Source organism: Sarcophilus harrisii, chromosome 3 (assembly GCF_902635505.1).
Source record: "Sarcophilus harrisii chromosome 3, mSarHar1.11, whole genome shotgun sequence".
Classification (NCBI taxonomy): Eukaryota; Metazoa; Chordata; class Mammalia; order Dasyuromorphia; family Dasyuridae; genus Sarcophilus; species Sarcophilus harrisii.
Window position 1 is genome coordinate 408,198,550 of NC_045428.1, and position 144,179 is coordinate 408,342,728.

At 32.8% G+C, this 144,179-nt stretch overlaps 1 protein-coding gene across 1 annotated transcript; it reads left to right on the forward strand.

Annotated features, from left to right (window-relative positions):
* The first annotated feature begins 3,949 nt into the window (after positions 1-3,949).
* On the forward strand, positions 3,950-103,967 carry TTC21B (tetratricopeptide repeat domain 21B). Its single transcript, XM_012544768.1, has 29 exons — positions 3,950-4,083; positions 12,533-12,662; positions 12,761-12,871; positions 16,031-16,197; positions 17,738-17,860; positions 19,965-20,122; positions 20,433-20,517; positions 25,440-25,538; positions 26,577-26,769; positions 32,488-32,585; positions 32,889-33,089; positions 33,891-34,020; positions 35,516-35,673; positions 40,613-40,834; positions 43,936-44,174; positions 54,924-54,996; positions 58,872-58,982; positions 60,837-60,975; positions 62,503-62,609; positions 66,258-66,446; positions 67,519-67,629; positions 72,949-73,030; positions 83,612-83,762; positions 83,994-84,155; positions 86,586-86,781; positions 97,639-97,863; positions 99,404-99,524; positions 101,682-101,749; positions 103,427-103,967. The coding sequence occupies exons 1-29, from the start codon at positions 4,063-4,065 to the stop codon at positions 103,502-103,504; spliced, it is 3,948 nt and encodes a 1,315-aa protein (XP_012400222.1). The 5' UTR covers positions 3,950-4,062; the 3' UTR covers positions 103,505-103,967.
* The last annotated feature ends 40,212 nt before the right edge of the window (positions 103,968-144,179 follow it).

Sequence of the window (144,179 nt, forward strand, 5' to 3'; positions counted from 1 at the left end):
ACGCTTCTTTTAGGTTTTCCTAGGTTTCTTTGAAATCATCTCTTTCATTATTTCTTAAGGCACAGTATTCCATTACATTTGTGCATTATTCCCCATTTGATGAAGTGATTCTTTGCCACCACAATAAGAGCCTCTTTAAATAGTTTTGTACATATGGGCCTTTCCCTTCTTTTATTAATTTCTTCAGAGAATAGACCAGTGACTGTATAATAGGGCAAAAAATAATCACAATTTATTACTTTGAAGGCTCTGTAATAAATTGCTTTTCATAATGGCTGGACCAATTCAGAATTCCACTAACAGTGGGTAATGAATTTGTTTAATCACAACTCCCTCTAACACTGTTCAATTTTCATTTCTGTCAATTTTACTAATCCAATGAGTATTCTTCATTTTTCAAAGTATAAATTCCTACAAGAGATAGAAAGGATAGAAGTATTACCCCATGGCAGAAATTTTTATGACACTGAGTAGTTCACTACTATCCTCTCTATTCCTCACAATCATTTCCTCCCATTTTCCATGGAATCTCTTCTCTGGGTCCATGTCCTTGTACCACCTGGATGACAGTTGCCCTTAGTAGTTCTGATTTTTCTTCTGAGGAAGGTTGCTACCAACTGAAGTATACAACTCTCCAAAGATAGTGTTCTCCCTGAGCATAAAATCTCAACAAATTATACCCACTGACAGTCTCTATGGACTGTTACAGATTAGTTGTCTTCTCTCAATGGGAATATTCTTCAGTTTCACCACTGAATTGAGATTTTCCCCCTTTTCAGATCTTCAAATACTTGAAGGTTAAACATCTCCATTTTCTTAAACCAATTCTCCTATAGCATTATCTTTAGTATAGACCATTACTCAAGCCTCTCCCCAAAGATATCTACAGCACAGAAAAACCCAAACACAGATCCATAAGGGAAGTCACCTGAATAACCAGACTTCTCAGAACTATATTGCTCGAACCAGGAGATCATTATATACCTCAACAATGATACTCTATAAGGATGTATTCTGATGGAAGCGGATTTCTTCAACAAAGAGAAGATCTAACTCAGTTTCAATTGATCAAGGATGGACAGAAGCAGCTACACCCAAAGAAAGAACCCTAGGAAATGAATGTATACTGCTTGCATTTTTGTTCTTCTTCCCGGGTTATTTATACCTTCTAAATCCTATTCTCCCTGAGCAACAAGAGAACCGTTGGGTTCTGCACACATATATTGTATCCAAGATTTACTGTAACCTATTTAACATGTACAGGACTGCTTGCCATCTGGAGGAGGGGGTGAAGGGTGGGAGGGGAAAAATCGGAACAGAAGTGAGTGCAAGGGATAATGTTGTAAAAAAAATTGCCCTGGCATGGGTTCTGTCAATAAAAAGTTATTTAAAAAATAATTAAAAAAAAAAGAAAAGAAAGAACTATATTGCTCTTCTACAAGAAGGTCTCATCTCTCTCTCTCTTTTTCTCGCTCCTAATACAGTTAGATCTGTATCATAAAAGCCAGTTCATAAACCTCCAGGAAGCTTGACTACCCTTCTTCAATTGACTGGCTTTTAAAGGGAAGAGAGAATTTTATCTTTGTCAAAGTTTTTGGTGCTTTTGATGTTTTTCTATTTCACAATTCAATTGCCTTGTCTTCCTGATTATTTGAATACAAAGAAAGAACTGAGGGCATCCTGACTCGACTTTTAAAAAAATCATTTAATCTTGCTTTTTCAAAATATCAGAATCTTTTTCTAATTTATTCTCCACAAACAATGCCAATCCCTGAAAATTGAGCATAGATGAAGTACAAAAATATACAAAAAAAAAAAAAAAAAAAAAAAAAAACCTGAGAAAAAATTACAGTCTTGGGAAACCTCAGTCAAGGATTTAACCTGGGAGGGAAGAAAGCCTATATTTCTAAAAATTTTTCAGTATAAAAATAAAGCACAGAAAGAGATAGGAGCATCATGGATAGGAAGCTGGTCTTTGAGTCATTAAGACCTTCAAATTTCACCTCTCACACTTTCAGGCTGAATTAACTAACTACTTCACTTCTGTGTCTCCAGGCAACTTTCTAAGAATGCAGAACAGTTGCAGAGCTGCATGAATAAAGGACAGTTCCTTTATGTGTAGTTTCCTCGCCATAAATTCTCTATGCCAATTATTACCAATGAAGAAAAGAGAAAAATAAGTGAAACACTTTAATAGATACAATAAGTGAAAAGGGAATAATTTCTTCATATAAGAAGTTCAGAATCACTAATATATTAATGGCATTTCCATTAAAAGAAGAAAGGTAGATGTGTTAGGAATAAAGGCAGAGGAGTCTTCAACAGCTTCCTATGGTACAGAAAGTCTTACTGCCTACAGAATGTTGTTGTTCAGTTTTATCTAACTCTTCATGATCCCATTTGGGATTTTCTTGGTGTGTGGAAAGGTGAAGAACTTAACACATTAAGCACATATTGATCAGAGACTGTTAACTAAAGTAGATCAGGCCTATAGGCCCCAGTCACGTGATTTTAGATGAGACCTGGATTGCATTCCATTGTCCAAAGAAGGAATTAAGTGGACGAAGCTGTATATCACCCTTTTCACTGCATTCCACTGACCAAATAGGGAGAAAAAGGTTTATGTAACCAATCACAACCTATAGAGGGTGGGATTTTGGGGGGGTTCTTTGTCTGAAATGTATAAAAGTTGTAAGCATCTTCAAGTGAATGACTCTCCTCCTGTGGGTATCCTTGCTGTCCTTTCGGGCCCACAGGCCAGGATGGTCCGCTTCTCGAGATTCTAATAAATTCTTTTGGAATGACTCCTGAGTAGTCAGTTTGGGTAGGTGCAATTGCCCCAAACATTGGCAAAGACACTGAAGTGGTTTGTCATTTCCTTCTCCAGTTCATTTTACAGATGAGGAAACTGAGAACAGTTAGTTAAGTGACTTGACCAAGGATACATAGCTAGGGTCTGAGGCCAGATTTGAATTTAAGAAAACTGTCTTTCTGATTCCAGGCCTGACACTATTGATTGTACAACCTAGCTGCTCCACCTGTAGAGAGAGCTCAACTATTTCCCACTTGTTAAATCTGAGGGAGCCAATCCACTCCATTTAGTGACTACCCCAGCTAGTTATGAAGTAGTACTTGGCGTTAGAGATGAACAAAGTATTACTTCTTAACTTACATCATATATGGCTACAATTTGCTCCCACAGTAAGCTAAAGGAGTGAGAAAAATGAATGAAGATAAGTCATATTTCCTCTCTTCATTCTTCTCAGTTTAATGTTAGGATCAAAGGATATAATATGTCAAAGTCTTTTGAAAACCTTGACTTGTATATATAAATGTTGGTTGTTTTTTCAGTTCAATTCAATAAAACATTTAAGAGCCTAATATGTGCCAGGGATTGTGCTAAGCACTGAGGATACAATAAGAAGCAAAGGACAATTCTCACCCTCAAAGTAGCTCACAATCTAACGGGGAAGGCAACATGCAAATATCCACAAGGTAAATTATACCCAGAAAAAAAAGGAAATGAGAGGAAAAGCACTGGAATTAAGAGTTTTTAGGAAATTTTTCTTGCTATTTTTTTTTTTAATCATCATTATCATTACTATTCTTCAGGAGTTCTTAACGAACACCCCTTCCTTATTCCCAGCCCAGTCTTTTTCACTAATCTCCTTTGGGCCAGCTCCTAACCCAATTTAAATCCCTTCCATCTTCCGTCAGAGCTGGCGGGACCTCCCCTTTGGATTGATAGCCAATGGGTGGGGCTGGGGCTCTGGAGGCGTGGCCTATCTGTGGGCAGAGCATTCTCGCCTCGAGCCCCGCCCTTAGCCTCTTTTCCACGCCCCCTCCAACCTCTCCGCTCGCGTCCTGTCTCCGGAGGGAGGGCGAGGCTGCCGAGGCTCCTCCCCTGCCTCCACCCTCAGTCCGGGTGGAGCGCGCGCGTTGCTGCAGTCTGAGGCGGGAGAAGAGGGAGCTGGTGGGAGGAGCTTGGGCCGGCGCGGTGGGCGGGTCTTCGGCCTGGTCTCCTGCGGGCAGTCGCCCGTTTCCTCCGTTGTCTGGCGAACCATGGACGTTCAGGCTCTGAAGGTGAGCGAGAGATGCTGGCCAGCTGGCAGCGGGCGCAGGGGGCCAGGCAGAGGTCGGGGTCAGGGGTTCCGGGAGGGGGATGGTTCGGAGCCGCGGACGCCGCTTGATTTGAAGCGTGGTGCTGGTGGGCCCTTGAGGACCCTGCGGCTCCCCTCTCCACGGGATGGGTCGCGGCTGTAACGTCTCCACGGTCCCGTGCTTGTAAATGGGGTCACTGTCACCGAGTACTGTACCTGGCGCCATCTTTTGACCCCGAGGCCGCGGGATACCTTGGTCTCTTAAAGTGAATTGATTGACTTCAATTCATTCAAAGCGCCTGCTGTATAGATCCGTGGCATTGTGCTGCGCGCTGGGTATACCAAGAGAGGCAAAACACTTCCCTGCCCTCGAATTGCCTGTTGTTTTGTGGCAGAACCTGAAACCGCGGGTTCAAGTGCTGTCTCTGATCCTAAGTGCTCTCGGGAGGATGCCCTGGGACTGTGGATGGAGAGATGCGAGAGTCTGGAAGGGCTGAGGGCCGAGTTCAAATTCGACCTCGGGCGCTTACTAGTTTGTGACCCTGTGACTATACGCATCGTCCCACGGGAATATAAGCATATTAGCTTCCCCTATTTACTCATCTGGGAAATGAGGATAATACTAAGACTTCACTAGGTTGTGGTGAGGATCAAAGGTGAGATAATTTTTGTTTAAGTGCTTGGCAAACTTTGAAGCGCTAGCTGTTCTCCTCAACAATCAAGGAAGGAGCTTCCACACTTCCGCCCCGGGATAAAGTCATGGGGTCCTGGCCAGCCTTTGGCTCTTAACCCTAAAAACGATTTTATGCGCTGGCCATGGGAGGCTGGAAATGATAACAGAATGGATGTTCCTTTAACATATGTAGATCACTCCCACTCTCTGTTTAATTGGAGAAAGAAACTAATTCTTCTAATATAAAAATGTGTTTGAGAAGGAAGGGAGATGGAATTAATTCTGAGGCTGTGCTTGAATACAGAAGAGGCTGATTTATTGAACTCTTTCTCTGCCACATCTGCCATTTTCTTCCCTCGTTTTAGGACTGCATAGTTTTTTCCTTTAAGGTAAACTTAAAAAAAAAAAAAAAAAAAAAAGAGGGACATTAGAAGGAGATTGAGTTTTAGGAATCTTACTTTGGAAATAGGTATAAAATAAAATGAGATGAGGCTTGTTTGGCAGCTGGAAAAATCAAACAATATAGATATAATCTAAGGATTGCGACTGGTTTTGTTTATTCCCACAAGGTTGGAGGTAGCAGGAATGAGAATAATGAAGTGAAAAATAAAATGCTTTGATAAGTTCTTTATATGCAGATCTAGTCACATTATTCCTTTGCTCAAAAACTTCCTGTGGTTCCATATCACCTACCAAGTAAAGTTCAAGTTCTTCTGCCTGGCATTCAGGATCCCCTTTATAACCCTATGCCACCATACTTTTTCAGTCTTTCAACTTATTATTCCTCTCTCCCTGTATTCTAAATTCTAGCTATGTTGGATATCTCTATGCCTTTATGTGTTGTGTATTCTTAAACCTCTGCTTCTCCCGAGGTTCTTTCCTGGGCTTCCAACACTAATCTCACACACTTTCTGTCAACTTCCCTTAACTTAACAAAGTGATTTACTTTGTTATCCTAATACACAATATTATCTGATATCTGGTTGTTTTGTAATACCATCACTAAACAGTAAACTAATTTAGTGGATTATAAAATTCTGGAGGAGAGAATAGTGTTCCTGAGAGCCTAGCTCAAGATCTATACGAGGTGCCTAATAAATGTTTCTTGTAGTTAATTTAGATAATTTCATCTGTGCTTTAAATTCATTAGTATAGTTATTATTTAGCCTTTTATCAAGAAGTGAATATTCTCAAGTACCCTAATATCTTTTATCTTTGTGGATATTCCTTCCAGTGATGCAGATCACAACTCCTTCATGCAGTTCTATCATGTATCCTTATAGGTTTAACACATACTGAAGCACTTTCTTAATTTCCCTTGCCATAGAGGGGATAATCATTGAACCACAATGATTATCTAACAGGGTTGTTTTGGGTTTTTTTCCTCCCTTCCCTTTATCTAGCCTATCTTCTTTTTTGATCAGATATTTTTTTGATGGTATCATTTGTCCTGAATTTTATTCATAATTCATTACTGTAATGTTACATTCTCACAGCTACCTTGTGCTTCTCCATTGCCCACAGTGATTCTCAATTTTAATTATTCCAAGACTGTAGTGTTCCATGTTTTAGTCATATATTGACATTGGTAAAGTATATATAGTAAAAAACATAGGCCTTTATCTCATAGAAAAGTTTGAAATGATTAAAAGAACAGTACAGTTTTCCAAAGGCAACTGAGTCCATTTTCTTTCTCCTGTTTATACCAGACTTAAGCCTTTTGCTATGCTTGTCCAAAGTACAGATATATTTAAAGATATGTTCTTTAGATTATCTTCTAATTTCATTGTTTATCCACTTAGTTTTTCCTGTGCAAATGATTAGATGGAACTTTTTTTGAGTGATTTTTAGCCTTATCTAAGTTGCTTCTCAGTATTATGAGACTTGATGCAACTTGTGCAGTATTATTCACAAATTGTATCGTATGTGTGACCTCATTATTTTGAATTTTATGTTGGATTTCCTGACAGTGGTAATGACGGTGGTCATGAAAATTTTTGTTAAGTATTCTTCCCTCTGACATTTTGACATTGATAAACATAGGATAATTGGACAAAATCTTTGTTGTTCTGTCTTTCAGTGAATTTGTATTATTTGGATATGTAGCTAGGAGGTATCTTGTTAATAGAGAACCTCTTAGGTGGCATTTACTCTATAAATCCATTGCTTTTTTATCATAGTCAACAGATAATAAAATGAAATCTTATATCCTCTCCATTTTTTAGTCAGTTATATAACATTAAAGATGTATTGTTTTGGAAAATCACTGCCTAAAACATGATTACAATCAACTTCATTTAAGAATGCCCTTGATGCATATGTAGATGATCTCATTAAAATGTGTATGTATTAAAGGTATAAAAATGCGTATGCAATATATATATAATATATTTAGCATGTCCACATATATGGGGGATAGTAGTTGTTCATTTCCTTTTGGTCACTGTTTTTGGAAATTAAAAAGATAAATCAAAAAACAATTTTTTCCAAGCCTTTGATATCTTCTTTAAGATAACTTTAAAATTTTTTTTGAGTATTGACATCTTCTGTATCTTATCTTACATCATCATGATTACCCTAAGTATTTTCTTCTTTTTCCCCACCCAAAGACCCATCTCATCATCATCATCATCATCGTCATCGTCGTTGTTGTTCATTTTAGTGACTCTTTGTGACCCCATTTGAGGTTTTTCTTGGCAAAAATTAAGTGATTTGACATTTCTTTCCCAAGCTCATTGATCCAACTGATAGGTTGATTTCTTTTTCAATTTTTGAGGATAATTTCTGAAGTATAGATACTAACTGTTCCTCAAAGATTTAATAGAATTCTCCTTCTAAACAGGTATTGTTCATTCCATTGTGTTAATTTAATCATCTTGTTTTGTCGGATCGTTTTTTATCCATTCACTTTTAAATTTATAATTAGGTTTATATTTTTTCCACCTAATATTGCTTATTTTTGTTTTTTTCCTGAGTTATGAGTTTTTCATCTTTCTACATTAAACAGTATTATGTTCCTTCAGTTACTTTGCCTTCATCATTTTTAAGGTGTCCTTATCCCCATGGTTCTCTTTCCCTCACTCTTGACCTCCTCTTATTTCTTACCCCTTTTCTCTTTGGGGTTTTGTTTATTAATTTATTTTTCTCCATTGCTTTTATCTGATTATATAGTTCTCTACCACTATCACAACCACCACCCTTTCCTCTCTTAATCAAGTAGATTTACCTTTTTCCTTCTCTTCATCTAGTCCTGTTTATTAGATTTTTCTATTTCATTTTTGTGACCCTTTTCAAAAGAGATTTCTTTGACACTCTTTTATTATTATTTGTCCTCTCTTTCTACTCTAAACTCCTGTTCTCTGAGTCACAAGCCCTATAATTATCTAGTCTCTCATTTCCCAAATTTTCCAAGGTATCCATTCTGAGCTCTCTCCTATAGGTGATGTCTCGCAATACCTTTTAGGACCTGATGTATGTATAGTTACTGTTTTCCATTTTCCAAGATATCTATTCTAATCCCTCTTCAATAGAGGATTTCTGACAAAACTTGTAGTACTTGCTGTATGTTTTCTTCTTTTCCATTGTACCTCACTTCCAGAAGAATACCAGTCAAGAGAGGTCATTGACTCTTGGTAGGGCCCTTTCCCCTACCAAATCCTTTATTATACAGCCCATCACTAATCTATATCTTCATCTTGTTACTTTTTCTCCTCAATTGCCTTAAAATCTCTTCCCTTTGTTAATGCTGTCCAATTCCCCCAAAGACCAGTTGCCCCAAGAAGTTCCAAGTCCCACACTCCTGATTAAGAAGAGTAGACTTTTTAAGCTCTAAGATCCCCCAGAGTATACCCAGAACAAGATCCCAATTTCCCTTCAAAGACCATCTCTCAAAGACACTAATGAGAGGCTCATTAGTGGAGCCTCTTCTAATCACCAAAGTAAGGCCTCCATTCTTTCCACGGTTTCATCTCTTTCTCCTTCTCCTTATCTACTGCCCTGTAGTGTTTTTTTTTTTCTTTCCTGAAACCACAAACACCTATCTTTTCTTTCCTTTATTTTCTTACTATTAGGAGATACCATGTTTTCCAGAAAGGTCTGGTAGCTGTGCTCTGGAGCTTGGCATTACAATAATCCTTTGCTTTCTTTCTCTGGATGAATACTGCTGCAGCTAAATCAAAAAATCGACTCAAACAAGCTTCAGTTGATCCCTGAACTACAAGCACTTACAGAAATCACATTTATGTGACGAAGCCTTACTATGAATAGATCATTTGTTAACAGGCAAACTTGCCCCTTTGTTGCTGTTACACTTCACTGCTGAGGTTATGCTTAATCCTTTGTCTAATTACAACTATATGTATCAAGGCTTAGTGTCTCCCCAGTTTTAGAGGAGTCTCTTGCACATATATCTAGTTTCCCTTCTCCAGTAAAACAAAGAAGGCTTTTTGGCCTATAACCTCTGAGTTCTTTGGTATTTTCTGAGTTAACTTGATACATAACATCTAGGATTCTTTGGTATTTTATTTTTCAGAATTAACTGTTGGTGCATGACTTCTGTGGTTCTTTGGTTCTTTGTTTTCAAAGGACCCTTAATTTGACTCCAGTGAATTATAAATTCCTCTCTATCTCCCTGCTACTTTTACCTCACATGTTGTAATGTAGTCTCTCTCACACACACACACACAACTTGTTCATCTATGGCAAGTAGACAAGATGTCACCAGATTCTATTCATAATGTTTCATATTTGCATCTTCATTGTTATAACCACCAGACTTCTACCCTCACTCCTTACTCCTTGCTTACATTTAGAAAAGAAGGTTTTTCATTTCTCCTGCATTTGGGGATATTTGGAGTATTCAAGAGGCAAATAATCTCTTCAGTTGTGATTTTCTTTCCAAAAATTAAATGTCATTTTAATATTGAACATCTGCTTTGTTTCATGTAGGGTTAGGCTTAGATTTGTAGAGTAGGTCACTCTTGGCTACATTTTGAGCTCCATAGTTTTTTTTATTCTTGTGTTTTCTTATGAGAACAGAATACTTCAGTTGGAGTGAACCCCAGCAACATCTCTATTTGTAGTTCACAGCAGAAGAAAAACAAGTTTTTTTCTGCCTACCTGGACAGATGGGGGGCTTGAGTTGTAGTAAACAGGACATGATTAACCATGCACCCAGCTAGAAAGAGCTTGATTCCTAGTAAACAGAATGCCAGGAAGCTAGGATTCTGCTACAAGTCTCTACTCCTTCCTTTTCTCAAAATTTGACTAGTGGTTAAGAAGTAAATATCTCCCTTGAGAGGCTCTAACCAATAAGTAAAAAAGTATACATCTCTTCTTCCTTCTTTCCCCTGAGCCTACTTTTTCTCTATAAAATACCCATCCTGAAGTACCCCCTTAGACCCACTATTCCCCTGATACTGTGTGGTCCTATCCTGCTTTATATGACAATAAAGCCATTTTTCTAAAGAAATTTTTTCTTCTTTTCGTCTTTTGAGATACCAATCCAGTTTCCTTATAATTCTTACATATTGAATCTGCTCTCACATCATTCTGTGTTAATCAAATATTTTTTTCCTTTGTATTTGAATGTTTTTCTCCTAATCTCTTGCAGAACTTGTTTCTGAATCCTATTGTTAAATTCAATCACTACATGTCTTAAAGTTTGCAGTTTTGGAATTTTTTTCTGGAATGATTTGTGAATTATTTTGCTTTGTATAGTGCTTTTTTTGGCCAGAAGTTTTGCATATTTTTTGTTATTTCTTGCATTAAGGTTTTCTTTTCTTTTGTCTTCTTGTGTTCCTCTGGGAGACCTTAATCCCTAAATTGTATTTACACATCCTGTCTTCGAAATCAGTATGTTTTGCTTGCATAGTAAGCATATTTTAAAAATGTAATTGTTTTGGTTACTTTTCTTCTAGATTGCCCTGCACGACTATACATTTGCATCTCTAATCTGTTCCCCTCTCTTTTGTTTCTTTGGTGAAATTTGTCGTCACAGGTTCCGGTTTTTCTGTTCTGCCCATTATTTTTTGCAGTTTAACGCATAGGTTCTGTTCTGATAATTCTCATTTTTTTTTTTGAATGACTCAGAAACAGAATATTATAGTTCCACAGGGTCCTGTGTCGTAAGATGTTGGATTATTTTCCTTTATTTTGCAGTATTCATATTTGCCCAGCCTTGTTTACTAGATCTGAAGATCATTTTCCCTCTTATTGTTAATGTTTTCCATATTGATTTATCTTCTTACATTCTAGTACTTTTGAATTTTATTTTCCTGAGACCTTTCATAATCTCAATCTTTTTTAGTACCTATTATGCCTCTTTTTTAACTACATCTAGGATTCTTCATCAGAACTACCACCCTTCTGTTTAAAGCACAAGGGTGGTAATTCCTATGTATATATTCTAGTCAAAATCTGGAATATTATATTTAACAAAAGAGTCTGCATTTTAGAAAGAATATTAACAACTTCTAAGAAGATCAAAAGGGAACTTGAGTCATACAAGGCTCAACTAAAGAACAAAGAGTTGCCATAGGGAAGAAGAATTGTATTTGGTCTGTTTGACCACAGGAACCAGAACTAAGTATAATATGTAGCTTGCATTAGAAATTCCTAATAATCATAACTGTCCCAAAGTAAAATAGGCTGCCTGTGGGGGTGATAAGTTTCTCTTCACACAAGATTTTCAAATAGAGATTATATAATACCTTGCCTATGATTTTTGGTCTAATGTGAGTTGTAATAGATGACTTATGAGGGCTCTTCCGACACTGACATTCTGTGATTATATTTCTTTATGAAATTGCTAAGACAGAAAGGAGAAAAGGTCTAGATTACTTTGTCCATTGTGAAAATTGAGTTGTGAATAGAAGAATAGAAAGCCAAGAAGAATAGAAAAGATGGGAAAGTTTTGAAAGACTTGCTACAACATTGAGTCAAAATCACTTCAATACTGATCTTCCAAACCTAGTGAGCTATTATACTGTGTCACAAAAAAATCTGAGATTGTTTAGCGCAAAGTAATACATCATGCTACCCAACATCTTCCTAGCATGATAGCTGAGTTTTCCATTATCTTCCATAGTAGCCAACTTCCAAACTCATCTATTCTTTTTTCTGCATTGCATTTTGACCCAAAAATGGGATAGGTAGTAATGAAAGTGGAGATGTGGGTTAGACCAAAATAGCCAATGATGAGGGAAGGGGTGACTTTGATCTTGAACATGTAATTCATTGGAAAGACAATAGGATTTTCAGTTAAGGAAACTGAGATTACACTTTGGTGTTCCTGTTTAAGGAAACTGAGAGTACACTTTAGTGTTCCTGTTGGCAGTAAGAGTTCTCCTGTGGACCCATTTCCTTAGCTCTCAAATGAAGAGTTTCAACTAGATGATCTCATCTCTTTCAAACAGACCTACAATTTTTAATTAAGTGTATCTTTCCTTTTGATTTCCTTCCCTTGACAAATCAGCATACTTAACCATGGCTCTTCTTGGGGAAAAATATTTCTGGCTATTTGGTCATTCATTTGGATCATAGATTGAGCTGGAATGGATCTTTGAGTTCATCTAGTTCAATTCTCTCTTCTGAAAGATGAAGAAGTTGAAGTACAATAAGGTTAGCTAATTTGTTCAAAATCACTCATGTAAGTGGCAGTGTCGAGATTCAAATTTAGAGCCTATCAATCCAAATTCAGTGCTCTTTTCCCTAAATGCTATATAATGTCTTTTTCTTTGTTAAATTTGTTTTCTTTCAGACTTTGATTGACTATTATTGTCAAGAGAGATTTTTTCATCATGTAGTAATTGCTGCAAGTGAAGGGATTAAGAAGTATGCTGGTGACCCAATTTTTAGGTTTTACCATGCATATGGCTCATTAATGGAAGGTATGTACTGTTTTGATAAATGTCTTCCTTATGCTTGAAATCATTGTTGTTAGGTTAATACAAGCTTTGACTATATCTTAATCTTATTTGGCTTTTAGGTAAAAACCAAGACGCTGTTCGAGAATTAGAAGCCATTAAAAACAAACAAGATGTATCCCTTTGCTCCTTAATTGCATTGATTTATGCTCATAAAAAGAGTTCTAATCCAGGTAGAGTATATAATCAACATTATATTTGTCACAGTGTACTGACTTTAGCCTATTCCATTTACATTGAGCTTTCTCTGACTCTTATGGTATTTTTAATTGTGATGACTGTGTTAGTACCCTGGATACCTTAGAATCAGCTGGAGTCAAGATAAACAAAAGTCTTTAGTCTTTATTCTTGGTCTTTAGACGCAGGATTGAACAAGATGGAAGCAGAATCTCTGAGAACCGCCTTCTCCCTCGTCTACTGCCCAAGAGTGACCCTGGCTACTCTTACTCCACCCCCTAGTCCCTCCTACAATCCTCTGTATACTCCAATCATTGAGCCAGCACAGGATAGTGGGAAGGACCATTTTCTAAGCATATACCCATAGAGTATTGTCCATTCAGTAGTTAGCTTCAAGTGCTCGGCAGTCCTGACCTCAGTGCTTCAACTCAATAGTTTCAACCCTCCTCATTTAGTCTCAATCATCATGATCTCATTGATTTGGGATTTCCCCTCTTTTTACTTTCTTGTCATTCTTGTTATATGTTACAGCTGGCTTCCATCACTATTTGTGTAATATTCAATTTTTCAGAGGCAATGATATTCCAAGTTTCACTCTTATAACACAACAGTAAAATCTTTGTGTTGAAAAGCCGGGCTTTTGCTTATGGGAAAGTTTTGGGTTTGTAAAATTTCCCAAATGCAATCCAGTTTTTTCTCCTCATTTCCAAATCTGGGTCTAGTTTATATTCCATTGTACTGCCTATTCCAGAATTTACATGTTGTTTGAAAAGTCTTATGGGGTGTTCATTCAGATATATTCTCCACAGTGACTCTTCCAAGCCTTTTTATCCATCCCTAAGTCTCATATCTCTCATTCCCGTTGCTCCTTCAAAAGAGAACCTTGCCTCATATTTTACACACACACAAAAAAAGACCATTTTTCTCTTCTTCCCTTTTATCACTCAGGTTTCTTTGGTAATTTTATTTTTTTTCACCCATTTCACAGGATAAAGTATGACCTTATTCCTTACCAAGACTAACTCCACAATTTGTTCACATGATCCCATTCCATCCTGTTTCCTCCAATATATTGCCCCCTTTTTAACCCTATTCTCTCACTTATTTTCCATCTTGTTTCTCCTGGCTCATTCCCAACTTCCTGCAAACATGCCTATTTCTTCCCTATCCTAAAAATTTTCCCACTTGATTCTTTTATCCCTGCTAACTATCATCCTATTTCTCTTCTACCTTTGGTAGTTCAGCTCCTTGAAAAGGACCAGAATAGGTACCTCTACTTTTTTTCTTTTCTCACTCTTTTTAATCCGTATAATCTGATTTTGACATTACAATTCCATTGAAATTGCTGTCTTCAAAGTTACTAATTAACTCTTAATTCCCAAATCCAATAACCTTTTCTCAATCCTTATACTCTCTTTGACCTCTCTGTAGCCTTTAATTTTATTGATCACTCTTCCTTGATGCCTTTTTTTTCTAGGTTCTCAGGACACCACCCTCTCCTACTTATCTGGCCATTCTTCTGTCTCTTTTGCTGGATTGTCCTCCAAAATCACACACCTTAATGATAAGTTTCTGTCCTGGGTCTTCTTCTCATTTCCCTCTTCACTACTTCCCTAGGTGATTTCATCAGTTGTCATGGATATAATTACTGTCTTTATGCTGATGATTCTCAAATCTGTCTTTCCTGCCCCAGGCTCTCTGTTGCCCTTGCATCTTTAACTTCCTTTCAGATATCTTAAACCGAATGTCTAATAGATATCTTCAACTCATGTGCAAAACAAAACTCATTTCTTTCCCCTATGATTTTGTTTCCTCATCATTCTAGTTATCCTAGAACACAAGTTTATTAATTTTTTCCATAATTACATAATATTAGGATTGGAGGAGAACACAGAGGCTATCTAATCCAACCTGTCTGGGAAAAAAAAAAAAAAAAAAAAAAACTCTTCCCAAGCATATATCCAAATGGATATCTGTCCTCTGGTTAAAGATTTCCATTATGGTCTTCAACAAATTAGGTAGACCCCTTGTGAAGAATTTATGTGAAAAATTTATGTGAAAATACAAAAATTGCACATGTTGAAAAGGCATAGTTGTGTTATTATTTACATTGTTTCAGTGGGTAAACTGGTATATTTAATGACAAAGTCACTTAAATATCAAAGTATGAATTATAAATGAAAAAAAATTCTTCAAAATGTGTCTTTTAGACTTTTGACATAAACTAGTTTTAGAATCTCCAGCTCAGATTTTATATTTGTTTATATCATTAATCTTCTGCTAATGGTAATAACTCATATAATATGAATTTATGTATATTTATATATGTGTATTTACATACACACACACACCCATACAAACAGAAATCTACCAAAGAATTATTTCCCATGTTGCCTCAGAGTGTGGAAATCCTAGTTTCTTAAAGATTTTGCTAGTACATTATAAATTCTAGCTAATAGGTCCCACCATGCAGGAAAAGTATTTAACTAAATTCAGTTCAACCCAGCCTAGGCTTGTCTTAAGTTTCATGTCTAGCATCCAAAGAACAAATCTCAGTGAACAATTATTTAGCTACGGCAACTCTCAGAGATCTATTGCTAAACCAAGGGAGAAAACCCTGAGTATTGTTCATGGTAGTATCTGCACTGATAAAAATCACAAGTCTTCATATTAAAATTTACAATTTAAAATTTGCTTTCCTTACAAAAAGACCTTAGTTCAAATTAGTATCCTCATTTTTGTAGATTAAGGAAACTAAAGTTTGGAAAGCTATACCAATCATTTGGTTTACACTTTATAACTAGGCCTTCTCTACTGTTCTTTCCATTTCCCTGTCTGCTCCAGATTTGCATAGATAAGAACAGTATCTAAATCTCTGCATTTCTTTTCAAAGATTAAAGATTCCTCAGTCCTGTGGATAAAAGACTGATTGTAACTGCTATAAACTGCAAGAACAGTGAATCTGGAACTGCCCTATACTATTTGTAAAGCTAATTAAATATGTCATATATCCTGTCTATATGGGAAAGTAGATATCCATATCCAGTAATCACGGTTCCAGATTTAAATATTTATTGATGTAGTTCAGAAAACTTTAAACCCTAAATTTAGAAGAATTGATTTTCATTTTAGGGTTCTTTTTTCCCCTCTTCCAGATCAAGAAGCTATCCTGGAACTGGATGCTAACATGAAAGAACATCGTAAAACAGCTGGATCAAAGGCTCTCTACTATGCAGGATTATTTTTGTGGCATATTGGTCGTCATGATAAAGCTCGGGAATATATTGACAGAATGATCAAAATTTCTAATGGTAGTAAAGAGGTAGTTGGTTTTCTTAATTGTCACTGCAAGAACAAAAGATCTTCATCCCATGATTACAACTGCTACATTTTTAAATATGGTCTTTTTTTTTTTAGATCTATATTTATTAATGCCTTCTGTTTTATGTCTATAAAGAACAATGTTTTAACTCATTTTTTTATATTCAAATGATGTAAAAATTGATTTTCATTTTGTGTTACTTAATGGAAAATTTGTAAAATTTAATATTTCATTAAGTGAAAAGTATGATCTGATCTAGTCTAACTATCTATGTTTTCATGGAAAACAAACTAGTAGTTAAATAGAAAGTTTACAATAGAAATAGAAAGTTTTTTATTTTAAGAATTGGCCTGATATTTAATTGGAAAGGCTAATTGCGTAACTCCAAATTGACAATCTAAATATTTTAATAGAGTTCTTAGCCTCTTTCTAATTTTTGTTTATATTTAATTCTGTGGTCAGGTTAATATTTTGTTAAGAAAAATGTTAAGAATAGAGACAAGTTAAATTTTATTTCTTGAATTTCTAGATTTGTAGCTTGAAAATTGTAAGGAGCTTTAAAAGTCATTTAGTACCACTCCTTTATTTTATAGATGAGAAAACTTAGGTTAATCATTTCTTCCACCAAAGTCCCACTCTGCTACCTCAATAGGGCATCAGAGTGACTTGTAGGCTATGATACCCAAATGCGCGCACTGACAGTTCTCATCTAAATGTAAAGACTTATTGTGTGGCTGCATTGACAAGTCCATTTACAACTATGTCTGTTTCCTGTGGATCAGTCTACCTAAATTCATAAAAGGCTCATTTCAATGTTAGATGCAGAATGATACATCATTCAGCCCTAGTACCTCCTGAAAGCTATGTACTAAATTACAGAAGGCATCAGTGGAAAGAGAATGAGAGTGTATGTGTGTGTATATTTGTATTCCCTCTGTTTTCATTTTTTTTAGAATAAATGATTCACATCAACTGTTTAATTATCAGCTAACATTTAACTTTATATTATACATGAATGATCATATCAGTAATATCAGTTAATGTAATGCTTCATTCTTTCTCACCTCATTTATCTTTTTATTTTAATCCTTGGCAGTTTGGCTACTTATTCAAGTCAAAATTATCTTTACCTAAAATGCATGTCACTGATCTACTTTTCCTTGTCTGTTTAGGTAGTCAAACATTTTTTCTTTTTTTACATGTTGTAGAAAAGTAGACAAATGCTGAAATTATAATGGTAAATCACCAAATCAGTATAAACACAGCAATGAATCAATTTTAACAGTAATGCAATATTTTTAAAGTTTCTTAATGCCAGGTACAGTAAACTGGTATTTGTTGGATCCCACAGTAATCTATGGTTTCTTTGATTCATATCTGGCAAGTTTTCAAACTCTAATTCTATGGCATGAAAAAATATTTTTATGAGTTTGTTGAAGGACCTTTTTTCTGTATCATGATTTCCAAAAGATTTCCTTTTTATCAAAATATCTATTAATTTCAAAAAAAGAGAAATCTGACTATATAATTCCTTTTACAGGGACTGGTTTTGAGGGCATGGCTTGATATAACTAATGGAAAAGAAGCTTATGCTAAAAAAGCACTGAGAAACTTTGAGGAAGGCATACAAGATGGAAATGACATTTTTGCTATGCTGGGTAAGGTGAGTTCATAAAAATTGAGTTAAGTACATGTAGCTTTTATACCTTAGTTTTGAATGTATTTGGTTCATCATGGTCAACAAGCATTTAGTAAGTACCTACAATATGCCACCTACTATGTCAACTGCTGAGATACTTATATATACATTTGGATTTATACTTAACACTTGCTTCTACAAAATTATGGCATTAGATAATACAGGGCTTAAAAGGCTAGTTAATTCCAAAGGAACAGCTCTTTTGTATTTGCTTAACTGTTTACAGTGGGTCCTCTAGTAGAATATAAACTTTTTGAGAACAAGACAGGTTTTAATCTTTTTTGTTTGTTTTTTGTTTTTATGTCTTCAGAGCTTTGTATAGTGCCTTTTAACAAAGAAGTTTATTTAAATGTGTGTTACAAAATTATCAGTGTTATATAATAGGGTTTGCTTAAATTTTTGTCAATGTTAGTATTGCAATGCAATGTTCATTCAAGTAATGTTATGTAACATATGCCTGAAAATAAAAATCCAGGTATTTCTGTGTATATACGCTTTAATGTATATGTGGTACAATATAAAGGGGATGCTCTTGTGTGTGTGTCTTATGTGTATGCTAGTAATGAAAACTTAACTGAGAATTTTAATAATTCATTTGGGCCCAATTAACACAATCTTTTGGGGTTAATGCAAATTCCTCTACATAGATTCACTCAAGACAATAGGAGGCATTAATTCCAGACTAAAATTCAATTGATAATCCAGGGTTGATGTTTGATAATACATGAGCATCAGTAGGATATGGGGGCAAGGGAATTGAGAGTAAAAGACAGAGTTGAGAAAGGAAAGAGGAAATTGTTTCTATAATATCCAGGGCACTATGTTAAGCTCTGGAAATGAAGAAAAAAATAATAATTCCAGCTTTCTGGGAGTTTACAGTCTTCTTGGGAGATATGTATACAGACAAACAGATAAAATAATTTTAGGAGGAAGAAAGTATTAACAATTAAAGGAATGTCAATCAAAGTTTGCTAGAAAGTGACACTTAAGTTGAGCCTCAAAAAAAACTTGACTGGTGAATACAAAAGTATATTTCAGATTTAAGGATCAAGGTTTTAAACTGCCATAATTGTGTAAAATCAGATTTCATTGATAGCTAGTAGACTAGGTTTATTTGTTTTGGGTTTTTTTTCCATGAAATATAGATTGTGGGAATAGAAATAATAAGTGGAAATGTAAGTGTGAACTAGATTATAGGGAGAGATTTTAAGTGCCAGGCCAAGGAGTTCACATTTAAACTCAAAGGCAATAGGAAGATTTTTGAGAAGCAGAGTGACTTAGCCCTGTGCTTTAGGAATATTAATCTGATAACTGAGAAGGAAGAGAGATTAAAATTAGGGATACTAAATAGGTAATACATACCTGAACTATAGTAATGGCCTTCTAAATTGAGAGAAAAAGAATACATTTGTAAAGATAGAATCAATAAGACTTGAAAACTCATTAGATGTGTCAGAGTGAATTCTCCAGGTTAAAAATGCATTTTTCTGTGTCCTAAGTAGAAATAGGGAATTTTGGAGTAGAAGAAGGAATGTTTTTTAAGAGGGAAGATACAAAGTTCTCTTTTGTTCATGTTGAGTTTGAAATGGTGATAGAGAGATTTAATGAGTAATTGTCAATGTGGTACAGATTCAGGAGAGAGATTAGTGAAGTTTGCATAGATTTCCTGATCATCAGTTGCAGAGACAATAATTGAATCCCTAAAAGCTACTGAGCTTACCAAATGGACATCAGTCATTTGTATTTAAAAGTTTTCATTACGTATTTTAGATTTATATTATTTTGCTTTTAAAATTCATGTCACATTTTTCTCCTATAGAAGATAAAAAAATCTATCAAAATTATAATTTATGTACTGATCTCCCAAACTTTTTTAGTTCTAGAAAAGGTGCTTAGAATACATTTTAATTTGCTTTTTGTTTTTATTTTCCTTCTGCAGTAACATTTTGAAAACTCTGTAGTTTCAAGCAAATTCATTAAATAAAATATTTAATTTTTCTAAATTAGCATAATTTTAACTCTTCATTAGAGATAACTAATTTTTTACAATCTTTTTTTCTTCCATTAGGCCCATTACCTTGAAATACGCCAGAATTACTCAGGAGCTCTGGAAACTATAAACCAGATAACATTAAACTTGCCCAGCTTTCTTCCTGCTTTTGTAAAGAAAATGAAGTTGCAATTAGCCTTGCAAGATTGGGATCAGACTGTTGAGACAGCACAAAGGTTAAGTAAAGATAGAATCTTAAATATCATCTTTGATTTTGTTTACCTATAGAGGAATGAGGAAAAATATCTATATGCATGCTTTATTTTCCATGTCTTTGAAACAAAATAACAGCAGCCTCTTGATACTTTTCTCCTAACACTAGTAAATTAACTTCATTTGCGAGTTATATTCTCTCTATTTGGGAAGTCGTATTACCAATTTAAAAATTATGGATTTGGGTCAATATAACCAAAGACCCATATAATCATGCCCTAAGTAAAGGGAAAGCACATTTATTTTAATAACGATTGGAATATTTTCCTACAGGATAATTCAGCAAGATAACCAAAATGTGGAATCCCTGAGAATGCTAGCCCTTTATCATTTATGTAGGGAGGGAAATATACAAGAGGTAAGTGTCTTAAAGTACTTAATATTCCTAGTTAGCAAATGATTAAATAGTGATGCCTTTCATTGTAATCCATGTATTTTAAACTTATGGACTAAATGATTTTGAATAGCCTCCTAATCGGTTTCCTTCTAATTTCTTTCCTTTCTAATTTATATATTCCATGCAACTGCCAAATTAATATTAAGACAAATCTATCAGTGATGAAATCTAATTAGATGCTACATCATTGTCATGATCATCATCATTAATACCAATATCATCCAGCTTAATCTCAGATGTTTCATCCAATAGAAGACATGAAATATTTATTATCAAAAAGACGAAAACACTGGCCAACTTCTTCAAATATAGGATAGTTATTTATATACTCCATACAAACTCTTCACATATCATTAGCATAATCTATAAACAACTACCATAAAACAATATATTGGCTAAGTAACAAAATTAATTTACCAAAAAGTTCTAGTGGTAAAAATTGTTACATATTACTTATTGTTATCATTATTATTGTTGTTATTGCAAAAGTAGCCCCAGAATAATAGATAACATTTATAATTCCTTCATTGATTATTTTTAAATGCTGTGACATTTATATTGCTGTTGTTGATTATTGTAAAATTATTGACTTGTTTTTTCAGTCATGGTTTATTTGTATAAAAATAGATCTGTTTAGTGAAAATGAAAGTTTGTGATATTCACTTGGAAAACTATTCTCTCTTTAAGAATCAGTACAATAATGTCAAGAATAATTTCTAGGAAATGTGCGATTTTTCAAGGAGACAATTTAAGCCCATTATGGTTCTATTTAGCTTTAAATTCATTATCACTTTTCCTAAATAAAATTAATTAGGTCTCTCCAAAGTACAGAAGTTGAACCAAAGCAAATTATTGAATTGTAATAAAAATATCTATATGAATGATATCAAACTATATAGCTCACACTAAAATATTTTAAACATCTCTTTTTATCTCATAGAATCTTTCTCTAATGATATAAAAATATTTGGATTCACTGGGATAAAATCTCAATGTACATGAATAACTAATAGAGATTGAAAATTTTTTGCTTAAATCTAAAATTTATATTAAATCATTAGGTAAAGGTGACATCTACAAAAATATCAAAGAGAAGCCTATGGCTAAAGAAAAGAAAAGAAAAGAAACTAGCTTACTGATACTCTGAAATCTAATCTGAAAGAAAGTCATTTAAAACAATAGTTCCATAATAAAATGGAACTTAATGTACACTTTTTAACTTTTAAATGAACTATGCCAAGTTAACAAAAATCTTTATCACATAAACTAAATATAACTATAGAAAGGCAGTTATAGAAAGATAAACATTTCTTTACCAAAAAGGAGAAAGCAGACTAATTGAACACATTACTAGCCTGGGATGATAACAGGGGATACATTATTGGATTTGTCGAATGTAACATAGTTTCCTTCCGAATGAAGGCTATGAAACGGCTAAAATCCAATAGTGATCTCAAAAGGCCCTCCACAGATAAAATGCACATGAACCCCACTCATAATGTATTGACAAACATCAAATGAAAGATACAGTTATTCAGATTTTATATATTGCTGTGTTTTTTCCTTTAATCATTTTTCAACATTTAAACAAGGTTTTCTCTTTCCATAACTTCCCTCTCTGAACTGGAAAAAAATCTCCATATTGGTCATGTCTAAAAGTGTATGTCTGATTCTGCATGTTTAGTCTGACTATCACCTTTCTGTCACAGTATCCATAGCCTGCTTTATCTTTGATTCTATGGAATCATGGTTGATCCTAAATAGCATTGATCAGGTTGCTTTAGTCTTTCAAAATTATTCATTTTTACAATGTTACTATAATAGTATAAATTGTTTTCATGGTTTGTTCATTTTTCTATCTGTTTATACAAATTTTCCCAGGGTTTTTTTTTTTTTTTTTTTGAGACTATATCTTTATATTCATAATTTATCCAACTATTCCCCAAGTGCCCAAAAGGCAGCACCTTAGTTTCCAACTCTTTATCACTATGAAAATAATAACTATAAACATTTTTACACATTTGTAATAGGTAATAATAAGTAAAATGTATATAGTTCTTGCTGTGTGCTAGGCACTGTAGTAAACACTTTCCAGTTATCTCATTTATTCCTTATAACAATTCTAGGAAATAGCTGCTAATATTCTAATTTTATAGATGAGAAAAGTGATGCAAACAGATAGTAAGTGATTTCCTCAGGGTCACAGAGCTAGTAAGTCTCAGAAACCAGATAGCACACCAGCCACTAAACCTCTCTAGGTACATTTAAGATCTTTTCTTCTTTTTTAATATGTTTTCAGTATAAGCTTAGTACAAAAAAATTTATAGTTTAGCAGCTTTATAGTTGTAGTTCTAAATTACTTTCCTGAATTGTTGAACCAATTCACGGCTTTATCAGCAATAATTATTGTGCATATTTTCTCATAGCCACTCCAGCAGTTGTCATTTTCCTTTTTCATCTACTTTGCAATTCTGATAAATATGAGGTATAATTTCAGGGTTGCTTTAATTTAATTTCTTTTAATTATTGGTGATTTTTAAAATTATTGTATGCTAGAGATAGCTTGGACTTCCCTTCATAACTCCCTTTTCATATTCTTAAGATTATCATTTGAGGAATGGCTCTTATTCTTATAAATCTGAATAAACTCCTTATATATTGGAAAAGAGATCTTTATCAGAGAAACTTGTTGCAGATATTTTTCTTAGTTAACTTTTTCTCTTCCAATTTTATTTAGGTTTGTTTTGTTAAAAGTTTGAATTTTGTATAATCAATATTTTCTATTTTATCTTATGTGATAATGCTCTCGCTTTCATTTTGTCTTTACATTGGATTTATTTGTGCAAAATCTTTTAAAATTGTGTGTAATCAGAATTGTCCATTTTGTCTTCTATTATTCTTGCCATCATTTGTTTAATCATGATCTCTTACACTAAATACAAATATAAAATATGACCTTTCATTATCTACATCATATCCATTTATAGCTCATTTTGGTATATGGTGTGAGGTCTACACTTAATTTCTGCTAGATTATTGTCCAGTTTTCCTGGAAAATTATTTATCAAAAATTTAATCCTTTCCCCAGAAGCTGTGATCTTTGGATTTTTCCAAACACTAGGCTAATAGGTTCATTTGCTTCCGTAAGCTGTGAAGTTAATCTGTTGTACTCATCAACCCCTATATTTTTTAACCAATACCAAAATATTGTGTTGATCACTGCTTTGTTACTAGTTTGACTGCCTGATATCTCAGCCTCTCTTTTTTAAAAATTATTTTCCTTGATAGCCTTGACCTTTTCTTCTTCCAGATGAATTTTGTTATTGTTTTTTTCTAGTTCTATAAAGTAATCATTAGGTAATTTGATTATTGTGACACTAAATATTTAAATTACTTTAGATAATGTCATTTTTGTTATGTTAACTTGGATTATCTGTGGACAATTAATATTCCACCTTTTTCTGTCAACAGTAGTTTGTAGTTGTATTTATGAAAAATTTTAAAATAGCAATATAAGACTAGGTCATTGCCACCATAAATTATAGAAGAATCAGTGCATTTAATTAAAAAGCTTCAATTTAAATAATTTTTAAAAGGCTTTTCTTTTAAATTTTTTATCAAAACAATCTATAAACTTAAGTACTTATAGATATTTTATGAACTAATCTTAGATTAGGCAAGGAAATAGAAAATGTATCATATCACTCCAAGTTTTTAAAAACTTGTCACCTGCCAAATTTCTGGTAAAATATGACCTAGTGGCTAGAATTACATGCCAAAATATCTCTGTTTTTTTATATAATGACAAAAAAAAAGCCTATTTTTTGTCAAATAATGAATTCTTATCCCAAAAGTTGGGCTCTTTGGGTTTGTCAAACACTAGATTGCTATAGTTATTGTCTATTTTACCTATTCCACTGATCAACTAATCTATTTCTTAGCCAATACCAAATGGTTTTGGTTTTGCTGCTTTATAATATAGTTTTAGATCAGGTACAGGTAGGCCAACTTCATTTGATTTTTTTTTTCATTAAATCCCTTGAGATTCTCAACCTTTTGTTCTTCCATATGAATTTTGTTGTTATTTTTTCTAGATCATTAAAATAGTTTCTTGGGAGTCTGATTGGTATAGCACTAAATAAATAAATTAGTTTAGGGAGTATTGTCATCTTTATTACATTCGCTCAGCCTATCCAAGAGTACTTAATATTTTTCCAGTTATTTAAATCTGACAAAAAAAGCCTGTTTTAAGGAAATATCTTCAAAATATTCTGGAGAGCTCAATCAAAAAGTCTTGTAGAACCAGACTGTTTTCACAAATTAAACCATTGTCCACAATTGCCTGGACCTTTCATCAATCCATAAAAACTTAAGAACAATAGATTTAATAAGCGTTAGAATATTAATGTTTTAATCTCCATATGAAATGAAAAGAAATGCTTTATGTTTTAGAGCTCAAAAAGAGACCAAAATCATGGAGGAAACAATATGATAGGCCTGTTATCTTTGTCCTCTCTCCTAGTAAGGGTGCTTTAAGGGAGCTTATAGAAGATGAACTTAGATCCTAAAACTTGTGTTCAACTACAAAAACTAGTTGTTTTGTTCACTTGTACAAAAATCTAAAAATATTGAATATAAAAGAATGAAACCAGGATAACAATTTGTCTCTATTCTGTTTCTTTTTAAACCTCATCAAAAAAGGTGAAAATGACAATCTCTTATATTTAAGAGACATTGATAATATGATTTTAAATGTACCTAATGTACATATAATACATCAAACTATAATGTGGCAATAATTGTATATTTCCTAAATATGTGTAGACTTATAACTTCTTTTTGGTATATATTTTACAATTTTACTATTTACATTTTTTTTCTAGGCTGCCAACAAGCTGGGAGATTTAATTAGAGCATTAGATATAATGGAACCACATAACGCTCAACTTTTTTACAATATGGCATTAACTTTCTGCAGAACTGTAAGAATTTAGATTTCCTTATTTTCTAAATCAAGATACATATATTTTTCTTTTTCTCTAAGATTTAAAAATAGGATGGCAATTACTACATAGCAGTAATTTAACACTTTTAACTTGTAAGAACAACATTATTGACATTTTTTTCCTCTTAAAGATGTCCTTTTTATTCAATTAAAAATATGTATTAAATGCCTACTGTATTCTAGCATTGTGCTGGGAGAAGCTGTGAGGCAAGAAGGAAGAATAAAAGATGAATGAAACATTGTCTTTGCTCTCAAAGAGTTCCACTACAAGGAAGAATGATATTTAAATAAATACCTGAATGCAAAAATGTATGAGTGATTTAAAAGTTTTATGAAAATTCCAGCAGGAAACATTTAAATTTGGTTGGCTAACTCACAAAAGTTTTTATGAAAGAGACAGCATGTGTACTGAACCTCAAAGGACAATTATAATTTAAATTTAAAAAATTTACAGGAGAAAATGATTTTTAAATATCATCATTGAAGTTTTCATGTCTTTACTATAAATTTCATGTTTGGAAGAGTTTGTGTAGCCTAATGAGTAAATCTGTATGCAAAAACTTATTCAGTTTTCCAAAATTTTCTTTTTGCTTAGCAAATTGGGGCATACTCAGTTAATTCAAGTTTAAAATTTTTCTTTATTAATTATAACCTAATTTATTTTTTAAAATGTTGGTAATTTTAAATGATTTTTTAAATATTTGTATAGTTTTAGAAGTATTACTTTACAGTAATATTTAGTGACCTTGGAAGGTGGTACATTTAATCTAACTATATTACCATTGTAAATAATATTGTCTAACTTGATTATGAAGATGGTGTAATAAATTTGAGGCAGTCTCCTTGGAATAAATATTACTTTGAAGGATAGTTCTCAAATAAATTTATAACCTCTAGGATGATCATTAAAAATCTAGTCAAATTACTTCATTGGAACATGTATATTAAGAGAATTTTCCACATGAGTAATTATAGTTAATTTTCCTCACAATATTACTGTTTTATTTTGTTTTAGTGTGGAAGGAATCAATTTATCCTTCAGAAAACTCAAGTACTAGTTGAGAGAGCATTTGGTTTAACTCCTCACGATGCAGAATTTGCTACGGAACTTGGATATCAAATGATATTACAAGGAAAAGTTAAAGAAGCACTTAAATGGTATAAAACTGCAATGACACTTGATGAGACCAGTGTGTCTGCACTAATTGGTATGATAGCACACCTTTCAACTTTTTCTTAATATCAACTCAAAGAATTATGGTCTGCTTAATATTCCATTTAAAATGCTTTAAAAAGAGTAAATGTAATACTTATTATTCATAATATGTAATACATTTATTCATAATTTTAAAAGACTTTAAGTGCCCCCACAGAGTTCTACTTTAATATTTTATTTAGCATAATAGAGGTAAACTAAATTCTCAAAGGCTGTGCTAGTGATAAGGTCTAGATTTAGGGAACCGAAATGAGATTAGAGTTTCTGGTGGTCAGGGAGTTAAATGGTAAAGTCTAGTGGCAGGTTCAAGGTTCAGGAAACCAGATGGAGAGGTTTGGTTCCCCTGCACCCCCTTGGGATTCAGTGCAAGGGTAGGGAGTTTTTGGGGAACTCCCTTCTGGCAGCACAGAGATTCTCTGTAAAAGAATTTATAGACCCAAAAACCTAGATTGATAAAAGAGGTTTATTATAGGAATTTGGAAGTAGGGTTAGAAATCCTGACAGAGAGGCGTGAAGTCTGGTTAGGGAAATAAGTGAGGGTAAAGAGAGGGTGACACTGGAAAAGGAATATTCCAGTGGACAGAGGTTCCTTGGCATAGCAAGCATGGCATAGCTGGCATGTTTGGAGCCTCTGTAAAGAGAAGATTTTAGATTGGCTCTTTTTATAATAGGAGCTTTAGCTACAAGCTGAAAAGGAACTCATGGGTGGAGTTCTACAATCTGGGATTCAGCTTGAGCTGAATTTGAATAGAATTCAATGAGTTTCTTCAATTCTATAGGATTGGAATTCCTTTTATAGCTAACATGGCAGGGTCTCTCACTGAGGCAGATTTGAAGGAGATTTTCTCCTTTAAATATTTTTAGAGTTTCAGGGTCCCTTCTTCACTAGCAAAGTATAAATCCTTGGAAGGTACATCATGCAGAAAATAATTCAGGTATACTTTTAGCAATATACTGTGTTTGTTTTTAGAGGATCGTTGCTAGTAGACTGTCCATTTGATGATGAATCCTTTGGCCATGACAACTTGTGAAAAAAAGAAAAATGTAAAATAGACCTTAGTCTTGTGCCACCTATATTTTGTAGTGATGACAGCCATGTAATGAAAATGAAGACAGAAGATGCTAAAAGATCATAAAATTTTTAATATTCTAAAATAATAATTTATACTATTGGTACTAAAAAATTAAGATCCTTTCCCAATAAACAATGAGTTCATGTATTCTTACAGAAATTAATCATATGAATCGTGGCATTATCACTATAAATGAAACCAGAAGATAGGAGAATGCCATAGTTAAATGGAAGCATGGCTCAGTTTCTTTGAAGAAGCAGAGAAGAAAAAATTGGCAGAATTGGTTTCATTAGGCAATAAGAAGCAGTAAGAAACATTTAATTGGATATTGTTTAGTTTCTTACTGTAGTTCAAAATTTGCCAAAAGATCAACATGAAAATAATTTAACCTTATGGATCGATATATCTTATTTTGGAGAAAGAGATGGAAAAATTAAATGGAAAACCTAATAAGTAAAATTCAGTAAATCACTGTTGATTTTATACCAAAGTGGGAATAGTTAGAAAAGTGAAAAATATATTGGAAAACTTGAGGGCATAAAGGAATAAAAAACACCAAGATCTTTTTTTGTAGACTACAGAAGCTTCACAGCTGTGCATCATGGACTTACTCTTAGAGAATCTCTCAAATCTCTCAAAAAAGTACTTGAGAATTTTCTCAATCTGAATAAATGGAACAGAGCAAGCATCAACTAACATCATTTGAAAGTCATTGGCATTGATTATATCTTTTCAGGGAAGAAATGACTTATTTTGGATGTGGGTGTCATTCATTCACCAATAATTTAAGTGATACAATGTATAAGACATGCTAAGCATTGGGAATGCAACCACAAAACAGTCTTTTCTTTTGTTCTCAAGGAGTTTATCACAGGGAAGTAGTGTGTACACAGATAATGAGATACACAATAGAGGATTATTCCTTAATCATCTGTCTGTTATAGTCAGACTTGTTTGAGCAAATATAAAAATCATTACAAAAACTTGAAGAATAAAAGTGAGAAAAAAAGATGTGTAATTAAAACAATTCCTATTTGATCTATTTAAACAAATTATTGGTACTGGAAAGTGAAAAATAGATGGAAGATTTATTGACAACAATTAGAGTAGTTTCATAGTTATTTAACTGTTATTGCTTCAATAAGCATTTATTAAGTTTCTGTTGTGTACTTGTGCTTGGCACTGTGGATAAAAGGGAATAAAACCATGAAGCCATTTCTGCTCATGGTGAGTTTACATTCCATTGGGAATAAAGCCATGTACACAGAAAATTAAATGTAAAATTTATGCAAAGTAATTGTTGGAGGAATGGTATTAGAAGTTGGGGGAGAAAGGTTTCACCTTTTTACAGGGAGTCTGTCTTGAAGCCAGAGATTCCTTAAGACAGAGGTGAGGAAAACATACATTCTGAACATTGTGAATGAGCTGTTCAGGGGCACCAAGATGAGAAGTGGAATGTCCTCAATAGCAAGTAAGTTAGTCTGACTTGGAATATTGAGTGAAGGAAGGAGAATACAGGAGTTAAGCATAGAAAAGTAGGCTGGAGTAAGATTGTGAAGGGCTTTCAAATCTAAGCATAACTTTATCCTAAAGACAAAAAGAGCTTCTTATTCTTCTTGAGAAGGAGTTTTGTGATTAAATTTATGATTTAGAAATATCACTTTTGCCCACTTGTAGAAGATGAATTGGAAAGGGAATTGGATACTGAGAAACTAATCAGAAGGCTATTTCAATAAAGGACCAAAGAGAAAGAGTGCTGGACTTGAATGTGATTAACCTAAGATCATATCCCATCTCTGCTGTTAATGAATGACTTGTAAAACACTGGTTTGTTCAAACCATTTTTCCCCACCTTTATTTCCCCATCTGCACAAGGGTATTTAAAATAGATTATTGGCAAAATCCCTTCTATCTCTAACATACTATAACAATTTACTTAGTCTTGGTCTCCAGTTTTCATACCTGTAAAATAGAAATATGAGCTATTAAGCTTTCTTTTCTATTCAAGTGACTGGACACAAAAAAGAACCCAAAATATATCTTAGTGAAGATATAACATATTTATAGCAAGGAGATTTAAACTATACTCATTTCTAAAATCTCAGATTTATTTATTCTAAATTTCTCTGTATGGAAAATCTAGAGGTACAGAAATCCATCATGCCTTTGCAAATCTCTTACTCAAAGCCATTTTTCTCACATAACTTATAGTATTTTCCCCCAAAAGACAGAATTCCACCATAGTAAGAAAGTTCAGATAACCACTCAATTGATTAAATAATAATAATCACTTAATTTTTGGTGGACCCTGAGAATTACTTTCCTAAAACCATCAAATTCCTCTTTAGTTACTCTGTTTAAGTTTTCTCTTCTCCCATCTGTTAAAAATTAGATGACCTCTGGAGATATTTCTTTTAACAAATGGATCAGAAAGTTGATAGCATTGTTTTCTAGAAATATTTTTGACATATAAAGATTGACACCATTAAAATGAGTTGTTAAAATGAATCATATCTCAAATGAATTCAGAAAAGCAAATCTGATAGTCATCTTAAGAGATAGGGATAGGCATTAAATCTATGATTTCTTTTTTTTTTTTTTAATAACTTTTTATTGACAGAACCCATGCCAGGATAATTTTTTACATTATCCCTTACACTCACTTCTGTTCCGATTTTTCCCCTCTCACCCTTCACTCCCTCCCTCAGATGGCAAGCAGTCCTATACATGTTAAATAGGTTACAGTAGATCTTGGTTACAATATATGTGTGTAGAACCGAACAGTTCTCTTGTTGCTCAGGGAGAATTGGATTTAGAAGGTATAAATAACCCGGGAAGAAGAACAAAAATGCAAGCAGTTTACATTCATTTCCTAGTGTTCTTTCTTTGGGTGTAGCTGCTTCTGTCCATCCTTGATCAATTGAAACTGAGTTAGATCTTCTCTTTGTCGAAGAAATCCACTTCCATCGGAATACATCCTCATACAGTATTGTTGTTGAGGTATATAATGATCTCCTGTAAACCTATGATTTCATTAGTATGGGGAATTGACAGATGCAACTTATTTTCATATTCTTAAATTAGATTTAAAAGACTTTATGTTTGGAGAAAATAATATTTTGTTGTGTGCTGAATATAGGATGCAGTGAATGTATAAATAAATATATTTAAAGATAGTGTGGATATTTTCCTCCAAGTATATGGAAATTTACTAATACATATAAAGTCTTTACAATAAGTCGAGGCAATTCATTCACTACTATCAAGATAAGTAGAGAACATATTTCAGTCACAAATTTGGTTAAAGATGGAACTGCTTTTGCTTTTACCAATACTCCATAAGGTTCTCTAAATATTTATGAATAATGTGTAGAAACAGAACTGCATACTTTTTTCTCTGAGTATTTCTAATTAGGTTACTTTTTAAGAGAGAAAAAAATGACCTTAGAATCTGGAAGATTTGTATTCAAGTGCTGATTCTAATATGATAGCTCTGTGACTGTCAGTAAATAATATACCCTCTTAATGTCTCAGGCAGAACTCTTAAGACTAGACAGTGATATGCTCATAAATGTGCAACAACCAGCTGTGAGTAATAGGGTAGGAGTGGGGAGAGAGAGGAATGTACCATAATACACTTTTAAATTTAATCTACATTTTTAATGGGTTTTCCCAATACTTTAAAATCTAGACAATCAACAAAATAATAAATCAAGCCCCGATTTATAGCATTTGATGATTTCTGAAGTATAAATACATTGAAAATTTAAAAAGCTAGAGCCCATAAAAGCATTTACTATATACCCTTAATTATAGATCAGCTGCTAATCTGTATTGATAAAGTTTTCCTCATCAGAAGTTCATCTGCACTGATGAAATCACAAGTCCAGACCAAAGTAGCAGTATTGAGCTAATAGAAAAATGTAATAATTTTGAATAGCTTTCTGTTTTAATTTCTTTAAATGTTTTCCCCCTCTTTTTTCTCTGCTCTGCTTAAGCAACAGAAGAGGATAATTCTGAGAGGCCATTATGTGCAGTAAAAATCATGTAGGGGCATGCTTATGCAAGTTCTCTTACATATACTCTACTCTATCCAAGTCATTTTGGCTGAAAGAAACTTTTATATAACAGTTGATGGGAAAATAGAATTACTGGCATGTATAGCATCTGGCTATGGTCCCTATTTTATCAATTCTTTAAGTTCTAAATTCTGTTCTGTAAAATTTGAATTGTTTATACATTGTGGTGGGGGGGGGAAGTTGGGGATGATGCTTATTTTACTTATTTTTTGCTATTTTACTATTTTTCATCTAATTCTCTAATTCCTTATATTCAAATAGCAAAGAACATTTCAAAATCATGTTTGGAGAAAATAATATTTTATTGTATACAACAAAATATTATTTTCTCCAATTATAAAGTCTTTTTAATCTAATTTATAATTAAATATCTCAAGGTAGATACCATTTTCTTTTGTGTAAGCTACTAAATAATAAGAAACTGACCACACCATTCTCTCTTTTTGGCAAAAGATGACAAAATAGTATTTTTCTTCAGTCTGAAGTCCCTTGAGTTAATTTTGATTTGGAGCTATTACAAAGATGATACTAAGTTTGAATAGTTTTCCTCTTTTATAGGAATTATTCGATGTCAGCTAATAGAAGGGCAAATACAGGATGCAGGTCATCAACTTGAATTCCTTAATGAAATTCAGCAGTCCATTGGGAAAACTGCGGTAAGATTTTATTTCAGCTAGACTTATAGTTAATAATGCAAGGCAAATGCTAATTTGAAAAAATGAGACTTAAAAATCAAGCTTTCTATCTAGTAAAGACAGTATTTTATCAATGCATAATAGTTTTTTTTTTTTAACATCAAGCAAGTTCTTTGTTTATTAGCTATGTGCAAAATTATATATGACTGAAAGGTTTTTAACTTCAAATATGGAAGCTAATGATTATATTAGAGCATAAAAATTACTCATTAATAGCATTTTATATGTCTATTCCAAATCTCAATCAACTACTTATTCTTTTAGGAATTGACCTTTTTGCATGCAGTACTAGCCATGAAGGAACATAAACCACAAGAAGAGGTCATTAATTTGTTAAATGATGTCCTGGATACACATTTCTCTAACTTGCAAGCCTTACCATTTGGTATACAGTACTTTGAAAAGTTAAATCCTGACTTTTTATTAGAAATTGTTACAGAGTATCTGAATTTCTGTCCAACTCAGGTAAGTAATATTGGTTCCTTTTATTTTAGTGATTGATTTAGCTGAAACTCACAAAAAGTATCTAGCCTCCCTGTTAGTTCATAATAAAACTGAGCCCATGTATCTGATTTTCTGTATCAAGAGTATTGTTGCCAGTATTTCTTGAAATAATTCTAGAAATTTATTAGCAAGAAGGCCAGAAAAAGAACTGAGTAAATAAGCATAGAGAAGAAAAAAGTGCTCACTTTTTGAGATTGTTATTTTACTAATAAACCATCTAAATATTCAACTAAAATTAATTGAAAAAATAAGTACTATAATTTATGACAAAACTACCTAAATTAATTTACATATCCATTGTCCTGCTAATCATACTACCATAGGATTATTTTAGATGACTAAACAAAGCACTAACAACATGAAAGTGAAAAAACAAAAGGTATCTCAAAGGAAATCATGAGGAGGGATAAAATAGGAAGGAAGGGATCTAGCAGTACTGTATCATATGAGGCTACACAACAGTGATGATTTTTTTTAATGGATATATATTTTAAAAAACAGAAGTTGATCAGTGAAACAGAAACATAAGATACAATATCATAATTCAAATCAACCCCCAAACACCAATTATTGGGGAAAACACTGCACTATTTATCAAAAACTTCTGGGAAAATGGTACTTAAATATATTAACCAATATATTTCAGAGGTAAGACTTAAACCAAAGTCTTCTTGCAGAGAATAAGAATTTGTACATTCGGTTGGAGAAAAGCATTATAAACTTATGGTAAGAGTTAATCATCTAATTTGTTTTTATTGTTAGCCTGCAAGTCCTGGGCAACCACCTTCTCTGCTTCTCAGACACTGTACCTCAGTCTTAGAGACTATTGTAAGAACTGTACCAGGTCTTCTGCAAGCTGTTTTCCTAATTGCAAAAGTGAAATATTTATCAGGTAGCTGTGTGTATGTGTGAATGTGTATGTGTGTGTGTGTATTTTTTAAAATTAAATTTCCTTAAGTAACATTTTTGCCCATTATATTGACAAAGTGAATTTTCAATGGAGTTAAATAAATTATATGGTTGTCCTTCATGTATATATATTTGATTAAAATTAAAATAAAGTATATAATCATATCTTTAGATTTGATTAACTAGTATTAAACATTGACCATAAAATAGACTCTGGAAAAAACACAATTAAATCAGGCTAGAGACTGTATGAGAACATCAAGTCTAGATTGGTACTTTCAGATGCAGGCAGTTGTGACTACAAGTATTGTTTTGTAGATAATTGGAATACATTAAGTAGTTGCCTTCTTTGACCAACTTTTTTTAACTTCTAAAAATAGCAGAGTTATCACAGAAGCTATGTAGGTATAAATATAAGCACAGGTAGCATTTAATACTTCCTTTTTTAGCCTCAAACAAGTTTGTATGCTAAATAAAATAGTCCTGAAGAGCTTTTAGGGAAGAAATTAGTTTTAAGGAGCTAGCCATCTAATCCAGTAATTTTTATTATGTGGAATAGGAAAAACACACTGGACTGTGAATCAGGAAACTTGATTTCAAAGCCTAGCTCTACCACTAGTAAGTAGCTCTGTGGTATACTGGGAGTCACATAACTTCTTTGGGTATTCATTTTCTCTTCTATATAAGCAAGAGTGCAATGCAAATGGAAAATCTCTGTCTTCACAATAATTATTAATTAAAGGATATACTCATATGACCAGACTTAGAAAAATTCATTTTGAAATCCCTAGACTAGATACTAAGATCCATCCCTCAGGATTCACTCTCTAATTTCTTATTCATCAATTGCAGTCATTGATGTTATTTTCATTGAGCTACTTTTGTATGATAAAACTGAGGACTCCTTTATTGTGGTTAATGCATTCAGTATTTTTTCTTTATCTTAAAAATTAATATATATTTACCACAATCTAGTGATATCTCAGTTAATGAATTTTGTAGGAATCAAGCTCATTTAATTAAAGATTCCCTGGTACCCTATCTTCCCTCCAGAAAACAAAAACCTTAACATGTGTTCCAGCTAAAGGAACATTGAATACAACTGTGCAGAGCAAAAATATTTTCATAAGCTATTATCATTTGTGAATTTTACTAAGTCAATGGTAGATAAAAGTCTTCAATATCCCTTGACTCCTAGAATTATCACCAACCTGTTACCTTTTGGCCAAGCTCTAACCTTATCAGAACTGAAAAGAGCTCATGATAGTTATTTATACTTATCTTTTGACCAACATGAATTAAAGATATAGTTTTATAGTTTAGAACAAATCTGACCAACCTGTAGCTTTGTCTTTGTGATAAAAGAACCAATCATTCAGAGATATGTTTTGAATTAACAGTTGTCTCCTATAGAAATATCCCTAAATTCTTAAATGTTTCAATTATAGTTTTTTGTAATGTTTTGTTTGCATTATTAGGTGATATTGAAGCATCCTATAGTAACCTACAGCACTGCCTAGAGCACAATCCTTCCTATGCAGATGCTCATCTTCTTATGGCTCAAGTTTATTTATCTCAAGATAATTTTAAATTGTGCTCCCAATCTCTTGAACTTTGTCTGAGTTATAATTTTGAGGTGAGTTCTCCAGACTTAAATGGGTTAAGATTATTACACTCCATGGAACTTAAAGTAAATTTTAAGAATTATTTAATTTTAAAGCAATTTTTTCACTTATAATTTAAATTTACCTTATACATTATATTTTAGAGTGAAATAATTTTTAAATTAATTAAACCATTAAAAAAAATGTTGGTAAATCCTGTCACTGATTTTGTATAATGACTGAGAAATTTTGAACTGTGGTATAATGTGTTTTGTAGAATGATGTCATAATTAAGTTCTATCTTGTCATTTTGAGTTTTTTGTTTATTTTTTTGTTTTGAAACTATTTATTTTTAACACATTTTCTTGTCATCATTTCATGGCATAAGTAAACATGTAGATATATGGAGCTCATATATAGATATATATTTTGTTATATAGATATATAATAAAGATACATATTATATATCTATATATAGAGATATATATTTTGTCCTACTTATTTATATATAATTATCCTCTAGCATTGTGTCCCCTGGCATTGAAGAGTGAGTTCAGTCTTAAACTTATTTCAAAGGAAAAGGCTAGTCATCATGTAACAATGTAGGGAATTACACAATCTTCTTGTAATAATCATTTATAGAATTTTATAGATTCTTATAGAACTTAATCATCAGCCATTTTGGTAAAACAAAGTTACAAAGAGGGAGTGCAACATATGCTGTTTTATAGAAATAACGAAAAGGTCTCATATCCTTCCTCTTCTAAACAGTGAACCTTATTTTTCATTATTTTGTGTCTTCTTTACTAGCCTTATGTCACAGTATTGCCCAAGTTACTACTCTATATGCTTACTTTCTTAGGAGTCTTTGCAGTCTCCAGTGTAGAAGCCAGTCTCTTGTAACTTTATACATAGGGGTAGTATTAAAAGGTTCATTTGAATAAAGTATGCTGTAAATTTTTGGAAAGAAAAAAGGACATAATTTTACATTACATTCCTAAACTCTGCCCCCTCCTCAAAAAAAAAAAAAAAGTCAGTGTCCAGAAACTCAAATAATATTTGATTGCTGTGAATGTTCTGTAATTTTATTCATGTGGATTTTCCACAAATGATAATACTTTTTATCCTGTTCTACATTTGTTATACAATAAATCTTTCATAGAGAATTTCCATCAACACAATTTCCTAGAACCCTCTTTTTAAAAAAAATAAGGTTTATAAGTCAAATATGCCATTGAAATTATTCATTTCTTTGTTTTCTCTTTTACTCTGATTCACCCAACACTGCCTTTTCTGACTATACATATCCTTGATATCTTTTTTATTTATTTATTTATTTAAGATAATTGGGGTTAAAGTTACATGCCCAGAGTCACACAGCTAGGAAGTGTTAAGTGTTAAGTGTCTGAGGCAAGTCCTCCTGACTTCAGGGCTGGCGCTCTATTGACAGTGCCACCTAAGTGCCCCATATCTTTGATATCTTTTGCTCTAATTCTAAAAATGTCATCACCTTTCACATGTTCCACTCTTGATTGCCATGAATATTTCTGTTGCCCTTTGAGTTTTTAATAATTTTATTCTTCTAAGACTATCTTTTCAAGATTCTTACTAAAACAAAATAGGTCTTTGAAAATGGGTATGTTGGTAAATTTGAAAGGCCTGCACATTTTCCAAAATACAATGCATTTCTTTTTTTTTTTTTTAATAACTTTTTAATTGACAGAACTTATACCTGGGTAATTTTTTACATTATCCCTTGCATTCACTACTGTTCCGATTTTTCCTCTCCCTCCCTCCACCCCCTCCCCTAGATGGCAAGCAGTCTTATACATGTTAAATATGGCACAGTATATACTAGATGCAATATATGTGTGCAGAACTGAACAGTTCTCTTGTAATGCATCCTGATTTCAATTTTAGATCCCTCTCATTCTCTCTCTGAAGCATTATTCAAGATATGTATGTTAGGGCAAATTCACTGAGCTGCTACATTTCTGGTAATGTGCATCTTTAATTCTTTTTTTTTTTTTTTTTTTTTTTTTTTTTTGTGTGTGTGTGTGTGTGTGTGTGAATGACTAGATCAGTTGCCTTTAAATTACAGTGTAATTAACTGAGGAGACTTCATAGTGTTTCAAGTTTTGACACTAGATTACTCCTTTGTCTCCCATTTGGAGAACTTTACTGTTGATGGGAAGTACTTCTATTCAGATCTTACACTGGACATTTTCCATGATATTGGTGAACATTTGGCTTGAGTACACCACTCTATTTCTATATTTATTAGCTACCATTGAACAAAGTTATTTCTGTAGTCATGTCCATAATGGAATTTTGTGTAATTTTGAAAAGATAAAGTATGCTTATCTTAGAAGAGCTTTTAAAACTACATTTTACTCTTCTGAGCCAAATAATTTTTTCCCTTGTATAATAGATACTTTTCTTTAAAAAAAAAAATTATGTTTATTGATGCCTTTTTTCTTTAAGTCACTTTTCTACTTTCCTTCGAAACGAACCTTCTTTTGTTTATTATGTACCATGTACCAGACTCTGTGATAAAGAGTAGAAATACAAAGAGAGACAAATCTTTCCTTCTAGGAGCTCACAAGCTAGTGGAAAGGGGGAAGGAAGGTAAAACAACAATATAAAAAAACAACTCTATAAAATATGAGTGTATATGCAGGATAAATTAGAATCAGGAAAGATTTCCTGTAGGCACATTAGAAGGCAGAAATGAGGAGAGAACATTCCAGACATGAAGTCTTGTCAGTGAAAATACATGAATGATATGGTGCAGGAATACCAAGGAAGACAGTGTCACTAATCAAAAAGTAAACTATAAGAAGATTAGAAAGATAGGCTAGAGCCAGGTTATTGAGGGTCAAGCAAAAAAGCATTTTCATTGATCTTGGAGTTAATAGGGAGTCACTAGAGTATATTAAATAAAAAGATAACGTGATCATACCAATGCTTTAGTAGATCTCTTTGATGACTTATTGGAAGATGGATTGAAGTAGGGAGAGACTTGAGACAGTGAAACCAACCAGAAAGCTATTGCATTATTTCAGGTATGACGTGATTTGAGGGTATCACCAGCATCAGAGATTGAGGAATGTACCACAGATATTACAAAAGTAGAACTCTCAGGCCTTAACAGTATTTTGGATATATTTGGTGAAAAGTGAAGAATAGAAAATAGCACCAGTATTGTGAACGTGGATGACTGGATGATGGTGCCCTAACAATTATAGGGAAATTAAGAATAAGGTAGGATTTGGAGGGGAAAGATACTGAATTCATTTTTTTTTAACACATTAGATTTAAGAACTCTATGGGACATCAAGTTCAAGATGTCTCATATATAATTGCCTATATGAAATCAAAATTCAGAAGAGGTTAGGGCTGGATCGATATTGAGATAATAATTAAAACCATGTGAGCTGGTGAGATTATCAAATGAAATAGTATGAAGTGAGAAGAGAAGGTCTAGGATAGCACCTTCTAGGACATCTGTGTTTATAGGAACAGCATGAATGAAGGAGTGGTTGGGGAGGAGGAAAACTTGGAGAGAGCATTGTGAAAATTAAAAGAATAGAGTATCAGGGAGAAAGGACTGATTGATGGTCTTAAAGTTTCAGAGAAGTCAAGAAGGATGAGAATTGAGAAAAAGCCATTAAATTTAGCAGGTAAGAGATGATTGGTAACTTTGGAGACTTGTTTCAGTTTTTGTTGAATGATGAAGTCAAAAGGCAGTCTGCAGACAGTTAAAAAGAAAAGAAAGGAAGTTGAGATATCAATTGTGCTTCTCCAGGAATTTAACCAGAAAAGGAAGGAGATGTATACAGGGTGAAAGCTAATGGAGATGGATGGATCATGAGTGAAAGTTTTCAAGAATGGGTGAGTTGTGGGCAAAAAACAACATCAGATAAAAACATACAATACAGTAACTGTGTTTGACGGTATATAGGATATTCTGTGCTAATGGAGCAAATCTGTCTACTGTGAAATTAAGAGGTGTGTTTCATTATCTCTTCTCTAAGTACCTACATTGATGTTTCCATTATTCAAGCTTCGTCTTCCTTTTAAGTGATTTTATTTTTTTACTTACTTTGTTGTAATCATTTCACGTTTCATTTTTCATCATTTCACATAAATTTGTCATTTCACACCACAAAATAATATTGTTACTTTCTTATATCAGTGGGTAAACAATTTATGTGCTAATGTGCTAAGTACTTTGCTGCTGAAAAGAGCTGTTCCAAATGCTTTCTCAAAATCTATTTCTGTAATTCTCAGTCATCTTTATGATTATAAAAATACACTTGGCTTTAGTAAACTTCCTATGAAAGCTTGTCTTATATTCCCTTATGATTTCATTTGGAATGTCTTCAATGTGTGCATAAACAGTTTTTATAAAGGTTTTATATAAAGAGATGAGAAAGCAGACATATGGGTCAATAATTGTTAATGTCTTCTTAAGTGAAAATGTTGTACATGAGCTTTTTTCTATTTTTTAAATTTTCTTCTCTTCAAGATATCTTGAGATTTTATCTTTAAGTACTTTATCACCTCCAGCACAAACTTCTTTGTATACTTAGCTTCTTTACCATGAGAACCCATAAAACTCAACAGCAATTTATGAATGATAGTTCTATTAAAGGTTGTTGGGGCTTATGTTTTCAGTCTTTCTGAAAATGAAAGTAAACAATTTTATTGCTCTGTAGGGGAATTTGGACATTTGGAGATCTTCAGTAGTGATAATTTCCTTATATTTGTCTTCCCTAAGTGAATAGCATATAAAAGTGAAAAAGAGGAAGGAAATCAAATCTCATTACCAAAAAAAAAAAAAAAAAAAAAAAGTAAACTTTATTTTTTCCTAAATAATTTCATTCATCTTAAATGTGGAATGTGTATTGTTATTTTAACATTTTTAAATTATCTCCAAATAATTAAAGCATATCAAAATATTTTCAGATAAGAGAATATCCTTTATATCATTTAATAAAAGCCCAGACACAGAAGAAAATGGGACAAATAGCAGAAGCTGTTAAAACTTTGCATATGGCAATGAGTTTACCCGGGATGAGAAGAATTGGAGCTTCAAAATTTAAATCCCAAAAGTATGAGGTTGATGCAAGTCATCGTTTGTCAGTCTTTCTTGAGTTGGTAGATGCCCATCGCTTAAATGGAGAACAGGTAGGTAGAGATATAATTCAGAGAAACTGGACAATAGTGTTATTGGTCAATCTTATTTAACAAAAAGCACAAAAGAAGAATCATTCCTTTCTACCAACAGATCCAAGAATTTTTTTATTACCTTGAATTAGAGCCACTTGCATTTTATTTTAGGAGAAACTTACTAAGTATTCTGAATAATTTAGTAGATTTAAAATTGGAAGGAGTCTCAAATGCCATGTAGTCCATCCTTTTATTTTATAGTTGAGGAAACTGAGCTCTAGGAAAGTTAAAAAATTTGTCCAAGTCAGTGTCAGATAGAATTTTAATCCAAGCCCTCTTACTCTAGAACTGATACTCTTGTCACTTTTATCATATTGTATCTTATCTAAAGCTCACTACTTTTAAGTAATGTGAGGACAAATAGGGTCTCTATACCATCTTGGCTATTATTGATTAAACAAATTAATATTATAATGTTTCTATGATATTCAATTCAACAAATGCTTACTTCTCTGTTTATTTTGAGTTCACTACCATCCTTTGATCTCCCTGATTTTCATCCTTAAGTCCTTATACTTCTTCTCCCAATATATTTAATCATTTGCCAAATCCTAGCTTTCTCTTCTCCTCAACTCTTGCCTTCATATTAGGTAACTTGAACATATAATATTGATACTTCTTCAAACCTTTATCTCCTCCTTCCTCAACTTGATTGTTTCCCATGACCATTCTACCACATCTTAGCTACATGTATCTTGCCTTCATCCAGAAATGCTTCACTTCCAGGTTTATGAATTTTGATATTCTTATTTGATCACAATATGTTGTCATTCCCTCTGCCTTGCAATTCCAAGTCCTGTTCTTCATCCTCACTATTCTTTCCCAAGTCATCATCCCTACACTGGCTTTATTTTCCTTCCTTTCCTATTTTGATCCTGTGGTAAACCAGTTCGCTTCTACATTGTCCTTTTCTCTTTAAATCCCTTTCTTCCTTATGCTACCACCAGTGTGCTCTACTAAGCTTCAGCCCTGGATTATTCCCATCCAATGCCTTTGCTTCTATTCTGTTACTGCCAAATGAAGTTTGAGAAAGTCACAAAACCATCCTTACTGAATCCATTTCAAATTTATATTATATGTAAACTCAACTGGACCTTCATTACAGCAAGGCAATCTTTTTTTTTCTGTCTGATTGACTTACTATTCTACTCACCACAACAGCCCATTGCTCCTTGTCTACTTCATCTAAGAATATTGCCTCATATTTTAAATTGAGACTTCATCAATGTGTTCGTCTTTTCCCTCCTCTTCAACTCACATCTCCCAGAAGTTACTATCTCCCCCTTCATTCCTCATTCCATAATGAGATGGCTCTTCTTGACAAGGCAAACTCCTGGACATGAGCAAGTAATCCCATTCCATCCTCTCTTCTCCAGCAGATTATCTTCTCTGTCATCTTTACTCTTTCACTTCAATCTCTTTCTGACTATCACCTGCTTCTCTACTGCCTACAAATATACCCATGTTTCTTTAATCCTCAAAAAATACTGACTTGATCTATTCGATCTATTGTGCCATTTCTTTCCTCCCTTTTGTGGTTAAATTCCTTGCAAAGGCTGTCTACATTAAGTGCTTTTACTTCCTCCCCTCTTAGATTCTTTTAAGTCTATACTATGGCTTCTGACCACATTATTTAACTAAACTTAGTCCTTCCAAATTGACAAATGATCTTTTTATTTCCAAATTCTTTTCTTAATTCTCTTTCTTCTTGACCTTTCTACAGCCTTTGACACAATCAATAACCCTCTTATTTTTCTTGATACTCTATTTTCTATAAATTTTCATATTACTACTACTCTTCTTCTATTTCTCCCCCTACCTATCTAACCACTTCTTCTCAGGCTTTATTGCATCTTTTTCCAGATCACATCCACTAAATATGAGTAGTCTACAGAATTCTGTTCAGCTCTTATCACTCTATACTATTTTATTTGATGAACTCTTTAGCTCCCATGAATTCAATTATCAAGTGAAATAGCATAAAGGAAGAAGAAAAGGTCTGCTAATGATTCTTAAATTCACCATCTACCACTGTAAACTCTCTGCTGATCTACATTCCCACATTTCTACATGGCTATTGTATATTTTGAACTAGATGTCTTACATCTTAAAATTAACTTGCCAAAAATTAATAAAAACTCTTTTCCCAAATTCTCTCTTTTTAACTTTCCCATTATTAATAAAAGTACCACTATCCTACCAGTCACTCACACCTACAATTTAGGTATCATACTTGACTCACTCTTTCTCAACCCCCATAGCCAATGTGTTTCTGAGAACTGTTTTTGCTTTTGTAATATCTCTAGCATACTCCACACTTTCTGTCCTCTGACACTGCTACCATTCTGGTTCAGACCTGCATAATATCATGCCTAGAATATTATCATAACCTGCTGTTTGGTCTCTTTACCTCCAGACTCTTTCCACTGTAGTCCATCTTTCACTTCTATGCCAAACTTATCTTCTTAAAGTGTGTCTATGTATGTTATGCCTCTAATGAATAAACTCAGTTGACTCTCTATGACTTGTAGGTTCAAATAAGAAATTCTATTTGGCTTTCAAAGTCCTTCATGACCTACTACACCCCTTCCTTAAACCCTACATTATGCCTTACTATTTCACTGGAAAATACTGCTTAGAAATACCCTTCCATACTTATTAATTCTCTATATCTTTTTCTTATAAAGAGATTGTAGACATAGTCATCTTCTCAGATTCCCAATATCATCTTCATCTGCCTGTCACAGATTACCTACTTTTATACCATTTCACTAGAAATGCATGAGAATTAAACTCTCATGCTTCTTCCCAGTATTATCACTATCTTCGTTTCAGAGGAAGAAATTATTTTATGTCAGTTTTTCTGGGGGTTTTTTTGGTAGGGTATGAACAACTTAATTTCTTTTTATCCTCTTATTCTGACATCTTAAATCATTCTTGTCCATGCCTTATTTATCTAGTTTAGTTTATATAATTTAGTCATAATTGAAAATTTATCCCTTCTGATGTACATTTATTTTTATACATCTTGAGATAATGTTTTCATTTCATCTGAATAGCATGAAGCAGCAAAAATTTTGCAAGATGCCATCAATGAATTTTCTGGAACACCTGAAGAATTGCGTGTTACTATTGCTAATGCAGACCTAGCTCTTGCTCAAGGAGAAGTTGAACGAGCCTTAAGCATGCTCCGAAATGTCACACCAGAGCAGCCTTATTTTATTCAAACCAAAGAAAAAATGGCAGACATTTATCTAAAACATAGAAAAGAGAAAAAATTATATGCCAGCTGTTACAGGTAAAATTATTACAATCTCTTTTAAATTATCAAGTTGTCCCTAGAAACTGGTTTCTCAAGTGTTTCTCCTTAAGGCAAAATCTTCTCTGGTTATCTTTCCCCATTTTCCCTTACTCATGGTTATATTTTTTCCCCAATCCCCAATTTCCCTTTATGACAACATTTGTTTATAACATCTTCCTACTACTAATGCTACATTCCAAAATCTCCTTCTAGACCCTCCTTACAAACCATCATTGACTGGAACTTTTCTAACATAGAACTTTTTTTTAACAAAGATTATAATTCTGTTGCCTTCGCAATTCAAAATAGTATAATAATGCCTCAGTTCTCTTAGATGTCAGATTCCAGCACCTAAATAGCCATGAATCTGTAAGAAGGCAAAACAGTTTCTGGGTACAGCCAACAGTAATAGCCAAAAGGAGATAAAAGAGCAAGAGACAGGAGAAGGCTAAAGTGGCAACCATCATTACATGTAGTAGTAGATATAGACAAAAGACTGACATAGAAAACAGTTCACCTTCAAGAAAAGGGAACTAGCATTTCATCCTAGAAATACATAATCATTTAGAGGAACTCAGGGAAAGATCATTGTAAAGCCCAGGTGTCCCCAGTAGCTTTTTAAACATACTGTTCAAACACATTTTCAGTAATTTTTTATAATGAGAGTACTGAGTCATCGATACATATTTAATGTATTTTGTTCACTGAAGAAGATAAGTAGGGAATCAGTTTTGAAAAAAAAATTCAAGTCATATAACATTTTTGAAACATCACTCCAAAAGTTTAGTTACCTAGAAAATTCTAGAAAAATGTAACATTTTGCTTTGCAAAATAATATAACAATATACTATCACATATATTATATTATCTCATATATTTGGAAGAGGGATTTTATGGTCAAGGAATCTTTTAGCATAGATACTTTCTCCAAATAATGTTTTTAAGTTCATAAAATATGTAAGATTACAAAGGAAATTATCAAAATATTTTTTAAAACAAGTTCATAAACTCCACATTAAGAATGCTTGTATAGATTATAAGACTTCTAAGTGCTACTATTTTTGAATAATATTAACCTATTGAATGAAACTCTAAAACATGGCAGGGGGATCCATGTTTACTCATAAGATCTAGTTGCCAATCTATTTGGAAAAAATGAAGTGAATGAAAACTTCCTGTTTTTCAGTTTTATATCTAGCTAGATACGGGAATATATCTGTACATAGGTTTGAGACAGCCATTGCACGTGTACAGTGAGCTGGACCCAAAGTTTTGAGTTGAATTAAAGGAATAGAAAAATTAAGTTGCATTTTAAGAAAATGCATAAAATGTTTTCAATCATTCAAAGATTTACCCTAACACAATGACCCATTTTTAAAAGCGAAATGTTCTCCTGGCCACAATCATATGATTTCAACTTTCATAACACCATATTCTACAAATCATCAACAATTCAGGTTGTTACTGCACATTACCAAAGAATAATAGGAACATGAATAGTAGTCACAAATTGGCTGTAGTTTATTCCTGGTCATAGTCCATTCTTAACCAGTGATGACTGTTGGAAAGAAAAACAACAAACTTGTGAAATCATGGAGGGGTAACAGATTGACAGCCAATGTATTCCACTTATATTTAAGAAATGTAAAAAAGTCATAGTTTTTCAGTGTATTGGGTGGATCTTCTATGGAAGACTTATTGAAAAACAAGGACAAGAATCCATGAATAAGTTGCAATATCCACTGATGAAGGGGGTACCCACATCAGTGAAATCATGGATCCACTGGATTACTGTAATAACACTGTAATAGAAGATTATCAGTTAACTGGATCCAGCTAGTTGGAATCCTTAAGTAGAATTGCTTTGGTTATGCCTTTTGAGGAGAAAAAAAGCAAGTGATAGCAAAATGCTTGAATATAAGGAATATAGTTCTCAAAAAGCAATATTGAGAGGCTATTATTATAACAATACAGATTCAGATTCATTTCAGCTATACTCAGCTTTGCTTTGGAGGCCAACCATCTGGAATTGTCACAGAAGCTAGAAGTCGGTTAGAAGATTTGAAAAAAAAAAAAAAAAAAAAAAAAACCTTTTGGTGATGAAATAGGATTCCTAAAGCACTAGGAAACAATGAAAACTACAAAATAATGTTGAAGAGTCTAAGATTATAACCACAACACTCAAAAACAATCCATTAACCAAAGAGAAAGAAACATGCAGATTGGCTTGTATTGTCTGTAACAAACAAAGCTTTCTCAAATGAAAACTGAGAAGCCTGTAAAAACACCATGGGACCCAAGAGATAAGAAAAGGGAATAGATTGTAAGAGATTGGAACCATAGAAAGTTATGGGGTCGGTGAACACCAGACACTATTGATATCAGAGAAGAAAAGAGCTTGCCACAAAAATAGAGTAGTATTTTCATGGGAAAAGCAGTATTCTGTTTCTCATCTGACTTCTCTATCCTTTATGGAACAGGAAGGGCATAAAAAAAAAAATTCATTTGCATCTTAATGTTGATTAGCTTGATTGTATCAATTAATCAAGCATTTTTTAAGTGCCTACTATTTGCCACAGTTAGATAAAGGCCTGAACTTGAAGTTCTTTTTCTGACAAATAATGGATAAATATGTGACACTGGTGAAGTCAATTAATAGTCTCCCAGTATTCTAGACTCTCAAACTAGGAATTGCAGAGATGTTAACCTATATTAATAGAGGGAGTTTCCTCACCTAAGATTTACCTATAAGTCCCTGAAATCATAAATCCGATCTATCCCTATCCTTGCATGCTAAATGCTGCACTAGATGCTGAGGACTAAATGCACAGATGAAGAATGAAACAGCCTCTTTTCTCAGGGATTAACATTCTGTTAAATGAGACATCTATGTAAGTATCTATAGTATAACTGTAGAGGAAGAACACGGGAAGATTTAATAAAGCCTTCATATAAAATACAGAATTTTAACTGCATCTTGAAGGAAAAGAGGATTTCTTTGGGGCAAAGATGAAGGAGGACTGCATTTCAGGCCTGTGAGATTAACTTTACAAAACCAGAGAGATGGGAGATGGCATGCTACATGGGAAGAATAAAGAGTATGCCAATTTGGCCAGGCCATGCATTGTGGAATAGGGATTAATATATAATGAAAATAAAAGAGAAAGGTTGGGGCAAAATAGCAAATACTTTAAAATATAAATAGAGTAATTAGTAATAATAGCCAACATTTATTTAGTGCTTTATAAGTTTATAAACTGCTCAACATTTATTATCTCATTTGTTCTGCACAAAAGCCCTGTGGAATGGACACTACAGGGAGTATCCAAGGAAGAGATGAGGGATTGAGACTCAGAAAGGTTGTGACTTTTTCATGGTAACATTCCTAGTAAACATCAGAGTCATGGTTCACACTCACTTCTGCATGCCATGCAATGTATAGTTTAGCTCTATAGAGGATGCATTCACTGTACTATGTAAAGAAAATTATTACCTTGCAGTCCACATAAATGTTTATAGATCAACATACTATTGAATTAAGGTAGCTATTGAAATTCTTTGAAGATTCTGACTTGACTAATGCCATTGAATAGTTTTGCAACTTGCACCCAGATAAATAAAAGCACCCAGATAAATTTTTTGTATGAATGGTTCTCACTAAAGGTTATAAAGTGTCCCTTCACTCATTATTAATTAAAAAGGTTAAAAAAATATCATAAGCAAGTTGCAAGTTCAGGTGAATTAGCTTTGTATATTTATAGGTTAGAAGCTATTTGGGGAGTATTGTGGGGATGAGAGCTATCTTTAAATAGTTGAAGAGCTATCATGTGGAAGCAAAGTTATGCTTTGGAAAAATCATAGGATTTAGAGTTGAAGAACACAGTCTGAATCAAAAAGTACTTGATCTTCTTGTCAGCCAAAGAGAAATGGCAGCTGTGGACAATGCCAAGTTAGACTATAAATAAATTTACAAATTCCTGTAGAAGAGGATAGATGAAGATTGAGTGATACTGCTTTTCAAAACAGTAGAAGAAATGGAGAAGAAAACAAGTTTGCAGAAACATTGACAGTCTGCTGACTTAAGTCATATTGTGCAAAGATAAATCAGTTGACAACCATTAAGTGATAACTAGGTAAAGTCATATTGTCCAAAGATAAATCAGTTGATAAGCATTAAGTGATTACTAAGTATTATACACTATGTGCTAAACATAAAAGATATACAAATAAAAATAATTAAGACAATAGTTATTTCCAAGGAACTCATGTTGTACCAGGGGAAGTGGAAGGAAGATGACAAACAAGGAAATATAAGATTTTTAAATTTTTTAACCTTAAATTAAATTAAATTTATTAATTAAATTAAACTTAAAGATTAAATTTATTCATTCAGCAAGCAGTTGTTCGATTTCTATAATATATTGAACGTTTAAGATATAAAGACAAAAGATGTAAAAAGAAAGAATTTTTCATACAAAGGTGAAGTGACTCCAATAGGTTTTGTTTTTGTTTTTGTTTTTGTTTTTAATAGTCTTTTATTTACAGGTTATATGTATGGGTAACTTTACAGTATTGACAATTGTCAAACCTCTTGTTCCAATTTTTCCCCTCCTTCTCCTCACCCCTCCCCCAGATGGCAGGATGACCAGTAGATGTTAAATATATTAAAATATAAATTAGATACACAATAAGTATACAAGACCAAAGCGTTATTTTGCTGTACAGAAAGAATCGGACTCTGAAATATTGTACAATTAGCCTGTGAAGGAAATCAAAAATGCAGGTGGGCAAAAATATAGGGATTGGGAATTCAATGTAATGGTTTTTAGTCATCTCCCAGAGTTCTTTCACTGGGTATAGCTAGTTCAGTTCATTACTGCTCCATTAGAAATGATTTGGTTGATCTCGTTGCTGAGGATGGCCAGGTCCATCAGAACTGGTCATCATATAGTATTGTTGTTGAAGTATATAATGATCTCCTGGTCCTGCTCATTTCACTCAGCATCAGTTCGTGTAAGTCTCTCCAGGCCTTTCTGAAATCACCCTGTTGGTCATTTCTTACAGAACAGTAATATTCCATAATATTCATATACCACAATTTATTCAGCCATTCTCCAACTGATGGACATCCATTCAGTTTCCAGTTTTTAGCCACTACAAAAAGGGCTGCAACAAACATTCATGCACATACAGGTCCCTTTCCCTTCTTTATGATCTCTTTGGGATATAATCCCAGTAGTAGCACTGCTGGATCAAAGGGTATGCACAGTTTGATAACTTTTTGAGCATAGTTCCAAATTGCTCTCCAGAATGGTTGGATGTATTCTCAGTTCCACCAACAATGTATTAGTGTCCCTGTTTTCCAACATCCCTTCCAACATTCCACATTATCTTTCCCTGTCATTCTAGCCAGTCTGACAGGTGTGTAGTGGTATCTCAGAATTGTCTTAATTTGCATTTCTCTGATTAATAATGACTTGAGCATCTTTTCATATGGCTAGAAATAGTTTCAATTTCTTCATCTGAGAATTGTCTGTTCATATCCTTTGACCATTTATCAATTGGAGAATGGTTTGATTTCTTATAAATTAGATGACTCCCATAGTTTAAAAAAAATAGTAAGCGTCAAATCTCAGGCCCTTCTTTTTATTCTAGCACAGGAGAGCTTTTAAAACAACATTTTACTTTACCAAATCTAACACTTTTTGATAGTAAAAACAAATGGGAAAATAGTATCTTGTATTCTTAATACCTTTTTCTTTTATTTCTCATTTTGTTTCCAAGCAACTTTTGATAAGAGATTCATTTGTTTTGGTGTTAAAAAAAATTGATAATATTTGTTTATGGTTGGTTAGTGCTTTAATAACAATAAAACAACATCCAATGTCTTAATTTTCAAAAAATGGGAAATCTGATTAGTATCATTAACTGTTAGCTAATCATGCCTACATGCATGCAAAAACCTATTTATAAATCAATTATCTACTGGTCAAGAGGAGAATATGATATTATTGCAGGGAATACAGTATATAGTATTTTTCATAGGTTAAATACAAAAACAAACCTGTAAAATCACATTTTCAGTAGTAAAATACAAAATCTAGAAATTGCCAGTCAATGTTAACAGATTCTTAACTTTTAAGAATATTAAACTTGTTAAATCTTGAGATTCTTTTAATGCATGTACCATTCTAGGATTCCCATAATAAATACCACTTAACATTTACACCATAGAATCTGGCTCCTGTGTAGTACAGCTTACTAGTGACCATCTTCATTGGAAAGTGCTATTTGCATTATTCTGTAAACATCTCAATTTAGTTCTTAAATTAATTGGCTCTTTTTTGCTTTATGCTCTCAGTTTTGTCATCTGTAAAGAGACGATACCTATTATGTTTACTTCACAAGGTTTTTTATGAGGCTCAATTTGTAAAAGTTGTGAAGAAAGACCTTCATAGACCTTTAAATTCTATTTAATTTGAATGTTTTTAATGTCATCCTTGTAATATCGTAATTTTATTAGCTATCCTTATGGAAAAAGGCTTTTTTCAGAATATTTATTACTGTTAGATAAATTTCCTTTTAAAAAATGAATCTATATTAATGCTATGGAAGGCTTCCCAAAAATTTTTGTCTAGTTTTAAACTTTAATAGTTTAAACTATTGAAATACCCCTTACTTGATTTTAATTCCTGCTAAACCGTTAAAGATGCCATTTTTACTGTTTCTTGTATATGAATTGTCCTTCAATGTTAAATTTTACTAAGAAAATTATGACTTAATATCATGTCTCCAGAGTGTCCATATCATCACAAATCTAGAGCTAGAAGAAACATCAGAGGCCATTTAATCCAGTTTAGTCATTTTGCTGATGAAAAAACTAAGGCCTAAGGATGTTTTTACCTGTCATACTGTTGTGTCATAGTTCCCTTTTATTGTCCTGCCTCAGTTTCCCTGGTTGCAACTCCCCTTTTCTACTCATTAAAACTGAGATAATTAGGGCTGTGGAGATCTGACATTCCAGAAGATAAGACTCCAGATGTCCTATCTCAGATACCTAATTGGCATTATCTGTATCCTCTAAGTCCAGACTTCCTGGCTCTAGTTAGACATCTCCTTAACTCCCAATTTGTTAGAATTTATGGTCCAACCCATAACCTGTCGGAACCGAATTGATGGTCCCTGCCTGGAGATTCCCACTATCATTGAGAACTCACATTCGCTGCTATATATTTTGGACATCAGCTCTGGGGGCAGTATTCCCCCAGTACAATCTCCCCCTCAGAAATCCAAATGGAATATTAAAACCTCTCTAATCTCTGTCTTGCCTCAGTTTCTCGGGCGTTACAAAACCTAGTAAGTCAAACCTTTGAGACCCATGTGCTAAGAAAAATATAACATGCCATTTCTGGGACTTATAATCTAGTATATATAAATCATGTATGATCCTGGGTAAAAACAAGATATAGATGAAGTGGATAATTATTTCTGAAAGAATGAATACAAAAGTAACTTCTTCCTTTAAACTATAAGTTTCTCAAAAGTCAAAAATTCTTTCGTTTTACATTTTTTGTCTTTATATCCTCAGTGCTCAACACTTGCTTGCTGTATGAATAAATTTAATCTCGTTATCTAAATTTAAATAATGAAACTGACACCCAGAAAATGGAAGTAACTTGGTCAAGGATAAAAGTTGGTGAACCAGACTTTAAACCATGATTTAGAGTCTGACTCCAAATCCAAAGTTCTTTCTATTGTGCTTAGTCTTAAGAAAATTTCTCAAAGAAAATCTGACTTTTATTGTGTGGGAGATGTGACTCAGTGTAAAGCAGATCAGTATGAGGAGAAAACTCAGGAAAAAAATCAGAGAAAACTAAATGCATTAAATATTTATCTCCCTGCCATAGGCATATTACAATGAAGATGAAGAATATGGAAATGCTTCTGATAGTCTTCTCTGGAAAATCTCAGAATGACTAAGGCCTAAAACCTAAACCACTTAGGCTGTCACTTCCTATTTCTTCTTATTCACCAGCAAATATGGAATTATTATGCCCAATATTTACCTCTTCAAGAGCTCTGCCCTGATACTTCACTTAATTGGGTTGGAGCTAAACTCTTTTTTGTGGAATTTAGACATAAAAGGAAAGATATGAATCATTGTTAACAGGAATGGATGTACCATTTTTGTTGATGGGAGAGATATGGGGAATATGCAAAGGGAAGCAGCCAGTAGTTGGGGAAAGATTGAAGGTAAGTGAATGAAGATGATAAAGGAAGCAATGGACAAGAGGAGATCACTTGTACATATAGAGGGTTTGGGGTTGGCAAGGAAGCCTGCTTCTTCATGTCAGACAGGCGGAGATAATGGCAAAAGGCCTCTGGAATATGTGAGATAAGAAGCAAAAGAAAAGTGGGATCATGGCAAATGGCCCCATTTTTTTGCAGTGAAATATTAGGCAAGATTCTCAATTGAAAGAGATGGGAGTTTTCAGAAGGGGTAAAAAGATTTGGAATAGCCATTGTGGTGAGTGGGTTAGTAAATTAATGAGAGAGTTTGGAAACAATTGACTTACTACAGTGAGAGAATAGCTGAGGATATAGAACATAAATATGTATTAAATTCACTCAGGGATGGTTGTGTAATTTTCTGCCTTTATTTAGCATTTGAGTGTGGGCAATGGATAATGGGAATAACCTAGGACAGAGACCTACTAGTGTGTAACTGGTAATAACATAAGGAGCAAGAGACTCAGGAGAAGAGGTCATTGTGTAGAGATAAACTGGTTCATCGAGGATTCAGAAGGGAAAAGGGAGAGTGTTGCTTGTGTAAACATTATGGCCTGAGAGAAAACTGAAGAGTTGAGGGATTAGAAGTCCAAGGTAAACAAAGGGCAGGGTTTGGTATTAGAAGTCAGAGGGAGTGGTGGAAAGTGATTATTAAAATAAAGTACTTTCAGAGTTCATGTGCAGGTAGGTAGGTGGTGCATTTATGGGCAATGACTAGATGAGAGGCATAACAGTAACAATGATAGTAATAAAACTATCATTTATATAATACCTAGTATCTGTCAGGACTTTTTAGCAATTTACAAATCTTGTCTCATTTGATTCTCACAACTCTATGAAGTAGATATTATCCCTATTTTACAGTTGAAGAAACTGAGGCAAACATGACAAAGCAACTTGTTCCTGGGAATACAACTCATAAGTGTCTGAGGCTAGACTGGTAGCTGTTGCCAGGGCTTTGGTTGGTTGATAGATATGAACTGCATGAATCTCAAAGAAGACATATTTGGAAGAGAACTAGAAAATGGTAGTGGGAAATAAACAATTTCCCACTTTGACAAGTATATTGGAAGGAAGGAATGGAAGTGCAGCTATTGCTGGAAAGGGTAATCAAGGAGCCTGTTATCATCAAGAAGAAGGAAGAAATGAGAGGAAAGGATTTAAGATGAAAGCAAGTTTTTTTGCCTTGTGAAGCAGGAATTTCAAGCAGCAGAGAGTAATAGCTTTTGGTTGGAGTAGAAGGGAGTTGAGGGAAATGGGAATAAGGAATTGGCAGGGATGAGTAGTGGAATTTTGTTGTTGATCTAAAGAGGTTCAGAATCACTGAAATGGGGAGAGTCTGACTGGGTAGGGGGAGGGAAAGGGGAAGCTTCCTAATCATTAAGTGAAAAATTTAGAGATTTTAGAAGACAACAGTATTTTAACCTAAGGGTGAAATTCTTTCAAAGTCTTGGGCAGTTGGGGCAAGTTCATGCTAAGGAGCAAAAATGCTAAGCAAGGTTAGATAACTTGCACATAACTTATTTATACATAGCTGTTTACATGCAGTTTCCCTTATTATTCTCTGAGCACCTCGAAAGCAAAGATTTTCTTTTGCCTTTCTTTGCATGCTTAGCACCTGGTACTTAGTAGGTACTTAATAAATGTTTTTTTTGGCTGGCAATCAACTGGCAAACTAAGCACCAGAATTTGTAAGCTTTATCATCTACTACTGTCTCCAAAACATCATAGTTTAAATTCTTAACATAGAATAATACTTTATACCTATGAATAAGTTGTAAATGTGCAACAAGATTGGATGTTAGTGTTAATTTGCAGTCCTTTCTCTTAGCAGTGCAGAAATAACATTTTGAATACTCTTGACCCATCAAAAGACATCAAGAATAGGGAAGAAAAAAAATTTGAGTGAGAGAAAATCACTGGGAAAGCTACTTTCATTCTTAATTCACTAATTAATTAATTATGCACAAGAGTAGTCATGCTATATATAGCATTGAGGAAGTCAGATTCTTTGGATATCTATGAAAGATGAATAACCAAACATAAAAAGATAATCATGATTTTTTCCTCCAAGAAAACAAGTTCTAAGGTCTTTACATTTATATATTGCTTTTTGCTGTCTGCATGTCTTGGACATGAATATATTCAATAAAACAAAATTAATTCATTTTAACAGAAGTTGCCCAATTTCCTGTTTGAATAAATATTTTATTATTATACTTTTATTATTTAAGAAGAGACATTAGATGTTATATTTATGATAAATTTTGACCATGATCTTTGTAATTTTTATACTATAAATATAGTTCAATGTAAAGCATATAGTAAGTACAATTAATAATAGTTTATGTAAATCATATACCTAAAAAGATTTGGAAAACAAGTAGATTTTAGATTTAGAGGGATATTTGTACATACATATTAAAAATAATTGAATTAGTAAAATTTTTCTTCCAGAGACCTTGTAGAAAAACTGCCCAGTCCTCATACTTTTCTTCTACTTGGTGATGCATATATGAACATACAAGAGGTAAGAACTTGCAGTACTTCTGACTCTAATTGAATATTCTTAAGAATTAACACAAGATAGTTAAGATAAAGTAGAATTATTAGACAATTAACAATTAACAAATTAAGTTTTAAGATGATAAGTATTAGGATGACATACCATAAAAATGAAATTGTGACTTGTAGGGAAGTCATCATTGAATCAGATACCTGTGTAAAGTAACCTCCCCTTGTTAGAGCACAGATTAAAACTAGTACAAAGGTAGAAGGAAGAATAAAAATAAGAAAAAGATGTCATAATATTTTAAAATTTATATTTTTCTATTTTAAACTATAAACCAGTTTAGATAAAGCTCAGTAAGAGGTCCAATAAGTTAAGCAAGTGCTGTTTTTAAGGATGAAAATAGAAGACAAAGTTAAGCAATTTTGCAGTCATTTTTGTAACAAACTTTTTAAGTAGTCAACAGTATAGCCCCCACACTTGTATACTAATGAATAGTTCCAAATGTGATTTCTGGGGATATAGAAATGGCACTAAAGAGAATAGATTGGAAAAACACTTACATTAGAACAAGTATCTATAGAGGGTATTGAAAGAAGAATTCACAAGGTATATTAAAAGAATATACCAAAGGAGCCAAGATAATATAATAAAAATGACAATTCTGCCTAAGTTGGTCTACTTGTTCAGTGCCACATCAAACTACCAAAAAATTATTTTATAGAACTAGAAGAAATAATAACAACATTCATCTGGAAGAAAAAAGGTCAAGAATATCAAGGGAATTAATGAAAAAATAAAAAGGATGGTGGCTTAGCAGGCCAAACTTAAAACTATATTATAAAGCAGCTGTCATAAAAACATTTGGTACTGGCTAAGAAATAAGAGTGGTGGATCAATGAAAAAGATTAGATACATACTACACAATAATTAAGGTGTATAATAATTTAATATTTGATAAACCCCCAAACTCTAGCTTTGGAAATAAGAACTTAATATTTAACAAAAATTGCTGGGAAAATTGAAAAATAATGTCAGAAACTCAGCATAGACCTACATCTCCCACCCCATATCAAAATAAGGTCAAAATGGGTACATCATTTGGGCATAAAGAATGATACCATAAACAAATTAGGAGAAAAAGGGACAATTTACCTATCAGATCTTTGGAGAAGGGAAGAATTTATTACCAAAGAAGAACTAGAGATTATGAAAGACAAAATGGACAAGTTTGATTACATTAAACTACAAAGTTTTTGCATAAACAAAACCAACAGAAATAAGATAAAAAGGGAAGTACAAAACTGGGGGAAAATCTTTAACAGCCTATGTTTCTCATTTCTGAAATATATAAAGAACTCTGTCAAATTTGTAAGAATACAAGTTATCCCTGAGTTGATAAATGGTCAAAAGGATATGAACAGACAATTTTCAGATGGCGAAATTAAAGTCATCTATAGTTATATTAAAAAATGCTCTAAATCACTATTGATTATAGAAATGCAAATTAAAACAACTCTTGAGGTACCACCTCACACCTCTCAGATGGGCTAAAATGACAAGAAAAGATAACTATAAATGTTGCAGGGGAAGTGGGAAAATTGGAACACAGAGGCACTATTGGTAGAGATGTTAAATGATCCAACTATTCTGGAAAGCTATCTGGAACTGTGCCCAAAGGGCTATCAAACCATGCATATCCTTTCACCCATCAGTGCCACTACTTGGTCTGTATCCCAAGAAAATTATAAAGGAGAAAAAAGGACCCACATGTGCAAAAATGTTCGTAGCAATTCTTTTTGTGGTAACAAAGAATTGGAAAATGAGTAGATGCCCATCAATTGGGGAATGGCTGATTAAGTTGTGGTGTTTGAAGATAATAGAATATTATTGTTCTATTAAAAAATGATGAACAAGCTGATTATAGAAAGACCTGGAAAGATTTACATGACCTGGTGTCAAGTGACACGAGCAGAACCAGAAATACATTGTAGACAATAATGACAAGAATGTTGGATAATCAACTATGAAATGGTTCTGCTCACTGTTTCATTGATCCAAAGAAATCCCAATAGACTTTGGACAGAAAATGCTATCTGTATCCAGAAAAAGAACTATGGAGATTGAATGTAAATCAACACATGCTATGTTCTTCTTTGTCTTTTTTTTTTTTTTTTTTTTGTCCTACATAATTTTTCCTTTTTGCTCTGATCTTTCTCTCCCAAAATGATTCATTAAGCAATGTGTATTGAAAATAAATAATTTTTTAAAAATATATACCAAAGGAGTAAGGGAAAAAAAAACCTTTATTCTTTGTTCACTTCATTCCATTTATTCAACAATCATTTATTTAGTGCCTATCATGTGCCAAGTATAAGGGATAAAAAGACAAAAATGAAACAGTCTCTGTCCTTAAGAAGCTTAAGGGTTTTTATTGAGATCATATGCATATATTTACAAAATATAAATAAAATAAGTATAAGGTAGTTTGGGGACCTAAGGCACTAGCAGGTATGTAGAGAATCTGGAAAGGTTTCATGTTTAAAAAAAACAAAACAAAACAAAAAAACAACTGGAGCCAATATTCAGCATGACTTCCTCCCACTCAAAACAAAAGAACTTATCAACTAACAGTCTACTGTCTATAGAAAATATTTATTGAAATCTTCTGCACATGAGACTGAGGACCTCCTTAATGAAACTTTCATAATCAATAATCAGAATCTTTTTGGGGAAACTGAACCCTTTATATATGTTATCTCATTTGATCTTTACAACAACCCCATAATATAGGTGCTTTCATCATTCCTAATATATAGATGATGAAACTGAGGCTAAAAGATAACAAGCAGCTTGCCCAGGTTACATACCCAGGCAGTATATGAGGTAAGAATTTGAAGGTCTTGAATTTAAACCCAGCACTGTCTGCTGTGTCATCTAACTGCATAATTCTAGCATTATTATATGTCTACAGGTCATGGAACACTACAATCTTCAAAAAGTAAAAATACATATCACTAGTAGAGATGAATGAGCAGGCTGAAACATATTAGCAAAAAAATTATGATAAATTTTTATCTGAATAAACTGGAGTAAAATATCATAGGTGATAGATAATTGAAAAAGATGAATATTCACATGTCATGTGACTGGAGCAAGTAATAACTAGTAAATTGCTGGTATGTTTAGTCAGTATCCTCATCCTATGAAGAAAAAACAGGGAATAAGGCCTCTGACAGTTGTAGAGTGAGCTCAGTCATGAATTTATCTGAGAGAATCAATATGAATTGTATCTAGGATCATGGGTAATTGTATCTAGGATCATGGGTAATTATGCTCAGCATCATTCAAGGAGCAGTTCCACATTAATGATAAAATTTTGATATTGTTACAAATGTCAGATAATTACAAAAGGAAAATTGTAGTATAAGAAATAGATGACTAGCACTTATTTGAGAGCCCAGGTGTACAAATTTTATTTTTTATTGAATATGGAAAAGACCACCAAAAGCACAATAAACAGCCCTTTTGATTAGGCATAGTAATAGGGCAGTCAGCTGCCATGGGTGGTAAAGTACCCTTCATTATTGAGTTCCAGGCTTTGTTGTGATCTAATTGATAAGGAAAAGTGCAACTTGTCAATTGTGACCCATTTCAATGAGTTGGGTTTTTATTAATGAGTCACATGCAGATAGCCCTGATAATGGTGACTGATTCCTTTTAACTCTTGAAAGTTGGCCTGTCAGACAACTATAGCTTCTTGATATTGCTACACATATAATTAGCTCTACAAAGTAATCCAAATTAATAAGCTAATGAGGGAAACGTGAGACTTATTTTAATTTGCCTGACCTAGTTAATTACTCTTTATCTCTTCTTATTTCTAACAACTCTAGCCTGAAGAAGCCATAGAAGCATATGAGCAAGCTCTCAAGCAGAACCCAAAAGATGGTATTCTAGCAAGTAAGATTGGGAAAGCCCTGGTTAAGACACATAACTATTCCAAGGTACTTACATATTATGTAGTGGGTTATAAACCCACAGGACCCGATTTTCCAAGCCATGTATCATAGAGTAGCCCTTCAAAAAATTGCATACACACACCTGATATGTAAAAAATTGAATTGGCATTCACAAACTGGAATTTTTCTTTGATAGCAAATTGTAATCATGTCACTTCTTGCTGAAAAATCTTATGTGGCTCTCTACTGCTTCTTGAACTGTGAGGTGCAACTCCACAAGAATGTGGGAATCATAAAATTATAATTTATTAACAGTAAATGTTTGATTTGTATGCCTGTTTTATGTGCCCATATACTTGGAGTTTCTGGGTCAAAAAGAAGTTGAAAGGGGAAAAATTTTAAGAATATCTACTCTAAATAATGGTTAGACAGCTTTACCTTTCATTGAAATATCTCCATCCTTATCTTTTCTTGCTATTTCATATTTCTTGTACTATATGCCAGCTGTACTATGCTATGTCACCTACCTCCATTTGTGTCCTGTGTCTTCTCACCTTTGTCATTTTCTTCCATATACCTGAAGTATCTTTTCTCATATTTTTCACCTGCAAAATTGCTCACCATCCTCCAATGTTGAGCTTCATAAGAACAGGAACGATCTTTTGTTTCTCTTTGAATCCCCAAAGCTTAACACATAGTAAGCACTTAAATACTAACTGATTAAAGTTTAAGTCAGATGCCACTTTCTCTGGGAAGTCTGACAAGACTTGCTTGCTTTTGGTAAAAAAAAAATTTTCCCTTTAAAAGAATTTTATAATACATTTACTATTCTACAATGGCCTATGTAACTTATTTCATGCTTAGATGGTAAGATCCTTAGGGTCAGGAGCATATCTTAATTAAACTGTGTTTTCCACAGTGTTTAGGAAGGTGTTCTGTGTACACAGTACAGACTAGCTGATTGATCTTAAATGCTCTGTCATTATATTCAGAATTTTTTGAATACATAGAAATTTTTCTGTTTTCCGAAATAGATTTTTGTCCCTAAGTACTAAATAAACTAAGACCTAGATCATAATTTTTAAAGTTACATTACAGTTGCTACTCATATATGATAAATATGAATGTTCTTTATCCTCCTGCTTTCTTTTGATTCATTGGAAATAAATATTTTGACTTGTTTTCCGTTATAAATTTACAGTCTATAATCTTGGAAAATTTCTTCAGGACTCATGAGATGATTAGGCTTTTGTAATTTTATTCTGCATCTAGTGTTGTAGCACAATGGGATTAACTGGTATATGAAGTTGTACCCATAACTTTCATTTGAATTTTGTCTTAAGTAAATGAAATGTGTTCACACAAAGGATTTTAGGACTGATAAGATAGTCTGTAATTCCTGCTATTCAAAGAGATGAAGGCAAGTATATCTCTTGAGTTCAGGATTTCTGAGCTGTAGTTGGTGTCTAGATTGAGTCTGGCATAAATGTGGTAAACTCTAGTGACAGTAGGCAGCATGCTGCCTAGGGAAGGACAAACTGTTCTAGGTTGGAAAAATGGAGCAAATTAAAACTTCCATCCTGAACAGTATTGGAATGGGCTCATGAGTAGTTGCTGTACCTATAGATAGGGTAATAGATCTAGTCTCAATAGAAAAAAAAAGTAAAATGTCAGCTTGATATCATGATTATATTTGAAATTTTAAACCCTTTTTCCATAATATATAATTCACAAGATTTAAGCTATTTCAGGACATGTGTCTATGAATAAGATTATCCTCTTGTTAGTTATGCCTGTTTGTTATTTTAAATGTATTTATTGTTTGGGGTACATGGAAAGTAACTATTGTTGAATGCTTTTTAAATTGCCTTCCCCCCTTAAAAAGAGTTTTTTGTTTAGGCAATAACTTATTATGAAGCTGCATTGAAAAGTGGTCAACAGAATTTTCTTTGCTGTGATCTGGCTGAGCTTTTACTGAAACTGAAACATTATGAAAAAGCAGAGAAAGTTCTTCAACATGCTTTAGCCCATGAACCTGGTATGAATGACTTATTAATTTAAAATAACATACACCATAGTTGTTTAATTTAGTTTTTTTATATTTTTACTTTAACATAAATCCTACTACTCTCAGTGTATACTATTAGTTCTTTAATTAATATTTAAGTGTATAACTTTGTACTAAAACATCATATTTGAAAAATCCAAAACAAATTCATGAGAAGATAATTATTTATATGATAGAATGATTTATTCTTCTCTAGAAGGCTTCTCTCTCAGAAATGGCTAGCACCTTGAGTGCATTTAAAATAAAATTCAATTTATATTAATATTTAAATTTATATTAATTTAAATTTATATTTTTAAAAAACATACCTGATGCCTACAGTACAATTTTATATAAAATGTATCATAATTTTGAAGTGATGCTGAAGGTATGAAATGTTAAATTAATTTTCACTCAAATGTTTTTCCCTTTATTTGTTTTTAAGCATTTTAATGTTAAATACTGGAAATATTTTTGAATTGGATAATAGTGAGAAGCAATGTTTGGCTGCAATAATATAGATAGCTTTTCTTCACATAATATTCAAGCCATAGCCTTTTTTCCCCACTTTCAATCATAACAGTAGTTATGGAAATTATAAATTAGACTGTTATACTTTATATAAAGTATATCTTTTACTTCTTTTCTTATGGGTAATATTTGGACATTTTATTGCTTTTTGTTTAAACAATAGTCAAATCTCTTACAAATATTGAAAAATAATTTATTAAAACATTTACAATATGCTAAGCATTGGGAATACAAACAGGAAAGTGAAACTGCCCCAGACCTTAAGGAACTCAACACTCTAACTGAAGAGATAACACATAAAAGAGTTGATGGAAATAGTTGATGGAAAAGCCAGTAATCCTTAAGGTACATCAGTAGGATAAGTCCTGGAAGGAAGCTATGACAGGATATGACAGGATAGTTGATAAAAACTAGAAGTTTTCCATCTTATCAATAGAATTATAGTGATTCTTTGTTCATCCAAAAGGTGTGAGTAGTTATTGGAGACTGCTAAGTTGCTTGGAGATCTGCCCAATACAGACTTTGGGGCCTGAGGGTATGAACAGAATGAAATTCTGATTTGTTTTTTCTGCTGTGGTAGGGATGGGAGGAGGGAGGCAAAGGTATGAATAGAATCTAGCCAAGAGGACTGATGGGCAGGAATATATTGGCAAGAAAGATAAGGATTGTTCTGATAGAAGCAAGGGAAAGGGTTGAAAAAGGGAGAAAGATGAAAAAAGATCAAGTGTAAATTAAAGTTTTTCAATTATATTTAAAGAATTTTTGTTCTTAATGTAGCAGTTGCATTTAGTTGTCATCTAAAGTTTGTCCCCTTGATTCTAAGCAGTCTTTTATCTACACGATGGTTGGGCATTTTGTAATTGTCATTCCATACTTTGAGAATTAATCATTCCTCAAAAAAGAAATTGAAAATTTTAAAAATACTTTTTATTTTTATTTAGCTAAAATAATTTTTTTCTTTTTTTTCAACATTTAATTTTTTGATAGTAAATGAACTTTCTACTCTAATAGAAGATGGACGTTATCAAGTCCTCCTAGCAAAAGTTTACAGCAAAATGGAAAAGCCTGCTGAAGCAATCATTGCATTGCAACAGGTAATGATGAAGGAAATATATACATGTATAAATGCGGGGAAACAATGTGGTCATTCCCTGTACCACCTCCAACAATTGATGGGCCTGAGTGTAGTAGTTACTACATATGATAAACTTTTAGAGAAAAAAGATATGATTAAATGACATGACAAATGTTAGCTAATTATAATAAGTTATAGTTCTATGCATAAATAATTACTAATCAGGCAATGCTTTGCTCATACAAAATGAGAATGTATACTGTTTTGTTTTTGTCACCTAAAAAGTCAATTTTCTTTTTGCCACTTTACCATTTATAGGAAATATGAATGATCTTTTTGTGTGTATTGTAATATGTTTCAGTATAGCCAGATATCAAAATATTTTATTCGTAGCTTAGTTGAAAGGATAATAGTCTGATTTTTCTTCTTGGATAAAATTGAATTTTCTAAAGAAAAAAACAGGAGGTGTTAGAATATTATAGAAATTGTTTAAACAGTCACAAAACAGTTAAATAAATGGGTTGAACTTTCTATTTCAAAACTTTGGTTTTGAAATAGTGTGCACTACAATTCAACAACTATGTATTGAATTTGTGCTAAAAATTCCTAGATACCATGCTTAATAATTGAGAATGAAGAAATGATCTCAATAACTCCAAGGAGCTTACAGCTCAGCAAGGAGAAAAAAGACTACATATACAAAAAAATATAATACAAAATTGATTTTAGAATTGCACCAAGTAGAAGATGCTTCAAGAATTCAAAATAATACAATCCCAGAGAAGCAAGAAAGCAACTAATTGTAAAAATAACTTCAATAAAATCATAGTATATTAAAAAATCAGCAACATTTCTATATGTAAATGACAAAAAACCAGAAATATGGAATAGAAAAAGAATCCTGTTCAAAAATAATAGCAAAATCCATTAAATATTTGAGTTATTTTACCAAAACATATATATAAATACAGTTATGAAATAGTCTTTAAAGAAATGAAGTAAAAAAAAAAAAAAAGAAATGAAGAATGATTTCCACAATTGGAGGGATATTCATCTCTCATTTTTGGGCGGTATCAATTTTCAATTTTAATTTTAAAAATGACTATTCCACCTAACCTAATTTACAGATTTATTACTATAACAATCAAACTGCCAAGGGAAGAATTTGTTGAACTAGACAAAAATGATAAAAAAGATTAATTTGTTCAAACTACAATCTCAAGGAAATAATTTTTAAAGTAGGAATTAAAGGGGATTAATACTTACAGAATCAACATCTCATTATTATGAAACAATGTTAATCATCAAAATTTTTTGCTATTGATTAAAAATAGAACAACTGTAACAACAAAATAGAATACTTGATCAGTAAAACATTAAAGTAAGAATTGAGTAAAATTGAACTCAATAACTTAGAGTTGTATAAACTTGAAAACATAAATTACTTGTAAAAAAAACTCTGACAAGAACTGCTGGGAAGACTGCAAAGCACTGTAGTAGAAATTAACGTTTAGACTGACATTTCATACCATATGCTACAATAAACTGAAAATGGATATGTGACTTGAATAATGTATTAAAAGTCACACTATTAAAAATAAAATAGATGTGAATCAAAACAAAATGGAAGGGTAGATATTTTTTCTGTTCCCTCAGCCTCTCAAAACAGAAATTTGCACCAAAGATAAAGAAGGTTCAGTTGTCTTCATTATTTAGAATTTAGAATTATTGGAACCCAAAGGAAGGTTTAAGAAATGAACTGATTTCTACATTTTGTTCACTCGTCACACACTGAACTCCATCTGCCCTGAGCCTGCCCTAGCCCAACATCCTGGTCTCTTTCTTTCCAGTGCCATGGAGATCTTAGCTCAAGGCTGTGGAAAAGTGGTTTGGCCATGACAAATAACCAACATGCCTCTGTCACATTCCAAACTGAGGAAAGTCACTGGGACCATATAGTAGGCACTGTGACAGGCAGTATTGTGTGCTGCAAAATTGTCTGTAGGAGAGCCAGAAACCAAGTGAAAAGGGAAAACTTATGTCTGGGCTTAAAATAGAACTAACTGCCACATCCCATCATCCCTTCCTTCCAGAGTCTCAGAGACCCATACAGAACCAGCATGGCAGCTCTCTGAATTGTTAGTGGCTGACTAGAATACTAAAGAATGGAAGGAATAGGGCAGGATATGTGGTCTATATAACATTCCACTAAGACTGAGAAAAAGTACTTAGCACCTATAACAACTACTTGTATCCATATAAAAGATACCTGGGGCACAGACCAAGGCTGATATCCTGAGAATTATTTAGCAAAAAGAATTGCTTAGCAAAAAAGGAAGCTGAAACACATTGAAATTCAGAAAAAGAGAGAGAGAGAGAGATTCAAAAAGTGTATTGGGGGGAGGGGAGAAAAACAACTTTGAAAGTACTAAAGATCTCAGAAAGAGAAAAACTTGACCTTGAACATAAACAGATAAATCACCAGGAAAATCATAGCAGAAAGAAATATAACCTTCAGTTCTAGCAAATTAGTTCAGTCATCTATGAATTAATGCTTCAAAATAAAAGAAAATGATCCAACAGCAACCCAACAACAAGGGACCCTATGGAATGTAACAAAAACATGCTGTTTCTGAGTGGTTAAAAATGAAGTGAGAATTAAAGGACAGAATTTATGCCCTGCATAACAAAAAAGTAATGGAATAGGAATTCTAGATAGGGAATATGGACTAGAAAAACTGGAAACTAGTGGCAAATCTTAAAGAAACAAAATAAAAGAAACATCAGTAGACTAGAAATGCAAATATGCAGAAATTAAGAACAGTCTAGAAGAAGAGAAATAAAAAAATAACATTAAAAGTAAATATGCCTACTTTGCAAGCAAAACATGCTGATGAAGACAAGGTGCATGGAGACAACCTGTCATGTCTTTAAAAAAAATACTATTTCTTATATGGGATGGCTTTGGAAAGGGTAGTGGAAGAAACACCTGGTATAACTATGATGATGTAAGAAACAAACTTTTTTTAAGAGAACTAAATAAAGGATTTTTCATATCTATCCATAGGTCAGAAGTAGTGGATCAAATCAGGAGAATCAAGACTATTAAAAATTATAAAATATTTTTGCTTACACAAAATAAAAAATTTTCACTGACATAGTGAATTATCTAGTGTAAGAAGAGAAGCTGTCATTTGGGAAAGTATTAAATCTCTGAAAAATTTGCTAATAATAAGAAAAATTCAAATAAAAACAATTGTAAAGTTTTCCACCTTAGACCCAGCAGAGGAACAAGATAGCAAAAGGTTGGAAAATTCTTCATTGGAAGGGTTGTGGAAAAATACAAACTATTGGGAAAATCAATTAAGATAATATGAATGCCATAATTTGCAAAATTTAAGTGATATATAAATGCTAGTTCTTATTTAATAGCGCTGTTGTTATGGTTCATGTCATTCAAAAGTGAACTTTTTCATTTTATGCACTTGGAAAGAAAATACTTGTTGTCTCACTTGCAAAGTATTGTAAAGGCATTTTGTTTGCAAACAAACTACTGGACCAATAATGTGGGAAATAAAATGTTTATGTCATAGTTACTTAGGATGTACTTTTTTCTTTTTTTTTCTCTTTTCCATTTCCTCATGTCATTATCTTTTATTGCTTTCAGGCTCGAGAATTACAAGCCCGAGTACTAAAACGTGTTCAAATGGAGCAGCCAGATGCAGTTCTCACACAGAAACAATTTGCAGCTGAAATTTGTACTGAGATTGCAAAACATTCTGCTATTCAGCGAGACTATGAGAAATCAATTAAATTTTACAAAGAGGCCCTTGTTCATTGTGAAACAGATAGCAAGGTCAGTTCTTATAAATTTTCTATAGTACCTTTGATACCAAATATCTTCAAGTTTCTCAGAATACCAAATTCTGACTATCTTGTTTATAAAATATGAGAAGAAATTCAACACAAATTACATTTTAAAAGAAAATTAAAGAAATGTTGTTAGGAAACAAATTCAGAATAAAAACAAAAATACTAGTATCATAGATTGAAAATGTTTAAAAAATGAAATTATTAGGATGAAAATTCCATATATAAGTGTAAAGTTTATCTCTTTAAGTCATTGTTTTCAAATGTTCATCATGTGATTCAGCAATCAATTTTAGACCATTTAAGACTAGACACATAAGTTTTGTATTTAGGATATGATTATTGAAATTGGGGTAGGAAAGTATTGGGCAGACATATCTAAAATAAAAATGTATGGGCAACCTTAATTCTTTTTCCTGCTTCTGCTAGTTGAAATTTGAGTATTCTTAGATCTGTTTAGCATATTATTAAACTTAGCAATCATACTGTGCTACATAATGGTTCTTTAATAAAAGAAGAGAAAGTTAAAGCTTGTATAGGAAAGTTCTGAAATTAATATATTACTTTTAGAAGGGAGAACAAAATATAAAGTGTTCTTTAACATTAATGAAATATTAAAAAAGCAAACAACTTGCCATCCTGAGTAACCAAAGGTTTAATATTAATTTGTTAAGTATTGGGAAATAAAAGAAACCTTAGAAATTATCCAGTCTAATTTCTTTGTTTTACAAATAAAGAAAATTATCCAAAGAAGTTGTGCATTATCCAAAGTCACAAAGTTAGAATGCTTAGAAAAACTAGTTTCTTCTGCAACTCTTCTGACTCCAAGTTACAAAGTACTTTTTCTGCTATTTTTCATTGCCTTTACAAAAGCTGAAATTGCTGGGGTTTTTTTTTAAATCTTAGAAGTATTAGAAAAAACACATGGAAAGCATCTGTTGTTTTTCTACTACCATCACTTTATATTTAGGAACTAATCTATATTTTTCAACTCAGATATTTTTTGGTTCTACAAGAAATTAGAAAGATTTTAATCAACTTTTTTTTCTCATATGTAGGCAATGTTGGAACTTGCACGTTTGTACCTGGCACTAGATGATCCTGTTGCTTGTCAGCGTCATTGTGCACTCTTGCTCAAGAATGACCAAGATAATGAAGCTGCTACCATGGTTAGTGAATTTTGCTATAAGAGACCAAACTACAACAAATATAGACAAATATAGGTGTTTGTTTTTCTTTGTATCTTTTGAAGAGAACTTGCTAAAATAATCATTCAGGATAAAGTTTTGGAAATTCTTTATGCTGTGAATTAAGTTCCTACTTCAATGTGTCAATGTGATGTAGATGACCATTGGTACAAAAAAACGATGCCCAGTAATGAGGGGCTCCATCATATCTTCCATGTGGTTAATGCTAAGTTCTGGCAGTACATTAAGCCTGCTTTCCAAGAAGTTATCTATTTTTTGAAGGCCACTTAATAACACATTCTTCAGTAATGGCAACTTATAAAACAAAGAAAAATGAAAATCCTGTGAGATCTCCCTTCCATTTCTACAGTGATTCTGGCTAAGTGGTTGTTGTCGTCCTTCCTTTTCAAAGAAGACTGTGACATCAGGGAGATGATGCCATGGCATACAAGTGAATTGGATTTAAGTAAAGAAGGGCTGTTCAAGGTCACCTGCCTCACTTTCTTCTCCAAAGGCATCTGACTCTAGGGGGGAAATATAGATCAAGATGACAGAGTTGGCCTTGGATACAGTAAGAGATCTTTGGCAATGGTAGTAAATTGCTAAAAGTTGCACCATTTTAGACAACCTATAAACATTAATTTAAATGTTAATACTCTTAATGTAAGTTCCTTTTTTAGTCACTAATGATTGATATGATTTAATTTCTCTAGTAGTAAATACAATCTTGACAAAAAATTAAAAAGGAAATTTTGAAACAAAATTTCAGAATTAAAATTTTGTCTCAGTTGCCAGTCAGTTCAACCCATATTTGATTTAAAAAAAAAAAATGTCTTCTACAACAGTGGTGTCAAACTGAGATAGAAATAGGAGCCACTAAAGTATAGAGAAGGATCCCTGGAGAATGTGTAATGAAAACTACATTACAGACATTATCTGTATTCTATTGGACTTTTTTTGTTGTGGTTAAATATTTCCCAGTTACATTTTAATTTGATTCAGGCTGCACTCAGGAGTGTCATGGCACTCCTGTTTGACAAATCAGTTCTACAACATAACAAACAAGTGATCATTCAGTCTTTGCTTGGAGACCTCCAGTGAAAAATAGACATCTCTCCTAAGTCGGCCTATTCCACCTCTCTTATATCTCAAATTATGAAGAAGTTTTCACCTCCATCAAGCCTACCTTTTCCTTTTTGTATTATTCTTAGATCTACCTTTTGGGGTCAAGCAGAAACTTCTTCCAGATATAGCCTTTCAAGTACTTAGAGAATACTAAATCCTTTCTTCTCCAGCCAAAACATTTCTTTCTTTCTTGGATTACTCTGCATATAGCATGAAGGAAAAAATGACGGAGATAGCACGTCACTACTAAAGATCACATGACTCTTACTGCTGGCTTTTGGAAATTTTGGAATGTATTTTCTAAAATAGAGCATCCAGAACTGAATACAATATTCCAAACATTGCCTAGAAACAAATCAAAAGAACTGTTACCTCTTTATTCCTAGAAACCATATCTACTTTCATGTAAACTAATTGCTTTAGCTTTCTTTCATATTATCTTGTTGACTCATATCAAATTTAAAGGACACTACACCCTCTATGTATTTTTAGCTGTATTGTCTTGCAGTGCCTCTCCCATTTTACTCTTGTGACATTGTTTTCTTTATTCTCAAGAATAAGACTTTTATATTTATTCCTGCTGAATTTTGCCTTTTTTTTTTTTTCATTTCCATGCTCTGTCAAGGTTTTTTTTTGTTGTTTTTTTTTTAATCCCAGCTGCCACTTAATTGTTTTTAGTTATCACTCCCAGCTTTAGTTCATCTGTAAATTGAATAACCTTGTCATCCCTATATTTAAGTCATTGATAGAAATCTGAAACCACACAAAACCAAGCACCAATCTATAGGACATTTTCCTGCAGACCTCTTTCCCAGTTTGAATCACATCTTTAGTAACTTTCTCCAGGTTCAGACATTCTAACAATTATGGAATACATATAATACTAAAAATACTCATTGAACACATATAATTATACTAGAGTCTAGGCTTTATCTCTCCCTCTTTTCCACACAAACAGTATGAGAGACTTATAATATTTTATTAAAATTAAATAAATTTTATCTATACCATTAGGGAATGGTATATTTATTCCTGCTAAATTTTGTCTTTTTTTTCTTTCATTTCCATGCTCTGTCAAGGTTTTGTTTGTTTGTTTGTTTTTTCTGTTATTATAACCACCTTACTTCAAATGATATAAAATGAATCTGGCATGATTCATTCAAAAAAATTGGCTTTCTACAGTAAAAAGTTTGCAAATAAAGGATGCCTGTTATCTATATTTTCTTTTGCTTTTAACTGAACAACTCCTAGAGGTTTTTTAATCAACATAAATATCCTGATTGGACAATAAACTGCCTCCAGAATGGAAAGAAAGATAGTGCTTGGGATAACATTGGGGAAATTCATACTTTTAAAGATTTCAGTGCTCTCTCTGAAACAAAAGCCCATCTTTTAAAATGTCAGCATTTATCTGGTGCCATGGTTTGATTCAGTTTATAGGAATGAAAATCACAGACCAACCAAAGGGCATTGTAAAGATACATGAATATGACTGAGTCACAGTGTGTTGCTAAAAGAATTGTGTAGACATTCTGTAAAGGATGGTGCCAAAGATAAAGGTGTAACCAGAAAAGGCAAAACTTATAGTGAGGGATGACAGCTGACCCACATGCTTATCAAGATCTAGAGGAAGATCTCCAGGAAATTGGTGGACCCCTGCTGAAGAATTACAGAAGATCTTAAACAAGATTCAAGTAAGATGTGTGTGTTTTTAGAGTCTGCAACATTGGAAGGAGTTACCTACATTGCAAAGATTGAAACCATTCTTATCATTAATCAGAAAAATGTATCACAGTTAAATGAGTAATGTAAAAACTTGATGTTATAGTCTCATTAGTTAACTCTAATAATAATCAAAAACTGATGTTTATTCTTTGAAGAATAAATACAATTGTACTAGTATCACTAAATTTATGTTTAGAAAACAATATTTGTTGACCTTTCAAGTAGAATAGAAAGATGTACTTCTAAAATAGGTAGGCAGATCAATGTATAGTGCATTGGGACCAGAATCCTGTGTGAGCATAGGCAAGTCACTGAATTTTGATTTGCCTTAATTTCCTTATCTGTCAAATGGATATAATAATAGTAACCACCTCCCATGAGAATCAAATGAGATAATAAAAAGTTTTTAGTACAGTAGCACATAGTAGATGTCATATAAATGTTAGCTATCATTATTATCATGTCTTTTCTTCTCAGAATTTAATTTCAGGAGTTTGGATTTAAAATACACCCAAAGTTTCTATAGCTTAACAGATAAATTCTCATCTGATTTTGTTGACTCTCATATAATCTAATCTATTTGAATAAGAACTAGTATCTAAACTCTGAAGTCTCAGAGTCTGTTTATGCTGCCTGGTTTAAAAATTGTTCATATATCATGTTGGCAGAATATTTTGCTTATTCACCAGAGTATTTTATCTGCGGTATTCCTTCATTCAAACATTTTTTTTTTTTTGCCTTCATAACTGTGAGATATACATGGGTCTTTTAGTTAGATATTCCAGAACATTGAATAATGATACAATCTTTACTTATCTTTTCAGCATTAAATTGTTCTTGCACAAAGGGATACTTAGGCCACTTTCACATATTAGAAACTAAAATTCAGATACAGTAAACCAATTTGATTTTTAATGGTACTTTCATACAGTATTATATGTTTTGTTTACATTATTTTAGGAATGATACATGTTTTGAAAAGAGATGTTTTGATTTATGTTCTTTAGAGTTTAGGAAGAGGTCTGGGTATGGAAGTTCATACAAAGAAAGCTGCAGGTGATATGATAGATATAATAGATAAAACCTGTAATCCAGAGCTAATGTGTGGGTTTTCAGAAACAAGGTTCAGTTGTTGCAAGGGTTTGGGGAAAGAAGGTAAAAGTAATTTTCTCTTTGGCTTATGTCACTCAAAGTTCCCTTGGGAATATCATAATATAAGCTCATGTCTAGATTTCTGCAGAAAAAAAAAAGTAAAAGAGCTTTTAGCTCTCATGAAAACAAATACTCAGGTTAACAATACATTGAATACTGAATAGGTTTTATTTTATCTTGCAAAGAACTCTAAACACAAAGGACTTAAGCAAAGAGCCAATAAACAGTCAAAAATGCTCTTTTTCCTGCTCTAATGAGTCTCATTTCCCCAGAGAAAATTAATAGCAATTGTCTACCTTATGAATGACCCTAGAATCAGGACTCAATTGTAAGAGACAACATTTGGTATTTATAGAAAAATCAATCCCTGTCACATTCTGAGGACCTACAGGGACTCCTTCAGTCTTCTGACTTGGAGAAGAACTATCATATAATTGAAGCAGTGTTAAACAAAGAAAGCACTAGGAATTCCTAAAGTCAACATATCTCTCTAAAATACCAATCCATCTCATCCAGGAAGCAATCATCATTCAAATTGAGAATTTTAAGAAAGAAACTAGTGGCTTTATTTTTGCCATGGCCTCATTTTTGCCACTTATTATCCATGTGAGAGTGGACAAATTTTAACTTTTTAGATATCAATCTCCTATACAAAATAAGAAGTTTCTCTTCTCTACAATCTTTCAAGACAAAAACACTATTATCTGTATATTCAGTGATCCAGATGAATTTATTGAAATATCTAAGAAGAAAAGTACAAGACAAGCCCACTTTTAAAAATAAACAAACAAAAAAAAAAAGAGTGCCACATGAGGATATACATTTTTAATTCTATTAAGATATTTGTCAAAACTGTAGCCAATAGTAATACTATTTTTCCATTTCCACTATCGATTTTGGGAAGCATTTTAGTTTCGTATGACTCAACAATATGAGAGCAAAACATAAAGACATAATATTTTAGGCAATCAGCCCTTTTAAATTAGAGTTTTTAAATTAAGTCTAGAAACATTTAATTAATGAAAATATAATTTGATGCTAACAATGGAATTCACTTTTCATCTTTTATTACTCTCCCCCATGCTAATTTCAGAGCAAAGTTTCTGTGTTTTAAAGAGAACTAGAATCATCATTCCAGGGTAACCTGTAGACTAAAAAAAAAGATTCCTTTTCATAGATCTTTGTACTTTCTTCATGTTTTCAGGATATGTTTTCTCATGTTATTAAATCGAGTGTTTCAGAAAATACTTTTGAATATGTGACAATATTTTTAGAACAATTAACATTTAATTTTTGCAGATGATGGCTGATCTCATGTTCAGAAAACAGGACTATGAGCAAGCAGTATTTCATTTCCAACAACTTTTAGAACGCAAACCAGGTAAATATTTTCTAAATGTATTTTCAAAATGTGAAAATAGTATTAAATTCCTGTTCTGGTAGATGTTAGATATAAATACTTTATTATAATTGTTTTGGAATGTTGCTAAGATAATATTTAGTAGACATAACTGTGAAATTTCTGTCATTGAAAACAATTTGTGTTTGAAGCTAAGTCCACTAAATCTTTTATTTGTTCTAAGGTCCTATTGAAGCAGTATGTGATCCTGAGATAGTATAACCAATGTAGTTAATTTTTTTTAATGTATAGACAACCTCAGAGGCATGAAAATGATACCACATAGTGTACTTACTGAATGAAAATGCTTTTGAGTATTTAGACAACGGTATGTGGCATTAACTTTACTTCTTGCTTATACCTGAATTTATTGTGTTCTCTGGGGGCACTCCATATATGCCATTCCATAATCTATATATCATCAGGAGAATACTGACACTTTATTGAAAAGATAAACTTTTCAACCCTAGGCAAGGAAGGGCTTGGAATAGTTCAGGATTATAGAAAACTTTGAACAGTTTCTCAAATGTCATATATCCTATTTTTCTCTTCTTACAAATTTTGGGTCCTGTTGATTGTCCACTTGCCAGCATTCATCCAAGGTATATATATTAACTCAAAAGCCTGTCCATCTATTTTCTCACCTGCTTGAGTTTTCCTATATGAATTATGAGCTTAATTTGTTTTGAGTGTTTGTAGAACTCTGTGATTTGTACAATGTTTTGGGGCTTCATTTAATAAGGTCAGTGCCATTTAAAAACAGGAATACAAGAATATTTGGAGACATCTCTATTCACGAGTAATTTTTCCCATTTGGACCTTGAGCAACACTTTCTCTATGACATTGGAAACACCTTTGGCAAACTTTTGAACTCTTTTTTGTTATTATCACTTTAAACATTCTTTGAACAATGTTACCTCTTTTCGCATCTATCAGAGTCTTGTATGATCTTAATACATACATGGAAGATGCTTTATGGAAAAGTATTTTAAAAGCCTTAAAGATAGCATTTTGTTCTGCAAAATGATTTGCTTTTTTGTTTATTATTAACATAGTAAATATAGCAGAATCTCATATTCTCCATGCCATTCAAAAAAATCTTCAATGAGAGGACTTCTGGGAGTAGAGCTAAATGAAATGGAATAAAGAAAACACCAGCCAATCCTGCCCAACATTTATAATGTCCGAACTAGCTTTCTGGAGGATCTCCGGATGGGCCTTCGTCTTTAAGTGGAGAAGTGATAAAGACAGGAGAGCCACCAGAGGCAGGTCAAAGATGGAGTCCTCTCTGTGTCTGTGGCTGAGACTCTGTTCCCAATCCTCTCAGCCCTTAAATACCTCAGTACAGTTATATCACTACAGCAACTGAGCATGTGCCAACTGTAGAACATTACATCACCATATTACACTAAGTATATGCCAACTAGAGTGATTACATCATTATATCACATTAAGTATATGTTTAACTAGAGAACCATTATTCCATCAATCACACTGAATAGGTGCTTAATTTAACTATAAGCACCTTGCTGTCCTTGATTCAAGTATACCTTTCCAGAGTTCTGGCCTTCCACATTCTTGTCAAACAACTTTTAAATAATGGCTCAAATCAAATCCAGAAGTAGTAGAACCAATTAAAGGTCAGTGAGACAATCTTCTAGCCCAAGATAACTTAGGATCAAAGCAGAGATTTGTGAGACAGATGTAGAAACTACAGAACCCAAATGAATGAAACAATTGTGTTAGAACCAGGTGGTAACAACAAAAGCAGCGGCAGCAACTTTAGGAGCTCTCAAGTCAGAGATAGAAAGGAACTAGTCAAAGATTATAGGGGACCCCTATGCTACTACTGGAGGGAGGACCAGATGCTATTTGGAAATTACATTACCTATAATCATTTCTAGGTCCATAGTTCAGGGGTTAAGAAAAAATGGAAGTGCTGAAGGACAGTATCATTTTTGTTCTCAAGGAATCAGTATCCCTAAGGAATAATATCACTTCCAGTTCCAGTAGATCAGGGATCCTGAGGAACAGTGTTGATTATAATCCAAGTTATCAGTGATCCTTCCTGGGTAAGAACTAGAGTACAGTGACTACACCCCTCCCTAGATCACACTAACTTGGAAGCACCAAAAACTTCCAAACCACCAAACTAACTCTCCAAACAGCATGTGAAAAAATATCTCAATAGTGACAGTGGTCTAGCCCCTCTCCCAAAGCCAGGAACAGATCCCAACATTAACCTATAGTTTAAAATCAAGAAATGGGGTGGGAAAATGGGAAAAGGTATTGTGGTTACAGGGAATGCCAAGAAAGAAATTCAGAAGCCAGTTAGGTCAAAATAGCTCCAAGTAAAGCCTAAAGAAAAATTATGGATTTGCCAACCAGGAATTCCTGAAAGGACAAAAAATTTTTTTTCAAAATTAAATGAGCCATAGAGGGAAAATGAGGTAAAGAAATTATGGGAAAACTTAAAAAAACAACACCTACCCAACTTTTTTTTATTTCATAAATATGATTTTGATAGCTAAAGCAAGGAGAGCAAAAAAAAAAAAAAAAAATAGGCCAATTTCCTTAAGGAATATCAATGCAGCATTTTAAATAAAATACTGGCAAGGAGATTACAGCAAGATATCAAAGAGCATACACTATGATTGTGTGGAATTTATACCATGAATGCAGACTGGTTAAACATTAGGAAAATTTGGTATAATTAATCATATCAGTAATAAATATAACAGAAATTATACAATTATATCACTAAATGGAGGGAAAGTCCTGTTAAAAACACTAGAAATCATAGGAATGAATTATTCATGCTATCTAAAACCAAGAGCAAACCTTATCTAATAGGGATAAATGCAAAGCCTAAAAAGTTCATTTATGCTAGAAATGCTGTCTATAAAAGTAAAACAAAAACAAGAAATTAAAGGAATAAAAATTATCAATGAGATAATGAAACTGTCACTTGGTAGGTGATATGATGGTATGCCAGAAAACCCTGAAAAATCAACTATAAAACTAGTTGAAACAGTTAATAATTTCCGCATAGTTGGAGGATAAAATATATATATATAAATCATCAGCATTTCTATGATGAAATCCCATCAGCAAAAGTGAGAAAGAAGAATTAATTTAAAGTAACTATAGACAATATAAAATATTTGAGAATCTATGTACCTGTTAAGACAAACCCAGGGATTGTTTGAACATAGTTATAAAATCATTTTCACACAAAACAGTCAGATCTAAACAGGTTGAGGAAAATATTAATTGCTCATGGATAGACTGAGCAAATATAATAAAAATGACAATTCTAGTTAACTTGATTTATTTAATTCAGTGTCTTATCAAACTATCAAAGAAATTATTTATGTACAACTAGAAAAAAATCAATTCTGCTAGAAGAACAAAAGGTTGAGAATATCAAGGGAATCTATCAATAGAAATATGGAGAAAGGTGGTCTAGCAGTTCTATATTTCAAACTATATTGTGAAGTGGTAATCGTCAAAACAAAACAGCTAGATAAGAGTATTTATTATATGTAGTATCGGGCCTGAAGTCAGAAAGTCTCATCTTTCTGAGTTCAAATCTGATCTTATACTTAATAGCTACATGACCCTGAAAAAGTTGCTTAGCCTTGTTTACTTCAATTCCTCATCTGTAAAATGAGCTGGAGAAGGAAATGGCAAAACCACTCCAGTATCTTTGCCAAAAAAAAACCTAAATGAAACTAAAAATAGTCAGATACCACTAAAATGACTTAACAATAACAATAATCAACAAAACAGTCTGGCACTAGCTAAGAAATAGTGTCTCAGATCAGTGAAATACATTTGGTGCACAATGCAAAGCAATAAATGACAATTGTAATATAATGTTTGATAAATCTAAAAATCCAAGCTTCTGGAGTAAAAAAACTCAGTATTTGACAAAAATTTCTGGCAAAACTAGAAAGCTGTTTGGCAAAAATTAGGCATAGACCAACATCTCATACCGTATAAGAAGGTAAGATCAAAATGGATAAATTATTTAGTAAATTAGGGGAACATGAAAAAATGTACCTGTAAGATCTATGGACAAGGGAAACGTTATGACCAAATATGAAATAGAGAGATTCACAGAAAGTAAAATGAATAATTTTGATAACACTAAATATTAAAACTTATGCACAAACAAAACTAATGCAGCAAAATTAGAAAGAAAACGGAAACTGGGGGAGAACCTTTTTATAACAAGTTTCTTTGATAAGACATTTATAAAAATAGGGACTATTCCTCAGTTGATAAGTGATCAAAGAAAATGAACAGGCAGTTTTTAGAAGAAAAAGAAAAAAAGACTTTCAGTTGTCACATGGAAAAATGCTTTAAATCATCACTGATCAAAGAAATGCAAATGAAAACAATTCTGAGATTCCATCTCACACCTATCATATTTGCTAACATGAGAGAAAAAGTAAATGATAAATGCTTCATGGGGGTTGGAAAAACAGGGATACTGATAACTGTTATTAGAGTTGCGAATTGGTTTAACCTTTCTGGAGAACAATTTGGAATTAACTTCTAAAGGACTACATACTGTAAGTACCTTTTGATCCAGAAATACTAATACTAGATCTGTATCTCATAGAAAATGAAAAAGCACCCATTTTTTACAAAAATATTACTAGAAGCTCTTTGTATGCAAAGAATTGAACATCAAGGGTGTTAGAATCCTAGTGATAACTCACTGGAATTGATAGAAACAATGCTTATTGGTTCATACATTAGAGCTTACACATTGGAGTTCACAAGTATGGGAGATACACAAAGTTAACTTTGTAACTTTGTGAATTCACACCTCCCATAATCCCACTCTCGAAGGAGGAGTCAATCTTTGAGTTTACACCTCTAAAAGAGAATAAAAAGAGCTGAGCTCAGTCAGGAGAAGTCAGATGAAAAAGATTGAAAGCCAGAAATCGGTGAGTTTGGGAGATTGACAAGCTAGAGACTGCAGTCGGGCAGAACAAAGGATTCGGAGGAGTAGAACCAAGATTCAGAGCTGGAGGTGACAAAGGACAAGCTGCAAGAGCTCTTGGAAACAAGCAGGGAGATAGGCCTCTAAGAAAATTAACTGAGCTATTTTGTAAGAGACAATAAAAGACTGTACTTAAATCCCTGGCTGAGTTCGAGGTGATTATTGATCGGAACTGAAACGAAGGCTGCCTCCAGAAAACCTCCCCAAGAAACCTACTCCCAGAGAGAACTATCATATTTTAGAAAAAGAAGAGGACACCACAAAGGGCATACCCATCATTTGAGAATGGCTAAAGAAACTTCTTTAGCTAATGGTATATGATCATGATGAAATACTGTTGTGTAAAAAACGAGAAGCAGAGTGGTTTTAGAAAAATCTAGGAAAGTTTTTACAAACTCATGCAAAGTAAGGTGAACAGAGAGTAACATTGCATATGATAACAGCAATACTGTAGCAAGAAACACTTAAGAAGACTATTTTTCTGATGAAGAACATGATCCAAAACAATTCCAAAGCACCTATAATGAGATTATCTTGTTCCAGAGAGAACCAATAAACTCTGAATATAGAATGTACCATAATTTTTTTATTTTATTTTTCTTGTTTCATTTTTTTTCTTTTGTAGTGTTACTAATATGGAAATATGTTTTGCATGATTTCACATGTATAATTGATATCAAATTGCTTTATAAATAGAGAGAGTGAGAGAATTTGGAACTCAAATTATTTTAAATGATTATTTAAGTTTTTTACATGTAGTTGGAAAATATTTAACAAAATAAAAATATTTTTAAAAATTAATCCATGAAAGCCTAGCCCTTTGTCATGTTTTCATCATTAATACATTGATCCTTTTTATAAAAAATTTATAGAGATAAGAAAGAGCAAAATAGGTCATTATTAATGTCTTCTATCATCAGTCATGAAAATGTACAGCTACAACATATATTAATAAGGAACAAAGCTCAATACCAACCATTTCATTGTTTTAATCTCCACTTCCCTAATTATTTATTTCCTGTATCACTGATATCTTTGAAAGGCTTCTAGCACATTGGGTGGACCCTCTGTGGCAATCTTATGAGAGAATATAGATAAGAATTGCACAAGATAAACAGAAGTTCCCTCATGAAAGATGCTGTTGATACCTATCTAAGGAACTTGTATTCTTTGGAGAATATAGTATATAAATAGTCTTTAATCTAAACACTTTTCTCTAGGCATCTATCCGTTTTTTTGATTCAGTAAGTCTGAATCAATGATTAAGTAAATTTTAAGTTTTCTTGGGGGAGAGGAGAATTGTTTTCTCTAATACCTAGAATCTTCCAACATGCAAAGAAATGATCTTATTAAATTTCAGAAAGAGCAATTTTAATATTTTTCTATGTTGGGCAACTTACCCTATAATGTGAGAGACATGAAACATATATTTTTTGTTAATACTCATTTGTAAATAAATATAACATTTATTTACTAGGATTTTAAAAGTTTACAAACTATTCATCCCTGTTCATCCCAGGCAATTTCTATCCATTTTGCCTTTCTCCAGCTACTTAACTGTTTCTAATATATTTTCTATCTGATATTCTTGTTGGCTAAGAGCTTTCCTTTCTTCAGCACACCATCTAACAGCAACAAACACCATGTCAACAATATTTAATAGCTTTTTTTCACAATTCCATTTGCTTATATGTAAATTTAAGATCTTATTTGAACTACCAATTTTGTATGGTTGTTGTGAAGGTCAGATGAGAAAATATTCATAGTACTTTGCAGACATGGTTAGTTGTTAAATTAAATCTAAAATTTCAGTGTCGTTAGGTTGAAATTGTAACAACATGCAGTTTGAGTTTTTATTTAATCTATGAAAAAATTAAGTAAACTTGGTGATAGAGTAATTTATTCAAACAAAATGGCTAGTTAGTAAGTGGCAAAGGCACTTACTAACTCAAGTCCAGCTCTTCTAAGTATATATCCAATGCTCTTTCACTATTACACATTGTTTATTCTAAGGCTGTAGTAATTCAGGAAACTAGAGTTTGGGTTGATTTGAAATATCAGTGATTTCACATAATCTAGAATTCAGAGAGTAAATCACTTAAGGACCCCTAGAAACAAATCTCTTCATAAAGAGTACTATATGATTATCCATTAAAAACCCTAATGATATTTGTCACACCACAGGAAAGCTAAGGGCCTAAGCATGGCAGAATCGTAGAGTAAGTAAAAATGAAGATAGGCAGAAACTCTTGAAATCAAGACTGTCTACTATCCAAAATAATAGCAATGTGCTTAATACTGGGGATACAAAAAGAAACAAAAGATAGTCCCTGCCTTCAAGGAGTTCACAATCTAATGAAGTAGCTATAATAATCAGAGGTTGCCTCGTCCTGCAAGGCAGAGTGTGTGGACCCTGGAAGAAGAGAGACAAGAGCAAGAGACAGGGGAGGCGCAGGAGGGGAGGCAAGACAAAATATTCTGATCAAGCCTCGTTTTAATGAGTGCAATAGTACAGGTATTTATAGCAATAGGAAAGGAAGCAGGGTTGCACAAACTCAGTACAGGGTGGGGGTCCTAGACAAAGGATTGGTTTCCCGCCAAAGGATGAGCTGACCAGGTGTCTTTGGTCACATAGGAAGCTCCAGGATGTGATTAGGAGATGCCTAGATATCTGCCTATTCAAGGTTAAGGCAGTCTTAGGAATGTGGCCTTATCACCTACATATGGCCTTATCATCTATATGGCCTTATCACCTGTAGATTAGTGCTGGCTCCTCCCAAGAGGTCATAATATTCCTAAAACATTTGCCATTTGTATAATAAATGTTTAACTAACTGACCTCTTAACTTGATAGTTACAATTTTTCTTTGAATCTTCATTGAATCTATGATCTCTTATTTGTATGTGATTATTTTGTGTATGTCCTCCTATAAAACCTTCACATGGGATCCACCTAATACACCTCAGCCTTACGCTACTTTTCTTGTGCAATTCTTGGGGAGGAGTAGGTAACATTATATCCATATCTGCCATGCATAAGCATCTCTCATTGCCTTTTATGTGATCCACCACTACAAAATGTTATGGGAATAAGCTGTATGTATATAAAGATCATATATACATAACATCCTTGATGAAATTATGAGGAGAAAACAGGAGTGCTTTTACGAAAAAATATTCTGTAACCACCAATATCTTAACAAGTGAACAACTGACTTAAATTTTTAAAAATATAAATTCCTATAGTGCTTATTGATAATTGGCTAAAAAGTATTTACTTTGTAGAATAAAAGATCACATTAAGAATTTTTTTTTGCAACAAAATGTCTCCCATATAGGTCATAATTATACAACAGTCACTGAAAGACCTAACAAGTATAACCTTATTTGACCTCTGATTATTTATATCATGTGAGACATAAAAGAGGGAGATGTATGTTTACCAAAGATATTTGTCATCATCATGGAATATCCAGCTTAGAATTCAAATTAAAAGAATCACCAGGACTAATAAGATCTTCTATACCATAGGTCTTAACTTTGAATCTATAGATCCAAAGCCTCTATGTATAGATTTAAGGGGTTCCATGATTTTGGGATTTCAATGAAGTTAGTTTCCTTTGTTATACTATGTATTATTATGTTGTGCTATTTTATGCATTAAAAAATAGTCTAAGTAGTAGTTCATAGACTTCACCAGATTGCCAAATAGGGATTCATTACATTTAAAAATGGCAAAGAAACCCTTCACTCTAGACCAGGTCAGTCAGTTATGTTCATGGATCATCTCTGTATTACTATATTGTACAAGGTACTTATACAAAAGTAGATGTGATCTATAATGTTCTTCTTTTTTCTAAAATATAATGGTTCTCTGGGAAGCAGGTTTCTTGGAGAGGTTTTCTGGAGGCAATCTTAGTTTCAGTTCAAAGTAATCACTCCAAATGCAGCCAGCTGATAAAAGTTCAAATCTTTTATTGTCTCTTCCAAAATAGCTCGGTTAGTTTTCTTAGAGACCTCTCTCCCTCCTTGGTTCCAAGAGCTCTTGCAGCTTGTCTTTTGTCACCTCCAGATCCCTCTGAATCTTGGTTCTCCTCTCCCGACTGAATTCTGGCTCTCATCTCTTCAACTGACTCTTGACTTGTGAATCTCCCAAAGTCTCCTCCTCTTCCTGGAGGCTTCTAGCTTATATAAGCTCTCTACAGGTGTGAACTCTAAAGTGTGACCTCTAATGTGTAAACTCTCTTAAAGGTGTGATCTCTAATGTGTAAACTCTCCCAAAGGTGTGAACTCCAAAGGTGTGAACCAATTACATAAGCATTGTTTCTATCAACTCTAGTAATTTACCACTTTGTAAGGATTGTAACAGTGATCTTCTACTTAATTTAGCCAGAGATACACAACATGCACAAATGAAGAAAACTTAAGGATTGCAAAACATAATAAGGTTGAGTGCTAATTTATCTTGTATAAGATTTTTATGTTTAGGTGAAGAAATGCAAAAAAAAAAAAATTTGAATGCACTAAATAAAAGTATAGTCATCAAAAATGTCAGTAATCAAGAAAAGTTTCTTGGGAATGAAAATTTGTTATATTCAGAAAACAAAGTTAATTCTTTTATGTAGAGAATTCAGACCATGATTGTGAAAGGAAGGAAGGAAGGAAGGAAGGAAGGAAGGAAGGAAGGAAGGAAGGAAGGAAGGAAGAAAGGAAGGAAGGAAGAAAGGAAAGAAGGAAGGAAGGAAGAGAAAACCTACTAAAATGTCGATTACATTTATCAGCTGTCTTTGTATACTTTGTATGTACATGTCTGAAAGAAAATAAGGAAATAAAACTCTTAGTTTGCCAGCTATCAGATATCATCATCTTCAGCTAAATTACCTATCAAACCCTTTCTAGACAACAAGCATCCCTATCTTTCCTCTCAGTGTAAATTTTAAAATATATTTGCATTTATAATTCTGTGCTAAACATAAATACATGAATACATTCACATAATTATATAAAAGAGAACTTGGAGATCAAAAGTGATGCGGCACATAGATATTGAATTATGTAGCATGGAAATATTTAGGAATTATTTTAGAATAAAATATGGCTCATATACTTAGATGCCAGTGGTCCTAGAAGAGGAATTAATAACAAATCCCAAAAAATGTTATCTTTCAGATTTGATGGTATAGACTGCCAAGATCAGACTAACCACCAATATACTTAGTTCTCATCCAGTGGTTCATCCAATAATCCAATAATACATTTTTATCCACCCATCATAATATAAGCTTTCATGTTTACCTTTGAAATATACTTTAAATATGTTTAGAAAGATTGTACATGTTTACCTATATATCAGATTGCTTGCTATCTTGGGGAGGGAGCAAAAATTTGGAATACAAATTCTTACAGAAATGAATGTTGAAAACTATCTTTATATGTATTAGGAAAAGTAAAATACTATTGGGGGAAAAGAAGGAAATATATTTTCAATTATGTTTAAAATTTCATTTACCATTTTGTTCAAATCTTAAATATTATGTGTTGCCAGATAATTATACAACTCTATCTCGCTTAATTGATTTACTAAGAAGAGCTGGAAAATTTGAAGATGTTCCAAGGTTTCTTTTGATGGCTGAGAAATATAGTGCCAGAGCCAAAATGGAGCCAGGATTTCAATACTGTAGAGGACTTTATCTTTGGTAAATTAATTTGGTAAATAAATTTCCCATATAACAGTTTTGTTTAATTCTACCATTGTGTCAAACTGAAACTTACCTTTTTATTTCACAATCTGAACATTGTGAAATGTTCTTATACTATATATTTGATACAAATATAGAAAATTAATTGAAAGTTTAAATATAGTAGTTATCTACATGAAGGAAAAAAACAATAAATACTTTGTGGTTGTTGTTTTTAACCCTACCAAGGTATACTGGAGAACCAAATGAGGCACTTCGACATTTTAATAAAGCTCGGAAAGACAGTGACTGGGGTCAAAATGCTGTTTATAACATGATAGAAATCTGTTTGAACCCAGATAATGAAACTGTAGGAGGTGAAGTATTTGAAAATCTGGATGGAGACTTAGGGTAAGTCACAATCTATCACTTTTCATTTTTAACAGTTTGTTTAAGAGAGAGGTATATAATCAATGTACTAGGAAAAGTAAAGTTCTAGTAAGAGCACTACAGACTAGTCTCAACTACATAATTGACCTTTTGGTTTTTAGAACAGAGAAGAGAAAGAAGTTAGAATTTCACTGAATGAGAACCAGACTATAATTATAAAAATTAGCTGTCACTACCAGATTCATCTTCCCAAAGGACAGCTCTAATCCTGGTATTCACTTGTTCAGAAGTCTGAAGTGGTTCCCATTGCCTATAGAATAAAATCCAGAACTCAGCCTGGAATTCAGATTTGTTTCTTTGGCCCTATTTCTTACCATTTAACTTTTTAGTACTCTACATTTCAGTTAAACTGAACTTGCTGAGTATTTTGAGCTCTCATCTCTTCACATCTTTATTTATGTTCTTTCTGCCAATATCTCTTCCAAGTATCTTCCTAAATGGCATCTCTTGATCCTTTAATTCCTACCCCCACTACAGTATGAACTCAGAACTCTCATGTGTTTTTTTATCTCTTTAGATTTAGTTTCTTTTGACTTGTATTATAATTCTTTGTGATTTTGTTATCTGCCTATTCGATTATAAATTACTTGAAGAAGTTACTGTGAAATATATGTCTTTCATCCCCTGTATCACTGAGCATACTACCTTATACGTAGTTGGCATTCAATCATATGTTGGGTTGAAATAGATTTAATTAGTTTGGAATAAATGCAGAATAAATTGCTGAATTTTTTAATGCATTCTTACCTACATAGTAGCCAAATATCAATATACAAATGCTGATTATCATGTGTTTTCAGTTCTACAACAGGGAATCTCTCATCCAGTTGAAGGATAAATTCTAACATCCATGAAATAACTTAGTAACATCGCAAGATAACAATTATTACCCAAATAAAACTAAAGACAAAAAGTGAGTTCAGAATGTAGACTTGAACTGGACTTTGGAGGATAAGTAGGATTTAGAAAGTTAGTTCAAGTGAGGGAAATGACAAAGACACACAAATGAGTAGACTGAAGCCTTGTTTAGGGAAATGCAACCAGATCAGCCTGGTTAAAATAAACCAGGGAGGAAGAAAAATAATAATAGGAAATTAGATTGAAAAGTCAGGTTGGAGACATAGAAAATTATCCATTAACTAGCAGGACAGGGAATTCTAGGAGCAGGAAAATAATAGGATAAAAACAGTGTTTTTAGAAAATTTAATCTGATAATAATATGCATGTTAGTTTGAAGATTGAAAATAAGGAAAACAATTAAGTGGTTATTTTAGTACTCAAGTCATGAGATGGTAAAGACTTTTTAAGACCATAGCCTTGACAGTGGAAGGGAAAGTATATATATATCTCACATATGTATGAGAGGGCATAATGTTACATGTGATGTAACATCCAAATGGAAATGTACAATAACTAAATGTAAATGCAGAATCAGAACCCTTTAAAAAAGAGGTTATAGCATTTTGATTTTCATCTGCATATAAATTATAATTAAAGTTGTAAGAGTAAATGAGTCCTTTTGAGATCCCCTAATGCAGAGTTTAGAGCAAAAAACAAAAAGTCAAGAACCAAGCCTTAGTTAAAGCAAACAATGAAGAAAAACAGAAGGGTGGAAAAACAAACAAACAAGAAAGTAATCAGAAAGGTAGAAAACCTGGATTGGGTAATGTCACCAGAAATAAAAAGAAAAAAAGTTTAACAAAGGGGGTGAAGGGTATTTTAACAGGGTTAAATACTGGACAGAACAGAATGAGGACTGAAAAATATTTATTGGGTTTGGTGCCTACTGGCATTTTTCAAGAGTAATTTTAATAAATTTTATTTATAAAATAGTCATTTGACAATGTCACAGTATGAGGAAATTTACCATTTTTACAAATATTTATCCTATCATTTCCATGTTAATAATATTGCTTGCTAATTTCATTAATTTATAACTTCTGCTAAACGAACATTAATAACACAAGAACATTACCATGTATACAAATATCATGTAAAGTTTCCTTTTATTCCATAAGAAATCAGAATTGATGAACATTCTCTAATTAAAAACTAGGTTCATCTTGTCTTTTTTAAAATGTTGATTATTCTTTACTATCTCCTTTATATTAGGAAAAGAATTAAGTGACCTGTTTTTTTAAAACAAGGCCACTTAAAATAATCTCCCTTATTTAATAATCAGGAGGGAGTGATTGGAGTATATGTGTGTATGTGTGTTTATGTATATAGAGTTATATTATTTGTTTCTTTTTGGGGAATGAGGCAATTGAGATTAAGTGACTTTCTCAGGTCACACATCAAGGAAGTGTTAAATGTCTGAGGCTGGATTTGAACTCAGGTCCTCCTCACGTTAGGGCCAGTGTTCTAGCTGCCATTTGTTTCTTTATATAGAAATTCTACTGCGAAGCAAGAATCTGTGCGATTAGCTGTGCAAACAGCTGAAAAGCTCCTCAAAGAACTAAAGCCTCAGACAGTCCAAGGTCAGACACAACTTCGAATAATGGAGAACTATTGCCTAATGGCAACCAAGCAGAAAGCCAATGTTGAGCGAGCATTAAATACCTTCACTGATATAGCAACTTCAGAGGTTAGTAGTTTTCTTTTATTTAGTACACAGATATTTTCTTTCAAAAGTATTACAGAAATGTGTATTTTGAATAATTGTTTATTTCCAAAAATCAATCCTTGGCACTTATTAAATAAATATCCGTTTGGCAAAAAATTCACACAGCCAACCCCTACTTCAGAAGATAATGGGTCTATGTGTAGAACTATCATTCATAGGAATGTTCTTTAGGAGTTGCAGTTAGGTTACAAAGAACAGGAATTAATTCAGAGGACAACTGCCAATGAATCCTCTGGAGAATTTCCAGATTATAAAGGTGTCCTAGTTTGACTCACTGAGAAAAAAGATTTAGCTGCTGCAAGGTATCCAAGCTTATCAAGCTTGTAAACTTGGAATATTTCCAACTCTGAGGCTAAATAGGTACAGTGTTGACAGTGTGTGAATATATTGCTTGTCAGTTATGCAAATAATGACTTGTTTGTATAGGAATGCGACATAAATTCTAACCATAGGAAACTGATTTTTACCTTCAGTTCTTCATACTTTCTTCTTTGCTAGGAAGATTTCAACTGTCTTTTTTTTTTCCTTAAAAGAGGGAATTACTCATTTTCCTTTTTAGTCTATACCAACTTCTCCCCAATTCTAAGGTAAAACAAAAACAACTTCCTTTGTTAATGGTGTTTTATTTCTCCCTTTAGCCACACTATCACATTTCTTGTCTTTGTGTGAAAATGACAGAGGAAATACTAGTTATTCCTTTCAGCTGACAGCTAACTCCAAACATACTCCATTTTGTACTATTTTTTCTCATTGCTGACCACTGAAAACTAGTAATTTGCTCTCTTCAATTGGACTTCTGGACTCTCACTGATTTTTTTTTATTTGTAGCAAGATACTTTGTCACTGAAGCAACTGAATGTTCCTTAAATGTACCACAAATATTTTTATGTTGCTTAAATACTACTTTTAGTGCCCTAGGAAAGCACCAGACTTTGAGAGAAAGTCCTGAATGTCACAGAGAATCCATTATTAGTTACATGATTGGGCCTTTCCCAGAAGGCTCCACTTTCAAAACTCTATTTCATAATCACACTAATCTTTGATTCTAGCTTAAACAAAGACAAGGTATACCAAGGCTTCCTCTGGTCCAAACCCAGAAAGGCCCTAAAGGTTTCTAGCAGCACTGTTTTCTCAAAGTATGTGTATGGCTGTTTGTGGCTAGGAGATATCTAACCAAAACTTTTTTGAAAGCAATTATTTATTTAAGATTATGCATGTTTATTCATTTTTTACATATTTCCATATGAGTCGTGTTGAGAGAGAAAAATCAGAACAAAAAGGGAAAAATTACAAGAAAAAGAAAAACCATAAGGAAAAGGTGAAAATATTCAGTCTCCATAGTTCTCTCTCTGGATTTAGATGGCGTTTTCCATCCAAAGTTTATTGGAATTGCTTTGGATCACTGAATTGCTGAGAACCAAATCTATCATAGTTGATTATCATACAGTCTTATTGCCATGTACAGTGTTTTCCTAGTTCTGCTTGCTTCACTGAGCATTAGTTTATCTCAATCTTTCCAAGCTTTTCTAAAATTAACCCATTTATCATTTTTTATAGAACAATAATATTCTATTTCTCTCATATACCATAACTTATTCAGCCATTTCCCAACTAAGGGGCATCCATTCATTTTCCAATTCTTTGCCCACAAAAAAGAGCTGCTGTATTTTTGCACATGTGAGTCCTTTTCCCTCTTTTCTGATTTCTTTGGAATACAAACCTACTAGTAGCACTGCTGAATAAAAGAGTATGCACATTTTACAGGCCTTTGGGCATAGTTCCAAATTGCTCTCCAGAATGGTTGGATCAGTTCACCAGTTCACAACTCCACCAACAATGTATTAGTGTTCCTTTTCCTCACTTCCACTCCAACATCCAGTGTGATAGGTGTGAGGTGATACCTCAGAATTGTTTTAATTTACATTTTTCCACTAGTGATTTAGAGCATCTTTTCATATGATTATTGATGGCTTTAATTTCTTTCATCTGAAAATTGTTCATATCTTTTGACCATTTATCAATTTTGACTCAGTTTTCTATATATTTTAGAAATGAGGCCTTTTTATCAGAAACACTGGCTGTAAAAATTGTTTTCCAGCCTTCTGGAATTTCCTCTCTAATCTTGTCTGCATTAGTTATTTATTTGTGCAAAAACTTTATAATTTAATGTAATAAAAATTATTGATTTTACATTTCTTAATATTCTTTAGTTCTTTGGCCATAAATTCCTCCCTTCTCCATAGGTCTGAGAGACAGGCAATCCCCTTTTTTCTTCTAATTTGCTTGTAATATCAACTTTTATACCTAAATCATGTACCTATTCTGATCTTATTTTAATAGGGGGTGTGAGATATAGGTCTATTCCAAGTTTCAGACATATTACTTTCCAGTGTTCCCAAATCAAATAGTGAGTTCTTATCCCAAAAGCTGGAATCTTAAGATTTATCAAACAGTAGATCACTGTAGTATTGATTATTGTGTTCATATACCTGATCTATTCCACTGGCTTACCACCCTTATTTTTAGCCAATATCAAATGGTGTTGACGACTGCTTTAGGTCTGGTACTCCTAGGCTACCATTGCTTGCTTTTTTTTTTTTTTTTTTTTTTTTCATTAATTCCCTTGATATTCTTTCCTTTTTCCAGATAAATTTTCTTTAAGGTAATTTTTTTGGCAGTTTGATTAGCATGGCACTGAACAAGCAGACTAGATTAGGTAGAATTGTCATTTTTATTATATTAGTTCGGCCTATCCATGAGCAAATGATATTTTTTTAACTGTTTAGATCTGACTTTATTTGTGTGAAAAGTGTTTTGTAATTGTGTTCATGTGCTTCCTGGGTTTGTCTTGGCAGGTAGAAACCCAAATATTTTGTCTACAGTTGTTTTAAAAAGAATTTCTATCTTTTGCTGCTGGGCTTTGTTGGTAATATATACAAATGCTGATGATTTATGTGGGTACATTTTATAGCCTGCAACTTTGTTAGTGTTGTGAATTATTTCAAGTAGTTTTTTGGTTGATTCTCTAGGATCCTCTAAGCATATCATATCATCTGCAAATAGTGATAGTTTTATTTCCTCATTACCTATTCTAATTTTTTCTTTTTCGTTTTCTTATTGCAAGAGCCAACATTTCTAACACAATATTAATAATAATGGTATTAATGGGCATTTTTGTTTCACCCTGATTTTATTGGGAAAGTTTCTAGCACTTCTCTATTATAGATAATGCTTACTGATGGTTTTAAATAGATGCTACTTATCATTTTAAGGAAAATTCCATTTATTCCTATGGTCTCTAAGTGTTTTTTAATAGGAATGGGTGCTTATTATGTCAAAATATTTTTCTGTACTTTTTTAAATTATCATATCTGTAGTTTTGTAACTCATATGGTAGGTTATGGCTATAGTTTTCCTTATATTGAACCATCCCTGCATTCCTGCTATAAATCCTACTTGTTCATAGTGTCTTATTCTGCTAATAATTTGTTGTAATTGTCTTGGTAATATTTTATTTAAAATTTTTGCATAAATATTCATTAGAGACTAGTCTATAACTTTCTTTCTCTATTTTGGCTCTTCTGATTTAGGTATCAGTAACATATTTGTGACATAAAAGGAATTTGACAAGATTCCTTCATCTATTTTTCCAAATAGTTTATGTAGTGTTGGAATTAATTGTTCTTTAAATGTTTGGTAGCATTCACTTTTTAGGGAATTCATTGTTGGCTTGTTCAGTTTCTTTTTCTGAAATTGGGGTTATTTAAGTATTCTATTTATTTTTCTGTTAATCTGGGCAATTTACATTTTTCTAAATATTCATCCATTTCACTTAGATTGTCATTTTAATTTTGTTGGCATACAGTTGGAACAAAATAACTCCTGATTATTGTTTTGATTTCTTCTTCACTGATGGTAAATTCACACTTTTCATTTTTGCTGTTGGTAATTTTTTCTTTTCTTTTTCAAATTAACCAAAGGTTTATCTATTTTTTTGTTTTTGTTTTCATAAAACCAACTCTTAGTTTTATTTATTAATTTAATAGTTTTATTGCTTTCAGTTTTATTAATATCTCCTTTGATTTTCAGAATTTCTAATTTGGTATTTAATTGGGAGGTTTTAATTTGTCCTTTTTTAGTTGTATGCCCACTTTATTGATCTCCTTTTTCTCTATTTTATTCATGTAAGCATTTAGAAATATAAAACTTCCCCTAAAAGCTGCTTTGGCTTCATCCCATAAGTTTTGATATGTTGTTTCATTATTGGCATTCTCTTGGATAAAACTACTGGTTGCTTCTATGATTTGTTGTTTGACTCATTCTTTAGGATTAGATTAATTTCCAGTTGATTTTAGTCTGTTTTTCCCTGGCCCTTTATGGAATGTAATTTTTATTGCATCATGACCTGAAAAGTATGCATTTATTATTTCTATCTTTGTACATTTGATTGTGAGATTATTATGCCCTAATATATGATCACTTTTTGTGTAGCTACTATGTACCACTGGAAAAAAAAAATATTCCTTTCTATCCCCATTCAATTTTCTCCATAGATCTATCATATCTAAATTTTGTAAGATTCTATTAACCTCCCTAATTTCTTTGTTTATTTTGTGTTTAGAATTTATCTAATTCTGAGAGGGGAAGTTGAGTTTCTCCACTGGTATAGTTTTGCTGTCCATTTCTTCCTGTAACTGACTAACTTCTCTAAAAATTTGGATGCTATACTACTTCATATATATATATATATATATATATATATATATATATATATATATATATATATATATTTAGTATTGACTTTGCTTCATTGTCTATGCTATCTTTTAAAAAGATAACTTCCTTCCTTAACTCTTTTAATTACATCTATTTTTGCTTTTTCCTCATCTCAGATCAGAATTGTTACCCTTGCTTTTTTGCTTCACCTGAAACATAAAATAATTCTGCTCCAGCCTTTTACCCATACTCTGTGTGTATCTCTCTGTTTCAGATATGTTTCTTAATAACAAAATGTTGTGGGATTCTGGTTTTTAATCTACTCTGATATCTTCTTTCATTTTATGAGAGAGTTAATCCCATTCACATTCACAGTCATGATTACCAGCATTATGTTTCCCCTTCACCTTTTCTCCCTTGTATATAATTTTTTTCTTTCCATCCTGTTCCTCACTAGTGTTTTGTTTCTGATTACAACCTCCTGCAGCATACCCTCCCTTCTATCCAGCTCCTCCCTTTTTTTTCCCCTTTCTCCTACTTAGGATAAAATAAATTTCTATATTCTCCTGAATCAATATGCAATTCCCTCTTTGAGCCAAAACTGATGAGATTAAGCTTCAGATAGGTCTCATCACCCTCTCTCCTTTCCCTCTATTCTCATAGGTCTTTTGTGCCTTTTTATGTGATCTCTTTATCCCATTTTACTTCCCCTTTCCTCCTCTTGCAATACAAACCTTTTTCTACTCTTTAATATCTTTTTTAAATATCATCATATCAGAGTCAATTTATACCTGCATTCTCTATGTATTCCACTTCTAACTGCCCTAATGAAAGATGCAGTTATCAAGAATTGCAAGTATCTTTTTCCAAGGTGGGGATGTAAGTGGTTTAACCTTTAAATAATCTTTAATGTTTGTTTTTTTCCCTTTGCTGTTTACCTTTTTATGCTTCTCTTGAATCTCATATTTGTAGATCAAATTCCTTGTTTAGTTCTGGTCTTTCAATAGAAATGATTGAAAGTCCCATTTGATTAAAGGTCCATCTCCTCCCCTGAAAAATGATGCTCAGTCTCACTGAGTAATTGATTCTTGGTTGTAATCCAAGGTCCTTTGCCTTCCGGAATATGATATTCCAGGCCCTCTGTCTGTAGAAGATGCCAAATCCTAGATAATCCTGTGATTCCCTTATACTTGAATTGTTTTTACCTGGCATCCTATAATATTTTTTCCTTTAGCTTATAGTTCTGGAGTGTTTCAATAGTATTTCTTGGAATTTTCCTAGTGGGATCTCTCTGAGGTGGTAATCAGTGGATTCTTTCAATGACTATTTTGCCCTCTGCCCTATATCAGGGCAGTTTTCCTTGATGATTTCTTGTATAATGCTATCCAGGACTTTTTTTTGGTCATGGTTTTCAGGTAGTCTAGTGGTTTTTCAATTCTTCCTCCTGGATCTATTTTCCAAGTTAGTTTTTTTTTTTTTTTTTTTTCCCAATAAGGAAATTTACATTTGTGTCTCTCTCTCTTTTTTTTAGACTGATTCTTGATTTTTCATAGTCATTAGCTTCTATTTGCTAATTTGGGGTTTTAATGTATGATTTTCTTCAGTTAGCTTCTCCTTTTTCATTGGATTAATTCAATTTTTTAAACTGCTTTCTTCATTGGATTTGTTTTGCATTTGATCAGTTGTATTTTTTAAGGAACTGGATTCTTCAGTGCATTTTTTTTTTTGCATTTGACCAATTATATTTTTTTAAGGAATTACTTTCCTTATTATTGTTCTATGAGAAATGATTAGCAGGATGATTTCAGAGAACCCTGAAGAGACTTACATGAATTGATACTAAGTGAAATGAGCAGAACCAGGAGATCATTGTACATGGCAACAAGATTATACAGTGATCAATTCTGATGGATGTGGCTCTTTTAGCTTGAGATGATTCAGGCCAGATCCAAAGATCTTGTGATAAAGAGAGCCATCTACACCCAAAGAGAGGACTGTGGGAACTGAATGTAGATCACAACATAGTATTTTCACTCTTTTTGTGGTTCTTCACTTGCATTTTATTTTTTCTTATTTTTTCCTTTATGATCTGATTTTTCTTGTGCAAGAAAATTGTATAAATACATATGCATATATTGGATTTAATGTATATTTTTACCATGTTTAACATATATTGGATTGTTTGCCATCTAGGGAAGATATGGGGGGAAAGGAGGACGAAGTTGGAACACAAGATTTTGCAAGTTAATGTTGAAAAATTGTCCATGCATATGTTTTGAAAATAAAAAGATTTAATTAAAAAAAAAAAAAAAGATATAGTCCGATCATAAAAAAGGAATTATTTTCCTTTTCCAAGCTGCTGACTTTCTCTTGCATACCTCTCATTTCTTTTCCCAATTTTTCTTGTATCTCTCTTATTTGATTTTAAAAATACTTTATGAGTTCTTCTTCCAAGAAGGTTCTTTGGGCATGAAACCAATTCTTATCCCCCCTTGGAATTTCACATGTGAACATTGTTCTCTTCTGAGTTGGTGTTTTGGTCTTCCCCTGTGACCGTAGTACCTTTCTATGGTCAAGGTTCTCTTTTATTCCTTACTCATTTTTTTTCTCTTTATTCCCCCCCCCCTCTTTATTTTGTGACTTTAAAAGGTGAGCTCTTCTCCTGGGACATAAGGGGCCCAATCCCAAGCTTCTTATGCTACTTTGAGCTTTGTCTCTGAGCACAAGGGCCACATGTATTTGGTCAGCATCTTGCTTTCAGTGCTGGGGGTAACCTGATTTAGTCCTACCTGTTGTTGCTTTGTTTCCCTAGTTGGTAGTTTGCCTTCTACACTGGGGATGAAGGCTGCCCCACTGGTCTGCTCTGCTACAATTTTATTGAGTCAGGACAAAAGATCTCAGTTGCTGATCCTCTGTGATTAAGACCCTCACACTGACTGTCCTGGACACCATCTGAGCAGGGTTGCTTACCTTTCACTTCAGTGATTGATCTTTCTTGAATTCCTTCCAATATACTTAAACTGGAGAATTCTTTCATTCTGTTTATTCATAGTCTCTCTTGTTCTGGACTCCGATCAGAGGGTTGGCTAATAATTTGACTTGGCTTCATTCTGCCATCTTGGCTCCACCCCCAGAAATCTCTAACCAACTCTTACTTCTCTATTATGAAATTTTATGTCTTTCATAATTCTTGGAACTATTTGTTTATTTTAATTCTCCTGTCTTTTTATTTATGTATATAGAGATTTTATGTGTATGGAGATAAGAAGAGAATGAATACTGGCACTTCCTTGTTTTAACTTTTAACTATAATTCTCAAATATTTTATAGTCCATCAAACTATGTCATTTGTATACTGATAAATAATAGTGCCTCCCATTGAGAGTTCTTTTGTAATGCCTCATTGTGGCATTGTGGATTCTCAAAGGCTATGCCAGTAGAATATAAACTTTGGTAGATCTTACTGCACTTAAAGATTTAAACTAAGTCTGTCATATGAAGATCAGCCACATTACGTTCATAGACTTATCAGAAAATTAGCCACTATGTAATGAGTGATTTTGGCTACTTTAGTTCATTTGTCTACCCAGTTACATGAAGAGTTTATAATTGGGATCACGGAAGGAATAAACCACATCCATGTAATCATCATTTCTAAGAGTACTGAAATACAATGGCCAAAAATAACAATAGTTTTAATTTTCATTATAAAAAGTATAAATGCTACAAACTTTAAAAACATTTGAAAAGTTATTTGAATTTTTAAATATTGATTTTTCATACTGATAGTCAACATAATCACCATCTTATGTTATACATTGCCATATTCAGTTTTTAAACTTTGTAGTTAAAAAATTTTAATCAACTGCTGCTCAGTGCCTAAAAGGATTGTCTTTGTAATCCCTGCCCTAAGGTCATCCAAAGAATAAGAAAATCTAATGGAGATAGATCAGGTGATTAGAGTTGGCCATGCAAAATGATCTCTTCTACCTAATTCTAAGAAAGTATCATCCAGAAAGTTTCAGAACACATAGTGCATAATGTCATCTTATTAAAATTTAAAATTCATAAAATAAAATAGAATTCATAAAATTAAATACTGATAGTCATATATGACTGAGCTCAAAAGATTACAGCCCTCCCTCTGTTCTTATATTATGTTCTTCTTGTTTTGCCAATAATTTGTCATTTTCTTCCATTCATTCAGATTCTTGTATAGTACTGTGCACCCAATAGGAGTGCCACAAATATTTTGAACATGATTAGATTCTCGAGCACTTTCATTATCCCTTAGAATATACATTTAAACATAAAATTGCAGTTGTTATTTAACAGCAATGTCCTACAATAAAACCTTCCACCAATATTCAAACAATGCCTCCAGTAGTTTCACTCAGCTAAAATGTATGTGTGTGGCAGATGGATGATAGCATCTGCCATATTGAGTACAGAAGGAAGATAATTAAAAGTTTGCCAAACCTGAGAAAATCTGTAAGAACAGAATGAAACAATTTCAAGTGATATGCCATAGCTACAGAATGCTGGAAAACAGCACTCAAGTGTGTAACAATCAGAGAAAGTTTGTTGTGACCAAGGTTGTTATGTTCCCTGTGAGGTGAAAAAAGAGAAAAAGAGAACCAGTTCCTGATAGCCTTCCTACTGTTTTGTGGTCAATTATAGCCACCTTCCAAATAACAAACTATACATCTTATTAATGTTGACAGATATGCCTATATTAATTTCATCCTTGTGTTACTTATATAAATAATAATGTCATCATAATCTTTTATGATGTAGATTATGGTAATATACTAATTCACTTAGTTGTACATGATCTATATTCTTATCACAACTGAATAATTGTTCTCCATATTTTCCCCTATAACTGCTTACCCACATAGTATATGCCACTTTGACAAAATTAAATTATAGTGCAAAAACAGTGTTTCTGGTAAACACACATTTAGTGTTCCTCTTTATGGTCTGTTATTTTGGCCAATGTTTCAAATGCAGGTGTATTTATTCATGGGTGAACTTTATCTTTATTATTATGAATAATTATCTTCATTATAAATAATTATCTTTATTATTTCTCACTTTTATTCCAAAAAGGAAATATAGTCGAAAAGAACCTATAATTTGGCATATAAAAACCTAAGTTTGAGACCTTGCTTGACCACTACCTATGTAATCAAGTCATTTGGATTCTCTAGACCAGGGGTTCTCAAACTATGGGCCCTGCAGGCCACATGCAGCAGCTGAGAATGTTTATCCTCCTCACCCAGGGCTATGAAGTTTCTTTATTTAAAGGCCCACAAAACAAAGTTTTTGTTTTTACTATAGTCCAGCAGTCTGAGGGACAGTGAACTGGCTCCCTATTTAAAAAGTTTGAGGACCCCTGCTCTAGACCTTAGATTCCTTCTCAGAAAAAAATAGTACTGGATTAGATCTCTAAGATCCCTTTGAACTCTGAAATTCCTATAATTTTATGCATTTTCTCATAACAACTTAAAGGAAAGGTAATCTGCACCAATTTTAATATTTGGTCAGATGCCCTGGATAAGAGATGAACAAAATTAAAGATAAGGAAAAAAGAGCAAGGGGAGACTAATTTAAAAAGAGAGAAGATAAGATTACATGTATAATTACATGTACACAAATCCATTTCTTGCTATAATCTATATTTTAAGAAAACTTACACAAATGTTTTTAACATAAACACTTGAAAAATACGGACTATGTTTAAAATGCTTGTTTTTACTTGTACAACAAAACATATACCAAAAGTAGAGTCAGTCTAATTATCTGGCATCAGAATATGGTACTAGCATGATCAATTGCATATTTCTGTATTATATGTGCCAAAGTTTCTTCATCTAGCATCTAGTGTTATCCTTTGAATATGAAGATATAGAGTGTCATTTAAGGATCTCCATTTCAAATAATCATATATTTGAGAAGTGATAGAAACCAAAATAAGATCTTTCTGGCAAATTCTAATTTTATATTGCATGTAAACAAGTAATATATGAGCAAATTTCTTAAGAATTAGTAATCTGTATGTGTATCTACAGAGTATCAATTTCAGAACTTTAATTACAGAAAGATCACATTCCAGCTCTTTTGGGAATGGCAACAGCATATATGATCTTGAAACAGATACCACGAGCCAGAAACCAATTGAAACGAATTTCAAAAATGAATTGGAATCCCATTGATGCTGAGGAATTTGAAAAGAGTTGGCTACTGCTTGCTGATATTTATATTCAGTCAGCAAAATATGATATGGCAGGTGAATTGCTAAGACGGTGTCTGCGTCATAACAGGGTAAGTAATAAAAATAATTCTACTTTTCTCTATTTATGAAATATATTGTTTTATAATAATCTGTACTGTTCATATTCTGTTCATTTTCAAGTTTTTTTGTGTGTTCTTTGGTAAGAATAGGTATGAAGTGGGGAATAGAATACTTATTCTTGTCATGATCAATAAATAAACAAGAAAAACAGGAGATAAGTAATTTATCTTTGAGAGTTAAAAAATAAATAACTCCAGATGCTACTTAGTCATTTTCATTCATATAAGTAATTTATGCATGTTTCAAGTTTCAGCTGTGAGTATGTACTACTTACTAAAGGTGTTTGTGGAATGTCAAGTGTTTTCCTGTGATTATCTATCCTATCCAGAACTAATGAAAATTGCAGAAAAATATCAATTGTGGGCTTCTGCCTCATTTGCTAAAAGAAACACTGACTGAATTTACTGCAGCTGGATGCCATTCCCATGTATTAGAATAATCTATGCAAAATAAATTTTGTAAAAATTCCTTTTCAGGTTTTAATTTCGATTGTTTAATCACAATGTTAATGTTTCATTGCAAAATGTAATCTACATTTTTACAGTATAAATCCCCTTTTAACAAAGTTATTTTTAAACATGGAATTCTCTTATAAGGGACAAAATTACTTTAGATATGTGATTCATTCATAATTAATTTATCTAATTACTCTGAGTACCTTGAATTTGCCTTGTTTTTTTGAAGATACTTGTTTTTATAATTTTATATAAATTATTTCAGAACTTCTGTTACACTAATCTAAACTACATTTGTAGTTTCTGGGAAACATATTAAATACTTTTCCTAGAAAGTTATAAGTGAGATCTTCTAATGAAAGACCCTTTTACTAAGTTCTTAGGGAACTTAAAAATGAATTATTTATCAGTTTGTTGTCTTTCCCAAATGATGAAGTATACTGAATTTTTAAATAGACTTAATAAATATAATTTTGAAAAATCCAAAAAACTGTTGAAATATATAGTCTAGTCATGTCCCTAGTGTAACACAGTACAAGAACAATCTGTTTAGCAATGAGAGATGTGGGGCACACCAAAATTTAGTTTGATATCCTGTTGGCAGAATATGTCTGGATATGGTGGTTTTTTCCTAAGATGGCATTTATGCTCACTGGTTTCTTGTGTTTATAGATTCAGAAAAAGTGAAATTTAGAAACAAGAACCTATATCTTCAAGACTTCACATTTTCTCTTACTCTCATTTGAATGTACTTTTGTACTAATTGTAATAAAGTAGCCCAAAAACAATATGCCTACTTCCAAACATTTATTAATTGATAGAAAATTGGTACCTTCCAACAGGTTGGAAAAGAAAAAATTGTATTATAATTATTGTACTATAGTATTTTTGAATACTATGGAATCTTTAAGTCATTGACTGCATTAACAAAAGTAAATATGAGTTTTGAAAATTATCTCTTGTAAATATGTAGTTTCAAACCTTGTAAATGAAATATTGGAACTATAGATAAATAGATATAGATAGATATATCTTTCTAAACTTTTTTCTTCAGTCTTGCTGCAAAGCCTATGAATATATGGGATATATAATGGAGAAAGAACAAGCTTATAAGGATGCCTCTGTGAATTATGAAATGGCATGGAAATATGGCAATCAAATAAGTCCAGCAGTGGGTGAGTGGGGTAAAGGGATTATGATTGGTTACATTTTATTCCTAAATCTTTACTTAAATAAAGTTGGAGTTTTTTGTTTATTTTTGTTATCCATAACAAAAGCTATAGTATGAAATTAAAGAACTCTCTTTTGAGAGCTCTCCTGAAAAAGAGAACATTTTGACATTCTAACTAATCTTTTAACTGCTTATGCTTACAAGGAACAATTCTTTAAAATCTTTCATCTTTCCGTCTTAACATGCTATATGTTCATAAAATCTTAAAGTTGATAATGGCCATTAAAAAAAGGTCTTTAGTTAAAAAAAAAAAAAAATCCCAATACACAAGCACTTAGGTTTTTATCCTAGTTCTTTCCCTGTGCAGTATCCTGAACATGCCTAATCCTTCTATCACACAGCAGGTCTTCAGGTGCTTTAAAACATCTACCATGTCCTCATTTTTATAAAAGGCAACCATCCCCAATTTCTTCAGTCATTTATTCTATGATATGGTTTCCAGAATACTCATTATTCTTACTACTTGTATAAATATTCTCTTATGTCTGTGTGTCTTTTGAAATATAGCTCCCGGAACTGGACATAATACTCATACTCTGATCAACACAGTTTGCAGATCTAGGCACTATATTAGACTAAGCTTCATAAGAATAGTAATTGTGGCTTGTCCTTTGACTCATCTCCTATAGCACCTCGCACCTTATGGTCATTGAATACATGTTTATGAATTGATGCAGCACATTATTGTACTGCCCCCTTTTTAGTAGCCATATCAGATCAAATTATACTAAACTTGTGTTTAAAACTTCCAGGTATTTTGCACTTAAAGTGCTATTTGTTTAAGCATTTTTCATGTTGCTTTTATATGTGTTATTTTTTTTAAACTAAATGTAAGACTTTACATCTTTTCCCATTAAATTTTGTCTTCATTTAAAATCATTGGTCAAGTCAACATTTAATTTATTATTCATCATCATCCAAAAAAAAAAACCTCAGGATGGTCTCCTTCTGATCCTACATTTAATTTTGTATAGAAATTTGGCACTTTGAGACAGTTTCCTCAATTTTGCTTAAGTAGAGGTTGTATCTTAACATGACACTATTTGTGGGAGCATTTAGTGATTAAGATGCACAGTAGATTTATCCTAAAATTCTTTGGTGCTTTATAATATACCTTAAGATTTTTCTAAATTGAGATGCATTTTCCCTATGTAGTATAGTATTTCTCAGAATAGAAGTTGGAGGTTCTTGAAAAGGTTGTTACAAAAGGAGAAGTTTGAAATCCCAAAAAAATCTCTTCAATAGTGTCAACAATTTAATGCATTACCCTATTTGCTCTTGCTAGTTTCACTGTTCCAACTCTCTCTTCACTTAATTCCATCCTTTGCTCAGATATCAAAGTGATCTTCCCAAAGTGAAAGTCTAACCATATCCCTTTCCTGGCCAGTAAACTCCAAAGGCTCCTTCTCACCTCCAACATAAAAAATAAAAGCCTCTGTTTGCTTTTTTAAACCTTTCATAAACTGCCCTTTTCCAACTTTCCAGATTTATTACATTCCACATATTCCATAGTCCACTGACTCTGGCCTTCTCCTGTTCCTTGCACAAGACACTTCATCTCAAATTCCATACATTTCCAAGGTTTTCTCCGTGCCTGTAGTGCCCTCCTTCCTTTCCTCACTTTCCTGACTTCTTTGGCATCCTTCAAGTCTCTGTGAAAATCTTACCTTCTTCACTTTTCTGGTCCTCCCTTAAAGCTAATATCTTCCTTTCGATAAAAAAATACCTCAGGTTATTTTTGTGTGTGTGTGTGTGTGTGTTATTTACACACAGTTTGCTCCTACCTCCCTATTAGACTAAGGGATTCTTGAGAGCAGACTGCTTTTACCTTTCTTTGTATCCTAGGACGGTACCTAACACATTATGAGCACTTTACAAATGCCTTTTGCCTGACTGATAGTCTTCTATCTCCAAGGCAAATACTCTCTGCTGTGACTTTCTAATTGTTTTCCTCCTCTATTGTATTACTTATTACTTCATTCTTGCTCATTCCAATGTAGTTCCTTAAATACCACAAAATTAAACTGGTAGAACAAGTTTTTTTTAAAAAAGGGACATATTTATTAATATTTATTTGTTATTATCATTTTTTTCTTTATAGGCTACAAACTTGCATTTAATTATTTAAAAGGGAAAAGATACGTTGATGCCATTGATATATGTCACAAGGTAATTATTTTTAAAATAAAAATAATTTTTACCTACAGTTTAATGTATTGAAACATTGGTGTAGTAGCAGTAACCTTTTATTGTGAACCTCAGGATAGACTTTAGCCACATTCTTTAGCTATATTATAACTATCATAAGTAAGCACAGTAAACACTGTTATCCAGCATTGTTAGGAAATGGAACATTCTGGTCACTGTGAATACTCAATATTCCCTAAATACCTAATACAAATTTTCACAGGATATGATAAAATGCACTTAACACTAAAAGTACCTTAAGCACAATTTTATAAATCTTTGAAGATTCAAAAGACATATCATTAACATATTGTAGAGTCTCAAGCTCTTCACTTTTGTTGTTGAGGTGCTTAAATGTTAACAAATAGAGTCCAGATGAACAGAATTCTGGGTGATAAAGTTTGCTTCACTTTAGTAGTATTTCGGATTGAAATTAAATTACTCCTCTTTGTGGTACTAAAATGTAATTATGACAAATAAATAGTGTTTATCATTTTTGCTGTGTTACCCAGGCTCTGGAGGAATTTGACACTTCTAAATCTCTCATCTTTTTCATATAAAAAAATTCCTAAGATCATGAAATTGAGGCATAATGACTGATATTTTATGGTGATTCCTTCACTTATTACATCTCCTTAATGCCCTTAGACTCATGTGATAACTAGCGCTACTAATAATTTGTCTTATTAAATATGCTGATTTGTACCTAAGGGAAAAAGGATCTAACATGATAACAGTATGCTATAGAAAAATAAAAGTTGGACCACAATATCTGAGGAAATTGGCATGTTGTTTATTTGAAGGCAAATGTTTTTATTTCAATTCTTGTTCAAACTTTTTAAAAATATTAGTTTACTTTCATTCTTTAACAAGTACAGCATAATGAATATAATTAAATCCTTTTTAATATGTTTTTAATAACTGAGATCTTTTCAGTGCCCCAGGGTGATTATTCATAACAGTCTTTGTAATTCAGTTCTTTTTTTTTTTTTTTTTTGTAATTCAGTTCTATAGTTGAATGTATAAGAGAAAGAGCAGAATATATACTTGCCCCTAGGATATGCCTAGAAAGTTTTGTGTTTTTTTTTTTTTTTAATGAACCTTTGACATTATTTTCTCATGATTTGATTCTTCTAAATGTGGAGAAAATATAATGGGGAATAAAAGGTTCTGTTTAAAATTTGTTTGATTAAGTTTTTACTACATTAAAAATTGTTTTGATTATTGTAGTTTCAGAGTCAGGAATAAAGTAATGATATATTTGAAGGACATTCAAAGTTGTATGAGCTGACCTTTTTCACTTATAACTTGAGATGACTTCATTAATTTAATCTTGGTTTTATGAAACCTTAATTATGGTTGGTTAAATGTAAAATTAATGTAAGACTAAATAGTTGTAGTATGAGAAAATTTTTATCCCTTTTCCATAAAATATGCAGAAGAATCCTTTTGTTATTACTCTGACATGAAATTTCTTCATAGTCAATAACTCTGAGCTTTTTTTAGGTTCCAAATATGCTTAGGTTTCAAAATCTTTTGAAAGATATCCACCAGAAAATCATAACTCTTTTTGTAAAAATGAATAATCATAAAGCTCACTTGATTTCCTAGTTCTTCTATACACTTGGCAATTATTTTCATTTTTTTTTAACTTTACAGGTTCTCAAAACACATCCAACTTATCCGAAAATCCGAAAAGATATACTTGACAAAGCACGTGCAGCTTTAAGAACTTGAACCTTATTCTCCCTAGATTACTAAATTGAAACAGACACTAACAAAGAAATATGATTTTAAATTCTATTATTATTAAGATTTGGCTCACATTTGTTTTACACAGAAAATTTTTTTTCAGAGTTGATAGTTATTATTCTCCAGCAGAGGCTGCTGTTGTATAGGAAGAGAAATATTCAAGTAGATACATTCAAGCATAGGGGAAATTAATTGAAATCTTTTATTGACTGTCTTTGATTAAAAACTGTCTCCAAAACTATAACCTTCCACAATTTGAAGAGCTATTTCCTTTCTCTTTAAAATGTCTTGACAATCAAGTTAAAACAAACTTAATGCCAAAATTTTTAATGTAATATTTTTGTCCATTTCATGAAAATGCACTTAAGACAATGAGATTTCTTTTCAGTTAATATTTTTAAGCAATTTCAATTGTTGGCATAAATCCAAATGTAATTTGTAAATAAATTTGTTGTAATAAAATAAATTTGTTGTAATAAAATTTTTAATTCAAATTATCATGTTCATCTTAACTGCATTTTTCTTTAGTCTTCTAAGAAACAAGATATGCTATAAAGGAATTGTTCATTCTAATTTAACCATATATTTTTGTCTATGTGCACTTCCACACTCAAAAATAGAATCACAGAATCTTGGACTTCAGATGCCATCTTAAACAAGAATCCCCTAAAATGCATATCAACTTCTGCTTAACCTCAACTAAGAAAGTAACTTGCCTAACTTTCCCAAGAGAAGTATATGGTACAGTGGGTAGAGTACCAAGTCTGTCAGGTCCACTCTTCATGAATTCAAATGCAGTCTCATACCCTCACTAGCTATATGAGCCTGAGTAAGTCACTTGATTTTTGCCTTATATGTAAAATGAGATTAATAATAGTGCCTAACTTTCAGGGATGATGTGAGGGCCAAATAAGAATATATGTAAAGCATTTAGTAGTAATAGCAGTAGTGGTGGTAATATTATAACAGACATTTTTTTTTTACATCCAACTAAATCTGCCCCTGCAACTTCTATCTACTACTCCTAGTTCTGACTCATAAGGCCAAGGAAAAGGAACCAAAAACATTCCCCACATAGAAGCCCTTCAAATACTTGAAGACAGTTGTATATCTTCCATAAGAATTTGCCATCTTATAATCATTAAAAGATTATGTTAAAAATTCAGATGCAGTAAACTGCATAAAAATCCAGTAAATCAGAGCATAAATTATAACTCACCAATGGAAACCTTGCCAGTTGTTTGTATTTTAGAAGATGGAAGGGCACCTAAAAATCATTTACTTTTACTTGTTTCTGAAGTACTTAAAAAAAAAAAAAAGTGAAATGTAGGTTATACTACTTACCTTTATATGACATGATATCCCTCCTCAAAAACACCATAAGAATATACCAAGCCTGAATAGAGACTAATAATAAGTTGAGCTGATGGAAAAGTACAGAGAATCACCTCAGATCTCAAATTGTAAGTGTTAAGATAATTGTAAACTAGTGAATAAAATGTAGCCATATAAATAGAGTTTTACACGTTTCTACTTGTACTTGTAGAAATTTCTGGTACTATATTCAGTTTTCACTTCCAGCTTTTATTTTGTAACATTGTTTGAACATATTAACTAAATCCTTTCTCAAATATTGTTTAAAGGGAAGTATGTCAGTACAGTGTACAAAGGAAATACACTATTGGTTATTAAGGACTTAAAAAAAACCCAAATTATGTATCTGCTATATGGGGGAAAATTATTTAGTGGTAGGATAAATGTGTACACAGGAATATGGCCCTGAGTTTTTCTAAATATCCATGAAATTAAAGATGCTGGCTGAGGTCTCCTAGATTCACCTATAGATAAGTTCCAATAAATGTGAATAATGAATGAAAGTAGGTATATATATTAGAATTAACATTTTTTGAAGTCACATTTAAAAATCATTGGTTTCAGCCCAATCACTGTATGGAGTATGAATTTAAATAATATGACTAGCTCACAGGACTCATTATTCAAAATAATCAGGACCTAGTTGTTCTTTCATCTAATCTTACATCTACTCTCCCTCACACTGGCATCACCAAGACCTCAGGACCCCCTGCAAAGACTACAGGAATAATATAATTTGTCTGTGACTTCAAAAGTTAAACATTTATTATGTGCTTGCTATATGCCATGCACTGTGCTAAATGCTAGGAATAAAAGCAGAAAGAAGGGCAGTCCTTACCCTGAAGGAGCTTGCATCCTAATGATCAAAAGTTCAGCTGTAAAACTCCATCTATTGTGATTTGATTACCTGGTTTATCAGTTGAGTATTGGTCACTTAACCAATCTTTGCTTGGTTTCCTCTGAGACTTGGAGATCTCTTCCAGTTTTCAATCTATGTGTTATTATTTTGACAAGCAATCACTAGACTTGCTAACACTAGCATCTAACCCCATGCTGGGTACTTTAGGAAGAAGAAGGGACACGATGAAGAGGAAAACTACAACAAAAGAAACTTTTTTCTTCTAATGTTTAATTAAGAGGCCATAGTGCTAAGTGGTTGGAAGCCTAGACTCAAAAGTCAATACAATCAGAGTTCACAATCTATCTTTGACACATAATGGCTGCCAACACTCAGTCATTTAACCTCTTTTGCTCCCAGAAAACTGTGCTAGAGAATTCCTTACCCTGAGAAAAATCACAGGTCCGTTTAAAATGACCACTTCCTTAAACAGAAGACTTTGAACATAATTTGACTTAACAATTTGGGATCGAAATTATGTGTATCTCTTACTGAGTACAGTAATACCTTCAAGAATTTTTGAAGTGTTTAGCCATGTACTAGATGGCCCCAGACTAATTTACGATTTTATACACTGGAAGAATTTTGTCTTGTTTCAGTGTTTCTGTGAAGATTCTATGTACAAGAAAGCTTCAGACAACTTTTCTGCCCTTGTATTTAAATCTGTGGATATCACAGCAAGAAAACTGAGAGGTGATGAATTCTTTCAAGGGGTAAAGAGTAGAGCCAAAATTTCATAAAATTTCATTTAATTTCGTCTGCTACATTACAGTTTGTAGAATTAATAGCATTTAACAAGGCATAAATCTGCTTCTGAGCTGAATGCAAAAAATCATGCCATTGTGGTAGGAGGCAATTAAGGTATTTGAAGGTTTTGATCTCTTTCTACTGGCCAGCAGAGAGCCTTGCTCCTTTGCTGCATGATCCCAGGAAATATGGCTCAGATAGAACTCCGCCTAGTGGCTAGATGAGATATTGCCCTCTGAGTTAATTCAACATCTACTTTGGCTGAATTTTTACCAAACCACCAACACTTCCACTAACCCTCACCTATGTTTCTTTGTCAGTTCTATTACACTTTCCTTTTTTCCATATTAACCACTAATGTTTTATCTTCTAGTGAATTCTCTCCTATATACCACACACACACATACACTAATACAAATCCTTTAGAAATTAGTTATAACTCAGAAAAAAAAATAGAAGCGTTCAGAAGAAATTAACTAGTCTAGTTTATTCAATTAAGCACTTTGATAGAATAATGGAATCCTAATCCTAGAAAATCCTGGAGGTCATATCCACTCTTTTAATTTTTACAAAGGTAAGCTAGGAGGCACAGTGAATAGAGTTCTGGGCCTGGGGTCAATATATAAATATATATATAAATTCAAATCTTGTCTTGGACATTTATTAGCTATGTGACTCTAGGCAAGTCATAAAGACAAATCTATATTTGCCTCAGTTTCTTCAATTGTAAAAAGGGGATGATAATAGTACCTAACTCAAAAGGTTGTTATCAGGATCAAATAAAAGTATTTGAAAAGAATTTAGCACAGCATCTGGGTGTATCATGGGTAGTATAGAAATACTATTTATTATTACAGAGAAAGAAACTGAAACCCAGAGAGATGAAATATCTTGCTTAATATAATCCAGCTTGTTAGCAGCAGAGATGGTACTGGAATTAACATATCCTAATACAATGTTCTGTTCATCAAGCTGAGTCTTTTACAATATTTCTAAATCAACAATCTTTATCCTGAAAGACCATACTGCTTCTCTTTGTGCCTGAACATTATGGTATTTGTTTTCCTGCTGCTCAGGGATTTTTTCACTTCCTTCCACTTTTGTGCCTGTGGTTCAGTGGTTAAGATCACCGGAAGTCTGACCACTAAACAAATGAGGCAGCACTGTAATCAAGTATATAATAGTCATGGACAGAATAATGGGTGATACATAGTCTAACGTTCTTCATGAGGAACAGATGTTTTTTTTTAAGCAGAGTACTTTCTTCTAGCAATCTGCCTTACACTATACATAAATGGTACTGGCAGAATGCCCATAAAGGCAATTTTATCCCATAAATGAGGAAAGCTGAGTAATGAGTAGACTCTAAATGTCTTCCTTTTGAGTGGTACAGTCTTGGAATATAGGGTAATTTTTTAGACCATTCTGTCTTCAAATAGCATATGTATTAATCTTCCTCCAAATTTCTTTTATACTGGAAAGGAAACTTAAAAAAAAAAAATAGAATCATCTGAAGAAGTTAATTACTATCTCAGTTTCCTCCAAATAGAGTTTAGTTTTATTTTTAATGGTTAAATATGTAAACTTTAAAAATACTAAGAGAAAATTGTGAAATGGCAGCTTTTCTTCTTGCTTAAAAATGAATCCATCCCATTATATATTTCAGAGTTAAAGTCAATTTTATTCAATATTCAAAAAATATTAGGTGCTTACAAAATTCATCACACTATGGGAAAATCAAAAGACATAAAATCTTGTATCTACCTTGAAAAAGGTTATAATCTAGTAAGGAGGAAAGAAAAAACAACTATAAAGCAAAGCAAAAACTTTGTTTCCAGGGCAGTTAGGTGGCACAATGGATGTAGTATCTGTCAGAAGTCAGAAAGGCCTGAATTCAAATCCAGCTTCAGATTGGATTTACTAGGTATGGGACTCCGGGAAAGTCACTTAACCTGTGTCTGCCTCAGGTTCCTCATTTGCAAAATTGGGATAATAATAACACTTATCTTCTATGGTGGTTGTATGGTTCAAATGAGATATTTGTAAAGCACTTAGCACAGTGCCTAATACATATTAAGTATTTTGTAAATGTTAGCTGTTATCATCATCATCATCATTAGTGATGTCTAACATTAGGTGGTAGTGTTATGCTGAAATGAAAACATGGCTGTTGGTCACTTTTAGTTGACTCCATAGTTATGTCCTCAGCCCTTCCTCTTCTGGAGGAGCAGCTTTTCTTTTAAACAAGGCCAGGAAGAAAAATTATGAAGGCCCTCTCTTGGTACAAGTCATGGCTACCATGATGGCTTAATTTCAAGATTCAAGTATAAATTGCCTATATATTCTCTCTCTGTCCTGGGAAATTGTAAAAAATGAACCAACAACTCTTTTCTATAGCTTCCAAGCTCCAAGCTCCTATTATTAGGACTCTCAAAACCTCAGAGAAATTCAATTAGGGAAGTGGTAATACAATGCGAAAGAAGTCCCACAATTAAAGTTGTTATGGTAGGAAGGGGTAAAAATGACCTTAAAGAGACTTGGAAGAAAGATAGATCTAAGAGAAATGTCATGGCCTTAATACCCTGGTGGAGGACTGCCAGGCAAAGTTCTAGAGCCATAGTCATTATGGAAAGGGAGTATATCCCCTTTTGATAAAAGGAGAAGTACGTCTGAAAATCAAGACCCTGACGTCTGTTTAAAGACCCATTCATAGGTCTGCTTAAAATGGTAGATATTCAGTAATCCAGTTCTAATGAAACTATTTTGTTTTATCAAATCATGTGAAAAATAGATTGCTTTCTTAGTTGATTTTTAGATATTGAATCATTTAACCACTTTGTTGTTGTTCAATCATTTTTCAGTCATTTCTGACTGTGACCCACATTTAGGTTTTTTTTGACAGATACTGGAGTATTTTGACATTTCTTTTTTCAGTTCATTTTACAGATGAGGAAACTGAGACAAATAAGATTGAGTGACTTGCTCAGGGTCACATAGCTAGTAAATATCTGAATCCAGATTTGAACTTAATTCTTCCTGACTCCAGAACTCTATCTACTGTACCACCTAACTTCCTTATTTAATTGCTTCTCCTAGTGCTATTATATATTACCGGATTTTGATTGTGTCTTTATTTAAAAACCAAACAACTCTAGAAAGGACAAGGGGTCACTCTCTAACAGATAATAGTCAAATGAGCTAATCCATAACTTTTCAAATGAAATGCATACCATCAGCGACCACAGGAAAAAATGTTCTGAGTTTCTATTAATACAATACTTACAAAATAAAACAAATTTGAAGTTTTATCTGACACACATCAAATTGGCAAAGGTGGCAAAGGATAAAAATGGTCAATATTAACAGGGCTGTAAGAAGACAAAGACTCACTGATGATAAAACTGTGAACTGGTACAACCATTCTGGAAAACAACTTAGAACTATACTAGAAAAGACATCAAAATAAACATAGCCTTTGACCCTATATTACTGAGTCTATATGCCTGAGGAAAATAATTGTAAAAATATTTATAGTGTTTTTCTTATGGTAGCACAAACTATGGAGGCAAGGAATAGTTGGGGAATAGATGGAAATTTTTTGTTAAAGAATATAATAGAATATTATTGCATCATTTAAATAAATGGCAAATATAAAGAATTTTTAAGATTTTTGTGACCTGACACAAAGCAAGTATGCAGCAACCAAAAGAATAATTTACAAAATGGCCATAATATTAAGGGCAACACAATTGAAAGACATCAGAATTCTGATCAATAAAGTAATTAAGCTTGACTTCAGCTGTCTGACAGTGAAACATGCCATCTTCCTCTCAAGCAAAGTGCAGAGGGAAGCATACATTTTTAAATATGAGGAATGTGTTGCTTACAACATGGTTTAATAGTAAGAGAGCTTCCCTAAAGGCCAAGAAAACCTGGGTTAAAAGGCTACATCTGACAAATCAATTTCTATTTCAATGCCCCCAGATATTCTTTTAAGACCATAAATTGCATAACAGATCTTGACCTACATTGATAGGAGGAATTTCCTCATTATAGAATGTCCTATATTCATAAGCTCACAAATCTAGCCCCTGTACTTCATTGGGAGGGATGTAGTCAGAAATTATTGGAAAGTAGCAATAATTATTTTTTTTAAATATGAAAAAATTTTAGTTAGGACAATTGTGGTCAAAAATTGTTGCAAAGTAATAGAATTCTTTTTTAAAAAACATCAATAATTTTTTAAATATTAACTTATTCTTACTAAATAGTAAAATAGACTATCCATTTTTTGACCATTCTTATTGACAAATCTAAAAAAATCCCTCAACTTGCAAAATATTTCCTTTTCCTTTTTAAACTAACCAGTGTTATAGAAAAGATGCAAAAGTTTTCAAGACCAATAGCTCAAGTATGATATAACATGCTGACTATTGTAGGTTCAGATAAAGGAATTTTTTTTTAATTTATTTTCAGGAATCCTAATTTTTTTTAGCTTCAAATTAATTTTTCCCCCAGACTCTTGTCTGATTTTAGTTTGCATAGGTACTATACAACATCCTTAATAGTTATTTTGTTGAAGAAATATTTTATCCCAGATTATTATTAAAATAGAATTCTAATTTATAATAAATCATAACCTTTTCCATTATATAACTTTATTTTCAAATTACTTTTTTTTCCTCTTCCTTTAACTTTCCTGGCTTTTTTCTTGAAAATAATAGTTTCCCCCCCTTATATCTTATTGCTGCATGTGTAAAATATATATAAATAATACTATAAATACTTTTTAATATGCGTATTACATATGATTATATATGATATGTAATGCTATTGTGTTACATAATGTTATATATAACAGTATATACTATATGTAGTATTATAAGGTAATAAGATACTATGTAACAATAATATTATTTATGTATCAATAGTATTCCCTATTATACTCTAGCATAATACTATGTAATAGTATTATATATGTATGTTTCATATACTATTTATATGCTATATATTCATCTCACTGCTTCAAAGAGTTGTTTTGAATAGGAGAGCTCTAGAGATGTTGGAGAGGTCAGTTGTGTTAATTTCAAAGAGCGCCAATCTTCAGTGTGATGTTGCCTAGCAACCGGTCTCTTAGTCTTCTTCCTTTGTGGATGTAGAGAGTGGAGCTGATTCTGTTTTCAGGCAGGGATGCCTTCCTAATATGAGTAGATTTTAGCAAAGGATAGCAACAAATAGCTTCATCCTTCCTAATCATATTGGATCTTCACACAGTTTTTTCAAACCTTAAAACATACACAGATATATTAAAAGGAAGCCAATTTTATAAGGTCTAACAATAGAAGCTCCCTATATCCATAATATTGGGGAACATTCACAAAATTCTCCCTTTTTGGTATTGTTTCTTCCATGAAACAGACTTTTCCAAAATTCCAAAAGACAGTTAATACTCTTCAATGGAACTTGAAAGGAGTGCTAAGTATCAGTTACTATAGCAACAGGAGCCAGAAGGGCATGCTTTTCTCCCTTAGGTACAGCATGGCTGAAATTTGTTCTACCAGGGATCAGTGGTACTCAAGCAGCATGCTTATTAATTAGAAATAAGCTACCTATTTTTTTTAAAATACTCTAATGTTTTTCCTCCAATCTTCACATGAAAAGCAAGAAATCTCTTTGCAATTCCTGAAGCTAGTGTCCGGATATACCAAAATTATACAGTAAGGATATTGATGCATAGACACAGGGGAGCAAAAAACAACAAATGTGTTATAATGTAACAAGTAGAATTTATATAAAAATAAAAAATCTTAAGAGTCTTAAATCTAGAAGGCACATTAGACAGAAAGAATCTTAATATATTGTCCAAGAACCAACAGTATAATCTACCTGAGATTTTTAGATGATGATGATAGTGTTGGTGGTGATTGTGGTGATAATGACAAAAACAGCATAATTTATATAATTAGTACAGACTAGTAGAAAATAATAGGTCGGTAGAACCTAACCACCTGCCCTTTGTTCTGTAACAGTTTAATTGATTGCTACCAGATATCATGCAGAAAACTGACTAAATCAGTCATTGTGGTTGAAGTTAACTATAATTAATTTCCTAATTAGTTCCAGTGGCCAACATGTATTTGATCATGGCCCACTATTTTGGAAAAAAAAAATGATATGACCCCATTTTACTGAATGCTCAGGTCTATCTGTGAATTTATAAATTTGAATTTTCCCTACAATAAATAGATTACAAGTCATTCATGCCTGCCATTCTGTATGACTCAAATTTATTTATGTCTTTTCATAAGTTTGCAACAGAGAATCTAATCAAAATGCAGGGGGACTTTCCTCACATCACAAGAAGATACCATTAAAGCACTTGAGCTATTGGACCTGATGAGGTTACCAAGAGCTAAAGGAAAAAGAATGCTTAGGATAATTGGGGAACACCTAAAGTTAGAAGGAAAGCTGTAGATCATGAACTAGCTAAGAAGTCTGAAAAGAAGAACTTATGACAAGTAGAAGGCAAACTAGGAGGAAGTGATGTCATTAAAACCCAGAGGGAGAAAATATTCAGGAGGACCCTCATTCTCAATATTTCACCAATCCTCTGTTTTCTGTCTTAGATTTTCCTGATGACATCTTTTATTAGCATTTTTCTTTTTAGGTCCTCAACTTGAGTATAAGCAGCCTATAAGCACCATGCACTTTTCCATGAGTTAGTGTAAAATTCATTTTCACTTTTTTAGAGACCACTGTTCCATGAATCAGTCTTGTCATAACATTGATAAAAATTTAGTATTTAAAAGATGGGTCTTTGTTTTGGGGAAAAAAGTGTGATCATTTCAAAAGCTTTACAGTATCCTTCAGGTAATCCAACCCCATCTCTTTCTCCTATTTAATTCTAGGCTCAACTTTTTTTTGTATTATGTGTTGTGGGAATAATGATGAACAAGGTCTATAGGTTGTCCATCTAACTGCATGCAATCATTTGGGCAAGAGACCTCCATTTATTTCTTCCTGCGTAGGTGATCAGCCCAAACTCTTTTGAGTAGTTACAGATCTGTTCCAGGAAATTACCATGTTTTGAAGCTTGATGTAGTCATCACAATGTTATCCACAATTTGGAGCTCTTGGAGAACGTCACCATCCAGCAGGAGCCTTTCTTCACTTTAGACTCTGCTCCATATCTCTTCTATCACATCAACAAACACTTCTTGGAGTACACATGTCTCTGTTTTATGATGATTGATGTTTGGAGCCAGAGGAACATTAAGCATGATTATCTTTGTTTTTATAGTGATTAATCAATCTTGAATGCTTTTGATGATGGGTGGGAAACCTTTTCTGTAAGAGCTTGTAAGTTAACATTTTGTTCAGCCAAATCATTTTTTCATAATCATCAAATAAGTGCAAAAAAGGTTCACTAGATCCTACCATCCTTGGAATATGCCTAGGCCTATCTCTCCATTTGAAACTATTGACCATCTTTTCCTCCTGAATGTTTTCTCCCTCTGGATTTTAATGACATCACTTCCTCCTAGTTTGCCTCCTACTTGTCATAAGTTCTTCTTTTCGGACTTCTTAGCTAGTTCATGATCTACATCTTTCCTGCTAACTGTAGGTGTTCCCCAAAGATCTATCCTAAGCATTCTTTTTCCTTTAGCTCTTGGTAACCTCATCAGGTTCCATGGGTATAACTGTCATTTCCATACAGATGACTCTCAGTTTTTTATATTGAGTCCATCTTTCCATTGATTTTAGTTCTCACCACCAATTATCAATTGAATCTTTCAAATGGGTGACCTAGAGACATCTTAAATATAACATGTACAAAATTGAATTCATCATCCTTGTCCTGAAATCCTCCTCTCTTCTAAACTACTCTATTTATTTAGAGGTAATATTGTCCTTCCAGTTTCACAGAGTTATAACCTTGGCATCTTCCTTTAATTCTCACTGTTCCTCACCAAGTATATACAATTTATTTTCCAAATATTGCTGTTTCTGCCTTCATATCTTTTGAATTTCGCTCTTTTTTTTTCTTACACAGCTACCATATTAATGCAGCTCATAGCCACTCACCTAGATTATCACAAGGGCTTCCTAAGTCATCTCCACATTTCACATACATACATACACACACACAAGATAGATAGATAGATATGAAAAAGCATTCCATATGTCTTCTATATGTCAGTTCTTTCTCTGGATGTAGAGAGTATATTCCTTTATAATCCTTTGTAATTAATTTGGATATTTATAATAGTCAAAATGGCAGTCACTCAAAGTTGTTCTTAAAACAATTTTGTTACTGTATACAACATTCTCTTGGTTCTGCTCATTTCACTCTTCGTTATTTCATGCAAGTCTATCCATGTTTTTTAAGATCATTAAGCTCATCATTTCTTATAACACCGTAGTATTCCATCACAATTATATTCCACAATTTGTTCAGCCATTTCCCAATGACAGCCATTCTTGCAATTTCTAGGTCTTTACCATCACAAAGAGAGCTGCTATAAATATTTTAGAGGATATAGATTATGTGCTATATAAATATGTATTTCCTCTTCTTTCCCCCAGTTCCACTTAACAACCAAAGTAGCTTTGACAAGAGTAGTTATTTCATAACTATAGCAAGAATCAGCAAATACATCCCTTCCATGGATATTATCCTCCCAATTTATATAATTTCAGTCTATGGGAAGGAGAGGGAAATTAGGTTCATACTTTAGTTTAGTTCTTATATAGAATAGTCTCACCAATTTCCAAGTCTAAACTATTCCTTCAACTCAAGGCCTGGGTAACCTGGCTTTTCAGGACTTTTCTACAGGATTAGAAGCAATATTCAGCCTAGAATCCTACCTCCTTGGTCATCATAGCAAATTTTAATATAGGGTGTGTGTGTGTGTGTGTGTGTGTGTGTGTGTGTGTGAAGATCCAAATCTGGTAGTTTTAAAGATATAGCCACAGTTCTGGCTATGTAGTCAATGGAAAAAGACCATTCCTTCAAGGAACACAGAATATCATTTCCCAGAAGCAAGTCCCTGCCATATCCTGTGTTGCTGCCTCTATGTTAAGCAATCTGGAATAATACAAAGCAAATTCCTATTACACCAAAGTGAATGAACTAAATTTAAATTTCTTTTTTTTTTCTTTTCTTTTTTTTTTTCGAACATAGCATATTATTTATATTCAATCTCCATAGTTCTTTTTCTGCATGCAGATGGCATTTTCTATCCAAGGTTCATTGGGATTTCCTTGGATCATCAAACCACTAAGAAGAACCAAGTCTTTCATAGTCAATCATCACACATTCTTGCTGTTACTGTGTATGATGTATTCCAGGTTCTGCTTGTTTCACTCAGCATCAGTTCATGTAAATCTTTCCAAACCTTTTTAAAATCTGCTTGTTCCTCATTTTTTATAGAACAATAATATTCCATTACCTTCATATATCATGACTTATTCAGCCATTCCCCAATTGATAGGCATCTACTTATTTTCCAAATCTTTGCTGCCACAAAAAGAGCTGCTACAAACATTTTTGCACATATAAGTCTTTTTGCCTCTTTTATCATTTCCTTGAGATACAGACCCAGTAATGGCATTGCTGAGTCAAAGCACATGCACAGTTTGATAGCCCTTTGGGCATAATTCCACATTGCTCTCCAGAATGTTTAGATCATTTCACAACTTGGCCAACAATGTATTAGTGTTTTCCCACATCCCCTACAACATTTATCATTATCCGTTCCTGTCATCTTGCAAATCTGAGAGGTATGAGGTAGTACCTCAGAGTTGTTTTAATTTGCAATTTCCTAATCAATAGTGATTTAGAGCATTTTTTTCATAGGACTATGGATGACTTTAATTTCTTCATCTGAAAATTATCTAATCTTTTGACCAATTATTGATTGGAAAATGACTTTTATTCTTATAAATTTGAAATAGTTCTTTATATATTTAGAAATGAGACCTTTATCAGAAACACTGGCTATAAAGAATTTTCCCCAATTTTGTACTTCCTTTTTAATCTTGTCTGTTGGTTTTGTTTATGCAAAAATTTCTTAATTTAATATAATCAAAATTGTGCATTTTGCATTTTATAATGTTCTCTAGTTCTTCTTTAGTCATAAATTCCTCCCTTCTCCAAAGATTTGATAGGTAAACTATCCCTTGTTCTCCTAATTTACTTATGGTATCACTCTTTATGCCCAAATCCTATACCCATTTTGACCTTATTTTGGTATGAGGTGTGAATGTAGGTCTGAGTGTCTGATATAATTTCCAGTTTTCCTATCATTTTTGTGAAATAATGGTTTCTTGTCCCAGAAGCTGGAGTTTGGGGGTTTATCAAATACTAGATTACTATAGTCATTGATTATTACGTTGTGTGTACCTAACCTATTCCACTGATCCACTATTCTGTTTCTTAGATAGTAACAAATGGTTTTGATGACTGCTGCTTTATAATATAGTTTTAGGGCTGGTACTGCTAGGCTACCATCCTTTGTATTTTTTTTCGTTAACTCCCTTGATATTTTTGACCTTTTTGTTCTTCCAGATAAATTTGTTATTATTTTTCATTGCTCTGTAACATAATGTTTTGGCAGTTTATTGGTATGGCACTGAACAAGTAGACCAATTTAGGCAGAATTGTAATTTTTATTATATTAGTTCACCCCACCCATAAACAATTGATATTTTTCCATAAAGTACCTGAGTGACTCTTAGTAGATACATTATCAAATTTTGTATAACTCCTCTAATTACTTAAATTGAAAGTTCTGTATCTAGATTTTGCTGCCGAATTTTGTTGATTATATACAGAATGCTAATGATTCTTAGCCAGGACCAAATGGTTTTGATGATTGCTGCTATATAATACAATTTTAAGTGTGGCCCAGCTAGCCTACCTTCCTTCGTTTGTTTTTTTTTTTTTTTTTTTTTTTGTTTGTTTTTTCATTAATTATCTTGAAATTCTTAACCTTTTATTTCTTCCAGATGAACTTTAGTATTTTTTCTACCTCTATAAAGTAATTTCTTGGCAGTTTGATTGGTATGGCATTGCATAAGTAGGTTGATTTAGGTGGAATTGTAATTTTTATTATATTAGCTTGGTCTACCTATAAGCCCTTGATATTCTTCTAGTTATTTAGATATGACTTTATTTATGTGAAAAGTGTTTTGTAACTGTATTATTATAGTTCCTGGCTTTGTCTTAGCAGGTAGAGTCCAAAATATTTTATATTATCTACACTTATTTTAAATAGGATTTCTCTTACTAATTCTTGCTGCTGAGCTTTATTGGTAATATATAGAAATGCTAATGATTTATATGGGTTTATTTTATATCCTGCAACTTTGCTGAAGTTAATTGTTTCTAGTACTGCTTTAGTTGACTCTTTAGGATTCTCATATAATTTTGTTTCCTCTTTATCCTAATTCCTCAATTACTTTTTCTTCTTTTATTGCTAAAACTAACATTTCTAGTACAATATTGAATAGTAGTAGATATAATGAGCTTCCTTGTTTCATTCTTGCTCTTAACTGGGAATGCTTCTAGTTTATATCCATTACATATAATACTTGCTGATGATTTTAGATAGATACTACTATCATTTTAAGGAAAATTCCATTTATTCATATGTTCTCTAGTGTATTTAATAGGAATAGATGTTATATTTTGTCAAACACTTTTCCTGCATCAGTTGAGATAATCATATGATTTCTGTTAGTTTGGTTACTGATATGGTAAACTATGCCAATGGTTTTCCTGATACTGAACCAGCCTTGCATTCCTGGTATAAATATTACTTGTCATTGTATATTATTTTGCAGATGAGTTGTAATCACTTTGCTAATATTTTATTTAAAATTTTTGTATCAATATTTATTAGAGAAATTCATCTATAATTTTCTTTCTTTATTTTGGCACTTCCTGGTTTAGGTATCAGCATCATATCTGGGTCAAAAAAGGAATTTGGTAAAACTCCTTTTTCCCCTATTTTTTCAAATAGTTTATATAATATTGGAATTAATTGTTCATTAAATGTTTGGTAGAATTCACTTGTAAATACATCTGACCTGGAGTATTTTTTCCTTAAGGAGTTCATTAATGGCTTGTTCAATTTCTTTTTCTAAATGGGACTATTTAAGTAATTTACTTCCTCATCTGTTAATCTGGATAATCTATATTTTATGTGCATTTATCCATTTTACTTAGATTATCAGATTTATTGGCATACAATTGGGCAAAATAGCTCCTAATTATAATAAATAGTATTTCAGAGAAGAATTTTTACCTGTTAAAATATATATTCTGCAGGGCAGCCGAGTGGTGTAGTAGATAGAGCATTAGCCCTAAAGCCAGGAGGATGTGAGTTGAAATCTGGTTTCAGACACTTAATACTTCCTAGCTATGTAACCCTGGATAAATCACTTAACCCCAATTGCCTCAGATATATATATATATATCTTACAATCTTATTAAAGTCATTCATTATTTCAATTTTTTGTTTGATATTTGGATTGTCAATATGAACTATTATATTATCTGCAAATTATGATTTCATCATTTTTGATATTAAGGCCCTTAATATCTTTAAATATTTTGTAACAATTGCTATTATTTCTGATATTTTGTCAATAGAAATAGTGAATACCACTATTCAATACATTTTCTGTTGGTGAGAATGCTACTAATATGTCTTCATTTCATATTATATTAGTTCTCAGTCTAAGATAGAAACTTGTGGTGAAGAAACAATTCTATTCTTATTTGAATATTTTTGTCATATGTGAATATTTAATGTAAAGACTTTTATGAATAGATGCTGAATGAAGTAGAACTAGAAGAATAGACACCATGGTCTGTATCCTAAAGAGATCATAAAAGAGGGGAAAGTATCCATATATGCAAAAGTATTGGAGCAGATATTTTTGTGATGGCAACAAAATGAAAAAGGAGTAGATGTACACCAATTAGGGAATTGCTGAATAAGTTATGATATATGAATGTAATAAAATTATTGTTCTATGTTAAATGATGAGCAGGCTGTTTCCAGAAAAGCCTGGAAAGACTTGCATAAACTTATGCTGAGTGAAGTAAGTAGAATCAAGAGATCACTGTATACAGTAATAGCAAGATTATATAATGATTTGTTGGACTTCAAAACCCTCAGGAATCATTGGATTCTCTGAGACATGATAAGATTGTTGTAGGACTTGAAAACCCTCAAGAATCATTGGATTTTCTGAGAAATGATAAGACTGTTTCAGGATTTCAAAATTTGCTGGAATCATTGGATTCTGTAACACATAAAAAGACTGTTGCAGGACTTCAAAAACTTGGGGGGATCATTGGATTCCCTGACACATGAAGCAATGGACAATTGGTTTTGGACTATCTCTTAGCTGCTGAAGCTGCATATATGTGACTGTTGTTTATGTACCCTCCTTCTAGGATTTCTGGAAATCTTTTACACACCATGTTGATTCATATTCTTTGTTATATCACTACTTTCATGTACAATTCATGTTTGTTACACCACATCGAGCCTGCACTGACTGTGGGGAGAGTCATCACTAATAGCCTCTGCATTATTGCTATGTGTTTGTGTAATACCTTCCATGCTGATGGGTTTGTGCATACCTGATTCTAATAAGACCCTTCAGCCCAGAAACCTGCTAGCAATCCCCACTTCCCTTTGGTGCTTTTCATCTCCCTTCCTGAGATGTCAGGGAGGACGTGATCATCTCCTTTTCTGTGTTTTCACCTCCTTTCCTGAGAATTCAGGGAAGGCTGTGATCACCTCCCCTTGTGGGCTCTCACCTCCCTGAGAGGTTAGAGATGGCTTGACCACCTGTGCTCTAAAACAAAAGAAAGAGGGAGCTGTAATGGGCTAAAATTGAGTTGATGCACTGAGGGCTAATTACCAATGGGACAATACTCTTTTAGCATATGCTTGGAGAAAGAATGGCCCTGTCCACTACTCTGTGAAAGTTTGATATGTTTGGCATATAGAGAGATTGAGGAGGATTTAGAGGGTGGAATGAGAAAACCAGTCACTCCTGGTGGATTCATGTTGCAATTCCTCTCACTTCATATCACCATTCCATTCACATCCACAAAGAATAAAGATCAAGGACTTTTGCTCATCCTGACTCCAGCTGATTCTAAAGTATCCAGGGTTCTAATGTGGTCTTCACAATGATTAACTATGATAGACTGGGATCTTCTCAGCAATATAGTCCTCCAGGGCAATTCCAATTGACTTGGGATGGACAACATCATCTTCATCCAGAAAGAGAACCATGGAGACTGAATAAAAGTAAAAAAGATCAAGGTTAACTTAATTATATTGTTATTACGTCAAAATATTTATTTATATTTAAACTAAATACATTTAAATATATATTAAAGAGATATTAACTGAGGATTGAAGCAAAGTATTTTCACTATTTTTTGTTTGCTTTTTCTTTCTCATAGTTTTTGCCTTTTGTTCTGATTTTTCTTTTGCAAAATGACTAAGGTGGAAATATTTTTTAAGTGTTTGTACATGTATAATCTGTATCAGAATGCTTACTCTCTTGTTTAGGGGAGAAGTAATGGAGGGAGAGAGAAAAAATTTGGAACTCAAACTCTTACAAAAAGGAATGTTGAAAACTATGTGTAATTGGAAAAATAAAATACTACTGAATTAAAAAAAAAGAATAGATATCTATAACTAAAATCATATAAATAATATGAAGAGCATGTTTATTCCGAATAATTTTAATGACTAGTCTTGGTCTCACAGAATGAAATACATTTCCTCTAAGTAGACAGATAAGTGTGGGTTAAATTGGAAGGGTAAGGAGAATGGAGTGTGGGTACAAAATATTACCTACAGTATCATACAACAACTACATCAGTTTGATACTGGTTTAACTCAAGCATTTTTCTTTGTGACAAAGGAAGGTTCAAAATGAGAGGGTAAGGGTTATTTTCAGAAATGACAGACTACATAAAAACAAATTACATCAAAATGACATTTTCTTAAAATTTATATTGAATTTTTATCAAAGGGTTTTTCTGCATCTATTGGCATAATTATATAAGTTTTTTTGTTATATCCTAAGAAATATCTCATGAGTGATAGCCATGGTGTGGTAGAGAGAGAGATCTCAGATACAAGAAGACTAAGATTCTAATATAACCTGTGATATAGATTGTGTGACCCTGAGCAAGTCACTTAATCTCTCAATATTCTTGATAATATTCTAAAACCATAAGCCAAAGAAAATGTACTGAAATGCATTAATAAGAATGATTCCTCATTGAAGGGTTCCCTCTTCCAATGAAATCACAAGTCTTGTTCCATGTGAATCACATTATATTGATTAGTTTTTCTAATGCTGAATTATTCTTTTATATTTAGCAGAAATCTCAACTAATGACAATGAATACTTTTTAAAGTGTAATACTGTATTTTCTTAGCTAGCATTTTATTTAATAATTTTGTATCCATGTTCATTATTGAAAATGGAATGTAATTTTCTTATTTAGCCTGATCTTTGCTAGTTTCTTTTTTAAAATCAATACTATATACAAGTTAAAGTATGGGCAAACATTATTGAATTGAATTTCTCTATACTTATTAATTATGTGTGCAATACTAAAATTTTAGAAAAGTAAGGGACCTTAGACATCACCTATTCAAATCTATAACACAATTCCCCACTAGCCTTTAGGAATTAATTTTTATAGGAAGGTTTTAAGTCCATCTTGTCCATGTTTATTTGACATTATCTATATGACAGGATAATTCTTTGACAACTTACCCAATTCTGAGAATGGTCCATTTGTTCATTTGTGCCTATTTTTAACTAATAATTTGTAATTTTGTAATTTATATCTTTTCCAGTTTTATTATGTGCTAGTGTATAATTCTATTGATCTTTTCAAATCTCCTGGTTTGTTTTGTTTGTTTGTTTGTTTGAGTTTTGTTTTATCAATTCAGCTGTTCTTTCCAGTAATGATTCATGGCTGTGAGAGTTGAACTATAAAAAAAGCTGAGTGCTGCAGAATTGAAGCTTTCAAATTGTGGTGCTGAAAAAGACTTTTGAGAGTCCCTTGGACAGAAAAGAAATAAAATCAGTCAATATTTAAAGAAATTTATTCATGCTATTCAATGGAAAGTCAAATAATAAAGCTGAAGCTTAAATATTTTTGGTCATATAATGAGAAAATAGGACTCTGGAAAAAATCTTGATGTTGGGGAATACTAAAGACAAATGGAGAAGGGGAAGTTGGAGGATGAGATAGATAGTATCATGAAAATGATAAACATGAATTTGGACAGACTTTTGGGAAATAGTGGAGAATAGAAGAGCCTGACTGCTATGTTCCACAGGGCAACTAAATGACTGAATAATTCTTTCATTATATTATATTTACTTCTGCTATTAATCTTATAATCTTTGTTTTCACTTTCCTTTGGAATATATCTGTACTTCTAGTACTTTTAGGTAGATGCTCAATTCACTTTTTAAAGCCTTTTTCTTTAAACTTATCAAAGAGAGAAAGTCCACATAGTTCTACTTATATATCTCATAGAGACATGGAGTATACCCTGTGTTTTTCAAGAATATGGCAGCAAAGTCTAAACACTTACGATTTGTTCTACCATTTTAGAAAAGCTTCTAGAGAGGTTCCTGAAAAGATTTTCTTTAAGTACTTTTTAAGGACCAGTCTGGAAAGGAAATGAGCATTTATAAAGCAATTATTTTGTGTTAGGTATTTTCAAAAATATTATTTCATTCAATCCTCTTAAATATGAAATAGGAGCTATTATCCCATTTTGCAATGAGAAAACTGAGATCACAAAAGTGACTTGACCGTCATACAATTAGTATGCATTTGAGTCTGAATTTGAATTGAGGATAAGGACTCCAGGTCCAAAGATCTATTCACTGTGCTATCTAGTTGTCTTGCTGCTTAGAAATAAAGTCATTGACTATCTCAAGCAATCAAATAAAGTAAAATGAAAAATGATTCTCTTGTATAGCTCCTTTCATTTCTTTAGTAAAGGTATCAGTGGTGGAAAAAGAGAGAGTCTAAGATTCAGACAGTTTTTAAACCACCTAGGCATTAAATCAGCTATTGGCATTATCAATGTGAGGTTCTATTTCAGTGATCAATTAGTAAAATATTATTGAAGAAAATGAATTGTTATTAATCTTGGAATTCTCTCTGTAAGTAAAACCAAAAGACAAATAGTGGTTGCAAATAAATGGTAAGGTGACTCACAGATTCTGATTATAAAGGAGTTAGCACAGCTGGTTTTATTGTGAACTAGAGGCCACAAGAAAAACCATTCCATGGGACATTTGATTCTTTTTTGTTGTTGTGCTCATTATAAGCATTTCCACAACCACCAAGAAAATAAGCATAGTTCATATATCAATACTTGGTGCAGAGATGCAACAATCCTACTAAAACCTACCACCCTCTAAATTTTATCAGCATGTTTAATAATTGATATCTTCAATGCAAAGATGCATGTGAGAGAGTTGGGACAAAAAAAAAAAAACTAAGGAAAACATTTTTTTTTAATTTCTGTTTTTTAATGATATTTTTCTCCCTTTAAATTTCAGGACAAATTTTAGCATTAATTTTTATAAGATTTTGAGTTTCAAATTTTTCTCTTTTCCTTCTTTTCCCTCCCTTCTAAAGATGGTAGGCAGTGTAATAGAGTTTATACATGAGCTATCATGTAAAACATATTACCAAATTAATCACAATTATAAAAGAAGAAACGGTTTAGGAGAGAAAAAACCCACAAGTAAGTGGAAAAAATGTTTCAATCTTAATTCGAAATCTATCAGTTCTTTACCTAGTTATGGATGGCATTTTTCTTCTTGAGTCCTTTGTACTTGTTAGATCACTATGTGGCTGAAAAGCACAGAGTCAGTTGTTGATCATCATACAATGTTGCTAATACTGTGAACAATGTTTTTCTTGTTCTGCTCAGTTCACTTCACATCAGTTTGTACAAGTTAGAAAACATTTTAGGAGTGCAAAAATACGAGATATCAAATGTTTATAGATTATACAGAAGTATCATACCCATTTATAATAAATACTTTTTTAGACAAATCTTTGTCACCTTATACAGCAAATATTTGATCTCCTTGTCAAACTCTTCTCCATGGATTACAATAAAGCCAATATATCTGAACTCTAATATGACATTCCCAAATGTGCTGCTTGAGGATGTAGAAATGGCCTTGAACAAAAACAGAGATGAAAAGAGTTATAAGATCACTTTGAGGATCTTGTAAAGTAGCCTGTATTAATTGCTTTAATTGTTTTCAGAGAAACTACTTTGTAGTTGATTGGTTTAATAGTTGTAATAGTGTCTATTATGTCAACAATAGGTCAACAAAAATAATTATAAAAAATAAACCATCAGTTCAGGTCTGCTATTGCAAACACTCTCAGAAATTCCAAGTCACAGAAAATTTGTATTAAAAACAAATTGAAAATCACTTAGACAAAACCCTTAATTTTATAGAAGAACAAATTGAAGCTCTGGGAGATAACTGGCTTATCCAAGATTGGTAAATCATGCTACTTAGCTAATGTTTACATATTTAATTTTGATTTGTTTTCTATGTCCATCAAAATATACTATAAACTAAAGCAATCCACAGAGGAAAAATATGCATTAAGAAAATATAAAAAGAGGATTATAAATTGAATATGTGGCTGAAAAAAATAGAAAACCAACAACTGAGCATATGAGCAAAATAATTTTTTTAATAGTAAATCTTAAAAATTGGAAGAAAAATAAATTGGAAACTGAAAAAAAATTACAATTAATAAACAAAAGTAAAAGCTGGTTCTTTGAAAAACTAATAAAATTGATAAGCCATTAACCATTAAAAGAAGAGGGAGGAAAGTATGTTAAAAGATATTAATAGAGAACACTCCCCAATATGTTAAAAAAAAAAAAAGTTAAATCTCTTCAAAATTCTCAGCAATAGAAAGTATTAGATAAGATATAACAATAGTAGAGAATTTGGCCAATTAAATAACAGAAAGTACTAAATCTAATAAAAGATTAATAGTCCTAGTAGATCTAAACTGATTGTTTATTTTTATAATTATTTTTGTTGATGTATTTTGACATAATAGACACTATTCTATAGCTATTAAACCAACCAACCACAAAGTACATTCTCTGAAAACAATTAAAGCAATTAATAGAATGATCATATGCTACTTTACATGATCCTCAAAATGATTTTATAACTCTTTTCATCTTTGTTTTTGTTCAAGGCCATTTCTGCTTCCTCAAGCAGCACATTTGGATATGTCAAATAAGAATTCAGATATGTTGGTTCCATTGTAATCCATGGAGAAAAGAATTTGGCAAGGAGATCAAATATTTGCTGGATAAGGTGACTTATAGGTTTGAAGTACTTATTATAGAAGTACTTATTATAAATAGCTATGATACTTCTGCATATGAGAGTTGGGCCAAAAAAACTTATGGAAAACATATTTTTTAAATTTGTTTTTTAATATTTTATTTTTTCCTAGTTACATGTCAAGAAAAAATCAGCATTAATTTTTATAAGATTTTGAGTTCCAAATTTTTGTCTTCCTCTCTTCCTTTCCCTCCCCTCTTCTAAAGATGGCAGTGTGTATTTATTAAATAAATGCAGGAGTAGTAACAGGAATGTTTTCTTTCCCTGCTGTTATTGGTTATACTTCTAGAAATTCTATCAATAGCAATAAGAGAAAAAACAGAAATGCATATAGATAAGCAATGAGGAAACAAAATTACCATTATTTTCTGATGTAATGATTTACTTGTAAAAGCCTAAGAAATTGTCCCTATTAATTCTTTCTGTTTCCTTAACAGTCTTGATCTGTATTTCATTAATATAGAGAGCTCCAGCATAAGGAAACTACCTTTAACAGTACAGATTGCATTTTCTGCTTTTATAATCATAGTTTCCTAAGATCGCATAATCAGTATGTCAGAAGTAATATCAGTTTCCAAAAAAGCTGCCTCTTTTTTTCTTCACCAAATTAATATCAATAACAAAATCCAGTAGGGGAAAAAATAGAAAGGGAAGTCCCACTAAAAACAAACAACAAACAAACCACAAAATTCATAAAATATCAGGAAGTTTGTTCATCAAAGCATATATTGGTACAATTACAATATGCTCCTCAAAGAAATAAAGAATATATTAAATAACTATAGGGATATTCAGTACTCATGAGTAGTTTATGCAAATAATAAAAATGACAACAAAATTCTTTTGGTGAAAGAAAAGATCTAGAATACCAGAAGAAATAATTAAAAAAAGTAGGAATAAAGGGAAAATAGTATTACCAGATGTCAAACTGTGCTATCAGGCAATAATCATAAAAATAATTTGGTAGTGGTTAAAACAAAATCAAAAAACTCTAAAAGTTTATCAGTAAAACAAACAAGAAAAGAAAAATTCAGAAATAATTTAACTTGGTAACCTAATGTTCCATAAATGTTATCGGCCAGAACTTGAAACAAGATGCCAAATGGAATTGAGGAGACAATGGTTAAATCTAGTTTAGCATTGATTTAATCCTACAACAAATAATGATTTCCTAGTGATATAATAATTGATGTATACTCAGTATGGAACATGTAAGCAGGAGCTCTCGGGGCCAGAAAGGACAAGCCCACTAGAAGCTCTTGGAGCCTCAGCCAGGATTCAGTCGAGGAGATTCAGAAACCAGAGAAGGCAGCTTAAGCTCTCAGAACCAAGACTACAGAAGGCCTCCAGAAAAACTCCAAGTGAAGGAGATAAGACTTTGAAGAAGACAATAAAGGATTTGGACTTTAACTCCTGGCTGCGTTTGGGGGGATTACTGAACTGAAACGAAGGCTGCCTCCAGAAACCCCCAAGAAACCTGCTCCCAAAGAGCATTACATTTTAAAGAAGAATATTACACATAAACTTTGAAACATGAATTATGTATGAAACAAGTCTCTATTTGACAGAAATTGATGAGAAAACTGAAAATCAATCTATTAGAAATTAGGTTTTAAATCAATATCTTATGTGATAAAATAATCTGAAAATGATTATTAAAGATCATAGAATAAAAAATTTAGAGGAGTAAAAGATCATCTACTTTTTATATCTATTGCAAGCAGCTGGAGTCATAACCAAACAAGAAATGGCAGTTTTGATTACATGAAATCAATAGTTTTTGTATGAACAAAATTAATGCCATTAGGATATTAAAGTAAAGTGGATGGGCATAAAATCTTGGCATCTGATGTTTTTTTGCTATAGGTCAAATAACCAAGATATATAAGTAACTACTCAAAATATCTATGATCAAAATCCATTTCCTATCTGGTAAGTAGTGAAGAATGTGAACAAATGATTTTTTTTTTTATTTAATAGCCTTTTATTTACAGGATATATACATGGGTAACTTTACAGCATTAACAATTGCCAAACCTCTTGTTCCAATTTTTCACCTCTTACCCCCCCACCCCCTCCCCAAGATGGCAGGATGACCAGTAGATGTTAAATATATTAAAATATAAATTAGATACACAATAAGTATACCTGACCAAAACGTTATTTTGCTGTAGAGAAAGAATCAGACTCTGAAATATTGTACAATTAGCTTGTGAAGGAAATCAAAAATGCAGGTGTGCATAAATATAGGGATTGGGAATTCAATGTAATGGTTTTTAGTCATCTCCCAGAGTTCTTTTTCTGGGCATAGCTAGTGAACAAATGATTTTCAAAAGAAGTTGCTTTTGTCTTTTGTTGTTGTCTTTGTTGTTCAGTCTTTCATTCATCTCCACATCTTTGTGATTCCTTAAACTATAGAAGCCAAGACCTTTTATTCTCCACTATCTCCCTAAATCTGTCCAAGTTCACAGTTGTTGTTTCCATGACACTCTGTCTCATCCTCTGTCATCCCCTTTTCCTTTTGCCTCCAATCTTTCCCAATATTAGCATCTTTTCTAATGAATCCCATTTTCTCATTATGTGGCCAAATTATTTAAGCTTCAGCTTCAGTATTTAATGTTCCAATAAATAGTCTGAATTAATTTCTTTAACCATTGACTAATTTAATTTCCTTGACATCCAAGGGATTCTCCAAAGTCCTCTCCAACACTATAATTTGAAAGTATCAATTCTGCAATGTACAACTTTCCTCATATTCTAATTCTCATAGCCATACATTGCTAATTGGAAAAATCATAGCTTTGTTTATATGGACCTTTGTTGACAAGGAAAGACCTCTGCTTTATCCAAATTTACCATAATTTTCTTCCAAAGAGCAAGCATTTTTCAATTTTTTGGCTGCAGTTTCCATTTGCAGTGATCTTTGAACCCAAGAATATGAAGTTCATCATTTCTTCCATTTATTCTCTTTCTCTATTTGCCAAGAAGTGATGAGAACAGTTGCCAAGTTCTTAGGGTTTTTTGCTTGTTTGTTTATTTTGGGGTGGTTTTTATGTTAGCTTTTATACTCTTTGACCCTCATCATGAGGCTACTTAATTTCTCTTCACTTTCTGTCATCAGAGTAATATCATCAGCATGTCTAAGATTGCTGATATTTCTCCCAGCTAACTTAATTCCAACTTTTGATTCATCCAGCCTGGCATTTCACATGATATATTCTCCATATAAGCTAAATAAATAAGGAAACAATATTCAACCTTGTACTCCTTTTCTAACATTTAAATCAATCACAGAGTTCTAACAGTGATCCACTGGAGAAGGAAATGGCAAACCACTCCAGTACCTTTGCCAAGGAACTTCATGTTCAATACTAAAATGATAAAAGAGATGACATCGGATGATAAGTCCCTCAGGAAGGTATCCAATATGCTACTGGGAAGAGTAAAGGATAACTACAAGTAGCTCCAGTATTACTGAATTGTTTGAGCTCTGGCCCAAAGGAAGCTGTAGATGCATCTGGTGATCAAAGAAAAATCTAATGTTATAAAACTCAGTATTGAATAGGAACCTAGAATGTAAAATCTATGAATCAGGTGGTCATACAGGAGATGGAAAAATTAAACATTGACATCTTGGATATCAGTGAATTTAAATGAATGGGAATGGGTAAATTTAATTCATATGAACTCTACACATACTGTTGTGAGCAAGCATTCCTTGGAAGAAAGATAATAAAAGGGTGAGAAAAGCAATCCTGGATTATGATCTCAAAAAAATGACAATAATATCTGTTCAAATCCAAGAAAAAAAGGATTACAAACTATTAACTTCCACAAGAAAAACTTTTCACAATCATCAATAATAAGCAAAATACAATCAAAACAGTTGTGAAGTTTTGCCTCACTCCCAGCAATAGACAAAAAAGGGAAGCATCAATAATAGAGAACTTATAGAAATGTGGGCACATGAGGACAATGCTGGTGGAGTTACAAATTGGCACAACAATTCTGGGAAGCAATTTAGAATTAAATAATAATTTAGAATGATGCCAAGAAAGTGAGTAAGATGTCTATATCCTTTGACCCAAAGATCCTACTATTAAGCATCTCATGAAGATCAACAATTAAAAAAACATTATATATAACAAAATATTTGTAGCAAAATATTTTTAGTAGCATAGAACTGGGGGGAGTTAATATATATCAATTGGAAAATGGCAAAACATACTATAGTCCATGCAGATGTTAAATTATTTCTACATGAGAAATAATAAATACACCGAATCAAGGGAAGACTTACATGAGAATATAAAGTGAAATAAGCAGAACTAGAAAAAAATACTCTCTTGTACAACAATGTAAATATAAAGAACAACAAAACAATTAAAAGCAAATGTTTGTGAAATAATGAAAAATGCTTAATATAAGATACCTTCTTCACTTCTTTGAAGGAGGAGGGAACTATAGGTATGGAACTCTAATGTTAAACTTTTAGATATGTTGGTTAGTTTTGCTAAACTATTTTTCCCTTTCTTTTTTATCCTTTGTAATAAGCGATAAGAGAAAAGAGAAAGAGTAGATTGAGAAATGCAGAAATTTAATATTTTTTTAAACTTTCACACAACTCATATCTTTACCCAGTTTAATTAGTTCCTTTCTTTCTTCAAATAAAGTCATGTATTTGCTGAAGTTTTTGGCCATAAAATCATTTAATTGTAGCATCTAGTATATATGCTACTGGACATCTAAATGACATAGTGGATAGAGTGTCAAATCTAGAGTCAAAAAGATTCATTTTATCTATGTTCATAATACAACCTCAGATATGTACTAGATATATGATTCTGGGAAAGTCTTTTTAACTGCCTCAGTTTCCTCATCCATAAAAATTATTTAGAAAATTAAAGGGCAAACCACTATAGCCTTTGATTTTTGTCAAGTATTTTTGCCAAGGAAATTCCTTAGAAGTGTCAGAAATAATCAGCCATGCCTGAAAAAAACTAAAAAACAACATCAAAATTCTGTCTACAAACAAAATTTCTCATCAAAACTTTATGGACGTATAATAAAATAGAGAAAACATGCAACTATTTTCATACTTAATTCCTGAAGTACTTTGGTGCATGTCTGTTCTATCACAAGTCAGAACAATAATGTAATTAACTTTTTTTTTTGAGATTGATATATCCAAAGCCCTCTATTTCTTGGATCTCAGGTATAGTGATCTTACTCCATGGTGTTTGTAATCAATCAATTAGAGGGTAGGAAAATGAATTATTTTCTGCCCTCTTCAAAATAGTCAAAGATCTTTTTTCTACCACAGTCAAATCTACCCTCATACAATATAATTCTCACACTCATCATTCTGCTGTGAAAGCTCTCAACTTCCAACTCTGTCAGCCAGACAACCTTCTGGGACAGTTGTAATCTAACTGTTATCAAGCACTTATAGCAACAATGATGTCTACATGTTGGGAAAATCCAAATCCCCTTCTCCTCACCCCCAGTATAACCATGCCCAGCCACTCAGATTATCTTGTGGCTAAAATAGACACTTCTTAAAGGGTAAAAGTCTTCAGAGGCAGAAGTTGTGCTCTTGCCAATGAATAAAATTCTCATCTCCACTATTATTTTGGGTATTTAACAAGTGGAATAGTATCAATTTCATAGGATGAGCATGATAAAAATAAATGTATTCTTCATTTGTATTCTTCATCCCAAATCACATTATCTTTCTCACAAAATATCCTCTCTTTCAAGTATTATGAAAGGCGCAATCATCCTTCTCATCACCAAGGTTTCATCTTTGACTCTGCTCTTCTTCACTTCAGTTGCCTAATATTGGTCATATCTGTCCCCTTCTCTCTCAGCACACATTTGGTATTCCAGTTCAAATTTTCATAATCATTCATCTGAACTAATATAATACCATCTTAATTGATCTTCCCTAACTCAAGTATCTTCCCTCTTCAATTTATTCTCCATAGAAACAACTTTATTAAATGACATCTGACCATACCACTCCCCTACTCAGTAAATTTCAGTGACTACCTATTGAGTCTATGAGCAGTTGTTAACTTAGCTGTATCTTATCTTTTTAAAAATGTCTCTTTTTGTGTATTTTACATTATACCTACTTATTAGTGTAGTAGTACACATAGAATTTTTTTTAAGTAAATATGCAGAGGTAGCTAGGTAGTATGTAGAGCACCAGCCCTGAAGTCAGGAGAACCTGTGTTCAAATATGACTTTGGACACTTAACACTTCCTAGCTGTGTGACCCTGGACAAGTCACTTAAACCCAATTGCTTCAACAACAACAACCAAAAAAAAAAGTAAATATGTACATACTAGAGATAATTTTCAAAATTTTTATTAATAAGGATTCATGATCAAAAGAATTAGAGACCACTTAGAATAATATTCTCATAAAACCGAGGTTTCTTTATATTCCATGTCCATAGACTGTCTTTAGCTAATCCCATCTAGCCCTTTAACAACTGAACATCTCATCGGTCACAAAAAGAGAAGGAAGAAGTAGTAAAGAGTGGCTAGATCAGTAGTAGTCCATCATCGGGGACAGAAAATAACTTGAACTGTGTGCCAAATCTAATCTTGAGTATCCACTGTGAACCTGACATGATTATAGGAGCTTGGATCCGGAAGGAAAACTAAGAAAACATACTTTCACATATATGAGGGACATATATTCTGAAAAAAAATTGCATGGATTCAGACATTTTAAGCAAAACAGCTGTAAGGAGATGAGCAATTAAAAGGCTGTGTGTATAATATGATATTTTTGCCAATGGAAAATGGCAAAACATTTACATTTCCTTAAGACCTAACATATGTATATTTCATAAATAGCCATGTGCCAATTGGAAGAGTTGTCTTTGATTGATATTTAACACATGGTATCATTTGAAAAAAACAGTTTTTTATAAATACAAGAAGTTTTTAAAATGTATACTGTTTGCTATAGGCATCTGATGTCATTGTAGTTCAATAAATCCTGGATACATTAGACAAAGAATGTTGTTGACATTTCCCTTTCTCCTTGGCTTATCTGGGATGTGTGTGTGTGTGTGTGTGTGTGTGTGTGTGTGTGTGTGTGTGTGCTTTAATAACTACGTAATCTTCAGTGATACAAGTCTGACCTGGCTTCAGATGAATGAAGCAATAGAATACTGGATATTGTGTACTCTGCCGTCCTGGCTCCAACAATGAATCGCTTTCTCTATTTTCCAGACCATTTAGCAAAGTGTATATCTTCAACTTATTTGTGTGCCTATCTTGTCATCTGATGTATATTAGATTTCCTTTGCAAAGAGTTCATTTCCTAGTACTTATGATTTTACCATCTCTTGGGGAATTTGTCTTCCATTTAATTCCCTCTTTTTCATTTTTGCTGTGGAAATACAACAGATACACTGCTTACCTCATGATAAGAGGTTTTTTTGTTTGTTTGTTTTTTGCTATCTGAAACCACTTAGTTTTTGCTCACAATTTCAAGTTGTAAAAACAGTATCTCCATTGTCATTCTGTGCACCCATCCTCCACATTCAGCTGCAGAGAGTCCAAATCATGATAAGCCTCAGTCTAGGCACTGTAGACTTTTCTAATAGTGCCTTAAAATGCAGTATTTACTAGTTTTTAATTAAAGTTATTTCTAAGCATTTGTGTCTCTTATTCAATTATGGTTGGTATTAATCTTCAGAACTTCTTGCTTGGAATGAAAATGTTTTCTTTTTCTCTAATTAGGAGCAAAAAAAGAGAAAGCATGAAAATAAACTACTTGCAGATTCTGGCTGGCATCTTCTTTTTTATGGGATCCCCCCCCCCAATCCCTCTAGGTTTAACAGAAGACAGTATATAACTGAGCACCCTCTCATTCCTGTTCTCAGGCATTTTGTTTTTAAAGCAACTGTTCCAATAATTCGAGGAGAGAAAATGAAATCAATATTTTCAGAAGGCACAGAAGAATCTGTATTCCATCCTATGAAGAATAATTTTTATTATGGGAGAGATGGGGTAAGTAAATCTTATAAGCATCCTATAAAATTCAATGGGAAATGGGAAATTAACAAGAAAATTATACAATAGATTTTCTGTGGGGCTTGTGGCAGAGATAAGAAATTGCTGTGTTGTATTTGAATTTTAGGAAATGTAGAAATGGCAACTATTGTCATAATCACCTTTTAAAATGATTTTTGTTGAACCACCTTGAATTAAATGTGATGTGCCTGCTAATTAGCATTTATGTCCCCCCCCTCTCAAAAAATGTGTATACTTTATTCTGTATCTGTTTAAAAAATAATCCCAAGTCAAAATTCTCAACAGCATCTCTGTCCCACAAATCTCCTCCTGATTCCTACCCTAAAGAGATGTTTTGCCTGCTACAGTGATGCTGGGATACTTCATTAACAATATTTTGTTATTTTCACAGTTAGCAGTTTTAAATCTGAAATTTTTTGTCTGCTTTCAACTAGAAGTGGAAATTTTTTTTTAAAAAATCACTTTATCTTTCTAGAATTTAGTTATCTCCATTTTAAGGGGTCAGACTCAGTGACCACTAATGTCCCTTCTAATTTAACCATTTAGTTCTTTACTGCTTCTTTCAATTGTCAGTTATAAATAGGAATATAACCTTTTAAAGTAACTTGCCAATTCCATTCACCTACCACAAAATGGAGACAATAATAGTTGTATTCCTTACATCACATGGTTGGATGAGGCTCAGATTAATATAGAAAATTTCCCAAAAGTCTTATTGTTTTAAGCTTTAAGCTTAAGTTTAAAACTGCATTAAGACTTCTGGGATATCTTGTGTATAGAATGCTTTATATTCATGAAATGTCTGTCTAGCTAGCTAGTTGTTATCTATGTATATTGTGTTTATACTTAAATATTTCATTATTTTGTAGGTTACAACATAATTTGAGGGGGGGAAGGTAGAAATGATTAAACATGATTATGTTGTCATACTATAATAATTTCCTAGCATCCAAGAGATTTTTTTAAACATTAGATTTATACTAAATGGAAATATTGACTAGATGTGAAGTCAGAGAGACTTCACTATGTAGGGGGAAAAATAGGGAAATGGGAATTAGGGCTACTTTACTTCTATTAATAACCAAATCTTTTAATCCAGTAGATGGGTGACTTAAAAATAGTTTGAGGCTCCATTCCCATAACCAATGTTCTTTTGAAATATTCTGAAGTATGAAGCTTACATAATACTTCTATCAGATTGGAAATACTTCTACTCTTTAGATATACAGGGTGACTCAAAAGTTTTAAAGCAGTGTTAAGCATTAATAACCATAATACCTAATAATATTTGTCTTAAATAAAGTATATTACTACTATTTCTTTTAAATAAAATATTTCTTTTAAACAAAATATTAATAAAATATTTCTTTTCATTAGATTATATAATATTTCTTTTAAATAAAATATTTAATAAAAATATTTAATCAACTAAACTTATTAAAGCTTAAAACAGCACTAATATTTTTGGGTTACTGAATTGTGTACGTGTCATATCTCAGTGACTGGGCTTAATCTCTCTAAACTTCTCTATGTAGAAGAATATTTGACCTAAAGTCCAGAAAGAATTGGATTTTAACATGTACTAAACATGTACTAATTGGGTTACGATGAACATATAGCCTCTCTGCCTTTCAGCCCCAGCATCTTCATTTGTAAACTAATAATAATTTATATTATTATTACCTATAATATCTACCTTGCAGGGTTGTTGTGAAACTCAAACATGATAATGCATATAAAGTGCTACATGAATTTCGACTTTTAATTCTCAGTATAACTTGTTTTGGATTGTTTGATCTCAGTTCATTTTAAAGACCATATAATCACACTAATCTATGCTTTTCTATCTCTGTCAGTGATATTTTACTGTGGGGGTTAGTTTTGTCCAAAGTTATGATTGAAAATTCTGGTTGTTTGTAACAATGGATCTCAGTCTCAAAACAAATATTGAAAAATACTCCCCACCCCTAAGAAGAGAAGTAGGTGACTACCTATGCAGAATGTTACATTGTGTTCCCTGAGTAAGTTGGTTTTTATCTGTTTTACTGGGAAAGAAAGATTCTATGTGTATCTATGTGTATAGCAAGGAAGTGGAGGAAGAAAAAAGGTTCAGCAAAGAATCTTATAGCTGAAGTCAACAGAATAACAGAACAGTTCCTGAGCTTAAGTATCATTTTAAAATATTTCTGAAAGATAGTAAAGCTAACTTTGACTACCTCTGTCCATTCAATAGTAGAACAGTTACATACCACTGTGTGGTAACTTCCTGACTGCCAATCTTTGCCTACATGACAGCTTTGGCTCCTGATTCTTTGCCTATCACACAGTCCATCCAAAGCTAATGGGATTGACTTCCAAGCCTGGTTCTTAGATAGTTCTACTAGAGCAAGTAGGCATAGTCTCATTCATATGTCAATGTAGGAAAAAATGAGAAATCTAATTTTATTTTTTCCCTACCACCTCTTTTCAATGAGGTAATGTTTGTACCTTCCATGAATGGATTTTGTGACCAATATGCTAGCATTAAATCAGATTTCACTAAAGCACATATGATTGAAGTTAATCTAAGGGGAGGAAATGGAAAATAATATTAAACTCAACATGAACAACATCCAGGAGCTACAAAGTAGAGTGAACATTACTGAAACTATAACTGATGTTTTTGATTATATACTCATATAGAATGAGACAAAGTTGCTGGGATTGCTGCAGTTGCTATTAAATGCTAATGAAAAGTTTTCCTATATTTGATTTAAGCCACTTTTGAGTATAAAATTGAAATGCCTTTGTAGTTTTCAGATTTTTCTTTAAATTCTTTATGTTTAATAGATTAATCTTGAAGTCAGTGGGGGAAAGTCTTTGAACAAAATTGTTATTTAGCTCATGCCTCTATTCTGTAAGGAGAGTGGGTCAGGAATCATTCTCGAGCTCATTACATAGAAAGATGAGAATGTTAGGTCTGGAGTCAGGAAGACCTGAGTTCAAATACAGACTCAGACTTTATTAACTGCATGGCACTAAGCAAGGCTTTTAACTTCTGCCTACCTCAATTTCCTCAATTGTAAAATGTAATCAATAGTAGCTTTTGTCTCCCAATGTTGTTATGAGGATTAAATTAAATAACATTTGCAAAGCATTTGCAGACCTTAAAGCACTACACAAATGCCTTTTGTTTTTTATTATTAATCTTATATTTTAGAATTATGTATAAAATGAAAATTATCCTCTCCTCAGCATTTAGATTTTCCTAGATCAAAATAGACACAGAATAGAAGCAATGGGCATGGCCTTCTTTCTCTCAGTAGAGAGGTGAGGGACTATGATTATAGAAAGTTATATATGCTATTAGGGTTCATTGACTTTGCTTACATATTTTAATTTATTATAAGAAAAGTTACATTGCAGGAACCTGAAAGAAAAAAGACTATGATTTTAAAAGAAGACATGTCTTACTCATCATGATCCTTTTGAAAATTTTTGTGGCAAAGATTCTGGAGTAACTTGCAATCCCTTCTCTAGCTCATTATACAACTGAGGAAAGTGAGGTTAACTAAGGTAAAATGATTGGTCATACAGCTAGTACGTGTCTGAGGTCAGATCTGAACTTCCTGACCCTATATCCAGTATTCTACCTATTGTACCACCTAGCTACCTAATGATTTGATAACCATTTTCAAAAAAGGAAATGGAAAATAAAGTATCTCACGTATCAAGCAAGATCCATGGATGACCCAGTGATTGGATAGGGAAACATTGTCATGGGCCCAGCTAGATTGAGTGAACTAGACCAATTTGCCTTCCCTCCTTAACTAATTAGGACTACTCAGCCTCAGGAAGGAGTTCCAAAGCACAGCAAATTATTTCCCCTAGGAAAGGGAAGAGAATAGTGGTCTCTATGGGTCCAGGTCAGGGAGTGCTGTTCTAACTGAGTTAGTGGGGACACAAGGAAAACAGATGGCCAGATTCCTAAAGTAGATGAAAGGATCTAGAACTATATTAAACACACACACACACACTCACACACACACACACACACACACACACACACAAACACACAAATTAATTATCAAAATTTATTGACTTTCAATACAAACAGCTCTATACATCTTAATAACCTTTAAAGTATAATGATTCAAATTCAAGGATCTGGATAACTTTGTACTCGCTCCATCCATGTATATCATGACACTTCTATGAATTTGCAGATTACTTTTAAAATTTGCTGTGACAGAAAAATTAATTTCTCTTTAGCCAGCCCTAGAATAAGCTTCTCATATGTATCTGTCTAACCCTTGCATGACAGACATGTGGTTCATCAACAGGCTCATAATGAAAGACTTTCCAGATTCCATAATTTCTGCACTGCTTATATATCCTTTAAGAAGTCATGGTTTGTATACTTATTGTGTATCTAATTTATATTTTAATGTATTTAACATCTACTGGTCATCCTGCCATCTGGGGGAGGGGGTGGGGAGTAAGAGGTGAAAAATTGGAACAAGAGGTTTGGCAATTGTTAATGCTGTAAAGTTACCCATTCATATATCCTGTAAATAAAAGGCTATTAAAAAAAAGAAGAAGAAGAAGTCATGGTTACTACCATACCATGATATAGCTAGCATCAGAAAAAGCCATTGGTTTCAATTCATATAAATATTTATTAAGAACCTACTATATGTCAGGAACTGCGCTAAGTACTGGTAATACAAAAAAAAAAAAAAAGCAAAAGACAGTTTCTTACAAATTAATAAGGGAGACAATATGCAAATAGATATGAACAAAGCAAGCCATAGGCAGAATATATTATTAAATTAAATAATTGATTAAGAGAGGGGAAAGACTGGAATTAAAAGGTATTGGATGTGGCTTCTTCTAGAGTGAAATTTTTAATAAGCAGACCTAGCATAGTGTCATTGTCAGAAAAATAATACACCCTCCTCCCTTAAAAAAAGATACTATGATCTTTTACACACTTTGTGTGGAACAGAGATAATATCTTTCATTGATGAGTTATACACAGTGTGATGTTAAAGTCAAGGATTGCCAGGAAATCTGTGTTCCTTAGCAAGAAAAAACAAAAATGACACCTAGCCAGGAGTTCCAGCTTGTTCAGCATGAATCCAACTGCTGCAGATCTATGTGCAAAAAGCAAGACTGCCTACCCATCCACCTAGCAGCTGGTAAAGCAGCAACAAGGTTATTTCTTAGCCTCAAGGCATTTAGAAGCATAAATAAGCTATTTTTTGGAAGCAGAGAAGTGAGATCTTATGGGAAGAGTTCACTTTCTCAGGGCCTAGAGACCCACCCACAGGGCTTCAAATAGGCATAATGATTTCTGCATAGGCATTAAGTGGTTGAAACTCGAAATGATGGAATGAATCACTGGGAGTGGACAATGAGTCATCAGAAAGAGCACAAGGAAGAGATCATTGAGAGGTGAGTACTTGAAAAGTGAAGGAGCATTTATGGATTTTGAGAATCAAGTGGGAAAAGGGAAAGATGGGAGAAGCCATCAGAATCTGTGAAGTATGGGATGATATGGACTAGATTATATTCACCAGAATCATAGAATCTAATAAGTGTTGGGGGCGGGGGAAGAACAAAAGAAATAATTGAACTATAACTCAAGTAGATAAGACTGTGATAAAAGATTGAAGAGAGAAGGAAGAATTATTACATGCTGTGATATGGGAGTCACCTGCCAGTGGCTGCTGGAAGTCTAATTCAGACCTGTAGAATGGATCTTTTCAAGTGAGCAGATGATGGAGACTATGAGGCAGTTGTGTTGTCTGGCCTTTTTCTTAAGAGGCAATTGAGTTGTCTGACCTCTCTCCTCTTCCCTCTGCCTCCAATTTATTTCATTCCCAATCCACAAGCAACACCCATATCAGTAAAGGCTGCTTTGCAGCTCCTTCAGATGTTATGATTCACAGCTGTAGAGGCTCTTAGAGAATTGACCTGCCCCTTCAACTAGGCATGTTCCTTAACAATTACATTAATTTTCTTTTTTTCTCTGCCAGAGAGAATAATTTTTATATATGAAACAGTATAATAGGAAGTTGAAACCCAACATAAGAAGAGAGTATTTAATTATCTTAGATGACTTCAGGGACCACTTAGTCTTCATTATTATTGAAGTTTTAGCAGGCTTGGTCAATGACTTCTAAAAAATAAAAGCTACAGGCCTAGGAAAAGCAAATGTTCCAATTTTTAAAAAAGAGAAGTGATATTGTGTATCTAATTTATATTTTAATATATTTAACATCTACTGGTCATCCTGCCATCTAGGGGAGGGGGTGGGGGAGTAAGAGGTGAAAAATTGGAACAAGAGGTTTGGCAATTGTTAATGCTGTAAAGTTACCCATGCATATATCCTGTAAATAAAAGGCTATTAAATAAAAAAAAAATTAAAAAAATTAAAAAAAAGAATTCTATGGCAAAAAAAAAAAAAAAAAAAAAAAGAAGTGAGTTCCAGAAATGTCAGTAGGCATTGTGGGTCAGAAACAGGTAGGGAGAGATTCCACAGAATCACAACTGCCAGAACTCATGATTGGTGGATTTCATTTTCACTGCAAAACTTATTTGTCCTGAGATATGCAGTCATTCAACCATGCTTTTCTTTCTGCTTAACTTCACTGAATTTGTGTTTTGAGATGTCAAGTTACCAAATAAATTAACTTATGAGCTATCCCCACAGCTTGCTAGGCCATAGGGTTGTAGAATTACAGGTTTAGAATTAGAAAGAATTTTAAAGATCTAATTTTGCTTCTTCAATCTACAAATGAGGAAATTGAAATCCAGAGAATCAAAATCACTTAGATAGCAGGAAGTGACCATTTTGTTTGGACGTATGCTCTTTGAGCCAAGGACCATCTCATTTTTATAAGCACCTCCTCAGCTCCTAGTACAATGCTAGTACATATTGGAAGCTTAATAAATACTTGTTTGTTGATTGATTAGGCAATACTTATGCTCCAGACCAGTGAGTTCTCACTTTTGAAACTCTCCTCTTCTCTTCCATCCCCATTCATTTCTTACATTCATAAGACTTTAGCAGAGTTGTAATCAAGGAATAAAGTAGTAGTTGCCTAATAAATCAACAAGTATTTTTAAGTACCTATTGTGTTCCAGGTTTTGTAACAGGTGCTAGAAATATAAATGCATTCATCTAAGAATAGATTCTATAAAAGCTAATAGAAAAACTTCCATCCAACAGCACTTAAGAGGTTGTTGTTTTTTTTTTAATTATTCTTCTTTCCGTTTCTTGAAGTTAAACAACATGAAGTATAGAATCCACATTGATTGTGATAACTTTACTTGAATTACCCAAATACTGGAGATGTGATGAGACTCCCTCCTTCTCTTGCCTGTGATTTGCATGTGCCACCATCAGGCTTCCTTCACTGGCTCAATTAACCATTCATATGCCATGGAAGTGAAAGTTTATTTTTGGTGCCCTGTGGTTCTTTGTGAGCTTTCAGGTTTTGGTGGCACTCAGATAGTGTCATGTGAGCAGAAACAATGGCAAGTCAGAAGCCTGTGAGACTCCACCTTCACCTGCATAAAGGAGAAAAGTGGGGAACCAGCCAACTGTAACATCTGCTGATATTCTGTGCATTAAAAAGACTTGTTAGGCCTTGTTTATTCTCCATTTTCCTTCAAAATATTATATTTATTAAATAAAAAAATGATTGATATATCAGTTAATGTTAAAATCTTGAAGGTCATATAAGAGCTTCTACAACTTTGCAATAGACATGGTGAAAGTTTTGTGTGATATATATCTTTAATGGCTATTGATACATCATAACCAGAGTTGGCTTCTGTTCTGTGTTCCTAGTCATTTGTGAGAACTTTTTAAAATATTCCAATGTTCTGAAGCATCTTGCCATTGACCATATGTGCGCAACACAACTTTCAAGCTTTTCAATTAATTACAGCTAAGTCCTGACTCATTATCACACTGCATATTTCTAGTGGGCTGGAACCAGTGACCATATTTTAGGTAATTATAACTTTGAATAATGCAAATTAGAATACATGCCACCACTCTAAGGGATCTACTATTCATACTAATCTGAGACCTAGCTATAAATCAGATCACTCTAATGCCAGGTGATGTGAATTGTTTTCATAGCAAATGATATGCTTTCCTCAAGATGACTGTTGTTGCAAAAATCTATTTTCTGCTTCCTGGAATTTTTAGGTGTAATTCTCCCCAATCTGAGGATGTATTGTAATGCTGGAGAAACTGAGGCAGGAGAGAGATTAGAGAGTTTTTTAATATCTTATTAATTGGAGAGTATAATTGACTGGACAGAACTCCCGTCTCAAAGTATCCAGCCAGACAGAAATTACAGACCAATTCAATAGTTTATTAAATGGAGAGATATACTGGGACCAATGGATCCATGTTGGTCCCAGGGCTGGATGAGACTGTCATCTCAAAGAATCCAGTGATCAATGGGAGAATCCCAAATCCTTAAATACCTTTTACAGACAAAGAAAGGGACAGAAGCGGGAAACTTCTTCACAGATCCATTTGGCTCTGTCAGGATGGGGGGAGGCTATAAATTCTTACTAAAAGCCAGAGTCAGGATGTCTGAATAAACAGAAGTAAATTCTTGAGGACCGAAGGAGTCAGGAAATCTGAACTCCCCCTTATCTTGAGTCTTACATTAGCAATTTATAACCTTAGAGCAAATGGTCCTCAGTCTTAATGGACCAGAGGGGCGGTTTTACAACTAAGGGGGTTGAGGCAGAACTGAGATAATACAATTCAGGGAAACTAGTGCAGGGAAACTGGGGTAGAACAGTTCAAAGAGACTGTGGCATAACAGTAGTGGCATGTTGCTGTGCCTAAAATGATCTGTAGCTCTTTTGGAGAAGCCAACTCCTGTAGTTACCAACCCAGTTGGCAAGAACTTGATGGTGCCTTTGTGACACATAGTGATGCAATCCCAATGGCCAGGAGCTAGTCTTAAACTATTCTTAACATAAAATTTACTTTACTCAAGAAGGTTCATTAGAGGGCTTTTTCACACCCCTCCCCAGAGAAGGGTTAGGGTAAAGTGAAGGATAATCTTCACCTTGGGCAGGAGAGGCAAAGCTAGGAGGAGTTAAAAGGAAAACAGATGTCATCTAAAAAGATAGGCTGGGTCAGTAATTGGAATTTCTTTGAAGTGCCAGGATCCACAGGTTTGAGACAAGTAGGTGAACTGGTTAACAGTGAAAAATTCAAAGAAAAGTAAATACATAAATTAAAATCTCAAACTTCATTGAGTCTGCAGGAGTTGTCACTCTGTTCAACCTAAAGCTTAGGTTTCTAGTGCTAAGGTTTGTATGCCCCACCCCAAGCTGGCCCCTGATTAGGCAAATAGATGAGATTGTCTGTGCCTTCTGTAATTTGGCTGTTCCTGCCAAGTTAGAACCTTTTACTCCATCTAAGAAATCTCCCAAACTGCTTTGTCAAGACACCTGAAACAACTTGTAGCAACAATGACCTCACTGGGCTTTGTTTTCACTGGAAAATTTAAATATCTGTATAATTACTAGTGGTTCTATTGGGAAATATATTTTCAGTAATCCCACAAGTATACCAAGTAACAGGTGATTCAAGAGAAGGAAAGTATTTTTCTTATGTTGTGTTTTTCTTTGCCACAGACTGTCAATAGGAGAAAAACATATAAATAGTCAGGTACTTGATACACATATATACATATATACACACACAAACATATATATATACATACATACATATGTGTATGTGTATTCATATCCACATTATATTGATATTATTCAGTTGTTTCAGTTATATCCAACTCTTTTTAACCCTTTTTTTTCTTAACAAAAGTACTGAGGTGCTTTTCCATTTCCTTCACCAGCTTATTTTATAGATGAGAAAACTGAAGCAAACAGGATTAAGTCATTTGCCCATACAGGTCATACAGCTAGTAAGTGCTAGAGATCTTGCACTCTAGCCACTGTGCCACCTAGTTGCTCCATCTGAGTGTATGTGTATGTATGTATATCTCTGTGTATCTATGTGTGTTATATACACATATAAGATACATTTCATGTAGGTAATCATGGTAATCT

Bases quoted from the DNA above. Each gene is read 5' to 3' on its own strand.
- TTC21B (XM_012544768.1), top strand. From the start codon at position 4,063: ATGGACGTTCAGGCTCTGAAG. The intron at 20,518-25,439 runs GTAAGTGTCTTA...TTTTTTTTCTAG, and splicing joins GGGAGGGAAATATACAAGAG to GCTGCCAACAAGCTGGGAGA. The intron at 67,630-72,948 runs GTTAGTGAATTT...TAATTTTTGCAG, and splicing joins ATAATGAAGCTGCTACCATG to ATGATGGCTGATCTCATGTT.